General features: G+C 41.7%; 1 protein-coding gene across 3 annotated transcripts; it reads right to left on the reverse strand.

Moving 5' to 3' along the window:
- Positions 1-7,286: 7,286 nt before the first annotated feature.
- Positions 7,287-109,893, reverse strand: LOC117458409 (glutamate receptor 3-like). Of its 3 annotated transcripts, none has more exons than XM_034098857.2 (16): positions 109,483-109,893; positions 108,965-109,123; positions 92,545-92,784; positions 64,785-64,972; positions 47,937-47,990; positions 47,602-47,763; positions 47,112-47,279; positions 46,104-46,208; positions 43,125-43,232; positions 41,054-41,260; positions 38,787-39,160; positions 36,285-36,483; positions 18,725-18,972; positions 10,412-10,526; positions 9,034-9,282; positions 7,287-8,047 (listed from the first exon to the last, which is right to left on the reverse strand). In XM_034098857.2, exons 1-15 carry the CDS (start codon positions 109,568-109,570, stop codon positions 9,037-9,039), a joined length of 2,661 nt encoding a protein of 886 aa, XP_033954748.1. In that variant the 5' UTR covers positions 109,571-109,893; the 3' UTR covers positions 7,287-8,047; positions 9,034-9,036. The 3 variants fall into 3 exon arrangements, with proteins under 3 accessions (XP_033954748.1, XP_033954747.1, XP_033954750.1); XM_034098856.2 differs by lacking the exon at positions 10,412-10,526 and adding an exon at positions 17,907-18,021; XM_034098859.2 differs by lacking the exons at positions 7,287-8,047; positions 9,034-9,282 and adding an exon at positions 17,907-18,021 and having other exon boundaries at positions 10,402-10,526.
- Positions 109,894-134,018: the final 24,125 nt, after the last annotated feature.

A 134,018-nucleotide genomic window follows, 5' to 3' on the forward strand; every position in this document is an offset into this window, starting at 1 on the left:
TCATCTCTGAAACCAGACCATGTAAACGGGCTGTTATTTCTTGCAAAAAATCTTTAAGAGATGACATGAGCAGCCCTACCAGCATTTGCCATGGTGGCCAAAACATTTTTATTTGGTCTTAAATTGTAGTTCAACATTTATTTCCCTTCTGGACCATGACAGTTGGCCAGCTTTCAATGTTTAACTGAGTAGAATATGTTGAATATGTTTTCACAAAAATGTTGGCTATATGTTAAGGAGTTTTCAGTAGGTTGTGACAGTGCACTGCATCATATTTGATTTAATTTATTTTGGTCTAATTTATTTTTTTAATCATATTAATAATATATGTTTAGTATGGTTTTGGAAGTGCGCTCCAACATATTTGTTGATCTTGTTTATTGGTAAAATATTATTTGTTTTAAAGTTCAATAAATCATCAATTAATAATCATCAAAATAATCGTGGTATCAATTATTGACCCAAATAATCGTGATTATGATTTTTGCCATAATCGCACAGCCCTAGTTGAGACGCTCCTAGGCTCCTTCAGCTTTATAAAGGGACTCAAATTGCTTTCAACTGATTGCAATGTATTCCCATCTGCGGCGGGATTTGACGCTCATGGAAGCACGGCATTCGTTTGTGTCGGCTGCCCTTAAAGGCAATGTGAGCGTCCATTCCCATTGGATAACGGAGAATTGTACACCCGGAAGTAAGTATTCTCCTTACTGTCGATTGATTTTACAGTGATATCTGCACTACTCATCGACTAAAAAACACCAGATTATCCTTGTTAATTACACAACATTGATTGGTTTAAATTGTGTGCAATGCTTTTGTATTTTTCCCCTTCGATTCGGAGAAACAAATGTTTTTTCGGAGTAAAGGATGGCAGAAGACACTACACTACCCAGAATCCCCAGCTATCGTTTAGGACTACACCATGTGCTCTGTTTGACAAACCCCGTGATTAGTTCTCAAGCTCTGTGATTGGTTGACCTCCAACTGCATTCAATATGAAAAAAAACGTTTCGTAAAAGATAAAATCGTACTTTATTCAGCAGTGCTTGCTTTACTCTTTGAAAGTCATCACATGAATGCGTTGTAATAAATGGTTCGGCTGCATTAAATATATTACACATCTGTCGTAGTTCTTTATTTTTATTTATCTACAGAGATCGGGCCCAGAATAGACCGGAAACTATTCTTTTACCGTTCAGTTTGAATTTCACAATAAAGTTAGTAGTAATATTTTGTTTTGATATTATTGTTTTTTATTAACTACTAGACCGCTGGGTCATGTTAAGACCATATTTTCTGTGTTTCTGTGGGTTTTTTCCATCGCTTTTGTGTTACAAATATCAAAACAATAACTAAATATATCCGTCGTAAACTAAACCAGAAACAGCAGTATATTTTATTTTGTTAACACTGTAAACTTGACAGCTTTTTAACCCAAACCACCTACTGGTTAAAGCACCTTATTACACTTTTAGAGTAATGCAATGCAGGTAGATTGTGTTGCTTTTTAATGACTGTTTAAAATGCCTTTTTCTTAATGTCTTTTATTATTATTAACTACTTGTTACTTGTTGCTCGGGACGCTGCTATCGATATTATTTCTGTTATGTTGTGTAACTTTTTAATGGTGTTATCTTTATTGCTACCCCCTTCCCCGTCAATGTAAAGTGTTGGTCCAGAGCGCAAACTTATTAGTTTAACAAAATCCGCATCTAAAATTGTGGCATACGTTATTTTCCCCTGTGCAATTCTCCATTTACTCAACAATAACACATTATTATCCTTGTGTTTATTTATTTGTTTGATTAATAAACACAAGTTGGAGTCCGTCAGGACCGAGGGTCGGAACAGCTCATTTGCTTTAGAGAATATTACACTGGGAAGTAAGTATTCTCTCAGCTTCGCTTGACAAACCCCGTGATAGTCCTCAAGCTCTGTGATTGGAGAGTGTGCTCCGAGGGTTATGCCGAGCGTCGAACAGCACTTGAAATGGGATGGAACCACGGCAGACTGTCCAAAACTGGATTTGAACGGGTCCTCCGCGTCCCCCCCTCCCCCACCCCGTCCCCAGAACTACACATGCTGGCTATTGTGTTTCGCAAGATGTTCTCTATCTATGGCACATCTCTACTGGGAGTTGTAGTTTTAAAAGACGTTTACATTTACCATAATAAGAAGTTGCCCGTATTAAACTGTGTACATCCCTGGAGATTTAGGGGATAGGAAACACTCAAATTTAAAACATATAATTAATAAATGGGTGAAAATTGCTTGTGCCCATAATGGGCAGCATTAATATATATACCCACATGCCAGCTAAGGTCAGAAGTGCTTTATTTAACAGCTGGTCTTATGTTTGTGACCCCTCCTGTTGTTAATTGATAACATTACATTACATTACATTAATTGATAAGCCTGAAACATGCACTTGTCAACAGGCTTGGAATTTCGTCATTTTAGGGGCAAGGCCATTTGGCCTTCCTGTTCACATTTTTTTTAAGGGCACAAAGGCCACATGACAGGGCACAAAGGCTGTTTGGTTCAATTACGCTGGTCAATCAACATGACTGAAAAGTGTAGCACTAACGTCAACACCAGTCGTTTTACAAACGGTTGAATAGCAATAGTGTTTCTTAAACTTATACGTTAAGTTCAGCCATAAACCACATAAGTCAGTCAGGGGTAGACAGTAAGGGTAACATTGTATTGTCACTGGCCCCACCATTGTAACCACTGGCCCAGAGCATTCGTCCACCAAAAAAAAATCGACTAATAATGAAGAAAATTAACACATTTGTTGCAATAATTTAAGCACTAACTACATTATTGTACTACAACATTTTAATCATCAGTTCTTCCTCATTTTCCTCAATTGTTCATATTTGGTTTATTAAAATAATGATATTGTGGTCATTGTTAAAAAATGTCTGCTATTATTATGAGTATTATTATTTGTATAATGCACTTTCTGCCTTCCTGTCATTAGGAGTTAGACATGTAATGGCTATATGTAATTGATTTGATTAGAACCTTCATTATCCTAAACTGCTGGGACATTTCGCCAATACCTTTATATTGTCTACTCTTCACTTACTTGTCAGCATAGGTCGGCATTGATGTACAGAGCCGACAGAAGACCTTGTTTATACTGGCATCATATTGAGAGGTGCAGTGACGCGTCCTGAAACCAGGAAGTAAGCTGCTGGTTCCCTCCACAAAAAGCAATGGAATTTCTCCACAGGGTTTTGGAAAATAGCTGGAAATAAGGTCTGTGGAAAACAAACCTGTTTGATAAATGCACGTTTTGTTCAGCCGGATAATCTCCACATGTCTACCCTACTTTTATAATTTTCGAATTATAAATCTAATCGATAGATTATAAAAGGGTTTTAGGACGCGGCACTGCAGCCAACTCCCTGTCACTCCTTTAACTCCTCCGGTGACTTTCTTTTATTAGAAGATTGTTTTTTGCCCGGCGCTTGGCCGGTTACCGCTGGTATTAAAAACATTTTGGCGAATGGTTAGGTGGCGCGATAGTCTGTAGTGAAGAAGGAGCGCCCTCCTGCTCACAGGAGCCTGCTCGCGCTGTGCTCCGCAACAAACAGCTGTTTGCTTTTCGACAACCGACTCACGAAACGCTATGTTGTAGCGTTGATAAACGAAACAATTTAACTAAATTGCTAGTCAAAATACCAATACCACTGGACATTTTTTTTTACTTTTGACAGGGGCACAAAGGCCACTTTGGCCGTGAATTGCATTTTTTTTTACAGGGCATCACGGCCAAAGTGCGGGGCAACGACGGCCATGGCCGTCGTGGCCGTCGTGAAATTCCCACCCTGCTTGTCAAGGTTCGGAGGCAAATATTGCAAATATGGTAGTAGCCATCGATCAGCTTAAGATAAGATATACTTTATTGATCCCAAGTTGGAAACATTTGCGTTACATCAGCATGTGTAACAGTTGTAAATATACAGTGGTGTTTATTTACATCATTTAGTATAATCACACAAATTCTGTGTTTTATATTTAACAATTATGTGTTCTTTATTTATTGATTGTTCAATACCTGACAAGGCCTGAGATGAAATATCTACATACATCTTATAAGAGTATAATGTATAATGTATGTATAATATCAGTTAAAATAAGTGCTTCAACATAGTTAACATTGCTGGAGGTATGCACAAATATTGATAGATGTCTTGTAATGCACTATTGAGGAACCTGCGACCCAAGTTTTTCATTCAATGCATAACTACAGCGTTTGTGAATATGATATGTCAATAAACCTTAGAAAATCTTGACATCTTGAAAGGGATGTGCAAAATAGTCATTATATACAGTCTTTAATTAACTATTAGTAGAGAATAACGAGTAATGAATTATACTTTATAGGGATCCTATTAATATCTAATAATAAAAATAATGAAATTCAATAACATGCTTTAACCACTAGGTGTCCCTTTATATCAGCTGTGCACCTTTATGGTGTAAATACAGCCTATCTACCAATTGGATCAAATATAAAAGTCAGCCGAATTAGTGTTGATACTGCAAGGAGACGTATTGTGTGAAAAGAAATGTAAGATGTTGTTTAATTGCTGATATATTTATGATCCACGTCACATTTTCAGTTCCTCATGTTTGTCTAGAAGTCTTCTCATCAGGGCTCTATAAATAGAGAACTACGGCAGATATGTAATATTTAATGCAGCCGAACCGTGTATTACAATGCCGTCATGTGATGACTTTCAAAGAGAAAAGCAAGCACCCTCGGAATAAAGTATTATTATTATTTTTATTTTTTAAATGTTTTCGGTCTGTTTCCGGTATTTGTTAATGACGATGTGCTGTGAGATGTGAGACTGGAATTACACAGGGGAAAATAACGTATCTTTAGATGCGGATTTTGTTAAACTAATACATTTGCGCAGTGGACCAACACTATACATTGACGGGGAAGAGGGTAGCAATAAAGATAACACCATTAAACCGTTACACAACATAACAGAAATAATATCGATAGCAGCGTCCCTAGCAACCACCTTGGTAACAATGAAAACGTTCTATGGATGCAATTTCCTGAAGTAATCTTCGTAATAACTAGCAAACTAAAGATCATGTACATCCACTGCACACATAATCTGAAATAACAACTCATATTTCTCGCATCAAATGACATCAAAACGCATTTTAATGGCCAAACTAACTTTAAAATAGGCATTTTCCACCGAGAATAAAACGAAGTTTGGCCATGTTTTTTTTCTTCTGCAGGGAGAAATTTGAAGATCACGTGACATAGACGCCAGCCATTGGAATGAATGGTGAAAAAAACGAGGTTTGTCAAACAGAGCACATGGTGTAGTCCTAAACGATAGCTGGGGATTCTGGGTAGTGTAGTGTCTTCTGCCATCCTTTACTCCGAAAAAACATTTGTTTCTCGAAGGGGAAAAATACAAAAGAATTGCACACAATTTAAACCAATCAATGTTGTGTAATTAACAAGGACAATCTGGTGTTTTTTAGTCGATGAGTAGTGCAGATATCACTGTAAAATCAATCGACAGTAAGGGGAATACTTACTTCCGGGTGTACAATTCTCCGTTATCCAATGGGAATGGACGCTCACATTGCCTTTAAGGGCAGCCGACACAAACGAATGCCGTGCTTCCATGAGCGTCAAATCCCGCCGCAGATGGGAATACATTGCAATCATCCATCCATCCATCCATCTTCTCCCGCTTATCCGTGGTCGGGTGGCGGGGGTAGCAGTTCCAGCAGAGAGCCCCAAACTTCCTTTTCCCTGGCGACATCAACCAGCTCTGACTGGGGGATCCCAAGGCGCTCCCAGGCCAGCGAAGAGATATAATCCCTCCACCTGGTCCTAGGTCTACCCCTTGGTCTCTTCCCAGCTGGACTTGCCTGGAACACCTCCCTAGGGCGGCGCCCAGGTGGCATCCTAACTAGGTGCCCGAACCACCTCAACTGGCTCCTTTCGTCGCTCCTGGACAATTATGGAGTGAGAGTGTGTTGGGTTACGGAGGAAAAGAGAGAGGGTTCTATTTTCTGACGCGTGAGTTCCCCGACACACCGGGGACACATATTTATGTATAAAAGACATCAAAAAGTGCATTTTGCATCATAGGTCCCCTTTAAGTCAATTTGTTGTTGTCCTTTGCTCTTTTCTTTATATATTATAGCTACAGTATTCCTGTTTAAAATCCTGCACGTTTCCTCTGATTGAAACCTTGATCAAACTGTGTCATGAGGGGAGCCCAGTCCAGTGTTTAAAGGGGAAACTAAAAGAAAAATGTGTTGTCGGCCAACAGGCTCTAACAAGGCCACCTACAATGTATGATACTGTATTTTTTCGGACCCCCCACACCTTAAGCGTTCCTCATTACATTTTCATTTTTACAATGTCAGTTTTATTTTTGTCATGGCTAACTTACCTTCTTTTTATTGTTTCCTGGCACAAATGGGCTTCCATACTAGGTGATTTCATGTCAGGTTTGTTGATCTGAGGCAGTTGTTACAGTTAACTCAGTTTTAAGACTTTGAGATAACCAGAAGTAGAACAAACACATTTTCCTGATAGATATGTGACAGTATAACAAAGACGGAGAGTCCAAAAGATGAATATAAACCTGCTTTTATTAAGGAAATGTAATAAAATCCTTTGTACATGTCCTCCCCACCGAGGTTCATTGTGTCCATACATGCAACTCTCATGGTTGAGGTACTGTTACAAATGAATTGGAAAAAAATTCAAACCAAACTGAATCAAGTGTCGTTATGGGACCAGAAACTAAAGGTCCATCTCCAGTTGCAGTATGTTAAAACTACCATCAAATTCACATGCACTTTATCTGGGGAGAAAAGGATGAGAACGTCTGATTTACTAAACTAATGTAGGCGTACATGGTGTGTAGCATTTTTAGGATTTTTTCCTTCAGTTTATAAAAAGTTCACTTATACAAACAGACAATGTACAGTCACCTTCTGCGTAATGCATAGACACAGAAAGCGTATCACAACCAAAGAAGCTATGGTGTGTTGTCTTTTACCAAAAATTTTAGAGATTCACAGCTGCAGATACTGCATTTACATGAAAACGGCCTCTAAGAGTGTACAAAGTGTAAACCATAAGCTCAGTTAAACCATTTTAATATGCTGTCACATAAAAGGGGTCTCTCTTATCGTCTCTACAGGATCATAATAATTTTGATTTCAACAATATGGCACTAAGTGATTAAAGCGGACCTCTTTTTATAAAAAACAAAAACGGTCTTGTTTCCAAATAGTGGCAGTTGAAACAAATTCTGTCCTGGTTGATTCAAACAAGCATCTAAGTGAATACAGTCATTTGTATGTGATGTCCAACAGGCTTTAAAATAACTCCACCTATAAGCAGTTTGATCATCACCTCTAGTTTCATTATTATTGATATTTTCTGAGTCAAAACTGGGGTACAATGTAGTCACTTTAACTAATGCTTAAACCTATTGATTGATGCTTGTCCTAAATATTATGAAACTAAAAATAAGCCTTATAGTAAAACAAGAAAATGACTTTACTTCACTAAATATAACATTTATCCAACATAAGATTGCACCACAAAAATAAGTCTGTAAAGGATTCAAATGACTTAATAAGTACTCCAAGATTTTATGATTGCAAATCATGGCTTTCTTTTTCTTATTAAAAATAGAAAAAAATGAAATTACAACAGTTCATCTAATTGTCATTTGAAGCTCCGCAGATTTCTTTTAAAATGAATTACATTTGAGTTGCATTGCCATGACGCCAAAATGCTCCATAAGGCACTACAAGAGGCAAATCTCATGTTTCCAGAAGCAGAAAAGTCCTGTTGCGTCATTGCCCTCTGTTAGTGTGACGGGGCTCACGAGCCACAATGAGCACTTTAGTGCAAGCTGATGACAGAGAAGGCCTCGCCTCCAGGAGGCCAGCCTCGGGGTGTCGGGGTCACACAGAGCGGCTGGCTCCATTCAGACGCACCAGTGGGAGACGACACGTTCCCCTGCAGGAGAGAGGCAAAGGATCAGGAACAGATGAGAAAGCCTTTGCCTCTACACTGTAGATCAGGGGGGACAGGCATGTTTCACTGAGGGCCACATACAGAAAAACAGGTGGAGGTCAGGTATATTGCCTCATACGTTAAGTTAAAAGTTAGCTAAGTCAAATGTTGGTAAATTATGCTTGATACTTGAATATGCTTTAAGAAACAAACATCCTACATCAAAACTCTCTATAGGGTTTCATTCATTTTGTTACAAAATGTGTCAGCAGTTAATTGTCAGAAGGGTATATTTTACTAATACCTAAGATTTATTTAAAAATATTTTCAACTTGATACCTGAATTTATTTGAAAATTGACACATGAATCCTACTGTGTAATATATTTGAACATATACAGTATATTTAAGAAGTACAATATACTGTAAGACAAGCATGAGTTTCAGGCGTGGGCCATTTTCCATTATACTGTTAGAATTTGCTGAGGGGAAATACAAAATGGACGACAGGCCACATTTTGGACACCCCTGCTGTAGATCCATGTACGGAAGTCCTGAGGAGCCAGTGAGAAAACCATACATTCTGATCCATTTGAAGTCTGATCTAAAATTGTCCTCTCTTTATAAATTCAAAGATAGAATATTGTGTTGCCATTTGATAAAACAATTTAGACCAGACTTAGAAAATGTTTTCCTTTAATTTGCCTCTCAGGGCTTCCGTATGTTTAGTTCAACTCAAAAACATAAATTCCCCCGCCGCCTTAAAAGGACGAGTTGGGTGAACCTCTGAGTTGTGAACATTTTAAAAATATCTAAGTTAAACATGAGAAAAAAAACTCATTAGACAATGTTCAAGCTATGCTGGGAAGTACGGTAATGTGGTGATGATAAATTACCTTTTGGTAGTATGCTCATTGTTCTCTATCGTGATGTATTCCACTGTTTTCTCTTCATATTTAACAGACAGGGAAGCAACAGTAGAAGACTTACCCTCTAGATCTTTACACTCTCTGTCCCGTACACGTTGTAGCCTTCACGGTATGTGGCGAAATTCTGGGTGTTTGCTGGAGGGGCTGGCTTAAAGTTTTGGGCATTCTTTTCCAGCTTCAGTCTTTTGGTTTCTTGCCGTGACTTATAGCAGAACTCTATCAAAGCCACGGTCATAGCCAGGCCGAGCCCTCCCACCAGAATATAGAAGACTCCTGCCACGTTGCTCAGGCTTAGAGCACTTGTCTTGTCCTGGGGGGGGGGGGGGGGTAAAGACCACCATTAAGAATCTTTGAACTGGCACCGTGAGACTGACCTCAAACATTTACACAAACACAATGTACTTCCTGCTGCACTAGGACTAAACACATGAGTCTACAAAACCCTCTAAATTACAGATGGTTACTTTGGCCTATAAGTGAGATGACTAGGAACTTTTAGTTAGTCTAATTCCTCCTCTCGAGGTATATGAAGATATATGTGCTGTGAAGGTGAATGTAGTTTCTATCTCTGATGCTCTATGGTCTCTTTAAGAGAGCACGTCTACAGGAAGGCGGTCGTGGTCGTACAGGTCTACAAATTAAACCCTGGATTCACTATCATACTGGAGCTGCTCAACTTCAACACACTGCATTTGTACAATAAAAGTGGCAAGCTGTGAAGGGCGAATTGAACCATTTCATTGCTATTAAAAGCCAAACTGTGATATTGAAATTAATTTATGTGAGTTTTACTATTTGCATTCCCATCCTCTGGGACATCTTTTAGCCGTAAGGGCAGTAACTTCAACTTTGTATCTCTTAAAAAGTCAGACATAAAACCGTTTTTGCTTTAATTAAAGATGTAAAAATAAATGTTCCTTACTGACACTACATATATGAGACATGACTGTTAAATACTATTGGACTACCTTGTGCTCGGATGGTATTTAAAGGTCAGTTTGGACTTAGTCAGAATATGGCTTGTTTTGGGCCAAGTAGTCTGTCATATTGGAGTAAAAATACGCAGCTAGCATACAAATGAAAAACATCAACGATAAACTAACTTTCAATAAAGGTTTGGACGACGAAATAACAGTATAATGGTTTCAATTCTATGATTTCAAAATCTTATGGCATGAATAGTGTAGTGTAATCATGCTGAAATTCTACTAATCTGGAGTTGTCCATACAGTAATGATGTCATGTTAATATCATGAGACTATGTGTGAAGTTAATCTCTGTTTTTAGTCATGCTTTTCCTCGAACATTCAGATATATGTGTTAATATCATGTCCTGATCAACATGTAAGGGAGAATGTATGCTTTGGATGTTTGCATATGAACAATTAGGTCAAAATGCATTTCTCAGTATCAGTATAAAAAGACCTGCAGCGACTGACCTTACTTCCAGAGTCCTTGGTTCCACATTCACCCTTATCGTACCACCATTTGTTTTTCAGCTTGTCTAAGATGCCTTGTTCACTGAGTTTCAATACTGCAAGGTTTACAGGAGTTCTTCACGTGGGAAATAACATAAATAACATTTTATTATGTTATTTTATGTTATTCAACTTTTTTAACTACTTAATACTGTGCAAAGCGATAGAGTAGGGTCTTGGCCAATACATCACAGATAGCAAGCAACACTACAATATATATATAAATATGACCTTTCATAATCCATGACTACCCTAGCATGCCAGACCCCACCTTTATCGCTTTGAGTAATCGGCACACACTGATCACAAGAGAAAAGATTTAACGTTGCAAATAAAGCAGCTGCTGCATAGCTGTCAGAATGAAAGAAAACAGAGGCAGTCATTACGGAGGGAACCTCTTGTGCTATGGGCAGCCTTTTGGATGTTTAGCAAGGCGGATCTAACAGGAACCCTTTCTTGAGTAACAGACAAAACACAGCAGTCCATTTTCATTTACAGCTATAAGAGGCTAATGCCCCACAAAATCACCCAAACAGATAATAACTACCAGCCAGATTAGATCAGGACATTTTGGATTTTAGAGTCTCTAAAAACACTTAGTCTGAGCCAGATCTATGATCTATGATCATATGATCTATGATATGTCACATTTGTGGGTTTTTGGTTTGGACATTATTTTCAATTTCCTTGACTGATAGATTCCTGGGCTTATTTCCTTTCAGAAATAGGATCACTGTTTGTAATTCAACATCAATAAATATATTGTATTCCCCACTGTGTTCATTGTTTGTTAAAATAAAAAATAAAGCAAACAAATGTCATACAGAAACAACAACAAGAAGTCATGCATGATGTTAGTTGATGATCTGCATTCTGCAGTCCTGTTCTCCGGTCAGAGCTCTCTGAAAGTCATGATGATTTTATTTCATTGAGTGTTGGAAACTAGTAACTTTGATGCATGGATTCAAATACAACAAAATAAAACGCATCCGACATAAGCTCTTGAGTTTACTACTAAACATTTTCTTGACAGAGGAGCATAACAATCAAGCCAGATCATACACACAGTGATCTATGAGACTAGAACTCGGACAATGATGCATTGTAATTGTAGCCTCTGACTTTATGGGATGCATTTTTCAGACACAATGAGGATGAATTGCAAAAAATAAAGCTTTTAAACGAGGTGTTTTCTTCCTTCTGGGAGCTTCAGATCAACAATTTACAAATAAATGATTAGGATACCTCATTATTATTTTTTCAAAAGAGCAGTTTTTATATGACAATTAAAGATCAGCATCTGATGTTTCTGTTGTTTTTGACTTGATGACACACTCAGCAACTGCTGCTCTGACCTTTGACCTCTCTGAACAGAAACATGACTACAATAATTTAGTCTGTTTAATTTTAATTAACAATCTTTGTTTTATATCTTTGTGAGAATTGTGGGTAGGATGATCCATTGATTGCATTTCCTCTCGTACAATTTTCACTTACATTTCACATTCAGCTCTAAGAGAAAAAGGGAGCATTAGTCGGCTGTCATCAGAAAAGACTTCAGAGCCGCCACAAGGTGGTGGCCGTGGACTAAGTAAAAAACTGATGAGCACAGTTACACTCAAATACTCCCCTATGTTCTCTAATCTGCAAAACCTAAAAACAATCAAAACGTCCTTTATCTTTACCATAACTAATGCTTGTAAACATACTGTATGAGTAGCTGGAAAGACACCTTGCAAATTGGATCATTGTGTGTGGAGGAAAAAACCCTAAATCACATGACGTAATAAAAGATTGAACATCAAATTCAAAGAGTACGGCACCAAACAAATGTCATCATCCCTGCTGGAAACTTAAAGCATAAAAGGAACTTAAGAGCTGAAAAAGGAACATCTGTTGAAAATATTGTAGTAACAGAGAAATATAAAACTGTACATCCATTCCCCTTTCAAGTGGCTCCACAGCCTGCATCTACTATTATTTTGTCCATTGCAGCTCATTTTCTGTCAAGAGAAAAACTCTGAGCTGTCCCAAACCTCTGATGCACGAGACAGCTTACAGCTGCACGGAGAGGAAACTCTAACAGATCAAAGATTTATCACACCTGGCTTCACTCACATTTACAATAAACGGATTGGGAGCATTTACGCAAAAACAGCTCAAATTTTAAGCAAAAATAAATACATTCATAATAATACTAGTCATAATAATAATAATAATAATATATGATACAATATGTAACAAAAAAACCAAGTTCATTTTAAGTTGTAGTAACACTGAAACTGTCTGAAACTATTTAGTCTTTATTTATATTTATATTTTTTGTGTCTCATAATTACTCCTATTGCACACAGGGCTTTAGCCTTCACTGCACTTATATGAGCAGTGAACAAAACAAAAACACTTTTGAATCTTGAAATTGTGAAATCTAAAGTCAAAAGGGAGCTATTGACTACACTAGACTACAAGGAAATAGTGCTACTTGGAGATTTTAACTGGGACTGGTTAACTACAGTGTCAGAGGATTTTAAAAACCTTTGTATCTCTTTAAATGTTACTCAGATTGTTGACAGTCCTACTCACCCTAATATTAAGTCCCCTAATAAAACCTCCCTAATTGATCTCATTCTAACTAATATTCCCTATAAATACTCAGCTGTGGGAGTATTTGCGAATGATCTGAGTGACCACTGTGTTGTAGCCACAATTAGGGACACAAAAGTCCAAAAGGTTAAACCTCGTATTATCATCAAGAGAGACATAAAACATTTTGTGGAGCAGGGTTTTGTGCATGATCTGTTTGGGTTTGATTGGGGAAAAATCGATTTGTGTGCTGATGTTGAGACTGCATGGTCTTGGTTTTATCTTGGTTTTATGGAAATTATTGATAGACATGCACCCCTGCGTACATTTAGAGTGAAGGGACGAGACAATCCTTGGTTTTCTGCTGAACTGACTAGTCTCCTGCATGAGAGAAACAAGGCCTGGGCAAAGGCTAGGCAATCAGGCTCAGAGGTAGAATGGCTGCGTTTTAGGCAGCTAAGAAATAAATTCACTTCACATGTCAAAAGTGCTAAATCTAAGTATTATCTATCAGTTACCACAAAGAACCTGAACAACCCTAGAAAATTCTGGAAAGCCATGAAATCGATATCCACCGGTGATATCTGTAATGAGCTACCTCCGAGCCTTACCACAGCATCTGGCACTATATCGGATAGGGCCACCATACTAAATTGTTTAATGAGCATTTTGTGTCCTGTGGCTCTCTGTTTCATTCTGTTTCTAATTCTGCTTCTGTGAACACCACAGTCGGTGACTCAGAACAATGTGGTCTGGAAAACCTTTTCAGTTTTACTCCTTTTACTGTTGATGTTGTTCGTGAAGTCTTAACCAAGCTAGATCCTAAAAAGCCGGCTGGTCCGGACAACGTAGAACCTTTCTTTTTAAAGAACTACTACTACTCTTTTTAACCTCTCTCTCAGCACGAACAAAATCCCAAAAGTATGGAAGTCAGCTTATGTCCTGCCACTACTAAAAGGAGGGGAGGCCACCTTATTAAACAATTATAGACCCATCTCTAAATTGTCAGTTCTGGCTAAGGTTCTTGAACGCCTAGTGAGTGAACAAGTAAAGGAGTTTTTATGTACAAATGACATCCTGTCTAAACATCAGTCAGGCTTCAGAAAGCAACACAGCACCATCACTGCCACAATGAAAGTGGTAAATGATATTACGAGTATTTTAGATAATAAGCAGAGTTGTGCAGCTCTATTTGTTGACCTATCCAAAGCTTTTGATACCGTCGATCGCATTTTGAAGCAGAGGCTGGTCAGTATTGGCCTATCCAGCCATGCAGTGGGGTGGTTTGTGAACTACCTCTCTGAAAGGTCCCAATGTGTTCAGTTTGATGGGCTGTCTTCTGAGTGGTTAAACATCACTAATGGTGTACCACAAGGTTCAGTTTTAGGTCCGCAATTATTCTCTATCTATATTAATAGTTTAGGTGAAAATGCAACCTTACATTTGTATGCGGACGATACCGTTATGTACTGTGCAGGTCCCTCGATTAACGAGGCTGTTGTTAAATTACAGGCTGTTTTTAACATTATTCAGGCTCAGCTCTCTGAGCTTAAGCTTCTTTTAAATGTGGATAAAACTAAGGTAATGCTCTTTTCTAAAGCTAAAGCTAAAAATACACCAGAGACTGCTTTGGATATTGTAACTACGCAAGTGGTTACCTGTTACAAATACTTGGGTATCTGGCTTGATGACTGTCTCACTTTTAAATTTCATGTAAATAACCTGCTTAAAAAGCTGAGGGTTAGGCTAGGTTTCTTTTACAGAAATAAGTCCTGTTTCTCGCTTGAGGCCAGGAAAAGGCTAGTCACTGTGACCTTTTTACCTGTGCTGGACTATGGTGATTTGTTATATATGAATGGACCTGCCAATTACCTGAGCAAGTTAGATGCTGCGTATCACAGTGCACTGAGATCTTTGACAAATTGTAAAGCACTTACGCATCACTGTACCCTGTATACCAAGGCGGTTTTGCCATCACTTACTCTACGGAGGCTCAGTCACTGGTACTTTTTCATTTACAAAGCCATGTTGGATAAACTACCATCTGCTCCCTGATCTCTCTGCGAATTGAAAGTACTTATTGCCTGAGATCGCATGCTGTGGTTTTATTAAATGTGCCAAGTGCTAGGACTGTCTTATGGAAGAAAGCTTTTAGATGTGCAGCTCCACTAACATGGAACAGTCTGCAAAAAGAATGGAAAATTACCAAGCTAGTATCACTACATGTTTTTAAAGCTCGGTTGGATGCTACACAATCAGATGCTGTTGGTACTGTCCTGTACATGTGGTTAGATATGTAAATTGTAATCCCTGTACATTTTGCTGTATGATGTCCTTTTGTTGTTCTGTTGTTTATGTTTTGATGTCTTCTTGTGGAACCTACTGCTGCAGGTCTCCCTTGAAAAAGAGATCATTGATCTCAATGGGATTTTACCTGGATAAATAAAGGTTTTGAATTGAGCTCATCTTCAAATGTAAAAAGAACTCTCATCTCTGAATTATCTCTGGTGACTAGTTATGCATGGGGTTGTTATTTACACATGCAGTCGACCAATCAGATTCATTCCAATCTGGATTTGCAGTATTTGGCAGCATTTCTCCAGGAAGCGTTTAAGTGTAACTAATCTGAAGTGTCTTTAAGCTCGAGTCAAATGTTTTATCACTACCGATTCATTTTGAAACCATAGCTAACTTGCCACTTCCATGACTATTAATATGTTTTTTGTATTTGCATTGGAACTTTAACCTTATATAGAAATGTCTGCTAATCATTTTTTTCTCAGGCTGGTTGTTGTAAGTTTCTTAATCACAATTAATGACTGCATACTTCTGATTTAGTGCAGGAGGTGGACAGAATAACAAGGACACCTGCACAATGTATTGCAGTGCAATGTAACAGCAGGTGTGATAAATCTTACATTTGTGAAGGTATTTGTCGCGGCCCTGTCAAAGCGTTTTTTATTCACCTCTAAAGTAATCTTTGAGGGTCATAGTTTGGCTTCACATCTTATGAGACATATACGCTTCACAAAGATAGTATTTATTGTTGGATTTGATACATTGCACAGGTGTTTCTTTTATTGTGTCCACCCCCTGTCCACTTAACCTCGTCTCCATTAGATTTAAGTCACGATAGAACTTCAGACTACAGTCTGTCTGCACACACAAGCACACAACATAATTCAAATGAAAACAACTCATGCACAATACCGACTCATGGCCAGATTAGGATATCAATTACATACTGAGTGATGTCAAATACCAATCACACAGGATGTGAGTTATCAAAAATATCACTATTGATTTCTAGTATAGATTCAAGTAAGTGCTGAAATAGATTTCAGCTCCCTAATGATAACGATGTAATTGATTGTTCTGCTGTGAATGTTCTCAGTGGTCGTTACATACAATATATTTCCATCTCTTGTTGAATTACCCACACGTGCCTTTCTGAAAGTGAAATAAGGAAACAGAAATGTGTCAGTCAGACGGTGATCGCTCTCTCTCTAACCAGGGGATCGGAGCACTTTGCCAGCGAGAGGAGGCAGCTACTTTGTGTTATCCAACCAGGAAGTATCCATGTCCTGCTCACTCAGGAATGCATGACTGGGGTCGGTAACATCAAAGTTTGCCTCGTCTCATCTCTCGCAAGGTGCCACTGTGGTCATGATGCAAGCTGAAGAGCAGAGGCAGAGATGGATTCACAGTTCAGGAAAACAAAACGATCAGGAGCCTCATTTATGGAAAGGACGTACAACAGATTTGATTGAAGAAAATCCTGATAAATGTCGGAGCCTTTGTGCACACAGTATGAACAGGCCAGAAGCTTTCTGCCAATCCGCTTTTGTTATAATTTTACTCTGCTTCTTGATCTACATTTAAAGTGAGACTATGACTTTTAAGATAGGAAAAAAACACTATTCTCTTGCAAAGGAAATGTTATATTCATAAGCAATACATCTCAAAGAAGCTAACGACGGCTCATTTTGAATTATAGGTATTCTAACTGAAATTCATCAGGCGGTTCATGGATTTTATGACTCTTGACTGTTACGCCATGTTACACTTTCCCAGTGATAGCCACTTTGGCAAAAGCTGCATAGTCTCACTTCAACGTCTGAATGCATCTTGGCTTATTAATTTGCACATTTGCTTTAAGCTCACCATGAAAATGATCAAATACAAATATTTACAATCAAATCCTCGCGTACAAATGAGGCCCCTGGTCACATCTTACACTCTACTTCTGCAGGGTTGCCATGGTATGGATAGACTTTGACTGGCCTTGAGGTCAAGACCAACCAAAGGTTTCTGTCAATCTTACGTTGGATTTTGATGAGAGGATGTTGGACAAAAAAGTTTGGACTGTTAGTCGTCACTCTGTCATTAGAATTCTCACGTTTGCCTGCGATGCTTAGTCCCCTCAAGACAACGCTGCCCCCCGTGCCTGCCCTAACCCAGGCGGTACATTGGAGAGTGGGAATAAAATAATAGATATATAATAAATCCTAGCTTTATTCCTGTAGTTGTGAAGCTACAAATCTCTTGGCTTGTAGATATAAAAAACAGACGGTATGATGGTAGTATTTCATAACTACAGGCCAAAAATATCAAACTATTTTCTGAAGCATAATGTTAAGCACTTCATAATCTGATTTTCCTCTGTCCTACTTTGCTTTATCTTACACTATCAAACTTTTCCTCTATTAGCCAAGTAAAGGGTTCCCAGTTGATCACAGTTGCAAGATAAAAATAGAAAAAATTATTTATCTGTTACTTATTAACAGATAATTGGGTCTAAGACTATAGTCAGTGACAGCCTTGCCGATTACTCTGTTCTAGTATACCCGACTTTGGTGACATTGAGGCTGACCTTAGAGTCACCTCCCCCGCTGCCGCACTCTCCCTTGTCGTACCACCATTTGTTTTTCAATTTGTCCAAGAGGCCTTGCTCATTCAGTTTTAAAACTGCCAGGTTAACAGCATTTCTTGAAACGATAAAACATAGCTTGTAAGAAAATGAACAGGTCCGTGAGAAATCTAATATAGAATATTAGTAAAAAAATAGGGATAAATATCAATGGTTCATAAAGGGGAGCACGGAAGGGACAAATTGGTAAAGAATTTAACTGGTGTGAAGGGTAAGAAGCATTTTTACAGCAAAGAAAATGTTAAATATTAGAGAGGTGGCATGGAGGGTTACATTGCTTGTAACTGAAGTGTGCGGGATGGGGACATTCTGTCATTGTTGAATTAGAAATAAGAACATCCAGCATGCAACTTAACATTCATCACAACCAACAGACCAGCATTGTAACTAGCAAAGAACAAAAATATCCCAGATGTGAATTAGATGCAATGCAAAAGGGCACCACAGAAACCAGGGGGGGGAGAGGTTGAGGAGCAAAACAAACCGGGATGGGGAGAGTGACACATCGACATTCAAATGGGTGACAGAGTGACTTATATACCAATAACCTTAAGAGGAAGAAAAAACAGAGACACAAAACAGATACATCGGACACAACAGAATGGTGTTGAACAAACTCAAAATACTGTTCACTCAGTGATGCAATTGGAATCAAATAATAAGAATTAAGGAGTGAGGAAGAAGAAAATGGCAAAAGAAAACATCAGGGTAGGTGGAATACTATAACAACATGGAGGATATTGTTATATTATCCCACCCACCCTAATGCAGAGCCTTTAGGTGTTGCCACACCATAGCCCTTAGAGTCGAGGTTGCCGCCCACTTTCATGGTGTCGCACGGTTTCCGCTGCTCTATGTACTCGTTCATTGTGGACTCGAGTAGAAAGGCGAACTTGCCCTTCGACTTTCGTACTCTGGCAACCCCGTCTGGTGTTGTCTTGGCAAACACTGAGGGTTCAGCGGATTTCATGTATGACCACATTTTCTCATAAACTCCTATTTTGGAGCGCTGCATTGTAGGAAACAGAGAGAAGACAGAACAGTTTAGTTATGCACTAAAAGAAACAAACACAGTCATGAAATATAATTATACCAGGCTGCTGTGGGTGGGAACGTTCATTTTGGGAAATACTAACATAAGGAGATGGATGCCACACTCATTGGAGAGGGTATCTATCTTCTTCAAACTCACAGCAAGAAAGAGAATAATCATATTTTCCCAAGGGGAAAAACAGATCCTTTAAAGCAACACTGAATCACTTGGAAAATGACTGCTGCTGCACTTCCTGGACACCTCTTATAGTCCTGCAACGAGCCACGTACACATTTAAATGTACAGGTACGAGCATGGGTACAAATTAACTAAATGCAGTCCAGCAGCAGATGAGAAGACTTTTTTGAGAAATGAAATATGAAACTGATTGTTTTTACCATCTAAATCAGCTGATATCATCAAGAATAATCAACGGCAAGGTTTTCATTATTAAACCCTGAGTGTTCTCGCCCTGCTGGTATCATGATTCAAGAGTGGATAAAACATCTTAACCCAGGGTAAAAAAGTACTTTAGTGTGTGTTTAATCACAGGTCAGATCTGGATTTGACTTGGAGAGCAGGATGCCTGAAGCGCCTGCTGTGACATCACAGTTTGGAACATGTCCAGAAACGCAATATGCTTCAAGAATTCAACACATAGAGGACAGTCTCTTTCTGCCTCGTGTAATTCAGAGTGGATTCAACCATTAAAAAAGAGAAGTGCAGCAGAGGTAGTGGGCAGTATGCCAGCAGCCTGAAGACTGACAATCTGGCAGCCCAGCAGAAGCAAAATGCCGGCCATGTTTGGAATCAATAATAACAGAGAAGTGACCTCCTGCTCCTCGTCAGAGTGTGTCCCGACCAGCAGGTCACAGCTGGAGTCACAGTCATCACGGTTTCATTTATATTTCAATATAGAAACTTCATTTCATTTGACTTTAGTGGTTGTGCAACATTTACATATTTTCAATTCAGCTTGATGATAATAAATGTGCCTTGATTCAATAATGCAGGAATATGTGGGACAATGCGTATATGGTATATTTAATAAAGTAATTGGTGTTTTAAATGTTTATATTATGTTACATATAGCATAATAATAGTGTGTATGTTGTGTTATCTCATTTTACCTCTTTTGTGTACACCTATTTATAAAAGCAGTTGACAAATCTTCATCATTAGATTCACAGTATCCAAATAATATCAGTAATGCGGAAAACAGGAAAACATGTCTGCTTTGGAGTTTAAATACAATAAAAATGAGTTTTCTAACATACTATAACAGATTTTGCATCGTCGTCTAATCTAACCATGAATCCACATGATGTTAAACCAAACACCAGATTAAATCATTCTGAATCCTCATTTGTTTCATTTGATTCAATAATGCAGGAATATGTGGGACAATGCCTATCTAGTATATTTAATCAAATTATTTAGGGCTAAATTCAAGTAATTTGTGTTTAAATATTACTATTAATATGTTACATATAGCATATAACATTGTGTGTATGTTGTGTTATCTCCTTTTATCTCTTTTGTGTACACCTTTTTATAAAAGCAGTTGACAGATTGTCTTCATCATTAGACTCACACATTTTCAATGTCAATTTTAACATAATACATCTTGTTTTTCATTGTCACCTTTACTCTAACATGATATCCATGAATCAACATGATGTTAAGCCAAACACCAGTTTAAATAATTGTGAATTCTCCTCTGTTTGCTCGGCTCTACATGTATGTTGAACACATGTGACTTGCATGCTCGGACTGACTGCTCCACCTCTGCGGCCCAGCTGCCAGCTGAGCGGCTGCAGTCAGGCAGCTCCGCCCGCTCTGACACTCAGGACGCTGCTAAAAATGGCCAGCGAGAGGCTTATGGCCGGCCACTGGGGAGCTGGAGTACAGCTGTCTACAATAGAGGGGAGGATAGAGACGCTGCAGTAAACGTGACCTTCTTCTGAGCCGGTTGAGGGAGAGGCGCCTCAGAGGAAACTTTAGGTCGAAACTCATCATATTTTTACATGTTTTAGAAGGGCTTCTCGTCAGGATTGAGATTAGGCAGGTTTGATAATCACTAGGTCAAACAGGAAGTAGAACTGTGGACGAGCATCTGACGTCAGAACTCAAATTCCAGTTTCCAGTTTCAAACAACAACTGAAAACCATTAATATTACTATTATTATTAACATAATTATTACTATTATTATCATTATTTGCACTATTATTATTATATTTAATTATCTACAGTTTTCATTTTTTAAATGTTTTTTAATAAGTTATCAAATGTTCTGGGAAAACACAAGAGTCGTAGCTCTTGTATAGAAAGTGTTTATTAAATAAAACGTATTATGTGTTCATAGTCCTACATATTTGTCATTAACACCCCACATTGTACTCCACATAGAATTGTTTTTTTATTGCACGTTTCCTATTTGAGTTGTCCTTTTTATCAGGGCACTACTGCCTGTATTCACTTGGTTATTTATAGCATACTAAAATGCACAAATCAAGTGTGTGCGTCTGGTTTGCTCCAGATTGTACGTTCAGTAGTGCTGTGAGTCAGACCCACGTCACATCTGTTAGGAAAAAGTAGAGCAAAACATTCAAGTGGATATACAAACTGTGTCAGCTGGACGGTGTGTGCGGCCGCAGTGTGTAAATTATTCACCGGAGATGTAATGGATTGTGGGCTCAGGCTAGCAAGTGAATCATTCTTGACATATGCAGGATTTCAGTTCAGTCGAGTGTTCATGTAAACACTCTTTACATGACAGTAATGGCAGATGACAGGCCGGACCATAGTGTGAAAGTAGCCATTCTTTTCTGGGTAACATCGAGACGCATGCTTGTCAGGAGTAGGTTGGCCGCCTGGGTTTAAATCTGTGCTACACTTCGTGCTGTCAGAGTCAAAACTGTCACCACAGCCGCTACAGCTTTACAAAGGGAAATTATTTAATACATACATTTAAATAAATGGGTTGTGTAGCCTCAATAATCTTTTAACTGACTACCGGGGCAAGTGAAGAATTTGGGTTTGCTGCCCCTCATCCATTCTGGAAATAAAGTATACTTCCAGCAACCAGTTCATCTTTCAGCAGCTGCCTGAAGGCTGAGATTGATTCACGGCCCTCTGTCTACATCTACAAATTGAGACGACAGGCCAAACAAAGCATCAACAATCTTTCTGGGGATTTGTTGTTATTAGTTTTTGGGAATGATAAGGGTATGTAATTAAAGTCTTCAAATACTATATTTTCATGATCAGTGGAAACAAATTGATAATGTTACTAGTTCATATCTTGGCTCGTTCAGAACATAGACTGTATACGTATATACTGTAAAGGTTCAGAAGCACCACTGTAATTAAAGTAGAATTTATAACTAACACATTTTGGTTTCTCTAACTTGTGTTCTCTTTTACATCCCCTTTACCCTCTTCAGAGTTCATGAACAAATTATCCAAACAAGAACTTGGCGACTTGTTGAAAGTATTTGAGTACAGTGCGAATCAAAATCTAAATGTGACAAATGATATCTAAATGAAAGTACTTTGGAGATGTTGGTATGCTAATTGTGGCCAAATGCTGGCTGTTCCCACCCACTTCTTTTCTTTATGCTAAGCTAAGCTAATCATCTAGTAGCTCCAGCTTCATTGTTAGTGTACAGACGGCACAGTGGTATTGATCTTTTTAATCTTACATTAAATCAAATAAGTATATCTCCTAAAATGTAGAGTTTAAAAAAAGAGCATACAGATATATTGAACCAGATATTATAGTCCAAATGTTGTATCAGCAGACAGCTAGTTGAAGAAGAGTGTTGAACAGAACTATAATAATTTACAAACCCAGTGGTTTTAAATCATTTCTGAAAAGAATATTGAAAGAAACGTCACATTCTGTATCATCATGTCATACAGTGAGTAAGCTATATGATGCTTTAAAGTTCGATGTTAAAATGATGTTTACAGCTCTCATTTATCATTGGCTTTGATTCACCAGATTTCATTAAGCGTTCCTCAGAGCGACTCCTCTGCAATGACATTTCCAGTTTGGAGGAAGAAAGGCAGATATTTGTCACTCAGGATGAAGTCACTACACGCCTGTCAATTATCCCCTTAGGAACACCTTTGACAAATCACAGCCAGCCAAATACCTCGTGGATTAGCATATCCGCCGCTGCCTATGGAGGTGCGTTTAATGTGATGAGTCACCAGGAAGCCTCAACAATAATTAATTTAATGAATTCAAATGTTTAAGGTGTTTTTTAACCACCAAATAAAAGGGGGTATTTTTAGGGCTGATGCATGTGTCACGTAAAACGTTTCTTTATTTACTTTAAGCCTATGTTATAACATCAATGAAAACATTTAGAGCAGGGTTGCCAACTTTGGGTACCTGGCTGGAGTGAGATTTTGATATCATGGGTTTAATTACACATATGCGCACAAAATGACTGCTATCGTGTCAGCAGTGAGACCTATAGGATATATATACAATATATACAATACACAATATTGGACACAGACTATAAAGGGCACACAGTTTCATTCACTAATGAAAGTCAAACACATGTTTGTTTCCACTGTTTTATTGTGTGCCTGTCGCGATAAGCAATTCATTGACTTATCGTACGATAAATAAAAATTAACTCGATAAATTGCCATTTACATGAGGATGTGACTAGCAGTTTGAAAGGATGTACTTGAATTATTATTATATATATTATTATCATTATGTCAGTGGTCTAAATGGTCATACAACGGTGCTGACAATAATTTCCGGGAAAATGTATCCAACAAAATTAATTATCGTGAGAGGTCTATACATGAAACACACACACACAAACAAATCTACAGACTTACTCCAAACATATTAATTAACACACTCTCACTCTCACTCTCATATACTATTTGACTCTATTTTGGCCTAGAACAATAAGCAGCAGACTTTTTTTATCATTTCTACTGGATCTTAGATCTGCGCATGCGCAATACGGGTCGGCAGTTGCGGCTCCAGAGTATTTGTGTTGGGTAATCTATGGTAGGGCTAACCCATACAGTGGTGGGGCTCAAGTCAGTATTTGCAATGCAATTACACGCTCCCCTTGACAGTGAAACGCCACGCGTGAGGGTTAGATTATTTCCCTGTCTCTATCCAAATTGAACTGTATGAAATAAAAAGGCACATTTGTCTTGTAGTAAATAAAAAGGGCGACCTGGAGCCAATCCTGCAATTTCTCCACAGGTGAAAGAGTTGACATGCTGAAAACCCAACCCTTGCAGGGTGGTCTGGGGGGATTCTCCCCCAGGAGATTTTTTGAAATACTAACATAAAATACACATTCTGGTACTCTCTTGAGAAGAAAAAAAAAATCTATTACTACACGACATATTTAAAAAAATGAATGCCATTTTAGTTTTTTGTTACTTTGTTCTGAAAGCTGAACCTGCTGCTCCTCAGTCCTCACAGAGAGAAGAGGGAAGAGGCTGTGAATGACTTTACATTGTGGATAAGGGTGGATAGCCCCCATTGTTCTGTGTGTCAAAATGAAAGACAGCCCACACACCTATCAATCATGGCAACCCTGATTTAGAGGTCTGTTGAAAAGTTCAGTTTTTGGCAGTAGAATTATTCCTCACATAAGGAATTTTTACTTGAACATAAACGGGGGTCTCTCTGAAGAACCAGCACCTTACCGTGGTAGAGAGGTTTGTGTGCCCTGATGAACCTGGGGGCTGTGTTGTCTGGAACCTTGTGTTCCTGGTAGGGTCTCCCATGGCAAATTAGTCTCAGGCAAGGGGCCAGACTAAGATTGGTTCAAAAGACCTCATGAAAGAAAAACCAAGAAGTCAGGATACCCGGCCCGGAGGAAGCCCGGGGTCCCTTTCTGGAGCCAGGCCCAGAGGGAGGACTCGTCGGCGAGCGTCTGGTGGCCGGGCTTGCCACGGAGCCCGGCCGTCCCAGCCCGAAAAGGCAACGTGGGCAACACCTCCGCTTCTCCGTCCCGCGGGCCCACCACCTACGGGAAACAACGATGGGGTCGGGTGGGCTGCCAGAAGGGTGGCAGTGAAAGCGGAGGGTCTCGACGGACCAGACCCGGGCGACAGAAGCTGGCTTTGGGGACGTGGAACGTCACCTCTCTGGGGGGGAAGGAGCCGGAGCTTGTGCGGGAGGTGGAGCGTTACCAGTTGGATCTGGTTGGGCTCACCTCTACGCACAGCGTCGGCTCTGGAACCTTACCTCTGGATAGGGGTTGGACTCTATTCTTCTCCGGAGTTGCTCAAGGTGTGAGGCGCAGGGCGGGTGTGGGGATACTCACAAGTCCCCGGTTAGGTGCTTCGTTGTTGGAGTTTACCCCAGTAGACGAGAGGGTCGCCTCCCTACGCCTGCGGGTTATGGGGGGGAAAACTCTGACTGTTGTGTGTGCTTATGCACCCAACAGCAGTTCAGAGTATACGGCCTTCTTGGAGACCCTGGAAAGAGTCCTGTATGGGGCTCCTGAAGGGGACTCTTTAATCTTGCTGGGAGACTTCAACGCACATGTGGGCAATGATGGAGACACTTGGAGGGGCGTGATTGGGAGGAACGGCCCCCCTGATCTGAACCGGAGTGGTGGTTTGTTACTGGACTTCTGTGCTAGTCATGGATTGGCCATAACAAACACCATGTTCGAACATAAGGATGCTCATAAGTGTACGTGGTACCAGAGCACCCTTGGCAGAAGGTCCATGATCGATTTCGTTATCGTATCATCGGACCTGAGGCCGTATGTTTTGGACACTCGGGTAAAGAGAGGGGCGGAGTTGTCAACTGATCACCATCTGGTGGTGAGTTGGGTCGAGTGGCGGGGGAAGCCTCTGGATAGACCTGGTAAGCCCAAACGTGTAGTTCGGGTGAACTGGGAACGTCTGGAGGAGGCCCAAGTTCAGGAGGCCTTCAACTCACACCTCCGGCGGAGCTTTTCGGGCATTCCTGTGGAGGTTGGGGACATTGAACCAGAGTGGTCGGTATTCAAAGCCTCTATTGCCGAAGCCGCGGCGGGGAGCTGTGGTCTCAAGGTCCTAGGTGCCTCAAGGGGCGGTAACCCTCGAACCTCCTGGTGGACACCGGTGGTCAGGGAAGCCGTCCGACTGAAGAAGGAGGCCTTCAGGGATTTGTTATCCCGGGGGACTCCCGAGGCAGTTGCAAGGTACCGACAGGCCCGAAGGGCAGCAGCCTCATCCGTGGCCGAGGCAAAGCAGCGGGTGTGGGAGAAGTTCGGAGAAGACATGGAGAAGGACTTTCGGGCGGCACCAAAGTTGTTCTGGAAAACTGTCCGACACCTCAGGAGGGGGAAGCAGGGAACCATCCAAGCTGTGTACAGTAAGGATGGGACGTTGTTGACCTCAACTGATGGAGTGTTGGGGCGTTGGAAGGAACACTTTGAGGAACTCCTGAACCCGACAACTCCGCCCTCTATGTTAGAGGCAGAGCTGGAGTATGACGGGGGATCAACACCAATCTCCCGGGGGGAGGTCACTGAGGTCGTCAAACAACTCCACAGTGGCAAAGCCCCGGGGGTGGATGAGATCCGCCCGGAAATGCTGAAGGCTCTGGGTGTTGAGGGACTGTCATGGTTGACACGTCTCATCAACGTTGCGTGGAAGTCGGAAACAGTACCGAAGGAGTGGCAGACCGGGGTGGTGGTTCCCCTTTTTAAAAAGGGGGATCAGAGGGTGTGTGCCAATTACAGAGGCATCACACTACTCAGCCTCCCCGGGAAAGTTTACTCCAAGGTACTCGAAAGGAGGGTCAGGCCGATTGTCAAACCTCAGATTGAGGAGGAACAATGCGGATTCCGTCCTGGTCGTGGAACGACGGATCAGCTTTTTACTCTCGCAAGGATCCTGGAGGGGGCCTGGGAGTACGCTTATCCGGTCTACATGTGTTTTGTAGACTTGGAGAAGGCGTATGACCGAGTTCCCAGGGAGTTACTGTGGGAGGTGCTGCGGGAGTATTGGGTGAGGGGGTCTCTACTCAGGGCCATCCAATCTCTGTACTCCCAAAGCGAGAGCTGTGTCCGGGTCCTCGGCAGTAAGTCGGACCCATTTCCGGTGAGGGTTGGCCTCCGCCAGGGCTGCGCTTTGTCACCAATCCTGTTTGTAATATACATGGCTCGGATTTCGAGGCGTAGTCGTGGGGGAGGGGGTCTGCAGTTCGGTGGACTAAGGATTGCACCACTGCTTTTTGCAGATGATGTGGTTCTAATGGCTTCATCGGTCTGCGACCTTCAGCACTCACTGGATCGGTTCGCAACCGAGTGTGAAGCGACTGGGATGAGGATCAGCACCTCCAAATCTGAGGCCATGGTTCTCAGCAGGAAACCGATGGACTGTCCACTCCAAGTAGGGAATGAGTCCTTACCCCAAGTGAAGGAGTTCAAGTATCTCGGGGTTCTGTTCTCGAGTGAGGGAACAATGGAGCGTGAGATGGTCCGGAGAATCGGAGCAGCGGGAACGGTACTGCAGTCGCTTTACCGCACCGTTGTGACGAAAAGGGAGCTGAGCCAGAATGCAAAGCTCTCTGTCTACCGGGCCATTTTCGTTCCTACCTCACCTATGGTCATGAAGGATGGGTCATGACCGAAAGAACGAGATCGCGGATACAAGCGGCCGAGATGGGTTTTCTCCGCCGGGTGGCTGGTGTCTCCCTTAGGGATAAGGTGAGAAGTCATCAGGGAGGGACTCGGAGTTGAGCCGCTCCTCCTTCGCGTCGAAAGGAGCCAGTTGAGGTGGTTCGGGCACCTAGTTAGGATGCCACCTGGGCGCCTCCCTAGGGAGGTGTTCCAGGCACGTCCAGCTGGGAAGAGACCAAGGGGTAGACCTAGGACCAGGTGGAGGGATTATATCTCTTCGCTGGCCTGGGAGCGCCTTGGGATCCCCCAGTCAGAGCTGGTTGATGTCGCCAGGGAAAAGAAAGTTTGGGGCTCTCTGCTGGAACTGCTACCCCCGCGTCCCGACCACGGATAAGCGGGAGAAGATGGATGGATGGATGGATAAACGGGGGTAATTAAACAAACTTAGTATCATGTTTAAAGGGCATCTGCTCCTGCAGTCTTAATAAAAGCAGTCTGAATAACTACACAATAGAAGAGGAGAGAATCAGCACAGCTCTGATAATCAACATAGAGTGTAATAAATACAGATAAAACTATTGTTAGAAATTAAAATCAATGTTTTGATGACATAATGTATCTTAAACATACCGTCAGTTTAAATGCTGTCTTATACTGAAAAACCAGAAGTTCTCGCGCACAATGTCTGATGTAAAGCTTTTATCCTGAAAAACCTTCATCTCCGGTTAGCATTTAGCATGTAGATAATATTCCTTTCCCTATAGAGGTGAATTAATTTCGAAGTGAAATGACATGGAGTGTTGCACACCGAAACCTACTGATTTTAACACTACAACTATAGACGTCGAGATATTATTATTGCTGAATATTAAATGAAGGTACAGTTTACTTGAATAGGTTTTTGTTTACAGACGTGGGTAGCATGTGACAACATCCAGAACTACCGGAAACCAAACTGCCGTGAAGTATTTCCTGTATTTTTTAGAGTATTGATTTCAGCGTTTAAAATGTGTTAAATTAAAAGTCATGAAAGAGATAAGGAGGAGAAAAGGCGTGTTTAGATATATATTGAATGTACAATGTCTGAATCCTCTGTTATACGCAACAACGGACATCAAATACGTGGAGGGCCGGCCCCCAGCAATGCCAACCGGCCCACAGGGAGGAGCCAGCAGAGGATATTATTTAACAGCTGGAAAGGTGGTTCTCGCCCTCTTTTCTGCCCTCTCGAGAGCCCGAGAACACAGCTGTTGCTCTGACTGAACAATATTCTGCTTGTAACATTACACGCCTTTTATTAATTAAAGTACCCATTTGAACCTTCTCAGAGCCCCCATTGGTCTCTTTATTTTTAAAGCTTCTCTCCTGGAGGCGAGAATAACGAACAAAGATAACAATATACAACCCAGTCTCACGGCATTTCGTGTAATAGTCACGAAATGAATTTAATCTATTGATTCGTGTCCACCAACACGATTTTCGCATTTTATTCGTGTCACACAGAACGATTTTAAAAGCAATGTATTTCTTTCTATTGGTAGTATGTTTTCGTGCCTGCAACACGTCTTTTTGTCCGGTCGGGTCTTGGAAGACCGGAAGTTGTGTGGTTCATAAAAACATTTTCTTACTCAATATCAAGCCACGATTATTGTTTTTATTTTAAATGTTATAATGTCGGACTTTTTTTGCAGTCCGCGAGGAAAAGAAATGGGGCTCAGAGCCTCAGAATACTGAAATCTGTATTCTTTTAATCTTTTTTTCCTTCTAATTTGGTATTATTTACATTGCTTTAAAAATCGTTCTGTGTGACACGAAAATAATTGGGAAATCGTGTTGGTGAACACTAATCAATAGATTAATTTCGTGACTATAACACGAAATGCCATGAGACTGGGTTGAACTATATCTTATATGAAATAATTAGGGTTAGGGTATTAGTTATATCTCTTAAACAGATATTTGACACAGTGAGTTTCTTAATAAAATCATCTCTGAACAGCCAGGTATTTCAACAGTAATGTTTTTAAAGCAGTGCAGTGCTGGAGGCGGTGAGTTACAGAACACCTACTCCAAACTGATCATGCTGATTGCTCCAATTCAATGTTTTTAGACCCGAGTTCGGAGCGCCACAGCGGACCATGCCACATTTTTTTTAACAACTTCATAAATTGAGAGGGTCACAGAACCTACTCATGCCTCCCCTCGATCACATCCCTGTAAAATCCCTCCTCTCTCCACTATTAAACACACTTCTCTTGAGAGCTTTTATTTGATGTTTGGACTGATTCTGGAAGCCAGATGTGAGTGTTAAAATGGAGCAGAAAGCCAAACCTCTCAGACAAAAAAGTGTTGTTCTACCCTCACTCTATTCAAGCATATTTATACAAGCTGTCTGTGTATATCAGATGAGATCGGAAGATGTGATTTTACAACTCTCTGTCTGATCCAACCAACGGGGCCTTACTGATCACTCCAGAGTGAAACACAGTCCACAAGGTTTGTCTCTATCAAACGTCTCCATCAAGTCCTCCAACTCATACGACCAAATGGGTCGATTGTTTTAAGCCCTTATTACGACCAAATATGTCGTTTGTTCAAGCGCTTAATACGACCTATAATTACGTTTTAAAATTGTCGGCCTCGAGTGCTCCCGTTGAATGCAAACGTTACAGAGGGTTGTTTATTCACAAATAACCCTCTCTGTAAAATCCTAAATTGTAGGATAGTTTGGCCATTAAAACGCTTTATGATTAGATTTCTAGCGAGAAGTATATATTGTACTTTTAGAATCCACGTCCAGTCGATATGTAGGATCTATAGTTTGATAGATATTACGAAGATGATTTGAGATTTCGTCAGGAGAACGTGTATATGCGGCAAGCTTCCATGTAAAGTTACGGGTTGAAAACAGTATTTCCGGTCTCGCCGTTTTCATAATAAAACCAATGATCAAATGATTTAACAGTGATATCTGCACTACTCATCCACTAAAAAAACATCAGTTTATCCTAGTTAATTATACGACATTAATTGGTTTAAATTGTGTACAATGCTTTTGTGTTTTTCCCATAGGTTTTTCTCTTTCGATTCTGAGAGACACATTTCTTTTTTCAGAGGTTTTGATAGGCTAAAATCACGCCGCAATGCACGTCGGGATATGGTGTTTATGTGATATGAAATCGGAAAACATTAAAAATAATAATAATAATACTTTATTCCGAGTGTTCTTGCTTTTCTCTTTGAAGGTCATCACATAACGGCATTGTAATACACGGTTCGGCTGCATTAAATATTACATATCTGCCCTAGATATGTATTTATAGAGCCCTGATCAGAAGACCTTTTGACAAACTGGAAGAGATGCCGCCAAAACTGAATACGTGACGTGAACCATAAATATATCAACAATTAAACAACATCTTCCATTTCTTTTCACACAATACGTCTCCTTGCAGTATCAACACTAATTCGGCTGACTTTTATATTTGATCCAATTAGTAGATAGTCTGTATTTACACCATAACGGTGCACAGCTTTTTAAAGATATTACTGATTTTCTGAACTACCTTTCCAACTCCTCATGCAGTTGACTGTTACAGGTCTATACAGGTTCATGGTACAATGCATAAGCTTCACATCGAGAGACTGAAACTGTATTTTCCTTTACCGTTCTGTTTTAAACTCACAATAAAGTGAATAATCATATTATGTACGATATTATTATGTTTTATTAACTAGACCACTGGTCTAAACCGCACCTCCTAGTGGTTAAAGCACGTTATTGAATGTAGTTGTTGAATAAGTTATATTTATTTAGTTATTGATGAAAACATTTAAATATTAAGAGTAGCCTACATACAAAATAGGGGTCAATGATAGAAATATAGAATGGAAAATATCTAGAAGATACTGTAGTGATCTCTACAATAAAACAGTTTAGTGCAGGACGTCCAAATATATTAACAGGAGGATGTGCAAAACAGACAAACTGATAAGGCTGAATTTTACTCAGGTGTAACTAAAGTCTGATTTAAGGGTTGTTTATATTTCACATCATTAATCAGAATCTGCAAAGTAACAAAAATAAATGTAGTAGAGTAAAAATACCAGGTTAACCTCTGAATTGTAGTGGAGTAGAACAAAGTAGTACATGCTGCTGTAACAAAAACATTTCCCAACTTGGGATCAATAAATTATATCTTATCTTATCTTAAGATGATCGATGGCTACTGCCATATTTGCAAAATTTGCCTCTGAACCTTGACAAGTGCATGTTTCCGGCTTATCAATGAACAACAGGAGGGGTAGACATAAAACCATCTGTTAAATAAAGCTCTTCTGACCTTAGGTGTCATGTGGGTATATTATTTCACCATTTATTAATTATATGTTTTACAATTGATAACACCACTGTGTTTCGTATCCCCTAAACCTCCAGGGTGTACACGTTTAATACTGCCAACTTCTAATTGTGGGAAATACGAAAACGTCTTATAAAGAGACGTGCCATATATTGCGAAACACACAATAGCCAGCATGTGTAGTTCTGGGGGGGGAAGCTGGAGCCGGGGGCTGGACCCGTCCAATTCCAGTTTTGGAAAGTCTGCCGTGGTTCCATTCCATTTCAAAGAGCTGTTTGACAGCGTAACCTTGTCGCACTGCCACTCCAACATCCAATCACAGGGCTTGATGACTAATCACGGGGTTTGTAAAGCAAGGCGGATGTTGTAGTCCCAAACGATAGCTGGGGATTCTGGGTAGTGTAGTGTCTTCGGAAACTGTAGTGTCTAAACTCCTAAAAAACTATTTGTTTCTCTGACTCGAAGGTTAAAAACACAAAAGCATTGTACACCATTTAAACCAATCAATATTGTGTAATTAACAAGGATAAACTGATGTTTTTTAGTGGATGAGTAATGCAGATATCACTGTGTAATCATTTGACAGTGAGGGGAATATATCCGGTTTTATTATGAAAACTTCGAGACCGGAAATACTGTTTTCACCCACGCTAACTTTACATGAAAGCTGCCGCATATACACGTTATCCTGGCGAGACCTCAAATCATCTTCGTAATATCTATCAAACTATAGATCCTACACTTCCACTGGACGTGGATTCTAAAAGTACAATATACACTTCTCGCTAGAAATCTAATCAAAAAGCATTTTAATGGCCAAACTGTTCTACAATTTAGGATTTTCCAGAGAGGGTTATTTGTAAATAAACGGGAGCATGTTGTTTCTTACACGACCACTAGAGGTGCTACACTTTAAAACGTGGCTATGGGTCGTAATCTGGTGCTTAAACAATCGACCTATTTGGTCGTTTTTTGTAGGAGGACAGGCTGAACGTCTCAGACATACTTAAACCCAGAGACTGACTGGGTCTAAAAATAGACGTGACATAGAGTCGGACACAGGATGTGAATGACATTTCCATTTCTGAGGAAAAGGAGGACGTCTTTTTTGAGATTGCGGTTTAGTGACAGAAGCCCACAAATTGGAATTGTAATGATTCTTCTAGTCTTGAACTATTTATTTTCCAAAAGTTTTGAACACACAACAGAGCTTTAGTTCAGTCGTTATGATTGAAATCAGTAATGCTTGCAGCGATTCAGAAGCCCAGACAGAAGTAGATTTTCACAATTGTATGCGGCATTTCAAAAATTACTTTCAAATGATTCACAAAAGACCCCCAGATTACACAATCTGTCAACTGCTTTTCTGAACGGCTAACATTAATCAGAGTTTAATAGTGTTTTCTTTTTATAATACGATGTTTGTCCACTGTGTGACCTTGATGAGAATATTTGCGCAGTTGCTTTTCCAGCACTTTTTCGCAGTGGATATACACTGAACAAAAATATAAATGCAACACTTTTGTTTTTGCTCCCATTTTTCATGAGATGAACTCAAAGATCTAAAACATTTTCTTTATACACAAAATAACCATTTATCTCAAATATTGTTCACAAATCTGAAAAAATCTGTGATAGTGAGCACTTCTCCTTTGCCGAGATAATCCATCCCACCTCACAGGTGTGGCATATCAAGATGCTGATTAGACAGCATGATTATTGCACAGTTGTGCCTTAGAATGGCCACAATAAAAGGCCACTCTGAAACATGCATTTTTGCTTTATTGGGGGGGTCTGGGGGGGTCCGAAAACCAGGCAGTATCTGGTGTGACCACCATTTGCCTCACGCAGTGCAACACATCTCCTTCGCATAGAGTTGATCAGGTTGTTGATTGTGGCCTGTGGAATGTTGGTCCACTCCTCTTCAATGGCTGTGCAAAGTTGCTGGATATTGGCAGGAACTGGAATACGCTGTCGTATACGCCGATCCAGAGCATCCCAAACATGCTCAATGGGTGACATGTCCGGTGAGTATGCTGGCCATGCAAGAACTGGGATGTTTTCAGCCTCCAGGAATTGTGTACAGATCCTTGCAACATGGGGCCGTGCATTATCATGCTGCAACATGAGGTGATGGTCGTGGATGAATGGCACAACAATGGGCCTCAGGATCTCGTCACGGTATCTCTGTGCATTCACAATGCCATCAATAAAATGCACCTGTGTTCGTCGTCCATAACATACGCCTGCCCATACCATAACCCCACCACCACCATGGGCCACTCGATTCACAACATTGACATCAGAAAACCGCTCACCCACACGACGCCACACGCGCTGTCTGCCATCTGCCCTGAACAGTGAACACCGGGATTCACCCGTGAAGAGAACACCTCTCCAACATGCCAGACGCCATCGAATGTGAGCATTTGCCCACTCAAGTCGGTTACAACAACGAACCGGAGTCAGGTTGAGACCCCGATGAGGACGACGAGCATGCAGATGAGCTTCCCTGAGACGGTTTCTGACAGTTTGTGCAGAAATTCTTTGGTTATGCAAACCGATTGTTGCAGCAGCTGTCCGAGTGGCTGGTCTCAGACCATCTTGGAGGTGAACATGCTGGATGTGGAGGACCTGGGCTGGTGTGGTTACACGTGGTCTGCGGTTGTGAGGCCGGTTGGATGTACTGCCAAATTCTCTGAAACGCCTTTGGAGACGGCTTATGGTAGAGAAATGAACATTCAATTCACGGGCAACAGCTCTGGTGGACATTCCTGCTGTCAGCATGCCAATTGCACGCTCCCTCAAAACTTGCAACATCTGTGGCATTGTGCTGTGTGATAAAACTAAACATTTTAGAGTGGCCTTTTATTGTGGCCAGCCTAACGGTACGTCCACACAGCAGCTTTAGACGAACCTTCCACCGCTTCCAACGCTTCTCTGCCCATTGACTTTGAATGGGGATGACGTCACTTTGCCTCGCTTTTCGCCGAACTGCATTGTGGGGGAGCGAAGTGAAGATTTCCAGGATTTCCAGGATTCAAAAGTTGAGCAATGTTCAACTTTTGAAGCTGAGCTGGAAGCGTCAGCCAATCAAACACGTTTATGCAAATCTGACAGTAGAAGCGCTAGCCAATCAAACCGCGTGTAAGCAGGGAGAACCAGACCGCAGTTCATTTCCTCATATTCTAAACGAGAAATTACGGGAGCAAATCACCCGGTTCTTTACGACCAGAACTATTAATGGGATACAAACCGGAGGAACCAGGCATGGAGGGAGGTGGCAGAGACAGTGGGTAAAACTGGTAGGTTTTCGCCTGTTTGGGGAGTTTATATATATTGCTCGCATAAAATCCCCGGGGTTTTTTGCTTTGTATGTCGGGGGCGGGAGATTCATGTGATTGGTTGTTGGTCGCATTGCTCGCAAAAAATCCCCAAGCTGTCAGACACGCCCAGCTCCAAGCTGCTGTGTGGACGTACCGTAAGGCACACCTGTGCAATAATCATGCTGTCCAATCAGCATCTTGATATGCCACACCTGTGAGGTGGGATGGATTATCTCGGCAAAGGAGAAGTGCTCACTATCACAGATTTTTTCAGATTTGTGAACAATATTTGAGAGAAATGGTTATTTTGTGTATATAGAAAATGTTTTAGATCTTTGAGTTCATCTCATGAAAAATGAGAGCAAAAACAAAAGTGTTGCGTATTTTTGTTCAGTGTAAGAATTAATCTGCACATAAGTGGAGGCAAATTAAACTTTGGTTTAATGACTCTACTAATGGTCGGTTGAGGGAGCGTAATTGTTGCACAACTGAATTATTCCTCTGGTGTAAAGCTTGCAAAGAGCTTATGATTTTGTTTGCGAGAACCAAAATTCATTTTGTAGGGATTCATTTAGTTTTGTGGTATTACCAGAAGCACTGATATCCTGCTCTAACGATGGCAATCCATCTCTAAGTTACTTCTTTTAAGCCACTTAACAAAACAAATGCATGCAATTTTCCTATCACTGTTTAGTTAAGTATTACTTAAATCATGTAAATAAAACACTGTGTACCACTGTTTTCTAATGTACTGAATTAATCAAGTGTGGTAGTAGTATTAGTACTTTGGAAGTGCTGTTACAGGAGAAACATACAATTCTAGACATTGTATTATTGATTATTCATTCAGTGTATGACCTGACAGGTCATAAATCACAACCCACTGGAGAGCTCCAGGGACTTTTTCCGCTCTTTGGCCAACATTAACTACAGTTTCAGTGCAGCGACAGCATAGATGACAAACAGTGGAGACACTCACCCTAAAGAACTCCTTAGTGGAGCCTGAGTCTAACGTCCCATAGGCAATCTCTGTCTGCTTGGCAAGGTCCTCTGCACCCTCGATGGGAGAGACCATCCTCTCCACAGTGAGGAAGGCAGCCAGGTTAGCCGTGTAGGAGGAGATAATGATGAGGGTGAAGAACCACCACACTCCTCCCACGATACGGCCGGACAATGATCTGAGAGGAGGAAACAGAGCAGACACACAGAACAACATGATAGCAGTATTCTCTAGCTATCCCCAAGTAGCGGAACAACCAGAGTAATGTCACAACTACCCGGCAACAGAGTCCCGATGATGGAGGAGGCAAAGAAAGAAAGAAAGAAAACCTGCCTACTAATTCATACTACAAGATGCTTGACTTTGCCATTATAAAAGCACTGGGATCAGGGTTTCTAGTTCTTTGGGATTCTTTAGGTTGTTTCTTGCTTTAAAAAGTTAGCCACGCTGCTAGCGGTAGCCATGTTGCTAACGATTTACTGCATGAACTATTAGGTCGATCGTCTTGTTCAGATGTAAATCAACGGAAAGCGAATATAGGGAGGAAAAGTTCAATAGGTTAAAAAATGTTTTGTGTTTCTGCCGTAAGTGAAGTATCATCACCTATGGCTGCTTACATTTTATCCGTTCTTTGAAAGTAATAATAAGCCTCATTAACTCAGTGTAATTGTGTTCATATATGGTTTTGGAGCTAAGGCAGGTGAGCAACCATGCAGATATTTGATTGGAATTGTCCATCTGTTATCAAGAAACTCTTTCCACAAAAAATCAAATCAATTCCACAGAGGACAAAATAAGTCTGAAGTAAAAGCACCGTGAGACTGTCTGCAATTGAATTCAGGATGTAATGAGCTCCGCCACACAGAGAGTCCCATCCTGCTCACTGGTCCTTAACCAATTCTTCAGTTTCCACATCAGCGTTAAGGCTCCTACTTTACATTTGTGCCTTGCAGAGGAACCCGGGGTTCATATGTTCTAAATTTGACTGTCCTCTCTGGTGCAATCCCCAACTTCTACGATTGCACACAAATCCTACTAAATGGGCTCCGCTCAGTTGAACTCACATTTCTCACTTCAAACGAGGATCCATTTGCATCACATCACTGCATCGCATTCGCAGATGTACTGCCCTGGATTTCTCCTAATTTATTGTTTTTAAAGCTTATTTATGGGTTTATGGTGGTGCTTTCAAGTTGTAAATATTGCTAACAGTCTAAATCTACAGTAGTCTTATCTCCATCATCAAGGTTTCCGCTGGGTGCTATAGGCCAAAGTCTTATCAGTAAATGGCTTATAATTGAGATAATTATCCAGAATGGAATCATATTAAGGTCAATGACCATACTTTAGATACGTTGGGTTTAAAAATGGTTGAGCCAGAGGCAAAGTTGAATCCACAAAAAAACAATAGAGATCAGTAGAGAAGAGATTAAGGGGCAGAAACACTTCCCTTTCGGGGGACTATGGTGACACAGAAAATGCTGGTCCATAGAGTTATGAAGTACAACAATTACTCAGCAATATCAATAAAAAAAACATTTGTACTTTGGAGCCACAATAACATCCCCAATTTGCTGCTTAATTGATTATTCTCCTTGAACTATGTAGACCTAAAACTCTTCCTCTATGCTTCTACATGGCATTAACTAGAGTCATGCGCATATAAACTTAAACAGTCATATGAAGAAATCATCCATTTCAATTGAGTAATGTGACAAGTGAACAGGCTGACATTCCATTGAAAAGGGTTGCCCCTAATGTGTCTCCCTAATAAAGTATACAACCTGAAAGAATGCTTTATGTCTTTATATCATTAAAACCCCATATTTGTCCAGTGGCACACCATCAATCAATCCTTTCAAGACTAATTTGAATCTGTGAAAACCTTCCTCCTTTCCATCCCGCTTCATAATAACCTTCCAAAGTCCTGGATGAAAGGATGACGAAAGCAAGAATCCTTGAAGAAGAGGTCAGGGACACCACAACAGCGATGAGTCAAGAGATGAATGGATGCACAAATAGATGGGATGACCATTGAAGGAGGGAAGTGCATAACGTAGGTACAGTATGGCGCTGATGATGTTGTTTTCCCCCCACAAAATGCGTTATATGCACCAATGAGATGACCGTAAAATGGGACATGCAGCAAAAACACGGTAGCCCTCCAAGAGTCATGAGGAATTTCGAGCAGCTACTCTGAATGAAATGTGATGATCCCTTTGCATTTTACAGCCCTCAGCATGGTGGATATAAGTTATTTTGTGGATGAAAAGCACAACTGCTAGCATGCCGTTTTAAAGCAAAGGTTTGAAACAAATAAAATGGGAAAGAGTGCAGTGAAGTGAAGCATGAGGAAAGATGGACAGCTCAAAATAACCTATATGCACCATGGCAGGGAGGAGATGTATGAACGGGACTATAAAATGCAGAGAGATGACGTGGACAACTGAAGGGTGGTGGAGAGTGAACAAAACAACCAACCTTGGTGAGATATCGCATCCTTGCTGCATGAAGGCACCCAGGGAGAACCACAGGCTATTAAAAATCCCAAAGTCGTTTGGAGGGTCTGGCGGGCTCTGAGGGTCTTTGGCCTCATCGTTTTCGTCCAGATGCCACTCGTAAGGGCTGAACCGGCTCACCAGGAAGAGCACCACACTCACGCCGATATAGGCAAAAACTATGCACATCCAAATCTCATAGGCCAGTGGGTCCAGGAAGGAGAACACCCCAGGCTTGGACTTTTGGGGCTTCTTAATCATAATGGAGATGCCCAAGCTCATAAAAGGCTTTGAGAAGTCTATCACTTCTTCCCGCACCAACGTAATAGTTAGAGGAGCCACGGCTATGTCAGCTCTCTGTGAAAATGGGAACAGGCACACTGGGAGTTAGTCATACAGAATAAATAACCAACAAAAGTGTTACATGGTTAATTAGTAAAGAAAACATTGATAAACTCAAAGTCAAACCAACAACCATGACTATTGACAAGTCACACTGCCTTATAAACACATATACATGCCCAGGCCGCAGCTTCAAAGTGCATTCATGGTGAAAAGAGATTGGATGCGGTGCGACAGCTGAGAAAATACTGAATAGCAGACCTGTGAAAATGCCAGTGAGAGGGATATCTGCCATTTGAATGTGAGTCACTCAGCATTTGTGTTGGCTAATGTCTTTGTCTCGATCCAGATCTCCTCCAAGCATCGAGCAGAGGGTTGGAAGACAGTGGTGGAGGAGCTTATGTAAGCTGTCCATCAAATGTGAATCTATTTAAATTACCTCCATCAGATCCTCTATGAATTGGTATCTCACTGCAGTAAAAAACAGTGACATGCTTGCTGGTATTGAGACTAAACTGAACACCAAAATATAAAAATATTTAACAGAGGATTCAAATAAGGTCAGGAGGGGTGTCAGCCAAAAGTGTCCAGTATTTATTCTGGATTCAAAACACCATGGCTATTTTTCTTTTTACGATATGTCATTTATTTTTGTCTTAGTTATCAATACAGGGAGGTCTGCAGTAAAGCACAGCGGTCTGCAGTAAAGCACAGCGGTCTGCAGTAAAGCACAGCGGTCTGCGAATTATCCGTAACAGCAGAAACTACAGGTGTTATAAATGAGAAACCTGCATTGAAGCCCAGTTGGCATGCAGATTTATTTTCATTTTTCTCTGCCGTGTGAATTATTTTTCACATTATTTATTCAGTAGCAGAGACTCTATAAAAGATGCAAATAGTCTTGTCCAATCTGGTTCAAGTGTGAGTGAGCCACGAGATGGATGATACAAAAAAGTTGCGCAATTTTACAGTTCAAGAAGGGCTTTCCAAAACCCACTCGGCCCGCTTTGAGTATCAGATGTAACATGGCTGTGAATGATGACAGGATTATTTTACAACTGCTGCTGCCATCTGCACTGCTTTAAGACAACATATTTATTGTTGATTGTGGCATGGAGTATTTTACTTGGCTTACGAGAAAGGACAGAGAATTATACTTGCACCATATTTTGACTAAAAATAGGCCTTGTGAGTAATATGAAAAGCCTTTCTTATGTTCAAATGTAATGAACACTTCAAGACATTTACAATGCTTCACAATAATCTGAACCAATCTCAGGTTTAAAGCAGGGGTAGGTTTTTTCTCATCACTGGGCAAACATTACATACAAACCTTTCTTTGTGATTCTGAGAGAAAACTAGACTTCTGAACCTTGTTTTTATGCTTTAGAAATCAAAGTCTAGAGAATTTGTTCAACGACGGGTAATTTCAGACACAAAAACAGTTTTTACAAATCCAGACGCACGCGCACATCCCTTCAAATAACAAAGGTCTTATATTATTCCTGCAGAAAAAGTTGCTATTCAAGCATTGGTAACAACGGCCTACTCTACAAAGCAACCCACAAAAACAAAACAAGGAATAAGTCTGACAATGCACGCAATAAAACACATGTCAATATTGGTGAAGCTTTTCAGAGAGGGAAAACACCTTGTTACTAATACCTTAGCCTTCTGCTAACCCTAGCCAAATGCTCACGGCTGCAGCAAATTCTAAATCATGTTTCGGTATAGTCTCAAATCACAGGGCTGTGGACAGAGCTGCAGGAAGATGACTGTCATTTGAATTTTGTTGTTGTTGCCTTTACCAGAAAACTTCCTACCCCGGCTTTAAGTAGAACAAAATTATAAAAGATGAACAGTTAAGCCCCTCCCCTTTAAAAGCTGCACAGGTGTTCTGATACTTACCCCATACACCAGTTCACCCACCATCCCGTTCCATGTCTTGGTCTCCGGGTCTCTGGCTCCGTACTTCCCATCCGGGACTACCGACAGCTTATATCTTATGCCCACATGTTTCGCAATTTCAGAAGCTAAATCGACACAGTAGCCTTCATATCTGTCATTCCCATCCATCAGCATATGGTTTTTCTTGTACATCACATACGGAGCTTCCTGTTAATTAGACATAATTATGAGTTCATTGAAAAAAAACACACACATCCACAGTGGCCACACCAAGGCCGTGATTGGCGCTGAAAGCATGCACACATGCTGGGGGGACAAACAGACAGATGTGGGGGACATAAAAAGACAAACAGAGCGGGGGTAAGAAGGATTTACGCAGCATCAGCTACAGTCGAGTTATTGGGAGACAGGCTGAAAAAGCGGCTCGCTGCAGAGGAAAGAGGCCGACTGGGCCAGCAGGAAGAGCAAAGCATCTGAGAGATTCAAAGGAGGCAAAGCAGGTTTCCTCATGCTAACCTCATCCGCAACTTCAACCTGTGGATATGAGTAATAGGGTGATGAGGGGGAGGTGATGGGGGGGGGGGGGGGGGTGCACATGGAGCAGGACAAGCAGAATGGAGCACTTTTCCAGTTCATAAAGTAAAAGTCAGTGATAGAAGAGGGACACATCAAAAACTAGGAGATGAATCGAGTCATCGAACAAATATCAAGCTGAAAACGTGCGAGCCACGTCAGAAGAGTAGTTGTATGACTAAAATAAAAAGGTCATACTGGTTCTTTTCATTCATTACTATCATGACAATAAAATAATCTGCTTGTTGTCTCAATTATGTCATTTGACTATTCCGCATCACCTCTGTGCCTTGGATTTCAATAAAATATGTTTTTTCCCCGAAAGGGAAACCATGTTTGCCATCAAACCTCTTTTCAATGTCACCTTGAGGATATTCAGCAATGGTGATTTATTTTGTCAAAGGCATGAATATGTTTTTTCAGAGGTTTTTAGACTAAGTATTGGAGGAGACTGTTATGTGATGCTTTCACAGTTTCACTCCTTTGTTGTTGGAAGTACTTTCTCTCTCCTTCTTTTCTCTATGCGGTCATGTACACTGTTACAAAAAAACTAATGAAAGAGTCGCACCCTATAATAATAGGAAGGCCTTTCATTGATTATGGCACTTTACTTTAAAGTTATGGAATGTAAGAAAATCAACATGAAGTTAATGACATGACTGTAATGTATCTCAAACGATTTACTCAAATCAAAGGCATGCCTGGCAGTGAGAAAATAATACGATGACTCTACTCTTCTGTTTTCCTTTCCTCAATATTCCTGCCTGCTCATGAGGACAATGAGTTACTACACATTGAAATGAGAACGTATGACTATTACATTCTGAATTTGTCTAACATGAAAACATAATAGGCAAAGTCAGAAGGAACAAGAGGCCATGGTTTTAAATGTAAGATAAGGAGCACCTTATCTTACATTTAAAAATGGCTGATGATTGACCTGTGATAACGTCTGTAGCTAGCACTGAGTCTAACGCTGAGCCTGGCTGAGCACTGTGTTTCTTTCTTCATTAATACATTATAATTCAGTGCCAAGATACATTTGGACAAAGAGATAAACAGCCAAAGGTTGCAGCCTTTGGGTGTTTATGTCCTCCTTGTGTGCAGATCATTTGATGTCTCCAGTGAGACACAGCTGATTCACCCCCTCGTCACTGACACTTTACTTAATGAGAGGGAAACATGTTTACTTACGTATGCACTGAATGTGAATAAAATGGTGTATATCATTATAGTTATCATTACCAAAGCCGTTATTGTGACGTCACTACTACAACAGCCCACCGTTGTATAAAAAAACTAAAATGCTTTGGCACCCACACGGATACAGTTGAAACACTCTTCGTGAATCGACTGTTTCAACATGTAGTGAGTGGATGGAAAGCAACTCAAAATAAAATAATTCTACCCTCCCAGGACAGATTGCAACAATGGACACCTTGACCTTGAGTGGCAGAAATCTTAAGGTGAAACACTTAAAAACTGCTTGAAAGTGTACCATAATAGTAGTGACCACAATTGTTCGGTTTTCCACAGAAGAGGACTCGTTGGTGACTTGCGGATCCATAATATAAACAAACTTTTCGTACTCATTCCAGTAGCCGATCTGTAAACGACACAGAGGTTCACAGTTATTATGAGAAACAGAAATGCATTTCACAGGAAAGCCTCCAAGTGTGCGAGTTGGTCGGCTCCATCTGCACAGCGGGAGGCTTTATTACTTTTGCGTGATTTAGGATTTTATAAAAAGCTTATAGTGGAGCTTCTCGCTTCACCTGTGCTACACTACAGCAGAGTAGGCGTAATCTATTCTTGGCTCTTACATAACAAGCCGAACTAGCTGAGTAATACAACACTGACAAAATTCAAACCAGAAAGACAAATCTAATAATCTACATGTGCCTTATCTAGCCAGTGCAGTAGGTTGTTCTACTGATCTATTAATACCATTACAAAGCAAACTCAGAATAATGTAGCACAAAAACAAACACTGGTCTCTATCTACTAAACCTGGGATGATTCCAGTGGCTTTGTTGTCTTTTCTTTTGTTGCATTCGGCTATGAAGAAACCGTCGTCTCCCACTGGTGGTAGCTACTGTATGAAGCACAATACTCACTCTGTTGTCACTGCGGATTGTCTCACACTGAGTCTGGGTGTGCGGGCCGCTGTGATGCATGTTGCCATGTGAGCTGAACTATGTGACAGTATGGGGCCACTTCCTTTCGGGGGCCAGCTTTTGTAGGGACCTTGTCAGAGGTCAGGGTCGAGGAGCTAGCCAAGCCACAGCACTGTGTGTGTGTGTGTGTGTGTGTGTGTGTGTGTGTGTGTGTGTGTGTGTGTGTGTGTGTGTGTGTGTGTGTGTGTGCGCCAGGATTATTTTTCCCTTTATACCAAGTCCAATCACAGCGCTAAGGGATCAAGTGGGTGCAGTGACTCCCTCAGAATATGGAGGTAAATCATCAAAAGTCCAACTGAAACTAGCTTTTCTTTCCAATAATAATTAAACATGGTTAAAGTTGAAAAAAATCAAACATTGGACATATATTAGAGAAATTCTTTTAGCTTTAAGTGTCCATGGTGGCAGGTCAATGCACTTTACAGTTAGTAGACTTGCTCTGGTAAGTGTCGTTTACAGGCTAATGAGGGAATAGATAGTATTTTGTTAGTGGTATTGAAGAAAAGAACCAAATCATTAAGCTTCTAAACAAACAGACATTGACAAGCGATACAGCTGTCAAGATGAATTGCTAAATGTCTATATTGAGCGATTGCAATTCTACCCGGTCGTTTGCTTGTTTGTTTAGCAAGCCAAGGCACAAACCAATACATGTTTCCTGTTCAAATGTGTTGACAAATGGAAACACTAAAGCTACTGTGTGCTGCAGCTCTCCTAGTGTTTATCTCTTTTCTTAATCTCTATTACATAAAAAATAGATATTATAATCTATCCTCTTTTACAGTGCTATGTTCTGTGTGTTGTATTGTTGTATTTAGATTGTGTTGTTAAGAACCTTGTAATTTCCAGATTTGCATAAAAGACGCTTTATTATTATTATTTTACATTTCCTCCATTCTGGATATTTAAAAGTGGAACAATCGAATTTACATAGCTGATCTTTATGCTGTAGAACAAAATAAAAATGCACATAATTCAGGTGCCTTACAAGAGCAGCTAACTCACCTTGCAGCATCCTTATTGAGTTTGAATCGAGAATGTTATGCCATATTGAACCTTTCCCTAGAGCAGGGGTGTCAAACTCAATTTCATCACGGGCCACATCAGCATTATGGTTGCACTCAAAGGGCCGGTTGTAACTTTAAGACTATATAAAAATACATATATAAATATTTTATATATTTAAATTAATGTATTATATTACTTTATTGCCTCTGCATTGGATTATTATCGGATAGGGTAAAAGCGTCATAGATAACTACGTCTGAAAGAAGAAGTCTAGAGCAAATAAGTGCAAGTCTCTTCAGTGAGAATGTCACAAAATTATTTTAAAAGAAAAGCAAAATTCTGAAAAAAAGTTACAGTTAAATAAAAAAAAAAAAATCTAATGTAAGATGCATTGTGGGACATGTAGTTTATGGACATCATGCATCTTGTAAATCGGCCTGTAACCGTATAATAAACATATTACATTCTTTCAGAGCTCTTGCGGGCCACATGAAATGAAGTCGCGGGCCGGATTTGGCCCCCGGGCCTTGAGTTTGACACCCCTGCCCTAGAGGAAAACAACTGGACTGAACACATATACATCATAAACACTGCATATCAGATGCTTGTAATCTTCCAAAGTGAGCCCACACCTTACACTGAGCTTGTTTTCTGACAAAAGGCACTCCATAGGCATTTGCTTTATGCAATTCATCCATACTGATGCTTCAGATGCCTGATTGGACAGATGTCACTGGATTCAGCATCAACATTGAAAGTTGGAACCACCTGGTAGCTCTTTGGAAACACCAAAGGTCTTCTAAATGATCAACTGTAATCTGGTTCTGAATAAGTGAGAGGCAATAAATAGGCAGTAGTAAATTAATACCTCACTTTTGGGCTACAACATGTATTTAAGTGGCTGTAAGAGATGTGTCCGAGTTTTGAGCCATGTCATCATCCTCACTGCCGCTTCCCAGAGATGCAGATTGGTTAAGCTTCAACCTTCATGGCTCGGTTTATTTTCAGTGGATGTTTTTCAGATTCAAATCTCAGAGGGGATGTTAGCTCAAATTATTTGGGCTGGTTTTGCAAGACTGGCTACTGGCAGCTTCTGTCCAAATTAAAACCAACGTTACTACTTGTGCCGAGTAAGAACACCCCCGTCACAGGGCTGCTTAAAGTGACTATATTAATGTTTGTGGATTACAAACATACATCACGTGTATATCTATTACATATGCTAATCCAGCGCAGTGATTTTTAATTACACATTAATTAAATTATGAGGGAGAGGCTGTGTGCCCACTTACCTTACGGGGGCCAGCAGCCTTCATCTCGTACACTTCAATAGTGTAATTAGAGCGGCGGCCAAATGTGTCAAACTGGATGTTTCCTGTCATACCTTGTACTTGGACCTGCCAGGCACCAAGACAATAAGGATGATACTTCATATGTAAACATGCATTGAATGGTCTTGATGATTTATGGTGTATTAACGGTCTTACAAATGTGATATATTCAATTAAATAAGGTTCTTGAGGTAAGACGTTTTAATAACATCATAATAAATAATACATTGAATGTTCAAAACAATTTGAAGAATAACATTTAAAAAAGGTGAATAACTATTTGAAATGATAAAATGTCTGTAATATGAAATAATTAATTTATAAATGATATAGTATCATAGCTGATGAGAGGCGATACAGCTTAATATGTTATATGCTTTATTAATTCTTTGTTAATGGTTTTCATGGGTAATAATTAGATTCTGGTTTAAAAAATAATTTGGTAAAGTATTAACTACCCAATTAAATAATGTTTATAAATGCTTTTAAAGTTAATTATAACCATTTAACAAGTTATTATAGTCCTCACTGTCAACTTTATATTTGTCATCCAACAGACGTTTAACCAATTAATCAACTAAATGTTATCTGGTCCATAATCTTACTGACGTTTTACTATTTCATTTAACTTTTAAACATATTTTAATAATCATTAACTACCTTATACAATATATAAAATGGCATAATGTGTGCAACAATAAATAGTTAAAATAACAAACTTTACCATCTTAAATATGAGTTAAATATTATAAAATGGCATTTTATTCAGTAAAATAACAAAAAACTAAAGTGTAATGAACTATCAATTTACCATTTATTAAAGATATTTAAAATGTAAATGTACCATACAGTTCAATTGAAAACATGTGAAGCAGAATATAAGTGAAGTGATGTAAAGCAAATATTAGACAGTCATTAAAATAAAAAAGCAAAGCAGTTCAGGGAGACAGTGATCGCCCTCAGTCCTACCATTTTGAGGGCTCTCTCTATGTCGATGCCTTGGCTCCAGGGCACAGCGGGGTTGGCGAGGCAGTCGCCCGCGCTCCCCCTGCGGGACACGTCCACTCGCTGCCGTCGAAGGTACCGGAAGGCCTCGGCGATCACGAGGATGGCATCGTGGGTCAACGCTGATGTGTACTGAGACAAAAGGCCACAAGAAACCCCGGTGACGCACCGCTGACGTCATGCATCCTTCACAGCTATCAAAGCAAGGTTATCATCATAGAAGCACTGCTGCTGAAAAATCAAAGCCTCGCAGTAGGACTGACATCAAAACGGTGCGAATATGAAAGACGCCGATATTCAAGGCCAAGCAGACGACAAGTTATTTAAGAAAAGATGGAGATTGACATAGAGAGTTACTACTTTAAGACTCGGAGGAAGTAGTGCGGGAGAAAAAGTGTCTTTGAAGAAGTGAAATAAAATGTAATTGCAGCATCGCCAGCTCTGCCTTACTGACCTTCAGTGGAGTGTTTTTGGCTTCTGGAAATTCTCTTTCATCCAGGCGCTCCCAGCGCTGGAGGAACTGCTGGACGATGGGGCTGTCTGGGTTGATGATCTGGAAGCCTGTGATGTTGGCTCCACCAGAAGTCACCCTGTCCAGGCTCATGTTGGAAAACCCCTGGGAGCAAAGAGCACAAATGGCTGGTAGTAGAGCGTGGGATCATTAGCAGCTGAGAAAGAAATGCTCTCGCTTGCCCATCATTCACTTATTACTGCACTTAAATGTCTATCAAAACCACAGATTGAGAGTATTTCTATGCATTGCATCACAGCCAGCAATGTTGTGCTCACCAGGTTGGCGAGTATATAATGGTATCCTCTGCCGTTTTTTCCCGAGGTCACCACCTACAAGTCACAGGAGGAAACACACAATGAGTCACAATCTCATAATGCCGAGAACATTGAGAGAGGACTGAGAATCAGAAATGACAAAGACCTTTAATTTTATAACGGTTGGTAGAGAAAAAAAAAAGGAATGAAGGGAGAGGCAAGGCCGTGAGGGAGAGGGAGCGTGTGACTTTTTACATTTGTGTGTGTGAGACACACACAGAGAGGGGAGAAACTGTGATGACAGCGCTTGTTCCTTTCCATTAACCTCAACTTGTAAAATAAGGTCAAGGCTCCAGCATCTCTCTCTCTCTCTCTCTCTCTCTCTCTCTCTCTCTCTCTCTCTCTCTCTCTCTCTCTCTCTCTCTCTCTCTCTCTCTCTTAATTAAACCCAAACGTTGTTCAGCACCTGTCTGACCGAGCAGACGTGGAGAAAGCTGCACTCGCTGATTTCTTTAAACTTGTTCGCCACCTCACTCTTTTGCATGCACCCTCTTTCCCTCTACATATCTCTCTCCATCCTCCATCGCAGAGTACAGAGCTTCAAAAATACTGTGGGGGTGGATAGTTGAATTTTTTTCCCCTCCCTGTCTTTTCACTTTCTACACTCCCCCACAGTTTAGTTATAAGTGTACTCAGGCACTGAAATCCGCTAAATGTTGAATGTCCAAAATGATAGTGGTATCATGTTGGAGAGATTTTATAGAGGACTTGAATACAGATGAGAGATTTGAGATTTCACTACTGCACTGACACAAAGACATGCATCCCTGCGGTCCCCTCTTTTTCATTTAGGCATGGCAGACAAAGAAGTATTAATTGTTGGGTTTTTATTCAGTGCATGTATTCTCACACCTGTGCTTCCATTTACACCTGCACTTTAAACTCTCCTGCCTAAATGTCTTGTAATTGTCTCTAGAGAGGGAATGTCCTTGATGCTCCAAGGTTGCCCCTCCGACCGGCTTACTCTCGCTCACAAATTTCAACAATAAATCCTATTATTCTAATCGGAAATGCTAAAATGATTTCATTGTGTTTGACATGTTGCACCTCTCACCGCTGACTCTGAAAGCCTCCCACACACTACGTTGTCCTCATAAGCCTTCCAAATTGTCTTGAAAAGCTTTATCATTTGCTTTTCACCCATGTGAGGGAGAGGGAGCCGCAGTGACCCAAGTGGAGCAACACAGCGAGCATTTAATGAAGCTGCAGCGCCTCGAGTGACTGGCTACAACCGCCGTTCGTCACCAGCACTCTCAGGCAGAAAGCACAAGACTTCACACTGCTATATGAGCATCCAAATGTGTCACCTCGACTAAACCCGCGTTCAGCTGTTGGGAAATAATCAACTGTAAACATGTAATGCTTTCTGTAGCTACAAGCTCATAGGCGGATTTTGCGGGGGGGCCTAGTGGCTGAAATATGTTACAGCATTACTACGTCTAAAACTGTTCCAATACAAATATTTCATGTATCAATATTTTAATAGATGTAATATAATGATTTTTACAATACAAATCTGAATAATATCATATTATTTTGTTTGAAATAATTTCATTTTTGAGCAGTCACATGTTGTGACGTGTGTGTGTGTGTGTGTGTGTGTGTGTGTGTGTGTGTGTGTGTGTGTGTGTGTGTGTGTGTGTGTGTGTGTGTGTGTGTGTGTGTGTGTGTGTGTGTGTGTGTGATGTGTGTGACGTATGAGGTTAAGGACACAAGTTCCCTCGCATTTTTTTTACATACAAGTGATTCAGCTATTGTATTATGTGATGCCCCTGTGGGTCCATCAGTAGAGAGGGTGTGGCTGTTCTGTCTGTGCTGCATTGGCTCCAGTGATTGCATTGATTACAGTAACTCAGGGCACCTGGGTCTGGTGTCCGGCAGCTATTTGAAGCCTCTCTGCTCCTCTCTGTTCTCGCTCTGCTTTCCCCTGCAGACACCTGGGTTTTGGTATGAAGTACGGGTTTTCTCAGTTGCTCCACTTTGTTGCACTCTATGAATTTGGCTAATTTGAATGACTTTCTTTAATAAACATATTTGTCTACCCATGTTGTGTCTCCTTTTTGTTGTGGCCTTTTGAGCCAGGTCGCAACATATTACAATAAGATATGCGGCGATTTTTAAAACGTCCAATTTCTGGGACGTTTAAGGCGTCTACTTCTGCACTAAGTAGGACACTGGTTAATAATATTGTAGCGTGTTCAAGTAACCAAGGGATATAGTAGTTATCAAATAGGTATAATATGTGCACAGTTATGATGTAATGCACTGTTGTTGTTGTTGGGGGAAGAGACCGCCCCTTCCATATGAGTGTGTGTGTACGGCGGGCATAAGGCGTGCATGACGAGACGAGTTGTGTTCGTCGTATGTGGAAAAGTCATACTCAGTGCGGTGAACGCTGGTTTTATTGCTACTGTATCCGTAGCATCCCACGCAATAGTTGGGACTGTGTACTGACGTCAGTAAAAAAGTTTGCCCCCCCAAGCGCAAATGTCAAACTCCGCCTATGTACAAGCTTTACAAAAACAGAAACGATTGTGTGGCAGCAGTTTCTCTCTTGTTTGGCATTTTACTGGTGAGTAACAACAGAGGCTAAAGTTGAATGAAGTTCATTTTAAATATCCCAAACATTTCATGCATGGATTTCAAGACTAAGTGTAAAGCGCTGAGCATCCAAAGGGCCATATTTATTCAGTCAATCACTGTTGATTTTATATACTTTCATGCACACCTCGTTGACAGATGTAACACTTTGTTACAACAAGTGTTTATTTTAAGACAACCTGAAGGGAAAAAAAGGAAGTCCCTGAGAGCTGCTTCTGGTTTTTTGAGCATGTTTGTATTCACACAATCAGTCAGTGAACCAGACCTAACTCAAAACTGCACAAGCTATGACACAGTACAAAGAACACTGTGCTATCACTTTCCATAATACTTCAAAAATGAAGGATATAATATCTACAAATAAACTATGGAGTTACATTTGTGATATTCAACAGATTCTAATCAGAAAACGTATTCAGTTGAATAAAACACATAAATTAATGTTAGCATAACTATGTGTTTGGTCCTTTTTACTTTGTACTTTTGTTTTTACTTTTGTGTATTGTATATTTGTACTTGTATATTGTGGCTTGTAATGTTAATGTGTATTATTACCTGTCTAGGGACTACGGTTGTAAATTGGAATTACATTTACATAATGTATTTTATACCAATACAGTTGCACTCTTCAGTAATCCCTTTGTAAATAAATAATAATGTCAACCTTCTAAAACATAAACAAGCTACATTCAAATTGCAATTGTTCTGCCTTTGCATGAGAATAATACATGTTTTGTAAATAATGATATCATTTCCATTTCTGTAGGATTTACTCCATCCTTCTGTTGGCAGTGATCTTCTTGAAAAAGCATCTGGGCATTACAAATATGTGTAGGATCCTGATGCTCCAGTTTCATGGTCCTCTGGGAGAATCTCTCTATGTGAGTGTGTGACAGCACCGGGAAGAGGATGAGGTCAGGCACTACAGACACTGAGAGACGGGCACTTTGATTGTCCCACGACATCTCCTACTCTGTCAAAATCCATTTCTAACAAAAAGGCTTCTTCAAACTGCTTGGGGGAATAGAGACCTGCAGGCTGTAAGTGAGAGGAAGCCTGCAGCTCTGATTGTACTCACTGCCTCCTACATCCTCAATGCTCATTGAAGGGAAAGGATAGTGGTCTAAGTGCCATGCCCTGTCAACTTTCTTCTATGTTCTCATCGGGGAACCGTCCAAAGTGGATCTAATATGAAGAACGCTGAATCATATAAACATCTCCTAAATGAGTTGTTCTTTGGTTGATATGTAATCCCTGTGCCCGTGACATTTCCTTATGAATGAGAAAAGGACAACCCTATTTATAACTGAAAGGTAACATGTGCAATGTTTGACCACTTGTAGCGCTGTGGAGCAATGTTTTTAAGAGTTGGTGCCTATTTTGTTTGACAAACACTCACATGAGAGACATGATACACATTCCTCCATGGTTTCATCATGCAGACTGCATGCTCGCAAAAAATATGTAAAATTGCAGGTTTAAAAAGGTGAGCTATTTAACTTAGGGAGATTGGCTTTGTAGCAAAACGGTGGTGTTTTAATGGAGTGCTACAGAAAAATGCCATTAATATGTTCATCTATAACTGACCTTGCTCTGTTACAATTGCCCTTCTTTTTTAAATGTCAGTTTATTTATTAAAACTCTTTTTTGAGTCCTACCTCAGGGATGCTCTGTTAAAACATTCTCTTGCACTATTTGATTTGTTTTATGTGTTATGTCCTATATTCATGTTGCACTGTTGGAGAAGCCTGTGATACGGTGGCCCTGAAGTGCAAGACACCACAGCATTTCAGAAAACACCACAGCATTTCAGAAAACGCCACAGCATTTCACAAAACACTACAGCATTTCACAAAACACTACAGCATTACAGAAAACGCCACAGCATTTCACAAAACACCACAGCATTTCAGAAAATGCCGCAGCATTTCAGAAAACACCACAGCATTTCACATTGGACGGAAAGGGTATTCCTTTAGGGAGAACACTTCTTGTTTGTGATTGGACAGAGCCAGCCAGCGAAGCACTGCTGTGATTGGTTGTTTTTGCTGCCAGTCAAGAAATGACGCTTGTGATTAGCCCAACACATCAGCCGTTAGCTCAGCTGTTAGCACACACTCAGAGCTCACAGCTCCTCATATCTGTTCAGAAACTGGACAAAAGTTAAACATGTACAAACCACAGACTGTCTATGTCATGGTGAATACAGTCGCTGCTTTATTTATGTCTGTATGACGTTGTTGTGAGCGTGGACGGAGCAGCTACAGGTTAGTTTAGCCTGATGGATCCGATTCCGATAGGATTTACATGGAGATACGGCCCGCCCCCTCTCCAGCGTCTTGTTTGAATGACAGGAGTAAATACAGAATTAATTCTTTATTAACTCATGGTTTTTAAGGGGATTATCTCCATGTAAATACTATGGTAGACCACCCAATATTCGCATCGCTCTAATTGCTCGAGTTTCACCGCGGCTGTCAGCTGTGTTTGCTCCTGTCAATGCTGTCATTCAAACAAGAGGCGCTGGAGAGGGGACGGGGCGTATCTCCATGTAAATCCTACAACAAAATGAACATATGTGACCGTGATTTAATTGTAATACACGTTTCAAAGTGATGCCGAAGTAACTACATAATGATAACAGTTAGTAAAAACCATGAATTAACACTTTGACAAGTCTGCAGACAAGACGGCAGGCGAAAAGCTTTTAAAATGCGTGTTTTCTGAATCGGATTCATCAGGCTAAACTAACCTGTAGCTGCTCCGTCCACACAACAACAACGTCATACAGACATAAATAAAGCAGCGACTGTATTCACCATGACATAGACAGTCTGTGGTTTGTACATGTTTAACTTTTGTCCAGTTTCTGAACAGATATGAGGATCTGTGAGATCTGAGTGTGTGCTAACGGCTGATGTGTTGGGACCATACGTTGTGGGACCATGGTTGGGACATATTTCGCTGTCGGGTGTTGACCAATCACGAAGCGTCATTTCTTGACTGGCAGCAAAAACAACCAATCACAGCAGTGCTTCTCTGGCTGGCTCTGTCCAATCACAAACAAGAAGTGTTCTCCCTAAAGGAATACCCTTTCCGTCCAATGTGAAATGCTGTGGTGTTTTGTGAAATGCTGTGGTGTTTTCTGAAATGCTGTGGTGTTTTGTGAAATGCTGTAGTGTTTTGTGAAATGCTGTAGTGTTTTGTGAAATGCTGTGGCGTTTTCTGAAATGCTGTTGTGTTTTGTGAAATGCTGTAGTGTTTTCTGAAATGCTGTGGTGTCTTGCACCTCAGGGCCACCGTACTGTGACTCAAGATTGTCATTGCCATTTCTACAGCTACTGTGCTAATGACAATAAAGCCTTGAATCTTGAATCCAAAAAAGACAAAATAAATCATAATAAAAAAATATTTAGCTAAGCTAACTGGCTGATGCTATTTAAAGGTCCCATGTCATGCTTTTCCGGCTATTACCCGTCCCCTTGTGTGTTATGTAGCTTTTTATGCATGTAAACGGTCTGCAGAGTCACAAACCCTCAAAGTACACCCTGTAGCGAGTAAAACTCTAACACAGAAAAGTCCTGTCTATGCTGCCCCAGAACGCCTCGTTGGAGATTTCTCTTTTTCCATTTTTTTCTTCCTGAGTACAGTGACGTGACCATACCCAGCTGCAAATGGACCAATCCTCACAAAAAAACAACTCACTCACTCAGCCTTATCTTTTCTCAGGCTGTGAGTGTGTGGCGAACTGTGTGGCGAACAGCCTGGCTGTGAGTGTATGTGTGTGCTCAGGCTGAGTTCCGCAGTGTCTCGCTGTCTTGCCGACCCCACGCAGCAACCTGGAAACCACACCAGTAATCCAGCTCACACTGTCCGCTCCTCGAGCCTCAAAGGGCGGAGCAGCGAGCCTCGCAACGTCCCGCCAACACGGCACCCAGACCCCACGCAGCATTCTCATCTGTTTGTCATTACTGGTGTCATTTTCTGGTTGCTAACAAACGCCATTGTAACACATAATCACTGATGTTCCGCTGTAGCGGTGGTGGACTCATCAGAACAGAGTGGGCGAGCTGACCAATCAGAGCACAGTGGGCTCATAGGGAGGGGGGGCAGGAGCTCCAACAAGCCGTGTAGGACAGAGAGTGAATACACATACTATACAGAGATGCTGTATGAGAAACCAATGTGAGCTTGGAACATTGAACAATGTAAATCTATTCGAGCGATAGAACTATTAACAAAGCACTTATATACTAATAAAGGGCTGGCTTATCTAAAGCCAGTTGAGTAGCACTTGAAATGTTTTTGCTCTATGAAGCCTGATGTACTTATATGATTCTGTTTTCTTCTAGTTTGTATTTTGTTGGTCGAACGCACTTATTGTAAGTCGCTTTGGATAAAAGCGTCAGCTAAATGCAATGTAATGTAATGTATTCTAGTAGACCTCAACAATGGAATTATGATCAGTAGAAATGGCCATGTCATGGGACCTTTAACATACATACTTTAGAGTCTCTCTTTTCCCAGAAAAACATTAAACATTTCCTAACTTTAGACCCCAAATCCAAAATTGTTGTCCAATCTTCAAATCATGACCAAACTCTGCACAAAACAAAGCAAACGCTCTTCCAACCCTCTTCAGCGTAATGCAATTAGATTAATCAAATAAAGCCAGCCTAGAGATTTATACATCTATACATTAGTATTCCCCTCTCTGAGGATGTAATCAGGCACATGGGGCCAGACAGAGCAGTTTTCTCAGGTCCCAATTATCTTTATTTGTCCATCGACAGGGCTCCTCCTGCCCGTCTGTCTGCGCGAGCGACTCTGTGATGTGCCGTTTGAAGCAGGCCTGAGCCGTGCCAAGCTAAAGCACCATCAGCCTAAATATTCCTGAGGGAGCAGACTCTAATTAAGCAGACTGGAGCCACAGTCCTGTGCGGAGCTGGCGGTCTGCCCAGACGCCTTCCACAGGATTTGACTCTCTTCCCACTGATGGAGGCTTATCTTTGTTACAGTGATTTGTCATCTGCCATCTTCAGAAGTGGAGAGGGCATCCTAAGGTTGATGACTTTTCAACAGTCAAATCATTATTGTTATGCTACTCCAAACTGGGAATGATGCAAGGAGGGGCTGTGTATCACTCATTGCTCCAAAGTCCTTGTTTTTATAAGCCCTTACTCTAAAGAGGACAATTTGGATGGATTATTATGAGACTCCTGTCTGTCTTTTTGAAAATGATATTACTAAATATGAATTCAATTTCAGACAGATTTTGAAGGAACTTTAAACATGTGGTATGTTCAATTCAGTTATTTTCATTTAAATTGTTATATTGCATTAAAACATGACCTTTATTCGGTATTCAATTTATTTATTTCAATATGAGCGTTTAATTTATAAAAATGTTGGTGCAGCATGATGGTTCTTCCTCTTTCTGTTGCCATCAGCTACACACTTTGAATACAATCTTCTAATTGAATGCCAACCTCTAAAAAAGGATGTGTATGAAGTTGTAAATGCCCTTGCTTTCCTTGTTACATTTGTGCACTTGCCAAATCTCCTGCTTACTTGTGTTTGATGTTGTTTCTCATTTTGTGTTGCTTTCAACTCAGGCTCCTCTAGGGTCTCCTTTGGATGCTGGGTTACAAAGAAGACTCCACAAAAGTGTTCTCTTTTACACTCAATGTTTTTCTTTCTTCAATAGCCATGTTTTCTTGTTTGTAATGAAAGTAAAAGACAGGAAATGAAGGTCTAAGTACAGATAGTTATCTTGTTGTTGTGGTTTAATTGCAGGAAAACGTAGTTCATTCTGCTCTTACACATTATTATTTGAATGTGAAACAAGGAACAAAGATAGGGAAGTGAGGACACTACAAAGAAAAACTAAATGTGTGTTATTAATTATTTTAGTGTAGCCTCAGGTCAACTTATTAGAGAGACTCAGATGTTCTTGGTCTTTAGTTTGTTTTTGGTTTCAACTGCAGTGACATGTTTTGTTTTACATGGATTACTTTGCAATGGTTAAATGTATCCCTGTTTACATTTACATTTAATGTTTCCCGCCAAATCATTAAAGCCTTACAAAATACTGAATGCATTTCCCATCTCTAAGCAAAATCACTGTTGAGCATCGTTTGCATATTTTCTTATTCTTCTCTTTTCAAACTAATGCTATCAATTTACCTCAGCTGTACTTTGGGTTTGTTGCAAATTTGCAAATGTATAAACTAAACATGGAAAATAAGAATTATGACTTGATAACCTTAGAATGTAAGCATTGTCATTGTGATCATGTTAGCATGCTACTTTTGGCATTCATCTAATGACCTGATATAATAATAGTAGTTGTAGTAGGTACATCCTACTATCCTTGCTGTAGATGTAGGATGTAACGAGAAAAATATAATACAATTAAAATGTATGAAACAGAAACCATTTGTTATGTCATGGCCTTTCAATCAATGCCTACGCAACACCGTGTACAACGCTACAATTCACATACAGGATTAAATAACATCCACCCAGATGTAATCTCATCCCTAACACAGCATTCTGTTTTACTATCCTACCCTCTGGGTGTGGAATTCCAGCGCACCTCAGGGTGTTCAGCACTCCTCCTGTTTCCCTGCACAGCACTAGACAGGCGGACTCACACTACATGGCTCAATTCCCACAAGCTCTCTCTTTTCCTCTCCCTGACTCTTCCTCTGTCGCTCCACTGTGAGGAGGAGACTGGAGGTGACTGGACCTCTGGCACAGTTATAAATCCACTGCACTTCTATTATTGATGAGAAGCCTTAAAGGTGTTTATCGCCCCATCTTTACTTTAGTGAAGGGATGAGCAGACTGATGCTTTGAAAGGCGGTGAGAGAGCCAGCAGGGGAGGAAGAAACCAAAACCTGCTAATACAGAACAAATTCGAGGAAAATGATTGATGGGTGTCTGTTTATAAATGAATTGACTGGGTAAAACAAAAGCCTGCATGCTGAATGTAATGATTACAGTGTTGCAGTATATGATGTCAAATCCTTAACACTGGTTATGAAATGAATCCGGTCCACAATGGTTGCTTGCTGATGCCTGATCTCTTTGTTGTGTTTGCTCACTCCTGCCTTTGTGAGAGATCTTCCCTCGGGCTACCAGGGTAGGCTATTTATAGTAGGCTCATTGTTGTTGCTGTTATGGGACAGTGTGTCCTACTTACACTGGGAGCTGATATTACATTAAAGCAAGTGTTGATGTCACAGATTGTATAAGGAGTCATTCTTAGGAGATATCTTGCCTCGCCGCTCTCCAGCATCGTGAAATACCTTCGTACGACAGGCGCTGCCTGCGAAGCCACCACTCGCATTTATCCGCCACAGTAAAGAGATTACAATCGGATCCGCCTGACGTGACACAGAGCTATCGCCATTATCTGATTCGATAACTTGAATCTAATATGCAGGCGATTTGAGAACATTTGAAGAATTCCTTCAAATGAACGTGAAGGGCAGGGGGGAGAAAACTTCCCTTTATTAATGAAAATGTCCTGTGCTGTCACACACAAATATTCCCCCAGCGTCACAGGACATGAAGACAGATGTGCAGTGAAGGTCAGAGTTAAACTCATAAGGCCGGCAATAATGAAGATCATTATGTAGAGGGCAGACACCTTTACACATAAATATCTCAGCAGAGAACAGAAGGTTAAAATGTGCGTGGGATTAATGGTTTAAATGAGCACACACACATCAAAAACAAACTATACTTGTGGGTTTAACGGGTTTAATAACTCATTACTCTGCTCAGCATTTGTGTAAATACCCCCGTTATGCCCTGTTACAAGTGAAACTACCGTGGCAAAAGCAATTAGCAAGAAATGATAGATATCTGCATGTAATTGTATTATTGCACTTGGTAAGACAATTTCAAAAATAATATAACAGTGTATAAAACCTAATCCAAAGGGCAATATAACAACATATTCTGCTTTAGTTTTGCCTTGTAAGAGAGGACATTATTATTTGTATAGGTTTAAGACGTCACCTGTTAGGAGGTTGATTTAAGCCACATTTTTTCTAAGAAGAACAGTCTTACATTAAACTAGTGTACTGTATATTGCCTTTTAAAGGGGTGTGTTATACAGGTTTCTGTGCATGTAAATGGTCTGCAAAGGCTAAAATCCCAAAGTTCCCTCCAGAAGAGTTTCTCTCCCTTTCACTATGGTGCAGTGCTAAAATGGTTAAATGGTTTCAAGTCATATATAATTGTCTCGTCTATAGAAGTCCAGCTCCCTCATAATTACAGTGAATAGTTATGTCACAATCAAGTACATTTGCAAGCCTCTAACCATTGGGTTTGCCTTGAAATATGAGATCATATAAACATATAATATTGTGTCATCGAATATTGATACACATAAATGTAAATTCACAATTCCAAGTGTCATTTATAACTAACTATCCCCCCTCACACTAATAAACAACCACATTCCTAGATTGAGATATTATCAACAATCATCCATCCAATTAAAACACCATCCATTTCCCCGAAGCAAAAGTAAAACAGATGAGAAACTATAGGTTACTTACGTAACCCCAGTTCTCAAAGTAACATGAAGTGAGATGTCTCACTATGGGATGCGCCTCATCGCGGAACAAACAGAAGCATCAATCTCATTACGCCAATCCTGATTGGCTGGTGATCTTGACGTCAACGCCAGGGAATCACCCCCTATAAGTAGCTTGCGCCACGACGCATGCGTCATTCAAAATAAGCACCTCTTCTCGCTTCACCATAGCAAGGAGGGCCGTCTGGTGAGACATCTCACTTCATGTTACTCTGAGGACTGGGGTTACGTAAGTAACCTATAGTGCTCATTCATAACACTCCGTTCGATGTCTCACTATGGGAAATTGTAGCTCCCGTATTGCCAAACGAGCTTATCTCGAAAATCACCAACCAACCAGAACTTAACAGGTAGAGTCCCGACTCAACAAGGTCCCCAGCACTGCTCGGGCCACGCTTTGAGCGGAGACGTCTAGCCTGTAAAAGCGGACAAAAGTGAGCGGCGAGGACCAGCTCGCCGCTGCACAGATGTCTTGGATGGAAACACCCTTGAACAAAGCCCAGGATGTAGCCAGGCCCCGAGTCGAGTGAGCCCGCAGACCCGAAGGTGCTTGCAAACTCTGACTCGTATAGGCCAAAGCAATTGCCTCCACAATCCAGTGGGAGAGCCGTTGCTTAGTAACAGGCTTGCCCTTGTGAGGGTTAGCCCAGGACACAAAGAGTTGGTCATTAAGACGAAGCTCCTTTGATCTGTCCATATATGTGCGTAAAGCACGGACTGGACACAACAGATCCTGCTGCTGCTCCCCGGAGGAAACCAGCGGCGGAGGAAATGCCTCAATGTCAATTGGGGTACACAAACCAACCACCTTTGGTGTAAAGGCAGGGTTGGGCTTCAACAACACTCTCGTTTGCCCTGGGGCGAACTGAGTGCATGAGGGATGTACAGACAGTGCATGAATATCGCTGACCCGCTTGGCGGATGCCAGGGCCAGTAACAGCACTGTCTTGAGTGACAGATGTTTCATGTCAGCTCCTTCCAGGGGTTCAAATGGGGTCATTCTGAGCCCATTCAAAACCACTGCCAGGTCCCATAAGGGCACCAGTGACCTGGAGACAGGGAGGAGCCTGCGAGCTCCCTTCATAAAACGGCAAACCAAAGGATGTTGGCTAGCCGTCTTACCCTCAAAGCCCACATGGCATGCAGCAATAGCAGCCAGGTACACCTTGATCGTGGAGAAAGCTCTGTGTTTATCGATCAAGTCCTGTAGGAATGATAAAATCACCCCGACAGGACATTGAAAGGAGATGTGTCCTTCTTGAAGGCACCACTCCTCAAAGACCCTCCACTTACAGTCGTAAAGAGACCTGGTGGAGGAAGCTCTCGCACTCTGAATAGTGTTTATCACCTTCTGAGGGAGTCCCACTGTATTCAGATTGTACCACTCACGGGTCAGGCCCATAGTGCCCCGCGCTCTGGGCGTGGGTGAAGGATCGCCCCCCCCCGCCTGAGACAATCTGTCCCTGCGTAGTGGGGGCTGCCATGGCTGCCCGCACAGCAGCTGATATATCTCCGCCAGCCTGTACGTTGCGGGCTAGGGCGGAGCCATCAGAGTAAGTGTGTGGCATTGCTCCTTCACTCTGGCCAGAATTGGGGGTATCAGAGCAAGGGGTGGGAACGCGTACAGAAGACCCGGAGGTCAATCGTGTACGAGTGCGTCCCCGCCTAACGGTGCGTTTAAATCGTGCATTAAAGAGAACAGCTGTCATTGAGCATTTTCTCTTTATGCGAACAGATTTAACGCGGCTCTGCCGTAACGCACCCACAGCGGACTCACGATCCTTGGATGTGGAGTCCAGTCTGCATAGAGTGGTGTACCTCTGGACAGTAGTTCCGTCCCGAGGTACATCACTCCTGGTACATGCGTCGCTCTCAGAGAGAGGAGACGTCTGCCGCTCCAAGGGATCAGTTTGGTGCCAGTGTGTGTGACTGGAGACAACGCAACCTCCCTTGGCGGTTCATACACGATACTGTGGTCGTGTTGTCTGTCCTCACGAGGACCTGGTGTCCTCTGAGAGAAGGCAGGAAGCATTTTAGGGTGGGGAACACCGCTAAAAGCTCCGGGTGATTTACGTGCGCCCGCTGGAGGTCTCTGCTCCAGAGACCCCTCACCGGGCGACCTTCGTAAATACCCTATCAGCCTGTCAGACATGCGTCCGTGGCGACCACCTTCCGTGAAAGGCCAGCACCCGTAGGCGCGCCCCGTACTAGAAAAGTCGGGTGCGGCCAGTGGCGTAGTGCCACTACGCATTTCATAATAACCAATACTCTCCGCACGCCGTGGCGCGCAGGGTTTAGTTTTATTATGAGACCCATGTTGAGCAGGTGCTTTACGAGGACATTTGTCTGGGTAATCTGACTCTGCTCGGTGGGCATTATAGATAAAACCCTCCTTTCTAGGAGAGAGAGAATCTCTCTCTCCAGAATATGGGTTGACTCTCCCCGGGCTTGTGAATACAGCTAGCCCGAGAAGCGAGGGGGGGTGACGGTGACTTGGAGTCTGTAGCTCAGTGTAACTGTCTTGAGAAACCCAAGCAGATGTCGTGAGCATCTCCCGCTGTATGCTCCTTAGAGCCCGCTGAGATGTCACGTCTCTTCCCCTCTGAGTCTCTATTTGTTGTGTTATGGGGCCCTCCAGTGTCTGAGCACTGTGGTGCCCCATTTCGGCAATCCCCACCGACACAGCGCATGCGTCACAGAGGGGAGAAGGAGGGGCTGTCACGCCGCTCGCTTCTTCTTCCTCGACTGCTGGCCGAAATTCTGGGTTGGCTGCGCCTGGGCTGCAGCCGGAACCGGAGATTTTCTAGGCCAGCTCGCCCTCGTCCCCTGCCTGGGCTGGGGACTCGGGGCGGACTGCGACCTCTGCGTTTTCGGTATTTTGAACCGAGCAGGGTTCGGGGCAGCCTCCTTCTTTTTCGACTCGCATCTCCTCTGCATGGAGGCAAGAGCGGAGCCGAAATCCCCTCGGGAACGATGGGCATGTCAAGCACATCCTCCTTTTCCCGGTCTGGGAGGTTGGTGAGGTTGAGCCATCTAGCTCTTTCCTGCACCGCCATGATCCCCATTGTTTTGCCCGTGGCCTGGACGGCGCAGCGTTGAACACGGAGACAAATGTCTGTGACCGCGGCCAACTCGTCCAGAACGGCCGGTCCAGGATTACTCGACATATCCTCACAGAGCTCCGCTTGGTATGCGGTTAGCAGTGAGGAAACGTTCAGAGCCCTGGCGGACCACGCTGCGGCTCTGTAGGACCGTTCAGTCATGGTCGACTGGAAACGGTCCACCTTCGCTGGCAGCGTGGGGTTCCTGCTTGGTGACGGGCCCATCCTCGGTAGGAGATGGGCTGCCACCAGCAGTTCCATCGGCGGTATGCGGAGCAGACCGAGCCTCTCCATACCGTTGCAGTCTAGGGAGTAGGCACCCTGGATTGGGGCCTTGTTGTTAAAGGGTCGGTCCCTCCACGAGACCGACACCTCATCCAACATCTCCGGGAAGACCGGGAGGAGTTGCCTCCTTGTCCTCGTTGCTTGGGGAGAATGTTTCCCCTCGTAACGGGACCTGGCGGTCTCCTTGGCCATTTCGGGCCACGGGATGTCTAGCCTGGACGCAGTGCGCTGACACGCGGCCTGCAGGTCCATGCTCAGACAGGGCGAAGCTGGTGTGCTATCGCCCGGGAGAGCAGCCATCGCTCCCGGCTTTGCAGCCTGAGCTGGTGACACGAAGATATCTTCTTCTTGCTCATCCGAATCAGACAGGAGGGACTCAGGGGTGTCCTCTTCGTCCTCCATGTAGTCTAATTCCAGGACATCCTCCGCGGGCGAGACCATGGTGAGGACTCGCCGGGAGCTCCCGCCTGGTGAGGCGTGGGGCTCCGTTCCCACGTCTCTTGCCGCCACCGGGTCCCGGCCTGACACGGCGTGGGATCCCGGTTCCGCAGCTGCCGCTGTTAGTGAGCCCCAGACCGACACAGTGAAGGGGCTCAGTCTCTGTGGCAGACGCCCCCGTGTCTTGATTGCCAAACGGCGAATCAGTGGACATGAGGGAGTCCTGTTCCAACAAGCTAGCTTGGTGTGCTAGCCGTCGGTGGAGGCTCTTTCGGGTGAAACGGGCACAATGCCCGCACGAGCTGGGGTTGTAGATAGCCTCCTGGGCGTGTTCCAGCCCGAAGCAGGACGAGCAGACCTGGTGTGAGTCTGTGCCTGCTATCTTCAACCCGCAGCCGCATGACCGAGCCTCCGAGTCCCTGACTCCTCTGGTGTGAGGGGGAGAGGCGTCCACCTTGTTTGCCTCGTGGCGTGGAGAGGACCCGCTCGTAACAGGTACGTCGTTGAGAGAAAAGTGTTACCAACCCGTCCTTAATCTGGAGAAAAAGGGACGGTGTGGGTCCTTTGTTCTCAAAGAATATTGACTGGTGTGTCAATATACTTCTAATCCTTTTCTCCTCCGTGAGAGAGAAAAAGAAAAGCGTCCTCGCTACCGTGGTGTCGGTAGTAAGGGGAAGCTAGCTAGCAACAGGTGCGTAGCTAGCTTGAGAAAAATCAAAACCTTACCTTACTTTCCGGGGAAGAGAAGGGCGAGGTCAATTTTAATACTAACTGGCGTTAGTATTACCGTCTTCTTGCGAAGCAGAAGGAGTAGCCGGCGAGCGCCCGTCGACCGAAATGAATATTTGGGTTCAGTCTGTGGACCGTTAAGCTTGTCCGGCTACTGTAGAGATGTGCTCTGAAGCGAGAAGAGGTGTTTGAATGACGCATGCGTTGTGGCGCAAGCTACTTATAGGGGGTGATTCCCTGACGCTGACGTCAAGATCACCAGCCAATCAGGATTGGCGTAATGAGATTGATGCTTCTGTTTGCTCCGCGATGAGGCGCATCCCATAGTGAGACATCAAACGGAGTGTTATGAATGATAACTCAATCATCTATTTAACTGCACACACCATGAGATACACTCTGAAAACATTCGCAGGCTGAGATGTGACCAAATGTGCAACATAGCTTCTAATGCGCACTAATGATCTTCTGAGAAAGTAAGCAAAATCCCAGTTAACCTTTATTTAATACGTTTTCGACAATGAAGTACTCTCTGCAGTGCGGCCACAGTGAGCAGCACGCATTGGCAAACACTGAATCTGAATCTAGACTCATGTGGGAAAAATGTAGCTGACGATCACCTAGGAAACAAGGATGAGGAGGCTGTCTAATTCTTCCATGTGAATTAAGCCCATGGTGACCTCAAACAACGTGCGCGCAAAAAAACAAATAACAAAACTGAATTGAGTGTGCCCGTCTCGCTTGTTTTAACGTTGTCTTCTAAATGAGAACCTCACGATCTGAGGCAATCAAGATGCACTCTGTGTGTGTAAGGTAATACAAATAAATAAATGAAAAGTGCGGAGCGAACAGAGGCAGGAGAGTGCTTCAGTTTAGAGACAAAAAGGTGAGAGAAACACCGTGTTTACTCCTTTTAAAATAACACTGGAACACGCAGTCCCCTGACACTCAAAGGGTTTTCAAGGACAGATATTTGGTTTCCTGTGTGTTCTTTTTCACAAACCAAGCAGGAGGAACTAGTCATGTGTGTTGGCTTCATACCTGCTCCAGTATGGAGTTGATCCTCCCCACCTCACAGTCAATGAGAAAGCGTTTCTCCTGCCGGCGGTCCATCTCCTCGATGATTCGTCTGTACTCAATGGGATCCACAACGTTCCCCACCGACCGGGCTGTCACCTGCCAGTTATTGGCAACAGCTGACTCCATGATGGCCTGGAGGATTGCAAAACCTGGAGGAGCAGAGGGAGAAGAGCTCCATCACACAACTGTCTTCAGCCGGAGAACAGCAGAAGGTAAATGCTGTGCTGAGACTTCAAATGGCTGCGAGGGTATTCTGGCTTTCAACAGCTTTTTATTACAGCTATTAACAAAGTCATGATGCAGCGATTACATATTTATCTGCACAATGAAACCCCCTTGTAAGAAATAAAATGAATGTTTACAGCAGGTAAACAAGGTATTGAAGCAAGTGGTTGCAGAATAATAAGGTCTGATCCGTATCCATGTGGGTGTTATTCAAAGAGACTCTAGACAATAGAATATAGATGGATGGGAGATTGAGTCTGAACAATATGCTCAGATTCTCTTTTTTTGTGAATGTACGTTAATTAAACATCTCTGTCTGAAACAAGCACATTAGAAATAAGAAAGCAGACAAGACAGACAAAGCAGATTCAGGAAAAAAGTCGGATAAGTCCACAGAGAGGTGGATGTACTCACAAAAGATTCAGTTAAAACTGTGGCAGACATAAAGAAAGACGTAATTGACTAACTATTATAACTGGGAACTGGCTGTGTCCCATGTTGCCTGAGCAGCGTGTCACAGAAGGTCACCGCACTTATCTCTCTTTCCTGCGTCACTCAGCAATTCAAAACTGGCTAATTTAAGGCTAGAGTTAACACAAGTAGGGAGCAAAGACACAACAACAGTAAGACATGTAGCACAGGCTCCTGCAGATGAAGTGAAACGGACTGCAAGCAGTTTGAGGCGCACAATTGCCAATGCAGCGCTCACTGTGCCGTGGGCTGAATCAGAAAATGAAAGGAAGAAGCTGAGCTGACGGTAACCTGGCGGAGCAGCGACACTGAAAAGCCACGAAATGCCTGCAGGAATTTGGATGGTTCCACTGATAGCTCACTAAAGGGGTTACAGATACACGGTCAGCAGTCATGATGGGCCACAAAGGCACTTTCTAAATAAGCAGAAATGAGACATCAGGAATGAAGCTGAATGGAAGAGAGACCAAAGAGCTTTCATCTAATACAAGGCTTTTTACATTTTCTATTATTTCCCTTCAAAAGCAGCATACTGGGGTCATTTTTAAACACCTTCAATCATACAGCTTGTTAATTTGATTTGTTAACCTGATGTCACAGTAAACTCAGATATGATAAGCTTCTATTCAGACATTTCATAAATGTGGATGTGTTTTTGGTGCTGTTGTTGAAAGGTTAGGTGAGCTGTCTTATTACTGGGATTTTTCCAGTGAACCACAACCTCCTGCTGAGCTTTCATGAAGCCGATTCAACAACATATCTGTTATGTGAGGACAAACACACACACTGTCACATGTCCTGTCTCTGTACTGAAACAGGTAATAACATCCAACCTTGGGTTGTGGAAAATGTCCTATAATTCTGTCTTGTTACTTCTCCAAAAGGTTAAAAAACATGTGGCCTTTCAGATTTTACCGTGAAAGCACTTTTAACTGCTGCTGTTATCCATTTTAATGATGTTCATTATTATAACACAAATCAACACAAGCTTCAGTTATTCTACAGATGTATCTTCTTTAAATATTGTGAAGATTAAAATGCTTGTTTGTTAAGAACTATAGCTCTGTAAGTAAAAATTGAATGCTGGCATCAATTCAATTCAAAACCTTTATTTATCCAGGTAAAATCCCATTAAGATCAATGATCTCTTTTTCAAGGGAGACCTGCAGCAGTAGGTTCCACAAGAAGACATCAAAATATAAACAACAGAACAACGAAAGGACATCATACAGCAAAATGTACAGGGATTACAACAATACAAAACATGTAGTGATACTAGCTTGGTAATTTTCCATTCTTTTTGCAGACTGTTCCATGTTAGTGGAGCTGCACATCTAAAAGCTTTCTTCCCTAAGACAGTCCTAGCACTTGGCACATTTAATAAAACCACAGCATGCGATCTCAGGCAATAAGTACTTTCAATTCGCAGAGAGATCAGGGAGCAGATATAAGATGGTAGTTTATCCAACATGGCTTTGTAAATGAAAAAGTACCAGTGACTGAGCCTCCGTAGAGTAAGTGATGGCAAAACCGCCTTGGTATACAGGGTACAGTGATGCGTAAGTGCTTTACAATTTGTCAAAAATCTCAGTGCACTGTGATACGCAGCATCTAACTTGCTCAGGTAATTGGCAGGTCCATTCATATATAACAAATCACCATAGTCCAGCACAGGTAAAAAGGTCACAGTGACTAGCCTTTTCCTGGCCTCAAGCGAGAAACAGGACTTATTTCTGTAAAAGAAACCTAGCCTAATCCTCAGCTTTTTAAGCAGGTTATTTACATGAAATTTAAAAGAGAGACAATCATCAAGCCAGATACCCAAGTATTTGTAACAGGTAACCACTTCAAGTTGTATTCCTTGCGTATTTACAATATCTAAAGCAGTCTCCGGTGTATTTTTAGCTTTAGCTTTAGAAAAGAGCATTACCTTGGTTTTATCCACATTTAAAAGAAGCTTAAGCTCAGAGAGCTGAGCCTGAATAATGTTACAAACAGCCTGTAATTTAACAACAGCCTCATTAATCGAGGGACCTGCACAGTACATAACGGTATCGTCCGCATCAAAATGTAAGGTTGCTCCTTTGTCATTTTCACCTAAACTATTAATATAGATAGAGAATAATAGCAGACCTAAAACTGAACCTTGTGGTACACCATTAGTGATGTTTAACCACTCAGAAGACAGCCCATCAAACTGAACACATTGGGACCTTTCAGAGAGGTAGTTCACAAACCACCCCACTGCATGGCTGGATAGGCCAATACTGACCAGCCTCTGCCTCAAAATGCGATCGACGGTATCAAAAGCTTTGTATAGGTCAATAAATAGAGCTGCACAACTCTGCTTATTATCTAAAATACTCGTAATATCATTTACCACTTTCATTGTGGCAGTGATGGTGCTGTGTTGCTTTCTGAAGCCTGACTGATGTTTAGACAGGATGTCATTTGTACATAAAAACTCCTTTACTTGTTCACTCACTAGGCGTTCAAGAACCTTAGCCAGAACTGACAATTTAGAGATGGGTCTATAATTGTTTAATAAGGTGGCCTCCCCTCCTTTTAGTAGTGGCAGGACATACGCTGACTTCCATACTTTTGGGATTTTGTTCGTGCTGAGAGAGAGGTTAAAAAGAGTAGTAGTAGTTCTTTAAAAAGAAAGGTTCTACGTTGTCCGGACCAGCCGGCATTTTAGGATCTAGCTTGGTTAAGACTTCACGAACAACATCAACAGTAAAAGGAGTCAAACTGAAAAGGTTTTCCAGACCACATTGTTCTGTGTCACCGACTGTGGTGTTCACAGAAGCAGAATTAGAAACAGAATGAAACAGAGAGCCACAGGACACAAAATGCTCATTAAAACAATTTAGTATGGTGGCCCTATCCGATATAGTGCCAGATGCTGTGGTAAGGCACGGAGGTAGCTCATTACGGATATCACCGGTGGATATCGATTTTATGGCTTTCCAGAATTTTCTAGGGTTGTTCAGGTTCTTTGTGGTAACTGATAGATAATACTTAGATTTAGCACTTTTGACATGTGAAGTGAATTTATTTCTTAGCTGCCTAAAACGCAGCCATTCTACCTCTGAGCCTGATTTCTTTGCCCAGGCCTTGTTTCTCTCATGCAGGAGACTAGTCAGTTCAGCAGAAAACCAAAAATTGTCTCGTCCCTTCACTCTAAATGTACGCAGGGGTGCATGTCTATCTATAATTTCCATAAAACCAAGATAAAAATAAGACCATGCAGTCTTAACATCAGCACACAAAACGATTTTTCCCCAATCAAACCCAAACAGATCAACAAATACATCAATTCAAATCCATCAAACTTAAAGTGAATGCACACCCATTCAAATCCAGCTCATTGTCTGTTAAAGCTGTGAGAGAAAACGTATAAACTGTATAAACATCATGTAGGAACTAGGGCTGTCAAACGATTACAATTTTTAATCAGATTAATCACAGTTTAAAAATTAATTAATCATGATAGATCACGATTCAAACTATGTCCAAAATATGCCATTTCTTTATGTATATTGTTGTGGGAATGGAAAGATAAATGAAAGAAGGCGGATATATCCATTTAACATACAGTATCTATGTTTATTATAACATTTTTCTGCGTGTCAAAATGAAAGACAACCCGGTCTATCAATCATCAAACCGTGGGGTCTTAATTCATTACGTGTTGATTTTTATCAACGGGGGAGTACTTCAGGAAAGTCGACAGAGGAGGGGCGGCGGCTAGTTGCCACAGAGTGTGAACATTGTGATCAGCTGTTTTAGCGCAGTTCTCCAGTGAAGGGGTGCCCAGTTATGTGCACCCCTGTACTACAGCAAAAGTATTCTCCGTCGGGACTTCCTGCAACAACACCACGCCGTTATCAAAGATGTTCTATTGAGAAGACGATCACTACGTGACTACCGTGGCTACTGAAATCAATCTTACTAACTGCTGTCTGTGCAATTTACTCCGCGCGAGTTGGCAGACTTTATTTTGCTTACTTTAACATCATTTTTCATGGTGGGGCTAAGCCATTTCTTGGTATGGGTGTAGCCCAGAGGCGCGGGAAGGTATTTTGAGTGGGGGTGCTGAGGTGCTGGACTCCAGTGAACACTATTACGGGCACTATAGAGCACGCACAAAATCAATCCCCATACGCAAACACACAGTACACCCGCGACTGTTACAATGAAGGCTCGATAATCAGCTCACGGCATAAAGTGCTTTTTTTTTTACGAGTGGGGAGCGGACCTCACCTCCTCTAGGGGGGTCCGGGGGGATGCTCCCCCGGGAAGATTTGTTTTAAATATTGAAGTTAAAAGCATCAATCTGGTGCACTTTGAGAGCAACATTAAGAGATCTATGGATACATCTCTCAACACCCAGATGAAACACAACTGTAAGCAGATGTTCTTTTTCTTTATGGATATTTTAAATCACTCCCCTTTCAAACTGTATTCTTGTTTTACTGCCATATAGTATTTCATAACTGTTTTTCCTTTATTCTCTTATTTGTTTTATAACTATAATGATCATATGAAGGTGTGCCGCGGAAATAATCTTTTGAATAATTTGTGACCAAACCGTTTGAGACCCACTGAGATAACTTAGACTAAAGTTAACTATCTAAACACTCAGAGTCCTTTAGCTCACCTGAGCCTCTCAGTCTGAGAGGAGAGCTCCTCCAGCTTGTTGTGGAACAAACAGCTCCTTGTGTCCGTTAGTGCGGCTAGCTAACCAGATGCTAACAACACGGTCCCTGCTGCTGGCACCGGTCCCTCTCTCTCTCTCTCTCTCTCTCTCTCTCTCTCTCTCTCTCTCTCTCTCTCTCTCTCTCTCTCTCTCTCTCTCTCTCTCTCTCTCTCTCTCTCTCTCACACACACACACACACACACACACACACACACACACACACACACACACACACACACACACACACACACACACACACACACACACACACACACACACAGAGGGTTTGAATGACACAAGCACACTTTTATTTCCATGCAACTCTCTGATTGGTCTGGTGTCTTGCCTCTGTTGCATTCACTGAACACGGGAAATTACAGTCCTGCCGTCCTCTCGAGTGTCATGATGAGGTTCACGTAAAACACTGTTAATGTATTATATTATTGAGGTAGAATTGTCCGGTGCTACAGAAAAAACATTCGGGGCAGGCCAAAATATTATTTTACCAACAATGTGGAATTTATTGGCTACATATTACACAGATTATGCACAATGGGAGCAGCAATAACATCAAATAATAATTCAGACAGGGGAGCTCCGCACCCCCGACCTGCCGCTAGGGGGTGCTGCAGCGCCCTCAGCACCCCCCTTCCCGCGCCCATGGTGTAGCCTACCCCAGCCATACCCTGGCGCTGCCACTGGTGGCACGTATGGGTCGGGCCATTCTGCACATGCGTTAAATGCGTTAAATATTTTAACGCAATTAATTCAAAAAATGTATTACCGCCGTTAACGCGATAATTTTGACAGCACTAGTAGGAACACAAACAGCCGTTAAAAAGGTAACACCTTATCAAGCAGAACAATTATCAACAACACAAAAACAGCATAATAAATAACAGCTCCCAGGACAGATAATGACAACCTCCATCAGACATTTGCATATTTCCATTATCTGAAGTACAGTGAACAAAATATGTTGAGTGGCAGTGACAAAGCATGGTGATGGGAGCTTTTTACTTGGGTCATAACTAAGGGACAAACAAGAAAATGTTTTAGCACAGCCAACACACTGACTGGACTAAATGAGCTGAGCAAAGAGGCGTCACATGCTGCGTTACCCTTTACTCTCAGAGCAGGGATAAAACTGCTGATTACCTTAAATAGGGGATATTAATACTGCTGCTGAGTAAGCCGATGCAAAATGTGTTTATGTAAATACAAGTCAGATACAGAGCCTCTCTACGCAAAGCTTTCATTACAGGGGCTGAATGGAAGCTGTTTTAGTGCTCTGAGTCCCAGTGCAGTGCTGCCAGCCTCCCTGCAGCACAGACCAGACTGCTCTTAACTATCATGGCTGCTGAAGCTGTTATATCACCTCCTGCATGTTCGCTTTATTAGGTTATGCACAGAAGTCAGTGCCCATTAATACTTTAGGCAGCGTTTGGGAGGGTTACACAGGAATGCATGCATTATTTGTGATGGTACGGGTATAATAAACCCCCAGTGAGGCTGAAACATGCCCTTTTAATATTAAAGTTCCTCATTTCCTGAATTATTGAATTGTTATTGCTATTAGACCTGAATTCTAAAGTTACTCTTCACCTAAGACTGCTGCAGTATTTTTTGCTTCACTTGGATGTTTGACCTTCACTGTGCAAAATGATGTATGTGCAGAGTTTCAAACTAGAAGGCTGTTTAGACATTCATCGGCTGAAGGAGGGAAGTTTCTATGCTGATCTTGAATCTAAGAATTGTACATACGAGCATGACTTTGTGACACCGCATCGAGTATAGATGCCGATCACGCCCCCACTTACACAAGTTTAATTTGAAGACATGAAACCACCAGTGCACAAACACTGACTTTTTGTTCAGTAAAGTAAGGGATATTTTGTGTCCAGCCATTACACTTTTGAAATGAATAAGATTTGCATATTTATAGATAGAGGGCAAAGTTATTTTGTGAAAAATAACCCTCACATTATAATTCAAAGCACAATGTCTGGAAAGGATCTAAAGAGTTTCTTGAAAAGTTTTAAATGATTGCAGAAACCAAATTACGGACACTGTGTGTTTTACACTGTGTATCCCATTAGCAGTCAGTTAAGCCTCAGATTACTAGCAGCTTCCTGTACAGCCACATAATCCTCAGCACCTATAAACAGACGTTGATGTGTAAAATTGCTGGAGATCTCCTTAAAGAGGGATCAGTTGTAAAAAGTGGACCAATGATCCATTGGTCTATCTATTAAGTCTGTTTTGGTTTCACAGTTAAAGCCCTGCCTCTGTGTATCGAGAGGCTGGGCCATGAATGTACTTGCAGAAGTTTTTCTTTACTAGTTAGAATTGTAGTGGTTGAAAATGTTGAAAGATGAATAAAAAAGGGTGGTATATTCATGAATGTACGTCAAACGATAATTAAGCAACATGCAACAGAACACGGCAGATACGTTTCCTGAAACTAGTCAGTCAAATCCCAATAGTGTTAACCTGTTGTTTAGGGTTCATCTTGAAAAGCTCCCTCCTTGGCCATAATCCATAATCCTGTGTTCACTTCCTGCTATTGGGTTGGAATATCTTCTCACAATTAAACCGCATTGGGGCTTGCCAAGAAACATCGTTTTGTCCAAACAGTAGTGCGGTTATTGCGTTTAACTGCGCAAATATATTTCACCACAGAGTTCAGAGTTTTGAATAAAAGGACTTCATGTTTTGTGAAAGTTTCCATAGACATGTGTTGAACATCTATGTGCTGTGCAAATTACCCACAGTGAAACAAAGACACTCACCATGCCAGGCAGTGCTGACCTGTACTTCTAACATTCTGCATAATTTATTAATTTCTTTCTTCAATCGTCCATTCACAACAACAACAAAACTTATTTTCTTAGACATCCACTGGTGACCGGCCCTGATGGACATGTGAGCTGACATGTTCCGGATAGAGCTCCTAAGTATTCAGAGCACAGCGACTCGGCTGACATGTTTGCCCTCCATTCCCCTGCTCGTGACCTTCACAGTGAAGTGCTCCGCAGACAGCACTCAGATCAGGTATGGCCTTTAAAGACAAGTGGCCCTCGCTGGGCGCCACGGCATTAGCCACTCAGGAGTCTAAGATGTGTGTTGGCATGTCTGATACTGAGGGAGGTTAAGGCATTCAAAACGTGTGTTAGTGAGACTGCATTGTTTAAGTGCACAATGAAGAGTCTGATCGTGGATAAGAAGTTGCCGGGCCGACAGCAGACCGGATCAGTTATCATCCAGACTTTATCAGGCAGAAACATGTTCAGCTCGAAATGATCAAAACAAGAATCAAGCACAGTGTATCTCTGAGGGAAAGTGAAAAAGGAGAAGCGAGTGTCAGCTCGCCTCCCAGTACCCTGAGATATAGTGCTGAACAGCATGAGCTGGGATATGCATGGCATTTTAAAACATGTTAGAAGCTGCTTCAGAAAAAAGGATTTTGAGGGATTTAGAAACGTTCCTCCTGAGAGTTTTATCTTTACTCCTTTTCTGTCAGTAAACTAAGCTGGATATGTTGGATTTTCACATTTGTATGAGCTTGGAAGTGTTAAGCTATTCAGTTTGCTTACAATGCAAGACATGTAAACATATAAGCTTGAAGTCCAAAGTGAAGTGAAGGACTTTTCTGAAAGTGACATTTATTTGACTTCAATAAGCACAAATGTGAAATCTGAATGTCAAAGGACGTGGAAGGTGACATGTTGAATATTAACACTGGAGTGGTTTGTCATTCTTTTGATCCAAGAGTCTTGGTTGACTTTGTAAACAGATGGCACGTTTTACAACAGCCAGCAGGCAGGACGACCATCAAGGGTATTTTACAGAGTCAATTATTCTGCACTGTCCTGAAAAATAATACATATTCAAAATCGGGAGCATATTGTCACAGGGCTATATATAGCAGGGGGAAATGATTTCATTTCTCATACAAGTAAAATGTTTTACAAAGACAGCCTTGATGTCAGGCAGAACATGAATCACTCGAGTGCTGTGTAGCGCCGGAATGGAAGTACATTTGTCAAGGGTCCAAAACAACAACTTCAAATGAATGCTAATGTTGCAGTGGGTCTACTGGATGTGCAAATAGGCAACTGTTTGCTCGCAAGTGTATCTGTCAGGTTGCTTAGAAGTTCTTCTGTCATCAATAGCCATCAATTGATGCTTCCCTACAGCTGCTGTAATCAGTATAAGGGATCACACGAGTACTTTTCATGTGAAAGAGGTCACTAATCTGACTCAGCTCTATAGATATTTTAGTGTATTTCAGCTCATTGTTTTGGTTTTCCAAAACCCTCTATGGCTCACTCTTTCAGCTATTGCACTTTTATTTTTAGCCAGCAGGCAGCTCTTTAAGCTAAAAGAATAATAAAGCTCAAAACCAACTGTAAACTACCTTTGTAGCATCACATGGCATAAATATAAAGTTAGCAACCAGCTAGCAAACATGACAGAGTATGCGGCTGCTAACGAGCCAGATATATTTTCCTAAAAGTTTTGTAGCACCACAAAGAGTTAAAAAATAATTAATATCAGCTATCAGCAGGTGACCCAAATCATGACTGTAATAGTCATATTAATACATTATTATAATAAATGCTAATGTGACTGCGAAATGTGTAAAAAGGCAACTGTTCGCTAGCAAGGTTATCAGATCAATTACAAAGTATAGATATAGATAACAAATATTGCAAGTAAAAAAGAAGTCAGGCTGTATTAAGAGTAAAGAACTAATTCAAAAACAAGGACATGTTTAAATAATTGGACTTTTTTTTAATCTAATCTAATGTTTCTTGATAGTTAACAAAGTTAGTTGGTAGCACAGTAAGTAGCAGAGAAACACACACACTTGCACAGGTACACACACACACACACACACACACACACACACACACACACACACACACACACACACACACACACACACACACACACACACACACACACACACACACACACACACACCACACACACACACACGCATGCATGCATTTCCTGGAGACTTATTCTAACCTTAACCATAACCAACACATGCCTAACCCTTAACCTTAACCTTACCCTAACCAAGTCTTCACCCTAAAATGAATAATTCCCCTCATGGGGACCTCCATTTTGTCCCCATAAGGGAGGCGAGTCCCCACACGTAGGGGTGGGCGATATGCCGATATATATCGTCGTGACGATATTAGGTCTCCACGATATGCTTTTTCAGAGATATCGTATCTATCGTGATAAAATTGAAAAAAAAATTGATATGTGAGTGTGTCTTATGTGAAGCCAGTGCTTCACCTGTTCAAAGAACACCTCTTAAAAGCGGATGATGACGACACTGACCTCTCAGGAGAAATGAAGATGACCATTCTCAACTACCTCACTGACAAATACAAGGATCCCAAAACTGATGAACTGCTGGATATGGCTTCACTTGTTGATCCAAGGTTAAAAAGAAAGTACATTGACAGTGACAACTTAGAGAAGATACAAGCCAGAGCTGTGTCTGAGCTTGAGTCCTTGCTGACTGTCACTGTACAAGCACAGTGTCCCGCAGCATCTTCATCTACCTCCACATCACAGAGCCTTGAGGCAGAAGCAAACCAGGGCCCCCACAAAAAGAAAGCTAAGAAAACACTGGCCAGCTTTTTGAAGACCTCTGCTGAAACTGCAGCTGGCACATCTGCTTCTCCATCCCTAAAAGAAGCAATAGAGGCAGAATTGAAGTTCAAACCGGAGAGACGTGATGTAAGAATTACATATTTATTGTTTACACGTCATATGAATGAAATGATTGCCATGATAATACAACAGGAGAATGTAATGGTGTTTGGCGATTAGGCCCCGGTTTGCAGGATAATCATTCAGGAGGGAAAGCACCGCTCCGATGAAATCGGTGGTGGTGCTGAGTAGGTGAGACCGGTCTGAAGAAGGAAGGTTTAGCTTTGTTCTGGAGGAGACTGGAGGCGAGAGGGGTGGAGGCGGGTTGCGGTCATCTGCAAATGACAACTGACAGGGAGGAAGAGCAGGCATTTAAGGAATTTAGCATGTGCCGCTATTGGCTGCTGAGGGGTGACGCCCTCATATTTAATGAGGGGGGAAGGGAGCCATAGAGTGACGTGTAAGTGACTCGTGTTAGGTCTTCCTTATTGAACTTGCGCTAAGCTTCAATCAATCAATCAATCAATGTTTATTTATATAGCCCAATATCACAAATGTTACATTTGTCTCAGTGGTCTTCACAGTGTGTACAGAATATCAGTATGACAATACGACACCCTCTGTCCTTAGACCCTCACATCGTACAAGGAAAAACTTCCAAAGAAAACCCAGTTTAAAGGGAAAAATGGGAGAAACCTCAGGGAGAGCAACAGAGGAGGGATCCCTCTCCCAGGACGGACAGACGTGCAATAGATGCCGTGCTGTAATAAGCTTCATTCCTACCTGTCCGTACCAAATACAGACAGTGAAATGGATCCTCTGGAATGGTGGCAAAACCATGATGGAAACTTTCCAAGGGTTAGCCAATTAGCTAGAAAGTATCTCTGCATTCCGGCAACTAGTGCTCCCTCAGAGAGAGTGTTCAGCACTGGTGGCAATATTGTCACATGCCAAGGGGCAACTCTCAAGTCAGAGAAAGTTGACAAACTAATTTTCCTGGCAAAAAATCTGTGATTGTGTTCTGTCATACAATAAGGAAAGTAAAACAAGTTTTTAAAAAAAGAAAACTATACAATGTGAAGACATGCTCTAAAGCTGTCTAGTCAGGATTCAGACAGTATTGCACTTTATTTATTGTCTTGTTTGATTCTGTTGGCTTATATTTTATTTGATCAATAAGGTATTTATATAGTTTTTCCCTTCAGTTATGCTAAAGTCTTTTATTGCACTTCAAGTCTAAAGTTTACATTTTAATTGTTTGGCACTGACTTTTCCTCATTGATGTTTTATGTTTTACTTAGTTATGTGTTACCCTCCTTTTCATGTTTATTGATGTTCACTGCTAGTGCTACCTCAGAAAGTTCATTTTTATACTGAGAAACTGTGCCTTGAAGCCATATCAAAATGTTGAATTGTTCATTCAGGGATTCATTTCAGAAATAAAACCAGCTTGAAATGCTATTTTGGTCTGTCACTCCTTTTTGTTTTAGTTTCTGTTACCTTGTAGGTGCTTGTACTGTTAAGTAACTTGAAAAATAACCATAATAACCGACATGAAAAAATATCGTGATATATATCGTCTACGTTAGATACTGCTTGAAAAATATCGTGATAATATATTTTTCAATATCGCCCACCCCTACCCACACGTGACTGTGTAAACAGATTTAGGTCCCCCACAAGTATAGTAATGCTAGGCCACACACACACACACACACACACACACACACACACACACACCACACACACCACACTACACACACACCACACACACACACACACACACACACACACACACACACACACACACACACACACCACACACACACACACACACACACACACCACACACACACACACACATATACACGCGCACACTTACAAACAAACCTGTAGGCAAAGAACAAAAGAGAAAGAAAAAGCTTTGAGTTATTGCGACATCTGTTTTCTCTGCGGTTCTTTCTGCACCAGCACTCAACTGGACAGATTGTTCTTTCATCAGCCCACAACTGAAATCAGTTTTAACTGGCTGCTACTCACGGAGAAAAAGAGACGACAATTGTTCTGCTGAAGAGATAAGAGCTGACATGAACCAGACCTGCGACATGTTTAATATCATGCAAATGAACGTGACATTTGCGGTATGAGAGTCAAGCAGAGGGGCAAACTGTCGCTGTAATGTACTGGCCAAAATAATTTCCAGAAATCCGGCACAGAGCAACACAAATATATGCTGTCTCCAAAAAGTTTTCCTTTTTAAGCCACCAGACCATACAATGGAAGAGCCATTTAGGCACATTATTTTATGGTAATGAATTATGGTTTTGTGAGCCAATTGAATATTCTTTAATTTAACTTAAATTAGCTGAACAACTATGAATTATTATTTGACTGTTTTGTAACGTGTTATCTTGCTTATGGACAGCTCTAGTTTACGTTTTGTTATTATTTATACAAAGCAATCGTAGGAGCGTGCTCAGGTATAAATGACGCTGCCAGCATGACACAGCAGGAAGTCTAGAGAGGAAGTTGGAAAAAGTTTTTGACCGCACACATCCGTAAGACCGAGGGATCTTGTTTGTTTATTTGTTTAAATACCGTGCAAATGTTGCACGTCGGCAGTGGGCCGCCAGCTGATCTATTGAACCTCTCAATAAAGCACCTGAATGGAACGAGCAAGTATCTGATTTCTTGAATACGTATATGCGAGTCAATACTCGAACTCGCCTCCTCGACTAAGTGACCTTTGAACATTAATTTTCTTTTGGACAATTGGCCACTACATTATGCTCCATACAGCATTTATGACCACGTCTACAAACACAAAACACACTTTACTTTGAAGTTTTTCCAAAAAATGCACCAAAAGCAGAATTGTGCTGAATATATGAGCTTAGTAGCTTACACAGCTCCACTGCCCAGGAGATAAGTGTGTTCTCCTCTGATAGGGTGTTCTCTGCAGCTCAGATGATTGCTCGCATAGCGGTACTGCTAACAGGTTGAGCTGTGAAAGTAATAATATTGTAGGTAACTCAAACCCATGAATATCATCTTGGAAAAAAGAATCTTGATGGCATATTGAGAGGGCTGGGCGATATGGAGAAAATAAAACATCACAACATTTGTCATCAAATATATTATTAATATATTATATTCATATTTTGTGGATATTTTAGGGTTGAATATTGGTTCTGTCAAAAATAATTGTTTAGATTTTTGCCAAATAATCATTAGTAATGTGGAGATAATGGCTACATCTGTCACAGCTAATAATAGAACTGCTAAAAGAGTTCAGAAAATGACACCCATTTATAAACCATGAAAAAACACATACAATGTTACAATATCCAAATGTTACGCTATGTCAATACAATATCAATATATTACCCAGCACTACATATTACTTTTCCTTCACTTGACTGAAAATGTACTACAGCTTACTTTCTAAATCCTGAAGGACAAATATTTGATCGAATATAGAATAAAACAAGATTGATTTCCTCTGTAGGAGATAGAGTTAGGAGCAGCGTCTCACATGGCGTGGAGAGAGTCTCCACTGTGACTCAGGCGTCCTTCCCCCTCCCTGCAGAAGGTGACCTCTTTAAAAATGCTCTTACAGCCGTTTGAACCTGCTCCGTCGTCATGGGACGCCTAAAGCTCAGCGCGACTCCAAAGGTGGGCTCAGACAAAGAACTTACTTCAGAAGAATCTATAAAAAATCTCATATCTTATATACAGCTGCACAAAGAGGACTGCTTCAGTTGGCAATGCTTACTGAGCCGGCAATATAAAAAGGATTAAAGCTGCCAAATGACAGTAAAAGGCCACATTTGAATACAATTAGCCTAACTACGCCTACTCCCAGCGCAGACCAATGCAGATAACAGCTCCCTCTTCCAAATGAGCTGAACTGCACAGAGCCCTGCACACCACACTCCTGCTGCCAAACCCCGATCAGAGATAATCAAACAGATCATTTCTTATCTAATGACAGCTGCACCGAATGTTGAGCCTTCCTCATTGTGTTTCCTATCATCTTTTGGTTTGCTTTTCACACATTTCATTAGGTCATTTGTATACTTTTGTTGCAAGATGATTAATATTGTGAAATACAAACAGCCAGACTAAACACACATATTTATATTTGAAACACATACGAAGAAATGCCTGCTTGAGCCCATCAGTTAAAGCTGCACTAACAGCCTGTTGTTTTTTTAGATCCCCTCTGTAAAAATAAATGAAACAGATTCCAGTCTCAAGATAAAATGGTGCTTTCTCCTGGGCAGAAGAGAGAAAGCGCATCACATCAATCTGCTTCATAATGCAAAAACACTGCGGTTGTAATGGCCTTGTGTTGTTCTGAAAGCAAGTGTCCTGAAATAGATGAGAGATGTTTGAGCAACACTGAGCGAGGAGCCGGAGTATAAACACAGCAGTGCCTATAAAGCAGAGGGGCGCTATAGTCACCTGGTTTCTTTTACGGCCAAGTGCTGAGGTTACAGCGGATTAGATATGACAAGCTGGATCCAACAGCAGAGGGGGGGGGGGGGGGGGCTCGAAGTAGAAAGCATTGGGTGCATCTGACAGCATGTCTGACAGTGCATGGCCCCATGTGGCATTTGCTGTTTTCTGAGGCAGGAGAGGCACAAAAGCTTTGCTGACTCCTCCGTTCCTTCCCTCACTCCTCGTCTCCACACAGATTCATTTTCTTTTCTATTCATTTGAAGATGTCTTTCTCTCTGCGAGCAGCTGAGTCGACACTGTTGAGCTGAGAGGAAAATCTTTGCTCAAGCCTAAATAAACCTCATGCTACTGAACTGCTCACCCCTGCATTCTCATTGAGCTGACATGAGGGTGATTACTTTTTAAATGAGAGCAGGAATCATCTTACAGGTCACTCATCAATGTTTAAATAAAAATAAAGTGGCAGCATAATGAGTAGAGAGGTGACAGGGGTAACAGGAAGAGCATTGATTGTTTGTTGTCAATAGTAACAGATATTGCAAATATGATTGATTAAGCTTTAGGTTGCTTATTGACAATATTTCAAGATGTCTCAGGTCTGACATTATTACACTGAACAAAAATATAAATGCAACACTTTTTGCTCCCATTTTTCATGAGATGAACTCAAAGATCTAAAACATTTTCTATATACACAACATAACCATTTCTCTCAAATATTGTTCACAAATCTGAAAAGATCTGTGATAGTGAGCACTTCTCCTTTGCCGAGATAATCCATCCCACATCACAGGTGTGGCATATCAAGATGCTGATTAGACAGCATGATTATTGCACAGGTGTGCCTTAGGCTGGCCACAATAAAAGGCCACTCTAAAATGTTTAGTTTTATCACACAGCACAATGCCACAGATGTCGCAAGTTTTGAGGGAGCGTGCGATTGGCATGCTGACAGCAGGAATGTCCACCAGAGCTGTTGCCCTGAATTGAATGTTCATTTCTCTACCATAAGCCGTCTCCAAAGGCGTTTCAGAGAATTTGGCAGTACATCCAACCGGCCTCACAACCGCAGACCACGTGTAACCACACCAGCCCAGGACCTCCACATCCAGCATGTTCACCTCCAAGATGGTCTGAGACCAGCCACTCAGACAGCTGCTGCAACAATCGGTTTGCATGCGGTTTGCATGCTCGTCGTCCTCATCGGGGTCTCAACCTGAATCCGGTTCGTCGTCGTAACCGACTTGAGTGGGCAAATGCTCACATTCGATGGCGTCTGGCACGTTGGAGAGGTGTTCTCTTCACGGATGAATCCCGGTTTTCACTGTTCAGGGCAGATGGCAGACAGCGTGTGTGGCGTCGTGTGGGTGAGCGGTTTTCTGATGTCAATGTTGTGAATCGAGTGGCCCATGATGGTGGTGGGGTTATGGTATGGGCAGGCGTATGTTATGGACAACGAACACAGGTGCATTTTATTGATGGCATTGTGAATGCACAGAGATACCGTGACGAGATCCTGAGGCTCATTGTTGTGCCATTCATCCACGACCATCACCTCATGTTGCAGCATGATAATGCACGGCCCCATGTTGCAAGGATCTGTACACAATTCCTGGAGGCTGAAAACATCCCAGTTCTTGCATTGCCAGCATACTCACCGGACATGTCACCCATTGAGCATGTTTGAGATGCTCTGGATCGGCGTATACGACAGCGTGTTCCAGTTCCTGCCAATATCCAGCAACTTGGCACAGCCATTGAAGAGGAGTGGACCAACATTCCACAGGCCACAATCAACAACCTGATCAACTCTATGCGAAGGAGATGTGTTGCACTGCGTGAGGCAAATGGTGGTCACACCAGATACTGACTGGTTTTCGGACCCCCCCAGACCCCCCCAATAAAGCAAAAATACATGTTTCAGAGTGGCCTTTTATTGTGGCCAGCCTAAGGCACACCTGTGCAATAATCATGCTGTCTAATCAGCATCTTGATATGCCACACCTGTGAGGTGGGATGGATTATCTCGGCAAAGGAGAAGTGCTCACTATCACAGATTTGTGAACAATATTTGAGAGAAATGGTTATTTTGTGTATATAGAAAATGTTTTAGATCTTTGAGTTCATCTCATGAAAAATGGGAGCAAAAACAAAAGTGTTGCATTTATATTTTTGTTCAGTGTATGTATCCCTCCGTAACAAGCATGTTGGGTGAAAACAATCGTTTATACTGTACCTCCAATGATCAATCAAGTATTCAATACTTTTATATTATTCCAAAGATTCTGCGGTAAGGATTTGCAGATATATAACGCTGGACTACCCTTCATACCACCTCCCCATACATCAAGGTGAAGGGAAAGTAGCTTTCGGCCATTATGTGAAGATGATAAATTGAAACTAAATTAGGTCGACGTAAATAGGATTGGAAAATGTAACAACACATTCTGTGAGACAAAATATACATGTCAAGTATGTATACAAATTATACAGGGATAGCAGGGCTGCTTCAGGCAATATATTTAAGTAATAGGGATTTTCTTTACTGATGTTGCACTTGTGATATGATTCGCAATGGTAAAGGGAATTAACATTTTTTATAAAATATACACAATATTTTAATATGATTATCGTGGTAAGAAGAACCATACCGAACGAGTGTTTTTGATGAAGTCTGTATGATACTGTTTATAGGCTGGGACTTAATTAGCTTAATTCCGATATTTTCACAGATTTGAAATATAGCGCTTAATGTGTTTTTGACATTTAACTTTTGCGATTTCAATAACATTTCCATTAATTGTGCTGCCCTAGTTAAAGCTATCTGATTTTTTGATTAAGTACTCATACACACTAAAGGCATACAAAGCTGTGAGGGATGTAGGAACTGTCCAAGGTTCTGAAACAGTGATCTGTTAACCTGTCAAGCCCTGAGCCTGTTTTTCAGGTCTCAGGCTCGAAAATGACATTCCCAGAACAAATGACTATAACTTCACTTCTAAAAGGGGTAAAATAATAAACTTTGTTCTCAAAGCAATGATACACCTGTGAGTTGGATGTAGAAGAGTCAGAATCAATATAAATGTTTTTATTTTAAAGTAAATTCAGATTGAAGATAGTAAAAAAATGTAAATGATAGTGTACGTCCAAAAAAAGAATTACTTATAGTGAAAACCACCCTTGAATGATGGGATGGTAGATTAAAAGCTTTAGGAATCCAAACTATAACATATAATAAGTACCCTGTATCAAGATTGATGCAAAACAAGTGACATTCAACCATTTAGAGAGATTTAGAAAGAAAAGGTGTATTTGCCGTTTCTCTGGAACACATTGGTCGATGTTGGTGATTGACATCTCTTTTGAACTGTTAGAGCCAATAGAATCGAGGGGGAAGTTCCACATACACACACGTTACCATTGAGGAGTGACAGTGACGCGCACGCAGTCGAAAGCTATGTTACGCTCTGAAAACTGAAACCTAGGCTCAAACAAGTAAATATGACGATGGATTATCAGGAATCATTTCAAAGTGACACAGACACATTGGATTAACCATTGGATTAACCTTCAGCAGCGTTTTTATCGTTTTGATGCCATTGAACACACATTTTGATCAGAAACAGAAAAAGGTAAGATATTTCTCCCGTGTTTGCTCCGTGTTTGCTCCGTAAAGCTCCATGTTGTGATGTCTGTGTTTGCTTCCCCTGTCACGAGTTCTGACCGCTCAGTGATGACACTTATATTTCTGGAATCTGTGCAATCTCAGCTTGCTAATCGATATCTTGTTTGTGCAGATCCGATATGTGATAAGGGTATTTATACCTAGAGTTCTGTGCTAAGTGTGTTAGCATTTTTTCGCTCAGAGCTCATTTAGTCGCTTCTTGTGAGACTTGTGTTTTGTTTCGGTAAAGATGGTTCGTATCGTCAGTTAGCTGAGTTTCTTACCGTTAAGTGGGTATGACACCTTCATAGGTTTTTAAATTTTAAGAAGCCCTGAGACACAGTTTTGTGAAGAAAAAAAACATGGGCGGGGGCCTCCGGGTTGAACAGGTTAAATGCAATGAGTGCTTTTTTACAATGTGTGGTTGCTTTTAAGATATAACATCATGTAACACTTATGCATTAAATGTCAAATACAACTACACTTATGTCACATATTTTGTTGAGTTGTGTACTTATACTTATCCCAAATGTTTTCAAAAAATGTTTAAGATAAACCTGTCATTTTAGTCAAGGTAATTGTTCATTTGATTTGGTCGATGGCGATGTATCTCCTTTGAGGTTGTCTGCAAAATCTGTGATAAACTGCATTTCATCTTACTTCAAGCCACATTTCTATGATACACTATTACGATTAGGTATCTTTTAAACTCTTTTACAGGCTGCAGGATTGTAGTCTTTGTTCGTCTGGATCTTATCAGAGGGACAAACTGAGCAATTGTTAGCAGCAGCAGAAAACGTTCAGAGAAAAATTGACTTTTAATGTGAAACTGCTTTATTCAGTGTTTTCCCCCTGCTTTAAACACCAGGTCTAGTTGTTGCATAGAGATAAAGATGTCTACAGATATTCCACTTCTGTTGAAATCCATCTGAATACCTCTATCTTTATGGGATATTTGCCAATTTTCGACGAACTTCTACACATTCGGAGTGTCACCGCAGTGTTTATCAAAGCATGCATCGTAGAGTATTGACTCTGTTCACATGGATTGAGCTGGTTTAGCAGAGTTACCCTGAGTACAGTTACTCCCATTTCCTAGCAAAGGACAGAGATTTACAATGGGAAGTTATGCAATGTTTTTTTGAAGGTTGCTGTAGTTACAGAAGTGTGTTACATTCTCTGCGGCCAATCTGTTCAGTTGGAAAGATGTGTTTTTAATGTTTGAAAGGGAAGAATGTCAATAACAATGTTCTGTGTTTATTCAACTATCACAAGCCTGTCACTTACAAACTGCCCAATGCCAAGAAATACAAGCAATATATCTAATTCATTCTGCCTTCCGAGAAAGGAAAAAGGTATATTATTTGGCATAAATAATGTACATACATGCTAAAGAGACAATGGGCTTGATACTGCAGTATGGAGCAGGGTCTGCAGCTTGCATGTCATTTGATGATGTTTCAAGCTACACTGCCTCTGTATGCGTGGATGTGCACGGATCAATTGGTGCCATTTTGGGCGTCTGGCAAAGCGGAGCTAGATAACAGAGGAGGTTTGCTTCATGCACAAACACTACAGCAAACGCCTCAGCTGTATCTTCTCGCTGAATGCACAGCGCTCTTTGAGGTCTGAACCAATGACGTCGCAGCGCACACACACACACTCACAGCATCCAAAAGGCATTTTCCAAACACAATCCACTCGCAGCAATCAACTAAAAGCTATCTTATTCCCACAGATAATCTTAACTACATTCAACACTGAGTCAGAGAGGAGCCGAATAGACGCGCTCTACTTAAGAAAGCCACAGAAGAAAAGCACTGTGGTGGTATATCACATTTTCTTAAAGTCCTGTGTGTAACCTTGAGAAGAGTTGTTATTTATAGTGCCACACTCGTGCATTCCCATCTGCATCTCTAGTATTTTCTTCAGATCCCTTTGAAACCCATTTCACACAAATGTACCTTCCAGTCACTGCTTGGCTGTTCTGTTGAATGTGTACCTTAGATGTGCTCTGCTTTGCTCTTTCTATGTTCTCCATGAGGCATAATAGAGTCCTTGAACACGGGGGGATAACAGCTCCCTTGAAGCAGAGGAGTTTGATTGATAAAGCTGTGCCACAGGCAGGACCAATATTAGAGCCTGGGAGGAAAACAATGTTTACCCACAGGGGAGGGGTCAAGGCCTATTGATATATGTCCATCTCAAAGTGAAGGTGCAGTAAGGTGTTCACAGAGGGGAGCAGCTGCTCTGTGCCATTCACTCTCTCTACCTCCTTCTCTCTTGTCTCTCCCTCTCTCTCCCACTCTCTGTTAATGAGTGCCTGACTGCTGAGTGCGGCTCTTTAGCCGCATGCAATTAATCAGACGTTTCCTTGCGGGTACGAAACCAACTAGTCATTCGGCAGCAGGGCAGCGTGATTACACCGAATGCAAATTCTTCACCTTCCCAATCATCCACATTTGTCAGAGGGGCAGAGTGATACAGAACACGCTACAGGTAAGGTGGTTACATTGTAGTCCTTCATTTGAATGGCAACAAAGAGAAAATGAAGATCTAGTTCACATTACGTGGAGTTCATGAATCGGGAGGACTACATTAGTCAGTGAGGATGAGGTTACACTGTGGGAACTCACCTCATGCCTTTACTCAAGTACTGTACTTGCTCCATGCTATCTCATAATCGGTTACATTTATTTCACTTCTAAGGTTCAGTTAGAAATTAAGATTTTTCATACAAACCCCCAATTAACTTGTTTTAAGTTTTGGGTGCTTTTGTAGGGTGCTTTTCCATCTAGTGTGCTAAATAGGTTATGTAAATGGTCTGCAAAGGCTAAAATACCAAAGTTCCCTCCAGAGGGAGTTTCTCTCCCACACACTCCCCCGCCTGCCTGAAACGCCTCCATTGGACCCCTTTGTTCATATCCGTAACATAGTGACACCACTAGGTTACACGGGTCCTTCTATTGGCTATCGCTCCACACATTGTACATTGTACCTCGGTGGCGGGACATACCTAAGCGGTTGACCAATAAAAACAGAGCCGGCCAGTTAACCAATCAGAGCAGACTGGGCTCTGGTTTCAGACAGAGGGTGGAAAGAGGTGCTGCATGTTTGAACATTAAAACATCTAAACATGTCACAGTAGAGACACAACATGCAAATATGAAACCTGAAAATTAGCATAATATGTTCTTAAATATGATGCAATTAACAGGCTCAGCAGTAATGGTTGCTGAGTTTCCATTGGCAACCCAGAGAAATTGGAAAGTGCTTTTTAACAATATAAAACAACAAACAGAAAAGCACCGAAATATAAATCATTTGGTATACTTGTTGCATTAGAGTCTAAATGTTGTTCAGAACAAGAACCAGACAACGCTCAATGTGCTTTTCTGTGTTTATCCCATGTACACAGGCATCTGTTTTAGAGATGGCAAAGCAGATCTAGTTGTTTGGCCGTGGGGTGAAAGTCATAAATGATGTGCAAATGGATTCCTCTGACAAAGTAACAGATTAACCTTAAAGGAAAAAAACGTAAGGGGAAGCTTTGGAGCAGTATTTAGGCTGGAGGGATAATTATACTGCAAATAATGTACAACATAATCCTCGATAACTGACACATGAGGTTCAATAGTTCAAGGTAGTTTCGCACATCCTGCTGAATCTCAGACCAGACGAGCACGGGAGCTCCAAACAACACAAGGCTGTTACTGAAAATACAAGGTGACTAATATTGTATACATATTTTCAATTAAGCCTTGACTAATGTTTTATAGATATAAAATAGACTATTTAGCTTAAATTGAGCACTTTCGAATGTGAGTATTATAGGCTAACTGTAAATACTTTAAAAAAAAAAAGCTAACATTAGCAACCATACACTAATCATCATACCAGAACAAGGAAGGTCGTTACAGAAACTCCTGACTGCAGTGAATTGAACAATATGAGTTTTATTGCCTACAAACGTGTTTTCGTCAAAAAAAGATTGTGTTGTGTTTTAATAGTAACACAATCATGCTTTTAACTGTTAAAAATAGCTTTGCTCCCCCTCACTGATCCACAACATTAGAATGCTGCATGAATAATAGTAATTCAATAATGTCTGATCATAAACACTGACAGGGGCCATTTTTCTGCATCATGAATACTTTTGCGTTTGATTAAAGCAAATGTTGCTGTTGTGCAATGCAAGATTTCTACTATTTTTTAATTGTTGTATAGGGAAAATATGGGAGTACTAAAAAATATAAGTTAAATATAAATAATGCTTCGAAAAAAAGAGACAATGCTTCTCAAATGTTAAACAATAGACTTTAGGACTGCTGCATCAGCAAACTGATCAATAACTCTCCTGCATTAGTGAGAATACTTTAGAGGTCATAGACGAGAGTACTAGGACAGAGATGGAAACTGTAATGCAATACAACAGTCTCCCAAAGTATCAGATGGGGAACATGCTGTACTTCTCCTAATATTAGCTTTAATGAGACGCGAGTTCAAAATCACCCCAAGACATTAGATGAAGTGTTTTTGGAATTGAATTTGTTGAGACGTGAGACGGGAACTTTTAGGAATATTTTTATTTTATGTTTCACAACAGCAGTCTGATTTTGTGAGATAACAATCCTTGTTATCTCACGCCAGGATGTAGAGGTCATTAAAAAAAATGGTGCTCAAGGCACGTAGACGTCGGTTTTAACACTCGGCTTGTGCGGTTATTATTGGATTGAAAGCAGCTACAGAATAAGAATGACCCAAACACATTTCTATACACAGCATGTTTTGCTAAGTAAATACCCTTCCTGAGAGTTTTGAAGCTTTTAGATGTCTGAAGAAAGGCAAACAAGTAGCTAAAGGAGTCAAGTAGAGTTACCGTGGCGTAGCTTGTTTGAAGCCTAATGTTAGCTTTTACTTCTGGCGATTATGTTCAGACCAATAAATGTTTATTTGTAAAGATAGTCTTGCTGAACAGAATGTGAAAGTGTCATAAACTTTTGTTTGCCCCAGATCTTATTTTCCGCAATATCCGAAGTCCAGTAGAAAAATACCCTTGACATTTTGTAGAGGAAACCAGAGCGATACTAATTTTTGGTTTGCCACAAAACATTTCTTCCCAGAAGTACTTATTAATGTGGTATCTTTTGTTCATTATTTAAGCAGTATATGCAATTTGTAGTAAACTATTTATATATGAAAAACTAGGTGTGTTCCTACTTGCCGTGGCCAGCTGGTTATACCCAGATGTTCCTCGGTTCAGGAGGTCTTTTCTGCCAGCAGCCATTAGCCAGTTTAATGAGGACATTTCAAAGCCAGCACATCAGGATAAATACGTGATGTTGCACTGCGGCAGGAAACCATGTATCAAATGACCCCACTGTGTGAAGGCTTTAAGTATTTGTTGTACTTTTCTTGCATCTGTGTGGTTCCTTAGGTTGTTTTTATGTTTCTCAAATGATTAATTTGGGCTGCATTAGACAGTAACACTTTTCTATTCTGTACGAAGCGGGGAAAAAACTATTATGAATATGTCAGTATAAGCACTTCTGTCAGACGAAAGGCATCTCCAACATGAAAGAGAAGCTGAACCTATTTCACAGCGATACTATTTCCAATTTGAAATAGAGGTTGAAAATAACTAAAATATTGTGCGGTTTATGCATGGATACATTAGGTGGCATCTCGGGCTTATTTTCTATTACAGTCAAAATCGTATCATACAGATACCGTTTGATGAAAGTTATGCCTTCAGGCTACAATAAAGAATCCGTCTTATGGTGTGTGATTAAGGGAAGACAGAGTACACTTCCCCTAAGATATACAGCGGGGGATCGACTGTTTCATTTGAATGATTTTTCAAATTTCCAGCTGACTTTAAGATGCCTTTGCCTTTGTTCTGATAAAAAGCTCTGTTCAGACGTGGCAAGCTTCTTGTTAAGGGACAGCTATTACATGTGTCATTGTATAACGCCTTGACACAGCCTATTACTGTCATGTTGTCCCACACACTATCACCAATCATTCTCAAGAGCCCCCTGCAAGTCCCGCTCTGACCCTAAATAAAGCCCTCTTTTACCTCTTTCATTTGGTTGTTGGCTATATTGCTCCACAGCGCTGACAGTAAGGAGCGGGCTGGGACTGGCAGACAAATGGGATGGCTAACTAATAACTAGCTCCTCTATAAACACAAGCTGTGCAGCATGAGGGAATGCATCCTGAACCACGGGGTTTACACTGTGGGAATGGGCTGAGGATTACAGATGGTGGCCTGTCAGACGAGACGCAGCAGGTGAGAGGGGCCAACAAAGTTGTGAGCGCTAGGGCCGCATCAGGAAGAGCTTTTGAGGTTGATTGTTCCCAAGAGAAGCAATAAACTGCTAAATTATTTTTGTCCCAACCACAACAGCCAACTAATTATCAGCTACTACAATCTGCCACCAAAACATAGAGACACTTTGGACAGCCAATTAACTATTAAAAGAAAATGAAAGCTTGACAGACTTTATAACTTTCTGATTCAACAGCCTAATGGGCAAAAGCACAATTCCCTTTAATACAGCAGTGCAGTGGGATAATCTGCCCACAAATCTGAAACAGAGAATTTCCCAGAGCCAGTGGCGGCGCCAGGGTATGGCTGGGGTAGGCTACAGCCATACCAAGAAATGGCTTAGCCCCACCTTAGCCCCACCATGAAAAGTGATGTTAAAGTAAGCAAATTAAATTAAATAATAAACAAAATGCTAAATGTTGAGAACACGGATTGCGAAAATATACGGTTCGTGTCCACAACACAAAAACTGACCCTGCTGTAACAACAAGTGCACGTTACTGATGCAATATGGTTGAGACCATTCGGGGTTATGCTAGAAGAGGGGTGCAAGGAATAGTCTAAGTAATGGGGGAGTTTTATACAATAAAGGTGTGGAAATTCTCTGGCGTTATAATATCAGCACGGCCGCGGTCAGATCAAAATACCTCTGAATGCAATTTGAATAGACCTACAGCCAATCAGAGCAACAAAACGTTGGGTCTGCGTCATGCATTACTGATTAAGATCAGTCGGAACCGCCATTCAGTATCCCCATTGGATCTTCAACGTGTGCTACCATACGTCACGTTCACAGAACACAAATGTGCCGTTTTATTTCATACAGTTCCATTTTGATTAAGACAGGGAAATAATCAAAACCTCACGCGTGGCGTTTCACTGTCAAGGGGAGCGTGTATGTAATTACATTGCAAATACTGACTTGAGCCCCACCACTGTATGGGTTAGTCCTACCATAGATTACCCAACAAAAATACCCTGGCGTCGCCACTGCCCAGAGCACTTTTGAAGTGGTATTAAATAAATTGTTATGAAGGACCATGTAGCGTATTCATTTTCTATCTTAAACGTTTTTTTTTCTTTGATTAGGATGAGAAGAGCATATTGATGTAGCTACCCTGCTATTTATATGTATATGTTGACTGTTTTGTCTGCACTTGCTTTCTTGTTGCTTTTGTCTTGTTTTGTGCAAGAGAATCCCAATAGAAATAAGCCGTTTTTCCATCTTTGATTGTTAAAATAATGTTATGATTACAGTGCAATTGTATGTGTTTTGTTAATTGCCAAATACATACAATAATTATCATTACATTTGCGTCAAAACATCCGCAAAGCAGCTCTGTGTGAATCGTAGCGTAGATAAGATAACCACCTGAACAGGAGATGTATAACGTGAGGTGGGGGGGAGTTAAGAAGGAGTGCACTTGTCCTAGAAATGCTCTATGTCAGTTTAAAAATACTTTGAATGCACACTTCTGAACAGTTTGGCACGTTTACCAGCAGAGGCTGCAACCGGAAAATCACGACATTTACCGGGAGACTTTAAATACACAGTAACACCGCACACATGGAATGACATCATTCCCATATTTGCTGCTAAAAATAGTCCACTGGTCCACACAGTAAGTTGTTGTGCTCTTTCTTAACTCGGCCTCCCAGATGCTGACCCTCAGAGGACGACAAAGACCCATGTCTGAAAATAGTTGGCCTAGATGAGGGGAGCTCGAGGCCACGAAACACATGCAGAAGTTGCAGTATGTTGTGTTCTGTCTTTATATAATCCAATTAGAGTTAAATGATAATCAGAGAGTGGCGAGGATTAGAGGCGGCTGCAGCCGTACCCCGGCGGCGGATCAGCAGCACCTGTGAATGACTCACTCCTCGGAAGCGATTGACTCCCTCTGAGAGCAGCATTCAGCCACATAGTGAAGCAATTTAGGATCATTACCGGCATACATTAAACTATATCAGACCACTTAGAATGAGGATTGGGGATGAGGATTTACATATTAAAGACTGATCATATTCACTGTATAATAACACCTCTGCATGAGCATGGCTCGGCGTGCCAAAGACTTTTTCCATATTCTCTAGCTATAAGATGTTCTGCGCTACTCATGTGTCTCAAAATGGAAGCTTGAGGTGTTTTCATAGCCGTGTTTGTGTGTTTTATGTTCCCAGCTCTTACCTCTGTCAGTGTCGTAAAGGTAGACAAACTTCTCCCACTTGTAATGGTTCAGCAGACTGAGAACAGCCCCTCGCAAACCGGGTCTCATCTGGATGACAAACTGCACGTCTGCGTCGATGGGGAAGCTGGGAGTAATAAAGGAGGTGTGCAGCGCCCCGCAGAAGGAGGTCAACGTGTTCATGGACTTCCTGTCGTAGAAGCCCAGGATGGCGTAGACTCCGCGGGAGAACTGGGAGCAGACTGGGAACAGGGGACAAAGAGTAGGTTAAGGTCAGGGACACAGTCCAAACCGTCATTTATGATCAGCTATGCCTTCAGTCAGGAGGGGGAGACCAACAGCACAAACTGACCCCTCAAACAAAGCTAAGGTCAAAATGTCACAACATATTGAAAGTGAAATCAGCTGAGTCCACTGATGGTAGGGGGAAAAACTTGAATGCAAGGTGGAGATGTGGGAGTATCCATAATAGCATTAATCTTCAGAATGAAGCAGCGGCGATCTGAATACATTTGTGCCATGTGGGAAGTCTGCTCCCCATGGCCATGCTCTGATGCCCACTGCCCTTCACTTCTCCTTGGTCTAAATGCAACTGCTTGGGTAATCAACTAGAAATAATGGGGGCATTGGCCATAGCTCTTAATGGACAAATACCCTGAAACATGAGCATGCAAATGTGCAGGCGCTGGGCTGTGCTGCAGTATAAAAGATTTATAACAAGCCCTATCTGCTGCCATCTGCGGGCCCATGGAAATGAGCTCTGTGAAACCGCCATAAACAAACTAGACACTTCGTCTTACAAGGCGGTAACTATTTTATTTTATTTGTACATAATAAATGCTTTTATTAACGGCAGGCAGGATATGACCCTTGCCTTAATGGTAGTAATAACTGAAGCAAATGTTGGTCAAAGCAGTACAGCTGCTCTGATGGTCCTTATTTCTCCTCATTAGAACACAGTGTAATGTTTAATGCTCATTATTTAAAATCTAAGTTTGATTACGATGATATAAAGTTTTGAGGATATATAGGTTGGAAACCATGCTGTAACATACTATATGAATTTCTGATAAATGTTATGCTTAAAAGATTACTGATTTTGAATTTCACTCAACAATGTAAGATTCATGGTCAAATCGTGTTCAAATTGATGAAGCAGAACCAGACTAATCTTCCTTTTTATTCAAATTGTAGGCAAACCGTGGGCCCTCATTACCCACAATGCAATACAATCCATTTACAGTTTTCCTTGATATTCAGGTGTGTTATTGTATAAGGTGAGGATGAGGAGCAGACTTCAGAGGGCTGGTTAAATCACTTCTTCCTAACTCCACACCTACAGATCGTTGTAATTGTTGTTGGTAAAGAAATTATTAAATCACATAAGGCTTTATCATCCAATTATTGAGTCAATTCACATTCTGATAGTGAGCTGATTTTTTTATTGGACATTTGCTAAATTGAAGTATTTGGTATTTATGGGTTTATCATTACTTGAAATAATAATTCCAAAGATTTTCATTTGTTAAGTTACTACTACCCATCGCCCATGAGCTAACACAATCACTAATGAACAGCTGTGATTTCTCCATGTGATCAGTTTGGGTTCAGGTGGTTTACTGTATAGCTTTGTTCAGTCATCTTTCATTCTTTTACTTTACTATTACTCCATTCTACTCAGCACACAGATCAGACCTGCTGGTGTAACTACTAAACAAGCAGAGGCATCCACAGAAATAAAACCTGCACCTGCTTGGTGTGAAAGATGATGCTGTTATGGAGGCCATGCCTGCACCAGTGTTTTTTCCCTGACAGACAGTTTTTTAAGCTTCTTTTTAAGGACTCAATAGCCCTTTCATAAACAGTTAAATAGGCCCACTCCTTCTAGACAGAAAAAGTGGATGATCTTATATTCAGTTTCTGATTCAGCAGGCTTCAAGGTATAGCTCTCTCAGTGGATAACATTATTCAACAACATGAATCCTCCTCAAATGATAGATCCACACATTTCTTCTGCAATATTATGCTTGTGTTATCCCAAAAGAATAGCGGGCAAAAACACTCCTTCAGGTCATCTAATATGTATCCAATCTATTATCTAGATTGGAAGTATAGCTCAAGGTTAAACAAGTTGACAGCCTGCTCTGCTAGAGGATGAATTAAATCATATATGTGGGCTCATGAAGCAGTAAACACTAGTCAACATCAGTACATTCCCCTGGTCATGGTCAGCAATGAAGATATGCATAATTTATTTTATTACAGAGGGGAAGAGCAGCTATGTTTTTCCACTGAGGGCTCTGAGTATTTCTGTTCAGAATACTAACGCGCCTTATATGCATGATTAATATCCAACTTGAAAAATCGACCTCTCTTTATTTTCCAGACACTTCCATCTGATTTCTTCAATCATCAAACAACACATCACTGCTGTTTCAACTGTTCTCCCTCATCTATCTGTTCTTCTTCATCTCTTGCCAGCTACTCAAACTTAGTATACAGTATACAGCAGCTGTCTTATATATTCCCTTAACTTGGGGCTTTGCAGCTTTGAGGGTCTCTCCTGCAGACAGCTGCAGAATCTTCTTTTAAATCTATCATAAAACTCGCTGATGTAGGGGTGAACCTGTGGTGTATGAGCACAGCAGAGCCGAGCCTACAAAGGACATTCATAAAGCTCCATTGCTGAGAGGGAAGGAGAGCTGCTGTCCTTGAACTTGCATGTAAGAAGATGATTATAAGAAAAATAATAAAGGAGGACACACACTGAGGTGAGTTGTCTTGGACTGAGTCACCGGTGAGAGCCTTGGGGTACAAGGTAAGGACAAGGACTTTTTTTGTGACAATTACAAATAACCAGTTTCTTCGTGTGCCGCTGCCTGGTGGGAAGTTGTTTTTCCGCTGCTGTCTGAGAGCAGTGCCTGCAGCAATACTAAAAGGGGCAAGAGCATCAGGACTTACTGAGGACGCGTTGGTCTCAGCCACATGGGAATACCTGTCCTCCTGTCCCAGGGTCACAAGGAGGCACAGGACAAAACACAACATGCATCTGCTGTGCCAGAATTACCAACCTATAAAAGATTAGCTAGAAACTAGAAACACTGACTATATTCACCAACAATAGAAGGAGCTCTGCCTTTGAGCATGAACAACATTCAAATCCATTAAAAACTGTACACAAAAAACCCTCATATACACTTGAGATGTGTTATGTAAAGCCTCTTGAATGCCCTTGAGCTCAAAAACATTTGAATGACTTTTGCATTCCAACATATAAAAGCATGAATCACTGAACAGACTAAGACGCACAGCCATACGAGCAGCTTCGTGAGGAGGCTGGACATTGGGGCTTTGAGCAAAATGCTAAAACTAGCATGCTAACATGACTAAATCACAAATACAGTGCTAACGATTGGATGTGAAGCAGGTGTATGATGAGCCTGATCTTAGTTAGGCATGTTAGCATGTTAAAGTTGGCTCTTTAGCACCAAAAAAATAAAACCAAAGTATAAGACAAATTGAAAATGTGACCTTCTAATGGCGCACACGATATAAAGTCAGAGGGTAGCCAAAGTTATTAGTACTAATCGTGAGGTGGACATGAGTTTGAATGGCACATTAGACAATAGTTGGTCAGTGTTTTGCCTAAAGCCAAACATGTCAATCATGGAGATAAAGGAAAAAGTCAGGGATCAACAAAGTCTTTAGAATAATTCAGGAAGCATTCATCTTTGGTCAAAATTGCATGGCAACCAATCAAGAAGTAGTCTGGTTCAAAGTGTTCGGCCAACAAACACTCATGATGATTGCCAGACACTGACTTCATTTGAACCTCAGAGAGGTGAAGAGTTTTAGAGGGAAAAGCTAACAAACCTACAACCTAGAAAATGTAGATGTAAATTATCCCTTCCATACCAGAACGAAGTAGAGACAACACACTGCAGCACAGGTTTAAGTCTCTTTGTAAAGCTAATACACAGACAGTCTCATTTTAGTACTGATGCCTCTATTTGACCTACATAAGCAAACTAGACCATTAGTGAGAACATTGGCTATTTTCTGCCTCAAAGTTGAGCAGTGAGTAGTATGTTAGGGAAGTTTACAGTATATTTGATGTTGTATTTTTTGGTCATGGCTGAAACTGGGCAAGAATCAGAACAAATCTAATAAAGCTAAAAAGGACTGTGCGAAAGGTGAAAGACTGGCATGTAATATGTTTAATTTATTAGTGAAATATTGTTTCATACTATCAATGTATTAGTTTAGTTTATTTTTCTTTTTTCGAGCGTGTAAAACTAAAGAAAATACAAATGAAACAAAAGGTGATACAGACATGATACAGTACTATACAAATGAATGCAATAACAAAACATTTAATTAATAATTGAATAATCTGTAGTATCTTTGTCTGATATCAATACACAACAAAGCTTTAGCTAATAACACGTCCGAGAAGGGGTCGGAAGAAGTTTACACTTATTTAATCCGACCCCTTCTCCCTTTTTTTTTGTACATCTTAATATATGTTAACATACAATATAAATGTATACTTATAATCTTGAATAATTTATTTAAACATTCATATAATATATACAGGCAAGTTAGGAGAATGGGCTCTATATATTTATATATATATATACATATGTACATACACAAATTCATTCAAATTACAATGTCAAAGTCATACCGCCATGTTTAATGTATGTCCTGTCACACTGCGTCTTACATCAGGTTTCATGTGAACCATTAACCCCTGATGTCTCATGTGTTATGTAACCTCCGCAGGATTTACAACTGTATAAATAACTAAGGACTATAAATCAAGGTGATCCATTTTTCCTTCACGACACAAAGATTGTCTCTACCCTAAGCCAGTTCACTACTACTTTCTGCTTATTCCTGCAAAAACCAACAATATCGCCATAGGGTATTAATAGGTGTAGGGAAAATGTTGAGTCAAAAGGAACCAAAAAGTAATCAAGATCTCTTTCCACTTATGTTTTAAATAAGATTTTAAAATGAGACAGCATTACTAGGCTGGTCCGAGGATGCCGACAAATCTAGGAAATGTGCTGACTGAGAGACACTCAGCAGATTCTGTGTTTGCCCGTCGTCTGAGTGATGATTTGCTGGGTCAGAACACACAGCAATACCTCTCCTGTTATTCCAGGTAACACGCCTCATATGCTTTCTGCCAGCAACTATTAAGTGTGTCAGCTGGACAGGAAGTGCAGGGATGTTGTGGGAATATCTCAGGACCCTGTTTGTGTACGACCACACAGTGGGGCGCAGGTGTTGCCAAACGTTATCACAGCTGTCTACTGAGGTTTCCATCAGAATTTAGATTCACTTAAAACAATTCTGTTTCTGCTTCACGAGAGGAACGGAGGGGGTCTACATCTCCCAGCATGCACTTGGCAATACAAAAGGTTGGATAAACACATGAAATAAAACACTTTTGTTATTTTATTCATTGGAAACTAAATATATTCTGATTAGTCCTGATCTGCATGCTGAGATTGTGAAAGGCAAACCCATTCAACTTTAATTTTGTATTGCTTGTAATACAGGAAAACCTAAATAATTTATAACCATCGTAAGTACAGTATAGTTTATGTTTTTATTCACTTAATGTCAAATTCTAAACATTTCTGTCCTGTGCCGATCCAGAAAATCCTCCAATAACTTCCACATGAATCCATTAGAGTGTTTGACCTTTAAGAAAGCGGTAAATCAAAAGATTTGTTCCATTACATTTGGAGATTTTACTCGGGGAGAGAATTATGTAAGTTATGATGTAGGACAAACCTTAACGTCCTTTTCTCATTTCCATGTTTAAGTCAAAACAAATAGTATCATTCATTACAATGCAATCTAAAGCATAATTCTAGAGTGAAATGAACTGTGAAATGGATATTCAGTTGCATTCATTGTGGTAAACACATACATTTGAGCTGTTTTACCAATTTTACCATTTCAGCTTTGGCAGCACTTATCCCAAAATACAGCTAACACTGAAGCGAATAACGCAATATTGAAAGCAGTTGAAGCATGAGGAAAGACTAAGAGTGGCTAATAAAAACTAGATAATTATTACATTATGCATTAAATGAGCTTTTGAGTACAGCTTCTTCACAGCATCTCATTTAGTTTGCACTTAATTCTACTGAAAGGCTTGTTTAGACGCGCTTGTATAATTTCCCCAAAAATCAAAGTAAATGTTTGCTGTAAGATGAAAATCTGACTTAAAGCAAAGTGCACCAGGGTTTAAATGGTCTGTGTTATGACATTCAAGCGTTCACATTTGAATCCGCATTACGGCCTGCATTGTTGTGCAATTCATCCCAGTTGACCAACCGCAGAGAAAGCAGAGGGCATAAAGGGACTGAAGCTTGAGAAGGTGTTTCTCCTCAGGCAGTGCAGCTACATGTTGGCAAGAATTCCCTCTTCTCTACAGATTACAGCTTTGTAGAAGCGCACATTTTCCAGCAGGTTACCCCCAGCAGATACTCATTATACGCAAAGAGCGGGGCAAATCTGTTGGATTAGCCCTAATCTGAGAAATAGGACTGGATTCAGTCCACATGCTAAAAGAATACGAAATGTACAGCAGAGATACACAGACACGGCCTGTGGCTACTGGAGTCTTGTATGGAAGAATACACTTTAATATTTCACTGCACGTAGGGAAATAAGAGCTCTGCTAACACTCCACCTACACATGCTTTGCATATACTGAAAAAAACCTCATCCAAGGACCACAATCACGGGAGACAGAGGAATACAACACACTCTATTTCAAAATGTGGTATTGCTGCAATGCTGCAGAAGACACTGGGACATGAAAAATACATCAAGAAAAGGAGAAGTGGAAAATCCTATGACTCTGTATGCACAGTAGTTTCAATTAACTATTCAAAACAGCAACATTCTTCATCTAATCCATGAAATTCATTGATTTTAATGGATTACAATGAATTATAGAACAAAACTCTCAACCTTTTCACAATTCATTAACTCTAATCATGTGGTGTTCATTCTTGTGGAATAACACGACATAAATGTGTCACTATGGACATAAAATATTATTAAATATGAATATTAAACTAGTGAGATTTTAATTATTTCTTTTTCATCTAAATTCAAATTCACTGAAGCACTTGAAAGGATTTTGCTTTTTTGCATCCAACAGCTGAGCTCGTACAACGTATCAAAACCAACGAAAACAGCGCCTTCTAAATTATTCACTGCCCCAATGGCTTTTTTTGGTTTTCTCTTATTCTTTTTAGTTAACAACATTTTGTCCTTGCATGATCTCAGGTAACATTTAGTGAATAGCAGCAGAACTATCAGCGGCAGCCTGCCTGAAGGACGTTGTGTAAGACTGCAACACAGCGCTGCAGCATCACTGTAGCTTGTCAGTAGTCATCACCGTCGCTGCGTTATGGCGCTGACATGTACGCACATGCTGAGGCACAGGATGAAAGACTAACCGCACACAGCTCCAGCAGATTGCCCCCAGACCCTTTTTCAGACTATTCGGCCCTTTTACATTACATTAAGTCGAGGTTAAGCAGATATGAGAGAACAATGCTATCAGTTTTTTCTGTAAGCTTTCTTACATGTCTTCAGCTAACTGACATTTTAAATTCTCTGTTGTAGTTGTGATCATTTCCTTGGCATCGGTACAAATAAAGCTATTGCATTTATGCTGCATGTTGACCCATGAGTGTTAGGATGCCCTACAGCAATACACCCTATACGCTCTAATTAAACTAAGGGTCAAACCATGTGTTCATGTCAGCGAAAGTATCAGTTCGTAAACGTCATTGCCTGCAAGGGTAATGTTGGTTTAGTTAGATACAATTATTTTAAAAGACGTTTTTATCATGCTTCCCAATGAGGACGCCATGACAAAACTGAGGATGAGTGCTTATCAACTTGGGGCGGGTCATACGAACTGACAGGACTCTGGCTGCAGTAGCAGGAAGATATTTTTATCTGAGCGCCGTGATAAAAGGACATGCTTTTGGGTAAATCTCGTTCTGTTCAAGGGCTCACATATTGAAAGGATCCATTCAGGTATTCAAGCGACACACAAAAATACAAGATGTCTGGTTGTCCAAATATCGAGATAGGGAATATGTTTTTCACATTTAGGCTTTGCACTGTTTTTGCTTCCCTTGCGACATCACTGACTGATGCTGGTGAATAAAATACAAATGGTTTGGAAAATAATGTAATGGGTGTGTCCTCTGTACACATTTATTTCTGTGGTCAGAGTGTGAACTGAACTATCATGCAGAGCGCTCTCCCTCGGGGCAAACACTTAGACAACCTTGTCTCTGTTGCTCATGCATCATGCATGACTTGTCGGTTTAAATGAGTTCTCAGAGCTATGATGGATTTAAGGTTGTTATGGTCTGTTTGGTTATGGTCCAGCACGTTTGTTTTACTACAGTGACTACAGCAACATTTGTGTAAAGCATTGCCTAATTGACATTTACTTTAGGACATTACAATATTTCAAATGCTCTAATGATCTAACAAAAAACAAAAAATCCTCTGATGTGCTTTTTTGTTGTTTCCAGAAACCTTGAAAGCTTCTGAACGGACGACTGTTTGAGTTGTTCTTCCAAATGGTACTAATTAAGGCTAGACTCTACAAACAAAACATAGCTAATGCTCAACTCTGAAAATGTATCTGAATGTTCTTCTTTCAGAAAAGTGGAAAGAAAACATCTCAAATACAGATCTGTACATTTCTCCTACATCTACTAGTTAGGTTTAGGGTTAGCATTAACTTTTGCATGCCTATTTATACGTAACATACAAAAGATGAAATATCATATTTTGTAGTTTTAACCCTTTTCAACTGTAGTGTCCACCATTAGGAATCCCTTATGTCCCTTATGTCATATTTTAAGAGTTGCTGTCAGGCAGATGTCATTACCTTTAGACCGGAGCAAGTCAGCTGTTTTCCCCTGTTTTCAGTCTTAATGCTTGCTAAGCTTTATTTAGCATACACAAATGAGAATTAAATCAATCTTCTCATCTACAGTGACTCTTGGCACAAAGCCAATATGCTTGTTTCACAAAATGTATATTAAATTCTCTAAATAATATTGGCCTATTGAATATTACACCATTAGAGTTAATCCCTCATCCAGAGCCATCTATGAGTAATATGACTTTCACACCAAGGGAAGGTGATCCTTTCCCTTGTTTCTAAAAGCACATCTTATCTGTTGTTTGAATGACACATTAAAAATGTTAATGTGCCGATGTATGCTGCTTCTTCTGTAGTCCCTGTCTGCACTATGCAGATAACAAAACATATTATGATGGGTTCAAGCTAATCTTTTTACTTAATTTGCATACAACTGTCCTTATTTGGACACAGCTCATGATTCAATGTCTTCACCACTGTCTTAATAATGCAAAAGAAGAAGAGGAGGAGGAGGAGGAGGAGGAGGAGGAGGAGGAGGAGGAGGAGGAGGAGGAGATCTGGCTACGTAAACGGGTGTATGCTGCATCAGTAGGACTGTCCGTTGCCTACACAGTGAAGTGCTCTAACATTAGCCTCTGTCTGAGCAGCATCACACTGGTGAGTGAGTCACAACAGAGGGAGGATAGGTGGCTATAATAAACACGTTAATAAGAAACACACTGTCATAATGAGATTGGTAAAAAAGTTCAGTAAAAGGTTCATTTTTGGAAAGAAAATGCTCTGAGCAGATTCATGCTTCCTCTTTAGACAAGTTAAGAGGATAGTCTTTAAAAGTGCATGATGTGGCATTAAAAAAGAAATGTTTACGTTGCTTGACAACTTCTGATGTAACTACATTAAAGACGGTATAAGGAGTGAATGTATTTACGGTGACATACCAATTGTTGCATGGACAACAGTTTTGAACCTCACATTTTGCTCTTTGGTTTCTGGATGTTCCCATTTATTGGTCGCCAGAGGTGATTCAAGAGAGAGGAGCAATGTACTACCAATGCAGAAAAATACCTTTTAGGCAAATAAACTGTAAATAAACGTCCATGAACTGAAAATTCACAGTGAAAGAAAACACCTAACTGGACAATCACATGGTCAAACCGCCCTAAAGCATAAGCTGCCCCAACGCTTATTGCACAGAAATACTCAAATGACCAAATAACACTGAAAAACTTGAACGAACTGATCAACCTCAATTTCTATTCAGTTTGAGGCCGAAATTCCAACGACCACCACAGGCCGATAAGAATCTGCATCAATAGGACAATAATTTTCAAAAGGAACTTCATGCTGTATTAAAGAAGACTTGTTACTAGTGATTTAGAAGATGGGTCAACTTCTCATTGACTTCTTTTTGGTACAAGCATTTTATGTGAATGTAAATTAGTCTGATAATTAAAGGTACATTGAGTAACTGCTTTGAAATGAAGATGTGAATGATCTGTTCCCGCTGTCTGCCCCGGCGCCAAATCCAAACATGATGAACCCAGATTAACTTGTTGTGACTCCTCCCTTATTGCCCAGCCAGGCTCACAACTCTGTCTCCGCTCTCTCTTCCTGCCCTGACCTCAGTCTTAATGAATATAACCTTTACATTTGTGCATTTATGCACACAATCTGTCCAGGCCCGGGGCAAGGTGTCACATCAATACTTCCCACAGCTTCACTCCAGCTAGACACAGATTGGTGAGATAATAAACACAGCAGCACAGGGAAGTTCTCTTGGTCAGAATCAATTCAATCAAGTTGCAATGATTGGAAATAGTTTGCCGCAATATTTCATTGGGTACAGGTTTGTTTGTTTTTAACGTTCTAAGCTGCTATGTAAGCATCAAAGTGACGATTCAGCATCTCTGGCCAAGGGGAAGTTGGAGAACAGCCATATATTAGAAGAGAGGGACTGGGATAGAGAAAATGAAAGCTTGGTGAGAATTGATTTTTCCATACTGGAGAACAAACTGGACATACACAAAACACACACACACACACACACACACACACACACACACACACACACACACACACACACACACACACACACACACACACACACACACACACACACACACACACACACACACACACACACACACACACACACACACACACACACACACACACTGTACTATAGCCTCACCTATTGATCCACACTGCCAATAACACAGTCATTTACCATCAGGGATTTGTAACAATCATTATAAACTGACCCGGCTGGAGGACAGCGGCGTTTTCCTACTTTATTCCATTCAGGATCCGCACAACAAACACAACAAACACAACAAACACAACAAATCAGCTCGGGCAAGAAATAAATACTCTCATCTTTTCAAATCATTATTAGATGAATTGGTTCGACACAAAAGTGGAAGTTTTGTAGACAATCCCGAAGATAACAAGCAATACGCAGATTTAAAATCGCAGCCACTTGCTAATCTAATCAGAATGAACAATGTGAGCTGAAGGAAAGCACAGCAATGACTAACTGTCTATCTTGTCAGAATAGAAATGTGTCAAATCATAATCATCACATCCATTTGTTACATCAACACCTGACACGGAAGCAGGGCATTATGCAATGCAGACTACTAAAATAAGAATGATGGAGCTTGGTGCTCAACCCATGTCTTAGTCACAAGCTGGCCAGGCTGCTATTCATAATGAGCGGCTCGCTGGTCTTTTTCAACAGGGAAGCATCTAGCTTATCTTGCTTATATTAATCCTCCTGATTATCTAGTCTGCATTCATTCCTTTAAGAAAAAATGTTAAGCTTCTTTCCAAAACAATGGATTTACTCCAGGTTTACTCAAAGAGACAAAGAATCCCGGTTATGTTCTGAATCTTTAAAGTGCACAATCAAAATCAGACAGTAATTGCTTTAATAATTCATAAGGCCTCTATTTTAACTGTTTAGCTGATTAATACATAATTACACCACCCACATTGATTATAATAAGCACAGACTAATTTAAAATAAAAATGTGTTTGAGATACAGTATTTGGAGGGCATATATTTTAAAGGATGCAATATGTTTTCACAGATAGATCTATGCAATGCACACTGATATTGACTTTTGCCCCTACACCCAGTGTACTAAAATAAAAATAATGTTAAATCCAATAATGCAGTATTTATGAGCATGCATGTGAACATAGCTGAAATAATATTCATTGGGCTATTATGCCCAATCATTTTCATTTGTGAGGTGATTCATTCCAAAATAATATTTAAAAAAAAAAAAAATTAAGTTATTGTACTTGGCCCGAAGAATCTACGAAACAAATACTAACTATGGATGGCATTAATGTGGCCTCCAGTGAGACTGTAAGGAATCTTGGTGTTATATTTGATCAGGATTTATCCTTTAACGCCCACATAAAATCAATTTCAAGGACCGCCTACTTCCATCTATGTAACATTGCAAAAATCAGGCATATCTTGCCTCAAAACGATGCAGAGATACTAGTCCATGCATTTGTTACTTCAAGGCTGGATTTTTGTAACTCCTTATTATCAGGGTGTACCAAGAAGTCAGTCAAGTCGCTTCAGCTGATTCAAAATGCTGCGGCTCGTGTACTAACCAGAGTTAGGAAAAGGGACCACATTACTCCTGTTCTGGCTGCCTTACACTGGCTCCCTAAAGAACACAGGATAGAATTTAAAATTCTTCTTCTCGCCTACAAAGCCCTCAATGGGCAGGCGCCATCTTACCTTAAAGAACTCATTATACCCTACTCTCCTACTAGGGCATTGCGTTCCAAGAATGCAGGGTTGTTGGTTGTTCCTAGAGTCTCTAAAAGTACAATGGGAGCCAGAGCTTTTTCTTATCAAGCTCCACATTTGTGGAATCAGCTTCCAGTTTGTGTTCGGGCGGCAGACACCCTATCCGTTTTTAAGAGTGCGCTTAAGACCTTCCTTTTTGATAAAGCTTATAGTTAGGGCTGATTAGATTCAGCCCCTAGTTTTGCTGATATAGACTTAGTTTGTCGGGGGACATCTTACTTCTTCCTTCTCTCTGTCTATACCTGTGTACTCTCATGTTCCGATTAACCCAGCTTCCCCAAATTTCTTTCTTTTTGGTGTCTATATAAGCTGGGATCCGGAGTCATGGATGATCCTGCGGTCCTGTGTCCTGGATCGCGAGCCCTGGATCTTGAGTCGTGGCTGTGGTCCTGGATCACAGGTCCTGGATGGATATCCTTGTGGATTCATCTTCCTATTATACACACATGCATTTCCAAACATTTGGACTACCTATGTTGCAAATGTATTATCTTTTCAATTTACACACGGCATCTATTGCACGTCTGTCCGTCCTGGGAGAGGGATCCCTCCTCTGTTGCTCTCCCTGAGGTTTCTCCCATTTTTCCCTTTAAACTGTGGGTTTTCTCCGGAAGTTTTTCCTTGTACGATGTGAGGGTCTAAGGACAGAGGGTGTCGTATTGTCATACTGATATTCTGTACAAACTGTGAAGTCCACTGAGACAAATGTAACATTTGTGATATTGGGCTATATAAATAAACATTGATTGATTGAATAATTCAAATATTAGACCCTCCAGAAAAATGCGATTCTGCGATCGCAGAATTTACCGCATAATCAGCAAAATGGCGCAGATTTTTAAAAGGCCGCATAATCCCCGCATTTATCCACACAAAATTGAGAAAAAAAAAAGTTAACTCGTCTTGACGTGAATTGATGATGATGATGACGCGAGGTCATCAGCTCGCGCATCACAGAAGGTAAACAACACCGTAGAGTGAACGTGTGGAACTCACACGAGAGAGAAAACACCAAGATGAAAAAATCGAATCCATCTAATTTACCGACGAACATTTCTGCTAAGCAGTACTCGATGTCTTGCACGAAAGTGGGGGGAAACTATTCTGCACCCCGTGCAACTGTGTGTTGGAGCATAAGAGAAAATCTACGGTGATGACCCACTTTGATTCATTCAAAGATTCGAAAATGCTTTCTGCTGCTGCGGACAAGAAAGCCAAACAACTCACGTTCACCGAGGCATCGACCTCCAAAACCCTTTCGAGGGCTACAAGAAACGAGGTGAGTAGCCTACAAGATTGAAGCTGGTCAGATAACGAAGTAAATGAAAACAGAATGAGGCGGAGAAGTGTGTGTGTGTGTGTGTGTGTGTGTGTGTGTGTGTGTGTGTGTGTGTGTGTGTGTGTGTGTGTGTGTGTGTGTGTGTGTGTGTGTGTGTGTGTGTGTGTGTGTGTGTGTGTGTGTGTGTGTGTGTGTGTGTGTGTGTGTGTGTGTGTGTGTGATTAAAATAGCCCAATTTCTTTTACAATAAATAAACATTGAATGTGTTTAATTGAATAGTAAAGGGGTTTAACGTTAGTGGCAGGTTGTGTGTGAGAGAATAAATAAATAAGACAGCCCAATATTTATTTTTTCCGCATATTTCGCAACTTTACGCAACTTCCCGCAATTTCACCGCATAAAATCACATAAAACCCCGCATGTTTGATCGCATAATCAAGGATTTTTGCCCGCGTTTTTCTGGAGGGTCTAAAATATACTGGAAATTTGTAAATATGGTTATCGAGATACAAAACAAACTACCTAATATCAGCATATTATATTCTATCTATATATCCTCCAGCCCTATTCCATACGATGACTTGTTGGAAGTTGTGATAACAATATATATAATAACTAAGAAGCATTATCCTATAATATCAATGCATATCCAAAGACAAAGTATGGGTAAAGTTGACTGGAGGGGAAACAGCTCAAAGACACTGTCACAGGAAATGTGTTCCTGGATGACTAATCTTACATAATGTCTTACTTTTGGCCTTTTTTAAATAAAAAACAGCCCCAAATAGAAGATGTTGTTTCTTACACCTCATCTTGAAAGGCCAAGCATGTCATATTCATCTCTTCCTCAGTGACAACTGCTGAAGTGCCCTTGAGCTAAGCACTGACCCGCAGCCACCCCGCTGTAATCACTCAGCACAGCCGTCATCGCAAGGCTGTGGTCGAACAGCGTCAAGGTGTGAGCGTCTAAACCTGTATCTCTCTGCAAATATCCCCAAGGCTGCTCCCCAACTACTACATCACCTCAACAGCATTTTGGCTTTTTCATCAGAGCCAGGCCCTTGATGTACAAGGCGCAATACTGTTCAATTTTCCTATCTTCTCTGCCCTTTTTCTCACCCTATTAGGTTACACAGCAGTCTCTACGGCAGCTGACAGAGTTAGGAGAGCCGCAGCTGATCCGTAAGCGAAAAAGTGCGGCGTGCAGTTGGTGGGAAGAAGGATAACAAATTAATTCTCCAGGCAGAGCTCGGTGCCCTACATGGCAGAGAAGTGACTGGTAGACCAATTATGAAGCCATCTCACACTCCACAGCCCTTCCTATCGAATCCATCACGTTTGTAGAGATGACTACATGGATTACAGCATGTTACAGTTGATGCAGTAGGCTATTTATACATCCAAAGCTGTGGTAGGAAGAATTTACTCCACTGTGCTGCTAGGTTAACCTTTTGTGATCATTTAAATCATTATCAAAAAGTTGATTTGGACCCAGATAACCTTAATTTGCTTCAAAATGGCAATATACTTTAATTATGGCGATAAATGACGTTTAGGACGGCTATTTTTACCTTTCAAATATTCGTCAAAAGCTTTATTATCAAGCTGCAAATGTGAAGCTTACTTTGAGGTTATTTAAGTTATAATTATTTTTTTAATCTAACAATTTGCATGATGGAGCCACAGCTACCAGCACAGTACACTTTGTGATTGGCAACCATTATCTGAAGTCACAGCCAGATCCTACAACAACCAGTGTGTTTGTTTTTCCCTGCAGTAACCTAAAGTGCTGCTCATCAGCATCTCTGGAATTATTGAATTAATCAGTTTACAAAGTCACCGTGTTTGGCCAATTACAGGCCATCATGCTCCATCATCCAGCTGGTGAGTTTGGATGGCATGACTGAGGCGTTTGTGCATTAGAGCTAGGCGCGTGGCAGGTGTCTGATATATTTAGTTTTTAAAAAGCAATCCATTTTATTCCAGACATTATGTAAGATTATTTCAGCTCACACAAATCTGTGTAATTGTTCTACAGGCATGCCAATAATAAGTGCATCACCGTGTGTGTGTGTGTGTGTGTGTGTGTGTGTGTGTGTGTGTGTGTGTGTGTGTGTGTGTGTGTGTGTGTGTGTGTGTGTGTGTGTGTGTGTGTGTGTGTGTGTGTGTGTGTGTGTGTGTGTGTGTGTGTGTGTGTGTGTGTGTGTGTGTGTGTGTGTGTGTGTGTGTGTGTGTGTGTGTGTGTGTGTGTGTGTGTGTGTGTGTGTCATTACTTCCTGGTACAATTTGAAGAATAGAAATTACATCATCAAAACATTCTCATCAACCAGTTAATAAATAGACAGTGCAACTACTCACAGGCGTGTGTGACAGAGAAGCTGTTGGAGGACTCCAGGTTGTCAACATTGTAAATGAGGTTGAAGGGTTTCTCCGTCGCATTTTGGTTGGTGTTATACAGCTGGACAGCGAACCTGAAGGCGCTGTGCTCCTGCACTGTGGAGCGCATGAACAGTCCACCTACAGGAAAGAACATGTCACACAGAACAGCTCTTATTCATTCCCAAAACATACTTTTTACTCATGACCAGGCTTTTTTATAGTGCCGCACAATTACGCAGTCAAAGGCAGATGAATGATGGGTTACATTTAAGAAAAGAAGGCAAGAAATGGGGTGACCACTCACTAAAAAATGCACTGCAGATACTGAAACGATTTCACAATTTGGCTCAACTCTATTTTTACCAAAGCGCCTACAAACCGCGCAGTATCAAACAACCTTCCGCCTGAATGAGAAGTGCACTTGGTAATGGCTTACGCAAATAACAACTGTCCTCTTCAGACAAAGACGGTACTCAGGAGAATCCCATTGAACTTACCAATGCTGATTTGGTTCGGAAACCCTGCCAGCGAGTCCCCCCCAAAATACAAAAAAACAAGCAGTGTCGCTATGGTGCGATGCCACATTTTTCTCCGAGAAGTGAAATGAACTCCTGGTACTGATGTGGCAGAAGGAGAGCAGGCAGCACCATGTACACGGGCTGGTACGCAAAGAAATCCACAAGATGCGGCGGACGGGTCTCTCTCTCACTCACCCACGTTGAATGTGTGCCAGCGCAACTGCAGCACCAGCCTATGCTGCTGCTGCTGGGAAAAAACCTAAAGCCACTGTTTTATCTCAAATATGGTGGTGGCGGAGGAGAGAAAAAATCGGATCTTCTCACTGTGGATAAGGACAACTGAAATGGGCCAGAGAGAGAGAGAAAGATGGAGAGGGAGTGCGCGGGAGGGAAGGAGCGAGAGAGAAAGAGAGAAGAGGGAGGGAGGGGAAGAGAGGGAGGGGGGGCGTTTATCAAACTTGGTCTGACGTTGAATTATAATAAGAGCAGCCTCCCGTCTTCCTCCTCACGTCACTGCAGAGTTGGTGCGCGAGGCGATGTAGCCTCTGCTGGGGTTTTGGTGTGCGTGGCGCAAAGGCAGAGCAGCACACACCAGCATCTTAGTATGGACCAATAGTAGACTGCTGACTTGGGAGTGTGCAATTAGTTTCTTTATGTCCATCTATCCATCTATCCATCTATCTATCTATTTGTTCTCCAATTAGTATTTTCTTCTTCCCTCTCATGCAGCAGTACAACCACTAGTCTAATCTTAGGCTGTCCCCTGCAGGTGTTTGAGTGCAGAGTATTGTGTATGTGGAAATTAATGCACTGGTTTATCACTGGTTGCCAAATGGCCTCACTAATGCTATACTTACTTTTTATCCAAGAACTATCATGCTGTAGGGTTTTCCTCAGTGGAAAACACTGATTTAAAAACAAACCCCAGTGGCACAAATCATTTTTATAATCTATGTGTTCAATTCATAATTGAGATTGTGATAGGGACAGATGACCACCATATGCAACACAACACAGTTAATGTCACTTATAAGAGCCTGTGAATGTCCCTGTTTCCATCTTTACTCACATTTCGTAATGAAATTGCGCATTAGCCAGCACCTCCAGCACCTCCAGCACCTCCATCACCTCACGTGGGGATTTCCAGGTAATCTGTGACCTTAAAACGTACTGATGCCAGACAAACTTGAGCTCTATGAAGAGGTAGATGCTATTCTTCTAAGGCAGTACAGCCTGGTTTGGTTCACAAATTCACAGTTTTTTTTAACCTCTTGGAATTTAGAGCACTGAAGCTGTATTTACTTCAGCCTGAATCAATAGCCTGTAATATGCTGCCTGTTGTAAAAAAAAAAATAGCACCGCCAGAGTAAGTTCACAACAGTTCTTCAGTCTGTGACATTTAATTATGCTTTTTATTATACTTTAGGACACAATTTAAATCACTTTCTGGGCTCCGTGCTGCAGGAATGCAGAGTAATGTGATATGAATAAAGTTATTGAACTACAATTCTTAAAAGACGACCACTGTTGAAGTGTGTTCTTTTTAATCATTCATCCCTTTGAAGACTTTGAAGTTAAATCGCTTTACTCACTTTAGTATTGCTTACTCACTGTGTGCGACTCTTCCATTAGATTAACTGAGTAATACATTATAAATTAGGCTCACTAAGTCTGATTCCTTAGAACAGGGGTTTGTTTGTGTATTATATATTTATATAAATACACAATATGCAGTATGTGTGCCAGAGTTGTAGAAATCATTACAGCTTCCTCTTTGGAGTGCTGCAAAACCAGCACAGCAGAACAGCTACCGAGTCTGCTTATTGATCTGAATGTGATTTAATGGTTGGCATACAACTCTAATCTTTCACAGTAGAACAACTGCACTGTAATTAAGTTCAACTTCAGAAACCAAAACGATGTCTGGATGGTATGACCTTTTTCGCAGACTGTGAGTATGTCGTGTGTAGATATGAGATCCCTGCCACATGAAGAATGATCCAATTAGTTTTGGTTCACTTGAACATAAACTCTCATTGTTTAAATGAAATTCTTGTAATTCGCTAGAGGTGTTGGTTTATAAACGACTGGTAAATAAAAAGTATAGCAGAAAGTACAGACTGTATTAAACTTAAGTATAATGAAAAAAAGTTATTAATGTTTTCTTTTAGCCTTTCTCTTGGCACTACAACTTGCCTAGATAATATAAAAGTGTTAGATTGTTGCAAACCGACTGTATACAGTAGTAACCATCACAACACCGACTCAGATTTACCGTTTTGAGCATCATGACCTAGTTTTTTTCGAAACAGAAAGAGGTTTAAGTACTATCGAACACAAACAAAAAATGTTTAGGCAACCAAATTGTTTAACTAGACTAAAATGTGCAAGCGTTGTGTCTATCACAATGTAGCCATGTCCTATATTATACCTTGCTTTACCGCCTATAATAAGGCCATTATTAACAATCGAACATAATGCTGTATTTAAGAAAAATTGACACTGTCAATTGAGACCATAAGCTTGTCAGGAAATCGTTTACAAACGTGATAAATCAAGTGAGAGGAAGGGTACATTTTCAATTTTCGCAACCAATGGAGTTGCCCAGACTGACCAACTGAAAAAGTGCAGGTTTAAGGCACTTCCACTTTGCCTTCATTTTTCACTCAAAAAACGTGCATAATAGTGTTCCCCAACTATTATCTTCCAAACTCTAATATGACCACCAAATGAATAAAACCCTGATACAGAGACATAACTTTCCTCTGCACATAGCAAACATCATGCATATGAACCATGGTGCTATCATGAAACTATATAACCTTTACCCCAAACATAATTACAATTCCGCCCTCTTTCTGACCCTGTCTCCCTACTCTGATCCTCTTTATACAGTCCCTAACCTGTATGAAATGAGTTGATTTCTCATCATGGCATAATGAAGAGGGAGAATTTGTAATAAACGTATTCCCAAACGCATTAAAAAATAAGGATGATACATTTGACGGTTTTATTATACCTTGCTCTCTTCCTGTTAATAAGTTGGTTTGATGGTAAGGTTTTTACCAGTGTGACTTTGTTGCATGTGATACTCTGTGATCAATAAAAGAAAGTGTCTTTACCCAGCTAAATATCTGACAGCATTTCAATAAATGTTAGAAGTCTTTGGGAGAATCCACGTTACCATCCATCCATCGCCTCCCGAGAACACCTTGGGCCTGCTTCCCACTTTCCAAAATTGAAAATGAGGTCTGCTCGGGGAGTCTCTCACTCTCTGTCTGACACAACCTCCTTAGCACCATTCAATCGACTGTAAATGTCAGCTGGTCTTTCAAGGACTTCCCACGGAGTTTAAGTAAAAATGGCATTTATGAGGTGTTGACCATATGATGGGTACAATTAACAGCACAGTTTTATTCTAAAATAATGATAAAACTCAACCCCCGCACTGATTTAGGTTAGAGTAAAAATAATGTGACACGCAAATCCAACCACAGACATGACAGAACAAAACCTGTCCAATCACTTGTCAATACCGATCTATCAGAGTCTGTGAACCAAACCTTGTTTCATAGCGAGTGCTTGTAATAACCCACAGAACTATGCACACCATTTGTGAGCCTGAGGCAGCAGAGTGGCCTAAATACAGACAGTGTTACACATAGCGTTGTTAACAGAGAGCATGCAGTTACAATCAGACACATCAGACATCCACAGCAATTAAATCATCAAAAAGGGGACAGATTTCAACTCAGCTGTCAGCATTCTTTAGAAAAAAGTATGAAAAATCTTGTCAAACACATGCTAAGATAAAAATGTAAATCCAACAGGCTCCCACATTTGCACTATGTAAGTTTGTACTTTACTAAATGTAATTAAAAGTAATAGTTTTGTAAGTGTATCATAAAGAGGAAGCACTATGCTTTCTTTGTTTGTATTTTTTACCCATTTGGTTAAACACTTTGTTAATTCTTATTATAAATGCCTTAGGGATTGGAACTCTCCTTTGTTTATTTAGTAAAGGTCTCTGTTTTAGCATCTTTACTCATAACTGCACCCTGTGAAATCGGAAGTGAAACACATTAAAGATGACATTAGGGCCAGAGCCTGCTGGGAGAATTACAAAGAGCACAGCAGAAGTGATTCCATGCATATGCAGCCTCATGTTTACTTGGCGAGATAACGTAAATGATCGGTCACAGTGGATAATTGAAGATGAGGGATCCAGTTGTAAACAATGTCTTCAAACTAAACAGTGAACTGTGTAAGTAGAGCCATTATGTATTCGAAGTCGGGGTTCAATAGGTATCAAACACAATCTGATAAAGTGTGATAAGAACGCGTTGCTGTCCCGGAGGCTCAGCAGATTAGACGGCAGAATAATTAGCTGTAATATAAATTATTTCACTCAGCCAACACCATACACACATAGATGACCTGTGTGCAGTGGATTAACTATCCATAATACATTAACCAACACCAAACCCACAGACAGGATGCAGCATGCCTGCCTGGAAAAAGTGGCTCTGGTATTATGTTTTTAACTTGACAAATACAATTGTTAAAATTATATTGCATTTGGTGTTATGGTGCCCAAGGTCAAGGCAAGTAAGTAGCTTAAAGCTTCCCAGAAAGGTCAGGAGATAAAAAGAGCGTGCAGAGTGCTATAAAACGCCATGATAAACCTTTCATGTTTCATTCTCTAAGGCTTCTTGTAAATTGCCCGTATTTATGGCTCAACAGAGGTTCAACTACAGTGAGAGCTCCTAGCCTCTCAACATGCACTTCTTACATTACAGGCTGTCATTTTATTGCTCTTTACTTGGAGATTGTCCGTCTGATACTCCCCTTTCAAATCTTATGTTGTACTTCTCATCATTAGAGGCCATTAAATAGAGGTTTCAGTCCTACACAAACGCCAAGTAAGTGAAGAGCGGACAAACCAGATAATGATAATTTATGTACAGAAGCAGTGAGTTCAACAGTATATGAAAGTGTTAGTGTCGAGTGCTTAACGCAGAAAGAAGCAAACATGCAGTATTTATTTGGAACAGGAATGGATGTGTGTACTGTGGCACCGGTGTATCTGACAGCTCTGAGCCAATTCATAATTTCATTACAGCATGTTCACAGCAGTCTATGTCGCTGTGTTTGACTTAAAGGTGATAACTATGAACCTCAAGGAATGTGCAACTAGGAATATAATAAAAGTGCAAATTATGTAATATGTTTCTAATTTCAGTTCTCTAATACACTCAGTTCAACACTTCTTGAAATAGCAAGTAGACATCCATTAATTTATTGATTCGCTTATCTGGGGTTAGGAGATCTTTTAACAACAAAATAGCTTACAAAATATTACCCTTTTAACAATTTATTTTCAATATTTTATCGGGTCAGAACACCGACCTTGTCAATTGTACTGGAGTAATACAAAAACTGTACAACCTCTTCTCTTCTAGCGCAGGGTCGGCTCTAGAACAAATCGAATGGGGGGGCAATCATTTACCAAGGGGGGGCACACACTGCCGTCAACAACCAACACACAAACACGTAACTTCAATTTCAAAAAACATGCTGTAAAGTCTATTGTCTTTCACACACATTGCAGGGTGTCGTGCTATTTTCTAGCGCACCTATGACCTGTGCATACATGCACGGTTGTGGCATGACCACCAAAACAGAAACATATGGACATAGGCCACCATATAAAAAGTGTGCAAATGTATGTAGTATCCTATCCATGTGAACATGTTTTAGGTGGGGGTGGACCTAACCTCCTCTAGGAGGGTCTGGGGGCATGCTCCCCCGGGAAGATTATTTTTAAAATATTGAAGTTAAATGCATCAATCTGGTGCACTTTGAGAGCTAAATGAAGAGATCTATGGATAGCCTACATCTCTCAGCATCCATATGAAACAGAACTGTACACAGATTTACTTTTTCTTTATGGATATTTTACTAATCACTCCCCTTGTAAACTGTATTCATGTGTTACTATCCTATAGTAGCCTATTTCATACCCGTTTTTCATTTATTCTCTTATTTTTTTAATAACTATAGGCTAATGATCGTATAAATGTGTTCCTCGCAAATACTTGTTTACATAAATGGTGACCAAACCGTTTGAGACCCACTGAGATAACTTACACTAAAGTGAACTATCTAAACACTGAGAGAGTCCTTACCTCACTGAGCTGAGGTTATACGATCCTCTCAGTCTGACAGGAGAGGACTCTCTTCCACCTTGGTGTAGAAACAGCTCTTTATATCCGTTAGCATAGCTAGCTAACCAGATGCTAACAACAACATTCCACGTTACCGCTCCTGCACTCACAAAATGCGATCGTGCCACACACACACAGAGCCGAGCTTGAATGAAACATAGAGACCCAGAAGTAGGCTACTTGTACTGTACTGTATATCATATTATTTTCGATGGCTTTACTGTATAATCAGTGTAACAGATGAACAGATCGCCACCGGGCTTTCATCTAAATACACAGCCACGTAATGATAACAAAACAAAAGTCGGGGGTCATTGCAGGTCAAGCAACACACCAATCAGAGAGCAGCAGTGAGCACACCTCAGGCTGTTTTATATTTGTATTCTTTATTTCTGATATATTTCACACAAAAAACCTTTAGTGGAAACGTTTTCACTTATATGATTAAAAAAAAAAAAAAGTGGCAAGGCTTGCCCACCCTGCGTTGGGGGGGGCACCCGGCATAGTGACTCATTTGGGGGGGCATGGCCCGCGAATGACCCCCCATGACGCCGACCCTGTTCTAGCGACTGTAGCTTTAGTTTGCCACTGCAGGCTTCTTTAACGCTGCCAGGATTATACTAAGGAACTGAAAAGGTCTGGATTGAACTTGGAACAGTTGGAGCCTTATGGCGCATTTCTACTGCAGGGCCTCGCACGGCTTAGTATGGTATAGTTAGGCCTTGGTAGGCCAGGCTCACTTTATGCTGCGTTTCCATTACAGTTTAGGAACTGGGGCAGTAACTATAGTAACGCAGTGTAGCGTGACGTCATCTTCAATGCGAAACACAAAACCAACATCAGCCGTTAGCTGTTAGCACTCAGAGTTTACAGCTCCTCATATCTGTTCAGAAACTAGATCAAAGTTAAACAAGTACAAACCACAGACTGTCTGTGTCATGGCGAATACAGTCGCTGGTTTATTTATGTCTGTATAGGCCGTTGTTGTGAGTGTGGACCAGGGCCGGCCCTAGACTTTTGTGCACACGAAAAAAAGGGGGAAATCGTGTTGGTGAACACGAATCAATAGATTAAAAATCGTGTTGGTGAACACGAAATGCCATGAGACTGGGTTGTATATGCAGACCAACATGTGTGTACTTTTTGTAAAATGTATTTTATTGGATTTCTTTTTCAATTTTGGTCAGGAGACAAATAAGTGACTTAAATCAATATATATATATATATATATATATATATATATATATCCAGTGTGTGTGCCAAAACTGTAGTTTAAACTACAGCCTTGCTACTGTGGCATCTCTGTGAGGCTGTGAAGCTAAATGCTAATGTCAGTGTGCTAACATGCACACGATGACTATGCGAACATGCTGTTTGTCAGGTATATTATAAACAATATTCTCCATCTTAGATAAGCGTGTTAGCATGCCAAGATGTGCTAATTAGCTTCACAGTTGAGCTAAGGAAATGTCGTTAGTTTTGCATGTTTCTGATCATAAAAAATTGTGTACCTCCTTGTGTCACTTGAACTGTGATATTAGGTTATTATGCTGCATGTGTGCAAAAAACTGTTGGCCCAAAATGAATTTCTTGTTTAATTGTTTTATTTGTGCCTTGTTGTGAAAGCCCTTTGAGCTGCACCTGGTGTATGAAAAGTGTTATACAAATAAAGCTTTATTATCATGGCACTAAAAATAAAGTCAGGGTACATTAAGTCAGAAATCATTTAGACATCAGTCATACATTGACTCAGACTTGAAATTCCACCCATAGAGCCATGTAGTTAGCATAGCTGAAATAAAAAAAGCCAATAACGAAGACAACTAATGGATTTGGCCATATTAAGAGCAATTAAATTGTGTGTCGATCATTGACCAGCAGTGGAAGATGCTAATCATTGGACACAGTGTTCATCACGGTTCATGGAAATAATGAAAAAGCTAAAGTGTGTAAATCTATACTGCAAAGATAATGATAAAGCTCTAAGCACCACTGCTCAGTGATTTAGTGACAAGTTAAATACAGTAAATGATAAGCCTTGCAGCATCTGATATTTAAGAAGTGTGTTACATTTGAAATGGTGGAAGACGAAGGGCTGTTAAGGGTTTTATTACTCTGTGGGGGAGGTGGAGCAAGACCCCACTGTGGTCTCTGGAATGTGGGGGGGATGTGTGCATGTGTGGAGGCTGCAGACATAGGAGACAGTGAAATGTCAGAGGTGTTTGTTTGAGATGACCGGAAAAGATGACCAGTTAAACTCCACCCCTTCCTGTTTCTGTTGGGATTAAAGCCTATTCAGCCTTTTGCTCTCTCTCTCTTCTCGCGCCGCTCGGACTGGAAGGTCGTGGCGGCCTGTGGGCAGGGGCCAGGAGTGGGCCTACTCCTGACATTATGCATATGATATGATATGGTTTTGTATGGTAATGTGTTGATTGTATTGCATTGTTATATTACCATTAAATAGATTATTGTTAAACGGTTAATTGTATGCTCTGGATTCCTTCTGTAAGAATAACCAGCTTGTTTAGGGACGTGCGGAGATTTGAAAAAGCGGACTAGTTGTCCACTCAAATCTCCATCAAATGGTGACCCGACGTGTCTGAATAAACAGAGCTGTGGAAGGATTCAGGCGACCGGAATGTGTCGGGAACAAACACTTTTAGACACCTCAGACAAATAAGCAGGGCCCTGCCACTACAAATAAGGTAACAAAACTGTAGGATTGTCTGTAGGCGTTTCACAGTGTTTTTGAAGTTTAAATGGAATATACAATGCATATTTTTACTATGTTAGGAAAGTTATATAAAACACGTGAACGTTGATCGCAAGGTAGACAGAGAGTCCTGCGTGACGAGATATGAGGCGGTTTGGCGTGGATCTCAGGTAGTTTATTCCTGAGTGGCGTGGAAACGGTGCAGTTCGTGGGTTGGGAGGTGAAATTCCTACACGACGAAGCCTGGAAATTCGATATTTCAGATCGAGTCGCCGTTTAAAACTGAGGTTCAATAGCAGACTGAGGCCATAAGCTAAAGTGCCAGCGGTTTGCTATTTGTTCAATTCAGGGGAGAGAACGCAAACGTCACCGTAATGGTGACGGGACCGGCTCTCGTTTCCCTTGTCTGTAAAAATTTATTTGAAAGGCTGACGTAAAATCAAGCTGGACAAACTGTACGGGGAATAAATCTGTGTGATTTTTACCTAAAATACTTGTGTGAGCACAGACAATGCACTCAGAAGAGTGAAGCTCATTTGTGCTCTGCTGCTGCCATCTAGTGGCTGAAAGGGGGGGAAGCACGTTAACGACGACAATAGACAAGTGAACACATATTAATTAAGTCAGATAAATAAAAGCGAAGTAACATAGATTGATTTTAAGTGGAATCAAACAGGGAGCTAAAGAAAAGGCTTGTATATTTAAATAAATAAGCTGTCTGTAGGTTGTCATTGTTGATTAGTAAAGACCTTGTTTTATGTTGGTACGTGTAATGGTACAAGAGCAAGCTATTCATCACAATTGTATTTTTAGGTTATGAATAAAACAAAAAGTAGTAGCCTAAGTGATAAGCAGAAGGGTTTTTGGACGCTTCTCAGTATATGACAGGGGTGCTTATGCCCGCTTCGGTTTTCAATGTGCGCCATCACGTTAAAACAGAGGATTGGTGGCATTTTCAGTTCATTGCTTGCTTCCACACGCCTTCCCCCTCCTTGTCTCTTTCACGACTATAGTTAATGCATTAGAACGATTGTTAACTTGCTGTGTTTCTAGAAATCTAACTCACTGTTCCGGAACGGCCTTTCAAAATAAAAGCCAAAGGCCGCTGTTCGCCAGAGATGCCTTCACAATAAAACAGTAATTTGCTTAACAATATATTTAACTTTAAATATTGATTTTAATTCATTACAGATCTAACCTGCTTGTAACACAACTTAGATAATAGAATAAGCAAGTGGTTAAAGGGGGTTTCCTGTCTGGCTCATTTGATTTAGAACTGAAGTAAGGAAGAATAGTGTTTTATGAGAACTGTCATTCCTCATGGTTTCTAAAGATAAAAAGAGATTTTACAATGTGGTTTTACTACTTTTAATGGAGTAAAGAATCTTGGTAGACTACTGCCATTGATTTGTTTTAACATTCACATGTTCCAGCATTCCTGACCATATAGACACTCAGCCGTTTTATTTTGTAACCCGTTGGGAGAGAGATTTAAATTGAGTTTTACTCAGTAGAATGGCTGTGATTGCAGCAGCATTGGATAGTTCTGCACCACCTTTTGGGTTCTCTGAATCAGTGTGTTGGTGAAGAGTTGCTCACTGCGAACAGAAGAAGTGTGCAAAGAATGCATCTCTGAGGAGATATTGACATTATGTTTGTGCCTCGTTGTCAAGGCAACAGTGGTGTGAAGAGGTACTGCGATTTTGGGGGATTTCTGCAGTACAGAGGACAATGTGTGTCTGCCTTCCCTCATCTCAAAGCCAGGGAGAGTTTCCTTGGAGCCCACTGACCAGGGCCGGTCCTAGCTTTTTTGGGGACCCTGCCACTGACGACAGCTGCAGAGGACAACGCATCACTGACTGTGCTCATTATGACAAGATCTTGAGACATGCTTGTCTCAGATTGTTCTGGAGGAATGATGCAATGATTTTACAGCATAATTGTGCAAGAGTTTCCCGGTTGGTGGTGTAGTAACCTTAATGCTTAGTGTTTAGATAAGAGGCTGCTTGTTTAAATGATGGTCTGGAATGCTGAAAAGGTTAAAGTTTAATATTCTTGGTTAGCAAACAAGACATCTGATTATTATGTCACACATAATAGTCTTGTTATAGAAACTAGCTATGGGTAAAACGTGTGGTTGTTATACCATTGTTATCATGAACAAAACATAAATAAGGACATAGTATCTGCTTGAAGGTGAATGGATTTCATATCCTAGAGGGGATTAGTTATTGTGAATACTCCACAAGGTATCTACTAATGTATTGTAAAGAACTTGAATTGACTAGATAAATAAATGAAGATAAGAAGATGTATTGACCATAAATTAGTCAATTGGTAAATAAAAAATAGCGGAAAAGAGGAGAACTATTAAAGTGAAGTGGAAAATCTAATACACACTGATAGGAAGGGGGGGGGGCATGAAGGAAGTATGCACTGGACTTTTTATTCGTGTGTGAATTTGGTAGTGTTTTAATTTGTTACAGTAGGGAGTAATTGTTGCATGTTCGAACACCCAGAGTTCCACGCACTGTTAAAGAAGGTAACATTGTTCTTTAAGTGCACCAGAATTGAAGATAAATTAATAGAATGAGTTATGGAATACATAGCAGACCTTTACAGATCCTAGTAATGTTTTGACACAAGATAGTGATGTACACAAGTTTCTGAAATAGATCTATTAGTCAATACTAATTAGGTGTAAATGAATTGCAGTAATAGTAATAGTACAATAAGGAAGTGACATTTTTTTTGGCTAGACACTTTTCAGGGAATGTGGGAAACAGCAAGGAGGGGTTGGAGATATCTTGAACATTATAGTTGTAATTGTGAATTAATAAATGATGGCGCTCCATATATACAGATTTTTATAGACGGAGGATGCTGGCCTGTGCTGGAACGTCTCTGCAGGGCACGACACATGGCCAAAAAGACTGAGACCAACTGACCTTTGACCCTGACCGACAGGGTAACTTGGGAAGGCACTCTCAATGACTGACTCTGAGGTGTACCTGACCAGACCTGACTTTACAACCTGACAGTGTGAGTGTGTGTGTGTGTGTGTATGTCTGCACCTGATCAGTGCAACTGCATGATTTAAAACGATGACTAATCAAGCATGTTTTGGACTAACACATTATTTTTGTGTGATAATAATGTGTGAAATGAGAGGTTTCCTAACATTGCACAAAAGGGGAAACCGTATCTAATCTGCTTGATGATATTTCACTCCCACAGGAGGTGGCTGTTTTCAGAATGTGGAGCTCAAACTAAAACATGAAGATTCTGTTTCTTTTAGGACTGAAAGATGGAGAGAAACACTTACTGGAGTGTTTACTGTGGAAATGATGGATGTACATTTGGGAAAAATGTTTGGTATTGTCTTATAATCCATTATGACCTGAAGGTTTTCTTCCCATACAGGTTTTTGTTTACACATGAGATAATGTGTAAAAAAGGGGGAGTGTAAACTTTACAATGTACATTTTTCATTTAGGGACTGAAAGGAACCGGCTGGCCCAACTCCATTGTTCAATCTGACCATTGATTGACAGTTTTAGAATTGACCTGCTCCATATCTGGGGTTAAGATACTGTTTGATGAATGTTGACATGTCTCTAATATTGATTGAGTTATAGCAGGTAACACAGATAAAGAATCAGTGGCCAAGGGGCTGCTGGGAGAGATGTAAGTCCAGAATGGAATACTGAAGAAGCTGACCTGTGAGTAATGTTTCAACAGACAACATCATGTAACTAGCCTGGTAAAGAAGTAAAAGCCATAGACTTTATTGTTTAGGTCATTATGGGGATATACATTTCATCTACATTTATAATAGAAAGACATTTGATGACAGTTTGTTGGAATTCTGTATTCATTTTTTCAGTAGGATAATATCTAAGCACTGACGGGTAGAAGCAGTATCACCAGGAAGCCATTCACTTTGTTAGTATTGTGATTTTGGTTGTTTTTGAATCCATAACATTAGTGTGTTTCTTTACCAGAAACATTAGCAGTTCAAATCATATTTTTAGATTTTTAATGGGATCTCATTTCATTTAAAAATAAATACAGATGCTTGTCAGAAATTCAGAGCTATTGAAATATGTTATTTAGTTTACCTAAAGATGTTGGGGTTCTTATTTAGTGGGCACAGTCCAAGTATTAAGATTCTGAAGCTGAACAATTAATTTAGAAAACCTGTGCACTAGGGATGTGCATCTCCATCACTGAGGCCGATGCGATGCGCATCTCGATACATTGCCACGATACGATACATTAACGATACATTTGAAACACCAGGCGATGCGATACGATACGATTCACCCCTGTTGCGATACAGTTCGATACGATTTGATTCAACATTATGCGATTCGGTGCGATACGATGCGATTCAACACGATGCAAAAATAATGAAACTTCAATTTGGTACGACAGAGGATTTTTGTTTTATTCCTTATATGCAGCAAATCATACATTAACAAAAAAAGTGCTTTACATATTTGGTACTGCACATCCCATCATGCCGTTTATTTGTTTACCTTTAAAAGCTCTCCAGAGTAAAGTACAATTGTATAACACCTCACAGTTAAACAATGTAAGGATGCATTGCTCATGATTAACAATGTGCAAATAACAGCTACCACAGAGCCATGCCCATACAGCTGCCAGCCTGATGTGCTTAACACTCATCCATAGGCTGACTCACCAGAGAGCAGAAAGCAGTGGGTTCTATAACAATAAAGAATACTAATCACCTCTTTCACAAACAGGTATTTCATAACTGCTTACAGTAAGGAAGACATTTAAATTATTATTGACCGTCACAGGCTGCTGTAAACTAAACACCACTCTCTCTGACAGAACACCTCACTGAGTGATTTAACTCATAGTCTAACTTTCAGGTTTCTCTTTTCAGCCGCAGACCCCATGTCGCCTCTTTATGTGCGTCGCTAAGTTCCTCGTACTACTTGTGTACTTTAAAGTGGCTCGGCATCGTTAACAATTTGCGAGCGATTTTTCAAGTTGACCGTCTGTAGTATATAGTGCCGCGCACATATACCATCAGGACGTTACTGATGGGGTGCGGCTGTGGAGTGATACTGTGTGTATGCAAGCCCGCATCAAGGACGGATCTATGTATCATGGCTGGAGACCTGTTGAGTAATAAAGATACCTCATACAAAGGTCTACGGATACCTTATTACTCTCCATGACCTGCGGTCAACTATATAGCATAAAGGACTATTACACCGTCTTTCTTGAACAATCCGAAGTGTTGCCAAACGTTTGATTTGTAGGTATTTTTCGGTGCGCTGTGTTTCTCTTTCTCCTCAACTTCCGTGTGTGTTGATAACTGAGACTCTCGGCCTCCGTAGTGGCGAAGCAAATATCAAAGATCGTCTCTGCTGAGCGTTGACAAGATGAGGGGATTTTATATGAATGAATCGTTTTTTTACCGATGCAAAGACGCTACGCAATCGATGCATTGCGAGTTCAACCCAAACTGTAGCCGATGTACACTCTTTCAACCGGTGCACTCGCATCTTGAACGTTTATGCCGGTGCACCGATGCGAATCGGTGAATCTTAACATCTCTACTGTGCACAGACGTCTGTTGTTTTAAGACACCCCACCAACAGGCTCCAAGTGGCCACGCACTGGTGGGTCAAACAGCCGAGGGCCCCAGAGCCCGGAGCGTAGGCTTGAGGGATTTTTTATCAGATTTCTCCACACAGGTTGTTGACGCCAAAAGGGGGACCCGAGACGCAGGAGGCTGACTGTCAACCCCAGGCTCTCCGGCCCCGACCGAGTGACCCAGAGGACATCCAATGCCGTCCGCCTACAAGGAAAGGGGGACAACTGGTACCACTGGAGCCAGTGTGCGGCGGGGGAAAACACCTGCGAGGACCCTAGACGACATCAGGACAGATCTGGCTCTCGTCATGGAGGTCGACTCGGATGCGGTCATCAGCGGACTGGAGGAGAAGGACCTCGAGGACATCCATCCAGCAGTCGTCCCAGGAGGCATCATCATCGGACCGGGGAAGGACCTCGAGGACATCCAGGCAGCAGACGACTTGGAAGCGGCTGGCAGTGGGCTGGGGGACTTGTCGAGGCAGCAGAGGAGTCTACTTCTCTCTGATCAGTTCCACCCGTGAAGGGAAAGCCGCATCTCCCCCTCCCTATCAGCTGTCGTGTGGGCTATTCCTTTGGGGGGGGCGGGCAGGCGGGCTGATGATTCACCACCAGGAGACCGCTTCTTAGCACTCAGCTGCCCCCTCATGGTTCCTTCACTGCCATGGGAAGTGATGTTCTGTTCCTTCACGATTTCAAATACTTTGGATCTCAGTTTCTGATGATATTGGAGAGGAATGACAATAGTTATGTTTCAAGTGCCTTGTGTAAGTTGCACTCTTTTAGGAGAGTGCAAAAGGGGGATTGCAGCATCTGATATTTAAGAAGTGTGTTACATTTGAAATGGTGGAAGACGAAGGGCTGTTAAGGGTTTTATTACTCTGTGGGGGAGGTGGAGCAAGACCCCACTGTGGTCTCTGGAATGTGGGGGGGATGTGTGCATGTGTGGAGGCTGCAGACATAGGAGACAGTGAAATGTCAGAGGTGTTTGTTTGAGATGACCGGAAAAGATGACCAGTTAAACTCCACCCCTTCCTGTTTCTGTTGGGATGAAAGCCTATTCAGCCTTTTGCTCTCTCTCTCTTCTCACGCCGCTCGGACTGGAAGGTCGTGGCGGCCTGTGGGCAGGGGCCAGGAGTGGGCCTACTCCTGACATTATGCATATGATATGATATGGTTTTGTATGGTAATGTATTGATTGTATTGCATTGTTATATTACCATTAAATAGATTATTGTTAAACGGTTAATTGTATGCTCTGGATTCCTTCTGTAAGAATAACCAGCTTGTTTAGGGACGCGCGGAGATTTGAAAAAGCGGACTAGTTGTCCACTCAAATCTCCATCAGCCTTCATAAGATACAAATCTGTATAAAATATAAATACTGCACATTTAGGAAAATATAGAAGCTCTGCCAGGGAAGTACTTATAGATAATGAAAAATATTTTGAATTCAATTTGAAATATGCTGAGAGACAGTGTTAGGAGCCTTTAACGTGACAAAAATGAATCTTAGTAGGGAGGATGTGCTTGGAGCCTGGAGGCAGTTTTTCAAACAAACTGAAAACGCTTTAAGGGTGACTGTGTTATGCAAGTACAAAATGCATCACAATAAACTAAACAGGTTGTGACAAAGGCATGAGCCAGAATGAGAAAATCCTTGAATAACCCAGCTAAAACTCGTATAAGACGTTCACAGAGATATTGTAGCTAAACAGAGTCACTTCTCATCCGTCTTCACTAAGCAGAAGCATATCTGCAACGAATAATGGGGCAAAATCCCAAACTCCAAATGCAACAAGCTGATACAGACTTAAAACGTTACTCACAGCTAATGTCTCATATAAAAGGCTTTCAGAGCAGAACTGCATCTGAATATGTTTTTTTTTTCAACAAAGGGCAATACTGTGATAAATCCACAATCAACTAACAGTTGAGCACACAAAAGTATCCTGTTTACTTACATGTAAGATAAAGAAAAGCATAAAATACTCACATTTGAGCAAGCAGCAATTTTTTAAAAATACTGTCTTTCTACACTGAATAAAAATATAAACGCAACACTTTTGTTTTTGCTCCCATTTTTCATGAGATGCACTCAAAGATCTAAAACATTTTCTATATACACAAAATAACCATTTCTCTCAAATATTGTTCACAAATCTGAAAAAATCTGTGATAGTGAGCACTTCTCCTTTGCCGAGATAATCCATCCCACCTCACAGGTGTGGCATATCAAGATGCTGATTAGACAGCATGATTATTGCACAGGTGTGCCTTAGAATGGCCACAATAAAAGGCCACTCTGAAACGTGCATTTTTGCTTTATTGGGGGGGTTTGGGGGGGTCCGAAAACCAGTCAGTATCTGGTGTGAGGGGTAGGGTTAGGGTTAGGGTTAGGGTAATGTTGTGAATCGAGTGGCCTGTGTTCGTCGTCCATAACATACGCCTGTCCATACCATAACCCCACCACCACCACGGGCCACTTGATTCACAACATTACCCTAACCCTAACCCTACCCCTCACACCAGATACTGACTGGTTTTCGGACCCCCCCAATAAAGCAAAACTGCACGTTTCAGAGTGGCCTTTTATTGTGGCCAGCCTAAGGCACACCTGTGCAATAATCATGCTGTCTAATCAGCATCTTGATATGCCACACCTGTGAGGTGGGATGGATTATCTCGGCAAAGGAGAAGTGCTCACTATCACAGATTTTTTCAGATTTGTGAACAATATTTGAGAGAAATGGTTATTTTGTGTATATAGAAAATGTTTTAGATCTTTGAGTTCATCTCATGAAAAATGGGAGCAAAAACAAAAGTGTTGCATTTATATTTTTGTTCAGTGTAGATATAAATGACCACAATTGGATAACTGACTAATTATTTCCGATTTAATTAACAACACAAGCTACTATCACAAATTGTTGCATAGTAATCAAATTAGGGATTTGTATCTATTTCTTTGAGAAAATGCTGCAAAGTTTACTTAAAAGATGTACTTAAAGTTGCTCATAAAAGAAAGTCGATATTGATACGGACAAGAAAATAATTTACATGAGAGCAAATCACGAAATAAGTTTATGCCCTAAAAGGTCCAACACTTTAATGTTACCCGTTCTTATGTATTTGGGTCTCCGACCATGTGCCACTAATAATAACAGTTTTTCAATTAGATCTCACATTAATAAAATAAGTTGTCTTTCATTTTATTAAACCAAATGCCTAATATTAACTCAAGGCAATGTCTTTATGAAGAGGAAGGATTAACAGTGCTTAGTCATCATTACGCTAATCTCTTCAATTCAAAAACTTGCAAATGTGAGACTTGCTTGGTCAGATTGTTTCCTCTTGCCATGATAACATGATGGGATAATAGATCATTGAAAAAGAGTTTATTTCACTGGAGAAAACTCAATTTGCCCATTACAATACTGTAATTAAACTGTCACATAACGATCCTCTCAAACAGAGAAGCAACTCAATCACATTTTTTAGAACAGTTTGCTCGCAAATGGAAAAAGAGGATGAAGAGAAAGTCTAAAAATCTGCTCATTAGGAAGTGTTATTTGAACAGCATGTTGGTAACCAGAGGGAGCTAAGGTGGAGCAGCAGAGAATATTAATGGACATTTGATTAAACATTCCCACATCTTTAACTGAATATCCCACCGGCAAAGCGCCTTCAGGGCAAAACCAATTAGCCTGGCAATTTTAATGATCTGTGTTCTGTTTTCTCTCTTGCTGCCTGATGAGATCTCAACAACAGATGTTTCAAAAGGACAGGACTAACATGAGACGTTCTGCACTTTGGCTTACCCATATAAATGCCTTCTTACCTCTAAAACCAAGTCCACACACACTGCAGGGAATATCATGTGATATTTAATGTATTTGTGTACGAGGAAACATACTGTGAATATGTTGGGAGAGTGCTGTCCCAGTGTGCTTCAGTGATGCCAGTGGAAGCTGACCCCGTTTAAATTGCATGTAACTTCATCCAACAGCAAACACTTTTTGAATGCAATGTTCACACAATATTTCCAAATACTCAAACAAAAGCAAATGGGGGACTAATGTTTTTTATTCCATCCATCCATCCATCCATCCATCTTCTCCCGCTTATCCGTGGTCGGGTCGCGGGGGTAGCAGTTCCAGCAGAGAGCCCCAAACTTTCTTTTCCCTGGCGACATCAACCAGCTCTGACTGGGGGATCCCAAGGCGCTCCCAGGCCAGCGAAGAGATATAATCCCTCCACCTGGTCCTAGGTCTACCCCTTGGTCTCTTCCCAGCTGGACGTGCCTGGAACACCTCCCTAGGGAGGCGCCCAGGTGGCATCCTAACTAGGTGCCCGAACCACCTCAACTGGCTTCTTTCGACGCGAAGGAGGAGCGGCTCAACTCCGAGTCCCTCCCTGATGACCGAACTTCTCACCTTATCTCTAAGGGAGACACCAGCCACCCGGCGGAGGAAACCCATCTCGGCCGCTTGTATCCGCGATCTCGTTCTTTCGGTCATGACCCATCCTTCATGACCATAGGTGAGGGTAGGAACGAAAATGGCCCGGTAGACAGAGAGCTTTGCCTTCCGGCTCAGCTCCCTTTTCGTCACAACGGTGCGGTAAAGCGACTGCAATACCGCTCCCGCTGCTCCGATTCTCCGGCCCATCTCACGCTCCATTGATCCCTCACTCGAGAACAAGACCCCGAGATACTTGAACTCCTTCACTTGGGGTAAGGACTCATTCCCTACTTGGAGTGGACAGTCCATCGGTTTCCTGCTGAGAACCATGGCCTCAGATTTGGAGGTGCTGATCCTCATCCCAGCCGCTTCACACTCGGTTGCGAACCGATCCAGTGAGTGCTGAAGGTCGCAGACCGATGAAGCCATTAGAACCACATCATCTGCAAAAAGCAGTGGTGCAATCCTTAGTCCACCGAACTGCAGACCCCCCCCCCCACGACTACGCCTCGAAATCCGATCCATGTATATTACAAACAGGATTGGTGACAAAGCGCAGCCCTGGCGGAGGCCAACCCTCACCGGAAATGGGTCCGACTTACTGCCGAGGACCCGGACACAGCTCTCGCTTTGGGAGTACAGAGATTGGATGGCCCTGAGTAGAGACCCCCTCACCCCATACTCCCGCAGCACCTCCCACAGTAACTCCCTGGGAACCCGGTCATACGCCTTCTCCAAGTCTACAAAACACATGTAGACCGGATAAGCGTACTCCCAGGCCCCCTCCAGGATCCTTGCGAGAGTAAAGAGCTGATCCGTCGTTCCACGACCAGGACGGAATCCGCATTGTTCCTCCTCAATCTGAGGTTCGACAATCGGCCTGACCCTCCTTTCGAGTACCTTGGAGTAAACTTTCCCGGGGAGGCTGAGTAGTGTGATGCCTCTGTAATTGGCACACACCCTCTGATCCCCCTTTTTGAAAAGGGGAACCACCACCCCGGTCTGCCACTCCTTCGGTACTGTTTCCGACTTCCACGCAACGTTGATGAGACGTGTCAACCATGACAGTCCCTCAACACCCAGAGCCTTCAGCATTTCCGGGCGGATCTCATCCACCCCCGGGTCTTTGCCACTGTGGAGTTGTTTGACGACCTCAGTGACCTCCCCCCGGGAGATTGGTGTTGATCCCTCGTCATACTCCAGCTCTGCCTCTAACATAGAGGGCGGAGTTGTCGGGTTCAGGAGTTCCTCAAAGTGTTCCTTCCAACGTCCCAACACTCCATCAGTTGAGGTCAACAACGTCCCATCCTTACTGTACACAGCTTGGATGGTTCCCTGCTTCCCCCTCCTGAGGTGTCGGACAGTTTTCCAGAACAACTTTGGTGCCGCCCGAAAGTCCTTCTCCATGTCTTCTCCGAACTTCTCCCACACCCGCTGCTTTGCCTCGGCCACGGATGAGGCTGCTGCCCTTCGGGCCTGTCGGTACCTTGCAACTGCCTCGGGAGTCCCCCGGGATAACAAATCCCTGAAGGCCTCCTTCTTCAGTCGGACGGCTTCCCTGACCACCGGTGTCCACCAGGAGGTTCGAGGGTTACCGCCCCTTGAGGCACCTAAGACCTTGAGACCACAGCTCCCCACCGCGGCTTCGGCAATAGAGGCTTTGAACACCGACCACTCTGGTTCAATGTCCCCAACCTCCACAGGAATGCCCGAAAAGCTCCGCCGGAGGTGTGAGTTGAAGGCCTCCTGAACTTGGGCCTCCTCCAGACGTTCCCAGTTCACCCGAACTACACGTTTGGGCTTACCAGGTCTATCCAGAGGCTTCCCCCGCCACTCGACCCAACTCACCACCAGATGGTGATCAGTTGACAACTCCGCCCCTCTCTTTACCCGAGTGTCCAAAACATACGGCCTCAGGTCCGATGATACGATAACGAAATCGATCATGGACCTTCTGCCTAGGGTGCTCTGGTACCACGTACACTTATGAGCATCCTTATGTTCGAACATGGTGTTTGTTATGGCCAATCCATGACTAGCACAGAAGTCCAGTAACAAAACACCACTCCGGTTCAGATCAGGGGGGCCGTTCCTCCCAATCACGCCCCTCCAAGTGTCTCCATCATTGCCCACATGTGCGTTGAAGTCTCCCAGCAAGACTAAGGAGTCCCCTTCAGGAGCCCCATACAGGACTCTTTCCAGGGTCTCCAAGAAGGCCGAATACTCTGAACAGCTGCTGTTTTTTATTTGAGAAATGTATAATTAATGCTCAGTGAGGTTTCATATGCATAATCTCATTAAATACTAACACTGCGGTGGTGAACAGGAACCATCAGTGACAGTGATATGCAAATATATTGCTGGCTGCAACCTACACAGATATAAATATATGTTATGTTTATACTGAGAGACTCACAATATTTGTTTAAATGTATAAAGTAATCTAATTTAAAACGATAGTTACGGCTGTAACTACGGTTCTATGAGTCCCGGATGACCGCCAGAGGCGGTGCTTTAGCACTGGATATGTCCATCGCGCGCATGCGCAGCTCGAGTACCAATAACAACAAAGTCACCTGTGACCCACGTGACACCGGCTACATCAGCCGGTGTCGACAGAGGATCTGTTCCCAGAATCTTCTCGCGAGCACACAAGAATTCTGAGTGACAGGAAACTCTGGCGGTCATCCGGGACTCATAGAACCGTAGTTACAGCCGTAACTATCGTTCTATTTCGTCCCTACTGACCGCCAGAGGCGGTGCTTTAGCACTGGATGACCTATACCAACCATGTCATGAAGAATCCAAGCACTTACTCACCTAGTTGGAAGCAGCGGAGCTTGGCCACAAGACCACCCCCAGGGGGTGAGGAGTGGCGACATTGACCCGGTAGAACCTGGAGAATGTGCCCGAAGACGCCCATGACGCCGCGGCGCAGATGGTCTCCAGGGGCACCCCTCTTAGGGCAGCCCACGATGTTGAGACGCCTCTTGTAGAGTGGCATCTGGCCCCTGATGGCGGGGGGCGGCCACTGGCCCCATAGGCACATGTGATGGTATCCACCACCCAGTGGGACAGCCGCTGCTTCGAGAGAGCACGACCCTTCCTAGTGCCGCCATGGCAAACGAAGAGCTGCTCTGACTGTCGTATACAGGCCGTAGCATCAATATACGCCCTCAGGGCACGCACAGGGCACAGCAACTCAGGTGTGCCGTTCTCCTGTGGAATTTTAAAGCGTGCCAGCTGGATAGGCCGATTGGAGTGGGCTAGTGGAAGCACCTTGGGCAAGAACGCCACATTCGGCCAGAGGGTGACACCCGAGCCATCGGAGTTCCACCTCAGGCATGTACTGCTTACGGAGAGGGCATGAAGCTCTCCGACTCGCTTCCCTGAGGTTATGGCAAGCAGAAATGCTGCCTTCAGGGACAGCCATTTAAGCCCGACCTGGGCCAAGGGTTCGAAGGGAGGAGATGATCCAACACTAGGGGCAGGTCCCAAGCCGGGGCCCTTGGGGTGCTAGGGGGGCGCTGCCGTAGAGCCCCTCTTAGAAAGAGGGACACCAACCTGTGGCGCCCCACTGTGGCGCCATCGACTCCGACATGTCGGGCAGAGATAGCAGCCATATACACCTTCAAAGTGGAGTGAGAACGTCCACTATCCAGAAGGGACTGCAGAAACTCTAAAATGGTGGCCACGGAGCAATGTCCCGGATTCTCAGCCTTACTCACACACCAGTGGGAGAAGAGCCTCCATTTGCACTCATACTGTGCCCGAGTGGATGGAGCTCTGGCATTCAGGATAGTTTCCCTGACAGATGCCGTGACACCGCTCAACAGTGGGTTGGGCCCTGCAGAGGCCAAACCCAGAGCTGAAGGCGGTGAGGGTCGGGATGCCAGATCTGACCCTTGAGCTGTGACAGGAGGTCCTTCCTGTCGGGGAGACGCCACGGTGGGCTGCCGCAGAGACTGCGTAGCAGTGGGAACCAGACTCTCCCCGGCCAGCGGGGGGCGACTAGAAGGAGCCTGTGCCCCTGGGTAAGGACCCTCTGAAGCGTCTGAAGTATCAGAGGCAACGGCGGGAAGGCATACAGGAGAGTGTCCGGCCAGTCGTGCGCCAGGGCATCCTGACCCAATGGGCTGGTCACCTCCGACCAGGAGAACCAGAGGGGGCAGTGCCTCGACTCTTCCGAGGCAAAGAGGTCCACCTCGGCCCTGCCGAAGAGGCTCCAAATTATCTCCACCACCTCCGGGTGAAGCCTCCACTCCCCCGGTGGAGGCTTGCGCCGTGAGAGGAAATCTGCGACCTGATTCAGGTCCCCTGGCAGAAAAACTGCCTGCAGACTGGTGAGGCGGGGGAGCGCCCAAGGCAAGAGGCTCTGCGAAACGCGGAGCAGCTGTGCGGACCTGGCGCCCCCCTGGTGGTTGATTTGGGCAACTGCGGACATGTTGAACGAGCGAGCACATGCCTGCCCGCCAGTTGGGGTAAAAAGTGCATGAGTGCGAGCAACACCGCTCGAAGCTCCAGCACATTGATATGGCGTGCACCTTCCTGGGAAGACCACTGACCCTGCACAGTCCTGCCCTGCCACACCGCCCCCCACCCCGAGAGACACGCATCCACAGTGACAGTCTCCCGGCGGGATGGGATGGTGCCCATGGGCACACCCCTCAGGAGATAGGCCCTGTCCCTCCAGCGGGACATAGAGTGGAGGCACCGCTGAGACACCCTGACTCTCTTGTGCCTGTGCCGCTTGGCGTCCAAGTGACGGCTGTTCAGCCACATCTGCATGGGGCGCAGTGACAACAGGCCCAAGGGCACAACGGCTGAGGCAGCTGTCAGTCTGCCTAAGAGCCGGAGGAACTGTATGTAAGGCACCCTCTTGCCTAGTCTGAAGATGCGAAGATGGTGGGAAATGTCGTCCACACGACGAGGTGTCAAGTAGGCCCTCATGGTGACCGAATCTAGGACCATCCCCAGATAAGTGACCTGCTGGGAAGGGTCCAGGCAACTCTTCCCGGTGTTCACTGTCAGGCCCAACCGGGCAACGTGGGATGAGAGGCGCGCCGTATCCTGGGCCCCTTGGGCCCGGGACGGCGCGCAAACCAGCCAGTCGTCCAGGTATGGCAGGACCTTCATGCCCTGTGCCTGCAGGGGAGCGAGTGCTGCCGCAACAACCCTGGTGAACACCCTTGGGGAGAGGGAGAGACCAAAGGGAAGCACCCGAAACTGATAATGTCGACCCTGAAAGGCGAACCTCAAGAACCTCCGGTGATGGGATGCAATTGGCACGTGGAAGTAGGCGTCCCTCAAGTCCACGGTTGTGAACCACTCCCCCTGTGTGACAACACGAAGGGTGTCTGCTGTGGTTAGCATATGGAAGGGTAGTACCCTCAGGAATCTGTTGATTCCTCTGAGGTCCAGAACTGGACGGAATCCGCCAACTTTCTTGCTCACAAGAAAGTACGTCGAGTAGAA

Source organism: Pseudochaenichthys georgianus, chromosome 14, assembly GCF_902827115.2.
Source record: "Pseudochaenichthys georgianus chromosome 14, fPseGeo1.2, whole genome shotgun sequence".
Lineage (NCBI taxonomy): Eukaryota > Metazoa > Chordata > Actinopteri > Perciformes > Channichthyidae > Pseudochaenichthys > Pseudochaenichthys georgianus.

Coding starts and splice junctions, on each gene's coding strand:
- LOC117458409 (XM_034098857.2), bottom strand. CDS start 109,570: ATGTGGCATCGCACCATAGCGACACTGCTTGTTTTTTTGTATTTTGGG. Junction 64,973..92,544: donor CCTTTACGACACTGACAGAG/GTAAGAGCTGGG, acceptor CTGCTCCTCCAG/GTTTTGCAATCCTCCAGGCC. Junction 18,973..36,284: donor CCACTAAGGAGTTCTTTAGG/GTGAGTGTCTCC, acceptor CCTACAATGCAG/CGCTCCAAAATAGGAGTTTA.